The sequence below is a fragment of the Cricetulus griseus genome, chromosome 6 (assembly GCF_003668045.3).
Source record: "Cricetulus griseus strain 17A/GY chromosome 6, alternate assembly CriGri-PICRH-1.0, whole genome shotgun sequence".
NCBI lineage: Eukaryota > Metazoa > Chordata > Mammalia > Rodentia > Cricetidae > Cricetulus > Cricetulus griseus.
Window position 1 is genome coordinate 141,633,626 of NC_048599.1, and position 101,031 is coordinate 141,734,656.

Sequence of the window (101,031 nt, forward strand, 5' to 3'; positions counted from 1 at the left end):
TGACACCAGGACCCATATGGTAGGAGAAGAACCCATTGCAGGTAAGTATCTCTCACCTCATACATTCCTGTGTACACAAGTGAGCACACATAAATAAAGGCGATACATTTTTTAAGTACGTAGCTCAGCTGGTAGAATATGTTCACAGGTGCCTAGTCTGGATTACCAGAACTTTCTCATCCTAGGTGGAAACTGCTCCCACAAACCACTGGTCTTTCCCCCCATTCCTGTCTCCCCACAGTCTCTGATCACCACTACTCTATGTTACCTCTCAACCTGACAGTTGAAGGGTTGTAAGGAAGCAGAATCATATATTATTGGTCCTTCTGTGTCTGGCATATTTCACTTAGCATAATTCCCTCAATTTTCACACAGTCACTATACTTGGAAGAACAGTGTGACTGGCTTGCCAGCTCTACTGTAGAATGTCATCTGGGGAAGGGTATATCCATTTTGTTAGCATGACTCTTCCAAATCAGCTCCTTTACAGGGAGAAAAAAAATAAAGCAAGCACTTGCATTTGAACTTTGCAGAGGGTATAAGAATTGCAGATGAGGGCCGGGTGTTGGTGGCACACGCCTTTAATCCCAGCACTCGGGAGGCAGAGGCAGGCAGATCTCTGTGAGTTCGAGACCAGCCTGGTCTACAAGAGCTAGTTCCAGGACAGCCTCCAAAGCCACAGAGAAACCCTGTCTCGAAAAACCAAAAAAAAAAAAAAAAAAAAAAAAAAAAAAAAAAGCAGTAGAGAAAGTAGACAGATAACTTTCCATTGCTGTGAAGGGTGAAAAACCTATCAATTAGCATATTCTCCAACCAACAACTGACCTTTTGAACAAGGGATCAGGGCTACAGAGTTTAAATCTAGGGGCTGTGGAAACTAGGAGAAACTTAGAATTAATTCATTGCTTGTAAGGAGGCCAGAAGAGGTGTGGCCAAGAGCATGGAGCAGAACCAAGCTGTCATACTGTGCTGTACTTGCTTTATTTCTTCCCTCTGAAGTTCTCTATAAAAGAATATCCTCTCCCTCTCCCCACACCTAACAAAATGTGAGGTGTGTGCTGAAATTGGTGGGAGGGAGAGAAGCAACAATAGAAGCCATGAGGAACAGCTTTTTGACAGCTCATTTCTAGTGCCAGATGAGAACAGGCGAGTGGGCGAGCTATCTTGGCCATTCTTCTGATCAGAGGAAGGATCAACAAACAGGATTTTAGTTTCCAAATCAAAAGAGAGCTCTCTATAGGTTTCCAATTCACTTGGCATTTGGTAGAAGCAGTAGAACCCTTATTTCAATATGGAACCAGGGTGATTAAATACCTACAGCCCTGATCCCATCCTTTGCCACTGAAGGATAAGGTCTTAGAAATTTTGGGGAGTTATACTTGTATTAGCCATTTTGTACCCAAGGCTGGATATCTGATTTTAAAATTTGCTCCTACTGGCTGATGTGGTGGCTACTATGGTCACCATCAGCTGTTTTCAGAAATGCACAATCAAGAGCCTGCTGTGGTGGTGCACACTTTTAATCCCAGCACTCAGGAGAAAGAGGCAGGGGGATCTCTGAGTTTGAGGACAGCCTGGTCTATAGCCAGAGCTACAAAGGGAAACACTGTCTGGAGGGAGGAAAAACAAAAAACAAACAAACAAAAAAAACAGTTCAGGAAGCAGCTCCCCAACCTATTTTCTCTGTAAAGATTGCAGGAAATGCCTCCTTTCCTCAAGATTTGTGAAGCTGCTTCTGGGGTGTGGCCATTCCTTTTGTGTTTCTCCACTCCAAGGAAAAGGACTGGGAATCTTCACTATCATGCCTACAGCCAGAGCAGCTTAAAAGTCACAATGCAGATCCTAGGCTCTGGAGAAGCCAAACTGCAGAGGAACAGAAATATCAGGACAGGGCCTCACCCGAGTTCTGGAGCAAGGCCCAGTGTCTTTGTAATTATTTAACGAGGAGGGCGGTTGGTAACCAGGAGGCTGGTGCCTGGGGGAGCTGCAGAACTCCCAGTCGGCCTGACTACACAGGAATGAGCTGGGTGCTACTCGAATGGTTGCTACACAGCTGTCTTCCAAATGGAGGAAGGGAAAGAGCTTTTGCTGGAGGGGAGCCTGGCTACAGAGTTCAGAGCCAGGCCCTGAAATACAGAAATTGCAGAAATCTTGTTTTTCCTCTTCTAAAAAGTCCAGCACCACCTGCAACTGCTTGTGTTAAAATCTTAGCTTTTCTAATTGCTTCGTACCTGACCCGGGTAGAATGCTAGCCTTTATGGCATCAGGGTGCTCATTTGTAAAACAAGGAAGGCAATATCCACCTTGTAAAATTAGTGCAAAGGTTAAAAGCCTAAAGAGGTAGCACACAGTGTCACCTACACAGCAAAGTTCAATTAATTGTGGGGAAAGAAACACTAATGTCTTTTTTTTTTTATCAACGAGAATGAACGAACCCTGTTCTACTGCAACAGGAAGAAAAAATGCTGAATAATTCTCCAAATCCTGAAATAAAAGCTTAATGCCACAAACCAGTCTTTTTCTTTTTCCTAATCAGGATTTGGTTGCTTTTTTTTTTTTTTTTCCCCTACTATCTCAAACACAGGGCCCCAAAATCATCTGATTTTCTTGGCCCCAGCCCCCAACAGAACAGGAACACTCGGGGCTCCCAGCGCCAAGCCTCCTCCTGAGAAAGTGGAGAGGGAGAGCCAACATTCTGGTGAGATCACCCGAAAAGGACAGCGCGTTTTTCCGGCCAGGGCAGCAACATCCCTAGCTTGACTGCGGCGATGGGTCCCGCCCCGCCCTTCGCCGCAGTTCCGGAAGGGCTCCCAGGGGCGGAGGGGCGCGGCACAGATTCTCTGCAGGACGGACTGGGCGGGGCAGGATTGCAGGACCCACGCCGCGGCGGGCGGAGGCGGTGACTCCTCTGCGCCGCGCCGCGCCGCGCCGCGCCCCGAACCCTTCACGCGCGCCCCCGAGCTCCCCTTGCGCCTCCACCCTCGCGTTGCTTATCCCAACCCCCACTCCCCCCGCACCGCTGCCAAGATCCCTTCCGGACGCGCTCGGCCCTTTCCGTATGGCAATCGAGCGGCGAGTCCCGCCCCTCGCGTCACCAACCCGGGAGCCTTCCTCGAGCGCGCGCTCGGCCGCCGCGGGGGCGCGCGCGGTCGCCTATAAAAGCCCCAGCGCGCGCGCGTCGCCGCCACTAGCCGCTGCGGAGCGAACGGCGTGAGGCAGAGGCCGCGGCGCCGCATCTTTTTCCTCAGCAGCCCTCAGCGCGGCGACCCACGCCCCTCACCCCCGGGAGCCGGTGAGAAAGGGCGGCGGAAGGGGAGGGAAGGGCCGAGGGCTGCGGAGCACCGCAGCGGTGCGGACAGGTGAGCCGTGGGGCCTCACGGGCGGCTCCGTGGGCCGCCGCTGCCGCCGCCTTTGTGGCGCGTGGGTTGCGGGGCCGGGCGGCGACCTGGCCTGTCATGGGTGGGGAAGGCGCGCGAGGGCCCCTCCCTGTGCCCGCGGCCCCACCCATCGCGGCAGGTGGTGGTGGGTGGTCCTCGATGGCACCCACCCGCGAGCGTCCCCCCACCCCCCACTGCACTGCATCCGCACCATCCGTGCCCGCACCTCGTGGAAGAGGACGAGCCTGGCGTCTGCAGTGAAGGGCTCTCTGACCTTAATTTCATCCTGTATGGCGATCCCGGGCCCTCAAGCCGCAGAACGGTCTCCTTTTTCTTTCCTGGTAATAAATGTCTTTTTCTCTCCAGTGCTGACCTGCTCCTGTACAGTAGTTAGATGCGGCGCCACTTGGTAGGAGATACAAATCCAATAAATAACTTAATAGGTTACAGCTCTTCTCTTTCTTTTTATGTGAGACTGGGTTTATTTGTTTGTTTTTAAGTCGAAATTAATATATTTTTTGGCCAAATTTTTGCCACCGTGCCACTGTGGAGTGATAGAGCAATCTTTTGTCTGTGTCTGAAGCTGTCCTTGTAAATTTGATGAAATGCTTCTCAACGAAAAATTTTATTTTAAAAGCCTCTCGGGTACTGGAAGTACATATGTATATAAAACAAGGGGCTTTGGTGTAAGTACGGCTCGATGTATTTTAAATGAATAGCCCAGAAAGCTGGGGTGAGATAATTTTTAGCTGCTACACTTTACAGGGTCCTTTTGACTGCCCCCAACACCCCAATATCTCTTCAAACTCTTATTGTGTAGCCCATGTTGGCATGGAATTTGCTAAATAGCCTAGGCTGGTCTCAAACTCAGGTTTTTCCTGCCTCAGCCTCCCAAATAATCAGATATATACCCCCAAATATTTTAAGTTGTCTGTTCTTACCCTTGGTATTTTCGAAAAGCTAATCATCATGGCTGTCAAGGAATACGAAGTATTTTCATAAAGAAACTGCGTTGTCATAGCAATTGGACTTAAGTAAAGCAGAATGTATCAAAGATGGCAGGGTGGGGGTGTCTTGCAGCCAGGAAACAGGAGTTTAAGAATAGCATCAGCAACAGTGAGTTGCATGAAGCTATCGAGCCAAGGATCCCACTCATACTAAATGTCTTAGATTTTAAAGGTCAAATTGAAGTCAAAGTTGGAAAAAAAAAAAAAGTGCTGCAGTGGGGAAAAAAGAGCTGCAGTAAGATCCCTGCAGGAAATTAACAATAAGCCTTTTTTAGTAACTGGGCCATTAATTCCTCAAAGGGACCCTCAAAGTGTGTTGACTGTTATCCAGGGACCTAGGTAAAAAGAATGGAACACAAGGTTTGCCTTATGCCAGACAAGTGTGAAACACTTCTTAGGGTAAATCCAGGGCCTAAGGGCTTATTTCAAATATGTAGTCCCACTCCTTACTTTTTGAGACAAGGTCTTGATATGTGGTTCTTTCTGGAACTATGTAATTGGTTGTAGCTGGTCTCGAACTCACTATGCTCCTGCCAACAAGCCTAGCTGCCACCAACCTTGGCTTTTATTCTTTTAAAGAGATGAGGCCTTGCTATGTTATCTAAAACTCCTGGGTTCTGGCCTAGTGCTTTATCCTCAGCTTCCTGAGTAGCTGGGTCTGTGGCAGGCAGGAGCTGCTGATAGTGCCAAGTTTGGGCTTGGCTGTATGCTTTGTAATAATCTAATAATTGAAGAAACTGATGTCAAGTAATCTAATGAACAAGTTTAAGTAGGGAGAGTGTATTAAGTATATCTTTAAGTTCCCTGGATTAGAATTTTTCTATTATTTTCCTTCTCTGCTTTCATCTCAAAGGGTGGGGCCTCTGCGGATATTGTGAAATGACTCTTAGGAATAGCTCCCCCCATCCTTTCTCTGGAACATTAAAAGGACAGGAGATCTGAGGGCAGCCTGCTTTTGTAATTAGTCCTCCCTGGCTACTGGATAACTAACTCCTCTCTGCATCTGGGCCTGTCACAGCTCATGAGCTGTGTGGCCTTACAGAGGAATGCAGTGATACGATGGCAAGTGCTGACTCCAGGAATGCAGAGGTCTGCATAGCTGATCACATAGAGCTAGCTGACTGGAACAGCTGTGCAATGGACCAGCGTCTTTCCCATCTCTCTTGCACATACTGCTTATACTTGTTTTGAGTAGGAAATAATAGTATTTTGTAAGGGAACTGCACCAACTAATGACTTAATGCTTTTACTTAATTACTTTTACTATGCAAATTCCTAAAATCTTTGAGATTCCTATTTCATCTGAATGTGGATGAGAAGCGGCCAAATTTATTTTTAAAAGAGGCCATATTTATTTTTAAAAGAACATTCAGTATTCAAAATCAACACTTGAATGCCGGGCAGTAGTGGTACACACCTTTATTTTCAGCACTTGGGAGGCAGAGGCTGGTGATTCTGAGTTCAAAGCCAGCCTGTACTAAATAGTGAGTTCCAGGACAGCCAGAGCTTCACAAAAAATGTTTGTCTTGGGGTGGGGGTGGGGGGGAGACAAAACAATCAAACAAAAAATCAATACTGAGTCCTAAAAGAGTGTTCGATTTGGTCAAGGCAGCCCATTAGGTGATGGTAATTGTTAAGACATAGGAGCCTTGGTTCTCTTAATACATTTCAGATTCCTGGTGGGATTTGGATACTGGGGAAATCTTGGCTATTAAATAAATATTGGTGTTTTCACAGATCTGTTGCCTTCACTTTGAAGTGATTCTATCCCACTTGCCCTTAGAAGTGTGTTATCTTGCTCTTCCCTTCCCTCTTTAGACTCCACATTCCTCCATCATGTTGTCATCGTTTCGTAAACGCAGAGTTCAGGTATTTGACTAGCATGCAGAAAATGTGTTGCCTTTTGGGGTTTTTGCCTGGCTTGAAGTGAAGACACACTGATGTCTAAGAGGTTGAATGATCCAGAGGGAGAAGCCCTGCCCGCATGACCTTTCTGTTAAGTAGAAAGGTTGGTAACAGTCTGGTTGGGATTTCTGGTTTCGTGATTGGAAGTGTCAGTATGTTTACTCTAAAATTTCCAAAGCCTACTGTTCTATACCTTTCTGATTCTCTTTAAGGCATGGATGTATTAATTTCTTACTGCCATCCTTGTGTTTGCATGTAATGTTTGCTGATTTTTAATTGATGGCTGCTTGGTTCCTAAGAACCAAGGGAGTAATTTACTCTAGATATTTAGAAAAATTACCTGAAAACATGTAGTATAAATAGTGTTTTAAGTTTGACAAGTGCTATAACTGAGTTTGTCTCCTTTCCCATTGATTTAGCTCTATCATAATCCTGTGATGAAATGGACCTCACAGTTTCTTTCTTTAAAACCAACACTCTGGCCGGGTGTTGGTGGCCCACGCCTTTAATCCCAGCACTCGGGAGGCAGAGGCAGAGGCAGTGTGATTTCTGTGAGTTCGAGGCCAGCATGGTCTCCAGAGCGAGTGCCAGGATAGGCTCCAAAGCTACACAGAGAAACCCTGTCTCAAAAAACCAAAAAAATCAACGCTCTGGCCAGGTGTGACGGTGCACACCCAGCACTTAGGAGGCAGAGTCAGGCATCTGAGTTAAAGGACAGCCAGGGCTTCAGAAAAACTCTGTCTTGAAAAACCAGAAAACACAAACATCACTCTGTATGTTTTATGTATAGTGTTTCAGTGTTTGGTAAAATTGAGCCTTTTTCAAAAAAGAAAAAAAAAATTGCTTAAAGTGATCTTGACATTCTAAAATGAGAGTTAAAAATTACAGACTTTTCTAGTGACTATAGGGGATAAATCCAAGGCAGGCCCTTTTATAAATGAAATCAGTTAATTATCTAAGGCTTCCAACCTTAATATATTGCACTTAAACCCTTTTCATCTGAATTTTGCAGGTTGAAAGGTAAGTAGCAGCAAGATAGTATGTGGGAACATCAGAAGTAAGTTGTCCAGCATTGCTCTGCATTTCTGGGTTTTGATGCAATGCCGTATGAATCTCTTGCTTACTTGAAGCTAAGTCCTGCTCACCTCTGCAGAATTGTGCTAACAAATGGAACTGAATTAATCAATTTGAAGGCTGACATGCAGAGCCACAGTCTTGACTGGAATGTAGTTGAGGCAAAAGGATTGCTGAAAATCTTATTGATAGACTTTTTATTGCTCTGCTTACCATCCTATCTGCTACTAAAACCTGTAGCTAAGCTGGTTTGTTTGATCTGAGAATCAACTAGTACACAGTTTTGTGGGTGCTAACCAATTCTTTGGTAGTTTGTTCTCAGGCAAGCCATTTCACATCTGTGGTTGTAGTCCTTTTGCTTTGCAAATCTGAGATTCACTATATGCTGGTCTCATAAGCCACCGAGAAAAGGTATTGTCAGTTCTGCACATTTGGGCTCTGACTAAGCAACAAAATCCAAGCTGATGAATGGTTTCTGTGACCTTTGCCTTGGGTGATGTTTACGAATTTTTCCATAGAGCCAACTGATCCGTTTTTTCCTGAGTCTCTAAAATGCCTTTCTTGCAAAACAGAACAGCTGGTCAGGCGGTGGTGGCACACACCTTTGATCCCATCACTCGGCAGGCAGAGGCAGGTGGATCTCTGGGAGTTTAAGGCCAGCCTGGTTTATAGAGCTAGTTCCAGGACATCTAGGGCCACACAGAGAAACCCTGTCTTGGGGAAAAAAACAAAAGAAAAACAAACAAACAAAAAAAACAGAACAGCTGGTGTCCAGCCTGAAATACTCATTTAAAGCATTCCAAGTCCTCTGGCCTTCGGGACAGTCAGAGTACTGTAGTGGCTTTAAAGATAAGCAAAGACTCCTTTCATATTTAATTTTTCTTTTCTTTTGAAGTGCCATAGAAAGACAAATGACTGAATTGTTCTATCCTGTAAAATGTGGGTAAGGCTGTCCTAAACCACTCCACAGGTGCCAGATTTGCGGAGTTTAAAATGTTTGACTTTCATTTGAAAATGTTTTCATCCATAGTCTTGTTACTTAACATAGTTTGATTCTCCGTCTGTCTCTCCTCTGTCTCTCCGTGCTCCTACTGTAGATATATAGTGGCATGTAATTGCTCTTAGACTAAGTGAAAACATTTTAAAATTTAAATTTTAAATTTCTCAAGTACCAAGAAGGGTCTCAAACAGCTGTTTATTGGCATTTGGCTGTCCTGGCAAACAAAGATTCTCATGTAAGTCTGTTTAGGAATCCAGTTCAGTACATAATATGTACAAGTTTGTATTATGCATTCTTTGGCTTGCTGTATCTTTAGAAATGTATTCAGAAAATTCTAGATAGGAATCTCTAGTTGGAGCTGGGCGGTGGTGGTGCTTGCCTTTGTTCCCAGCACTCCGGAGGCAGAGGCAGGTGGATCTCTGTGAGTTGAGGCCTATCTGGTCTACAAAGCGAATTCCAGGACAGACTCCAAAGCTACATGGGGAAACTCTGTCTTGAAAGAAAAAAAAAAGAAAGAAAGAAAAATTCTAGTTAGACTTCATACCTTTAGAATCATCTAGATCTGGGGCTGGAGTTTTGGCTTAGAGCTTAAGAGCATTTACTGTTCCAGGGGACCCAAGTCTGTAACTCCAGTTCCAGGGTTTATGACACCTCATACAAATATACATGGAGGCAAAACACTAATGAAAACAGAATATATAATTTTTAAAAAAGAAAAGAACCAACTAGATCTGGCAGTATTGCAAGAATGCTGACAAGTCCCTTTTGTTTATTACAGTAGAGGGCATAGCTATAATTCTTGTTTGATCCCCTGAGATCAACTCACATATCTTGCTGAAGGACACAGCTATTGTCTTGACTGCTGTCTTGCAGCCTTGCAGTATTTATGAAGGGCATACATCTGCTGTCTTCTGACATCTGTAAAAATAGATACTTTTCTTAAAAGTTACCTTAAATGTAGTAATGTTAGTTGTTTTCAAGAGTTTCCCGGTGTAGCCCTGACTATCCTGGAACTCACTCTGTAGACTAGGCTGGCCTTGAACTCAGAGATCTGCTGTCTTTGCCTCCCAAGTGCTGGGATTAAAGGTGCCATTGTGCCCAGCTAAGTGTAACACTACCTTTAAACACACAGAGAATACATTTAACGATAATTTCCCCCTTGTTTATTCTCTGTGTACATGGACCTGATGGACAGAAATCAGAATTGATTGGCTGCCTGGAGATTAGCTGTCAATTGGTTGACTCTGAGGCAGTCAGTCCCCCTTTGTGGTTTTAGGCAGTTAGTGCTGCAGACAGATAGGCTGGTAAATTTGGAGATTGTTTTTTAATGGCACATTTCCCAGATTCTTCCTTCCCAGTGATTTAAAGGTGTTAATCTCATTAGGCTAAGTACAGCCTGGAACATTCTCTGGAGTATGCCTTATCAGACTGCTGCATATTGCCAGGGCAGGGGTGGGGTTCTTTGAGCGTGCAGCTTCAGTCATGAAAGGAATGTGGTACATACAGGCAGGGTCCCAGAAATTCCAGTAACTTTGACATTAATTTTGGGTGTGAGATTGTACATCTTTGGGTAACAGTTTCTGGTTGTAGTTATGAAAATTTCTTTTTTTCATGTTGTCTGTAAATGTTCATTTTAGGGGTGAAAAGAAAATGGAGTTCTTGCAGCTAAATAACATCTTTCAGGTTAAGCGAATAGTAATCTTCTTTAATTATGCAAATAAAATCTGCAGTGGGAGAGAGGTGATGACTTTCATATGTCCAACTCTTCAGAGAGAGCTGGTTGTGTTTGGCAGAGGTCCCACCTTCTGACATCAGCTGATCTACTTGCAGGAAAGAAAAGTCCATTATTGCCTGACCAAAGTACTTGGTATAGAATTGACTCTTTCTACTTCATTGGGTCCACAAAGAGAGCCTTTTAGGTTTGTTAACTTCAGTGGGTCCTCTCTGGATGGTCTCCCTGCTTTGGTAGGGGCAGTTTGCTAATAGCAGGCTGAGCTCATACGGAGACTCAGGTGGATTCTTCAGTATTATGATGAATTGGATAGTCCACCAAACAGGGTTGCTCCCTGATGTGTTCTCTACTACACCTCCTAGGACCTAGTACCAGGAAATACTCTACCAGTGAGAGCTACCTCTCCCTAGAATCCCCATCCTCATAATTTTTGAGACAGGATCTCAACAAGTTGGGTCAGGCTAGCCTTGAACTCATTTGGAGATCCTTTGGCCTCACCCTCTTGAGTAGCTGGGTTTATAGTTCTGAGCCACAAGGCTTGGATCCTAATATGATTTAGAGATTTCCCTGGCAGCTAAAGGAGTTTTAAAATGTGGTGAATCCTGTAATAGGAGAAAGGACAGGCAGGCACCAGACACTTCAGTTCTAAAGACATAAATATCTTTCAGCAACTATTTGTAGTATGGTCACTGTTCCAGGTTACAGCTCTACCTTCCCTGGGGAAAAATTGTAAGAATTTTGTAAGCAAGCAGATTAAATACATCATTTCTGATGGTTTCCCTTTATTTTATTTATTTATTTATTTATTTATTTTTTTCTTTCCGAGACAGGGTTTCTCTGTGGCTTTGGAGGCTGTACTGGAACTAGCTCTTGGAGACCAGGCTAGTCTCGAACTCACAGAGATCCACCTGCCTCTGCCTCCCGAGTGCTGGGACTAAAGGCATGTACCACCAACGCCTGGGTTTTTTTTTTTTTTTTGATAATGCCTCTCTGTCCTGGAACTCACTCGGTAGAACAGGCAGGCCTTGAACCTCTGCCTCCTGCTGTCTGGGATTAAAGGCATGCACCGCCACTGCCTAACTGCTTTTTTTAGCCTTTACTGTTTCCTGTGGATGAGAACAAGGTCAATGCATAAAAACATCATCCGTTTGTTTTTGTTTGATGGGGGGGGTCCTCACTGGATAACTCCACTTGGCCACCAACTGGAAACATCCTATCTTAATCTATCTTAATCTCCCTAGTGTTGGCATAGGCATATGCCAACAATTTGCTAGCTGTTAATTTTAAGGCCTTTTTTTTTTTTTTTTTTTTTTGGTTTTGGTTTTGGTTTTGCAAAACAGGGTTTCTCTGTGTAGCTTTGGAGCCTTCCTGGCACTCGCTCTGTAGACCAGGCTGGAATTTTTAAGGACTTTTGAAGTCCATTTTAAGAATGGATGATAGCTGTTTTGAGTCCCACCCACCTACCAGAGGTACAGAGCTGTGCCTTGCTGAGTTGTTTGCCGGAAGTCAGCCTATGCTAGTGAAGAGAACAGCTGCTTCCTTAGGGAACATTCTGCAAAGCCCATCTGAGATTGGTAATCTGAATTTATTAGGGTGATAACCTAGTTGTGTATCTTCAGTCATCGTATTATTTGTCATTCTTGTCAAGAATCTAACATTTACTGGAGTAGAATTCCAGTTTTAAAATCCAGAGAAAGAGAGAACCATTATCCAACCCTCCCTACTCCTTGAAAATGAATTTGTGTATTTGCTTGGACATTTAGTCAACAAGCATATTTATTTATATGTATATATTTTAGAGACTGGGTCTCACTATGTAGTCCTGACTAGCCTAGACCTTGCTATATATATAGACCCGTCTGGCCTTAAATTTAGAGATCTTCCTGCCTTTCAACTGTGGGATTAAAGTCGTATTCAACCATACCTGGCTTAAAAGTTTCATTTCTTAAAATTCACTTTTTTGTTTGTTTTTTGAGACAGGGTTTCTCTGTGTAGCTTTGGAGCCTATCCTGGCACTCACTCTGTAGATCAGACTAGCTTCTAACTCAGAGATCCACCTGCCTCAGCCTCCTTAGTGCTGGGATTAAAGGTGTGTTTCACCAACACCAGGTTAAAATTCCCTTTCTTATCATTTTAAAAGTTTGGGAAAGGCCCTTGTTACCATACCAAGAGAGTCACTAAACAAGTACAGCAGAGCAAACTGAAGTTTTTGTTTGTTTTAAATATATGGAGCACTTCACGAATTTGTGTCATCTTCTCTGTATCGTTTCAATTTTAGTATATGTGCTGCTGAAGCAAACACAGCAAACTGATTTTAAGAAGAACATGAAAAGGGGGCTGGAGAGATGGCTCAGTGGTTAAGAGCATTGGCAGCTCTTCCAGAGGACCCAGTTTCAGTTCCCAGCACCCACATGACAGCTTACACCTGTCTGTAACTCCTGTCCAGGGGATCTGATTCCTACATACAGACATACTTGCAGGCAAAACACCAATGTATATAAAATAAAAACAAATTATTAAAGCCAGATACTTAAGGATAATGCGCCCCCCCCCCCCATGAACTGCTATCATTTCTACCCTTCTTTTGTAGAGCAAAGTCTAAATTTTCTTTTAGCAGAGTATGATGTTGGGACACAGCAAGAATGCCCCATGTCCATAAATATTTCTATTGCCACAACCAGTCAGGTAAAGGAAATCAGGTAGGACTCTGCTGACAGAGCAGCTTGTTCTTCAATGCATCTCACAGCTTGGCCTAAGATGCTTTCCTAATGTTGATATGGAACAGTATACAGACAGATTAGCCAGACCCAGACTTCACATACAAAAGCACAAGGAGCTCCCTCAGCATTGACAGTTCTTCACTGCTGCAGTTCACAGACCAGAGGAAAACAGGACATGGGCTGAATAGCCCTTATAACAGAGTAAGGGTTTCAGACCTTAGGTGGCTCTGACTAATCAGGAGGAAGTAGGTAGAAGTGTTTTGCATATCTGCAGGTGTGGCTGCAACAGAGGTCAAGAAGCAGGAGTTTACTCATTTAAGTGTATCTTGAGGTATTTGTAAGACAGTAGGAAAAGAAGAAGGGATGAATATTGTAGGCAAAACAATCCTGTACAGGTCACGCATGTCTAACCCTAGGCAAGAGGGTCAGGTGTTAAACATCATCTTTACCTACATAGAAAGTTCAAAAGAAAAAAGTGCAATGGCTTGTACTTTTATAGAGAATCATGTTTTAGAAAAGGACTTATTTTATGATTGGGGAGGTGGCTCAAAAGTAAAACACTTGATAAGAAATCCAGGCAGAGCGGTGTGCTGCTATGACTCAGGGGGGAAATCTTTGAGCAGCCAAGCCAAATCAGTAAGCTCCAGGTTCAGTGACGAAGACCCTGCTGCAGAAAATAAGGTGGGGGGAGGCAGAAGGGGGAGGGCTGGAGAAATGGTGAGGTATAGCTGGACTGTGGTGGCGCACACTTTTAATCCCAGCACAGAGAAAAAAAAAGTTGTGGTATAGAAAAACCCTGTCTCGAAAGAAAAACAAAATAAAAAGAGCTGTAGTGTAAGAACTAACCTCCCTCCCTTCCTGCCTCTTCTTCCCACCACCATGCCATAATAATAATATATATTTAAAAATTGTTATTACACATATATTGGTGTGTCTGGGTTGATATGTGCCGCCATAAATGTGAAGGTAAACAGACAACTTGTGAGAGTGTGTTTTCTGTTTTCAACATATGAATCCTGAGAATCAAACTCTGATCATCAGGCTTCACAAGTGCCTTTACCAGCTGAGCCATCTCACCTGCTGGATTTCCTAAAAAGATAGAGGAAGGTGTCTGACAAACTCGTGTGCACCGGCAGGCACATATAACACACAGCTAGATGGGGCTTAGTGGTTGGGTGCTTGCTTAGCATTCAAGAAGCCCTGAATTAGAGCCAGGCATTGGTGGTGCACACCTTTGATCCCAGCACTTGGGAGGCAGAAGGCGGGTCTTTGTGAGTTCTAGGCCAGCCTGGTCTACAGAGCGAGTTCCAGGACAGGCTCCAAAACATTACAGAGAAACCTTGTCTCTGAAAAGAGAGGGAGAGAGAGAGAGAGAGAAGCCCTGAATTAGATGCCCAATACCACTGAAAACAAAAAACAAAACCCAAAAAAAAAAAAAAAAAAAAAAGATTGGGAAATCAAACAACCAGAACAACAGCACTCAGGCAAGTAGTTCATAGAGTATAATTTTAAAGACAAATGCAGTTAAAATCAGCACAGGTTTTCCCTGGGAAGATAATGCCTTCATTAGAATATTGTACTCGCTGAATTGTTCTTTTCTGTGGGTTGTGAGCAGCACTCTCACAGGTTTTCATCCCAGTCCTCTGCCTTTGGGACATTCCCTTGTCCATTAGCTGCAGTAGGCAACAGGACAAAGGGGCAAAGCTCCCAGGTATTTCCTGTAACAAGTTTTGGGGGTTTGTTTTGTTTTTTGAGACAGGGTTTCTCTGTGTAGCTTGGGAGCCTATCCTGGCACTCGCTCTGTAGACCAGGCTGACCTCGAACTCCTAGAGATCCCTCCAACCCGTTAACACAGTTTTATACCTTCTGCATGGTTCATGGAACAGTAACTGGAAGGGACCTTAGTGCTCATCTACCCTGCTTACCATACTTAGAATCCCCTCTAGACTGTACTTTGTTTGGTGTTTGTTTTTGAAAGCCTCACTCTACCCTAGGTGTGGGCCTAGTATTTGACATGTAGACCAGACTGGCTTTGAACTTGAAGCAATCCTGCCTCTGCCTCCTAAGTACTTGGATTTTAAACATGAGCCACTATTCCTGTCACAGGTTATGACTTCGTTTTTATTTTGTATATGTGAGTATGTACATCATGGGTTGGGGCATGTGGAGGTCAGAGGACAACTTTGTGGGTTTTTGGGGCTTTTTTTTTTTGTTTTTTTTTTTGTTTGTTTTTTTTTGTTTTTTTTGTTTGTTTGTTTTTGTTTTTTCGAGACAGGGTTTCTCTGTGGCTTTGGAGGCTGTCCTGGAACTAGCTCTTGTAGACCAGGCTGGTCTCGAACTCACAGAGATCTGCCTGCCTCTGCCTCCCGAGTGCTGGGATTAAAGGCGTGCGCCACCAACACCCAGCTGACAACTGTGTGGAGTTGACTCTTCTGTACATGAATTCTAGCCATCACATGAGCCTGTGTGTATGTAAGGTATTATGTCCCCAGGAACTGGAATTACAGGCAGTTGTGAGTTGCCATATGGGTGCTAGGAACTGAGCCTTCATCGCCTGAGAGAACCATCTCTCTCTCCAACTCAAGAATTCTTGTTTGGTTTTTGAAGCATCTTAGTATATAATTTAGGCTGGTCTTGAAGTTTCCACTCTCTTGCCTCGGCCTACTGAGAGAAATTCTATTGGTGATGTTAAAAATCATTTGGTTGAAAGTTGGTGCTAAAAACAGTTTAAAGTAGGAAAGGCTATTTGCCATTCTTAGCTACTCTACGTATAGTAGGAAAGGTAGCTTGTTTTTTGGTTTTTTAAGACAGGGTTTCTCTGGCTTTGGAGGCTGTCCTGGAAGTAGCTATTTTTCTGTGGGTCTTAATTTTTTTCATTTTTTGTCTTTGTTTTGTTTTGGTCCTTAAATTTACTAGAGGATAAAATGGTTTCTTTTTCTCTCTGATGGTGGGGATGGAACTGTGTGTGCTAGGCAGCTGCTGTACTGTTCTATATTTCCACCCTGGCTAGAAAACTACATGTTTAACCTGAGGTACAAGGGAATTCCACTATCGGTTACGCCAGCCTTTCTAGTTTCTGTGAAACTGATGAACCTTCGAAGCCTCTCTGCTTTCTAAAGCCACTGATAGATACAGGAGAGGAGGCTGAATCAATGCCTGATGGCCCAGCTTTGTGATTCCCAGCTATGGACACTAAGGCAGGATTTCAGGTTTAATACCAGTCTGGGAAACCTAAGGAGATGTGGTCCCAGTAAAATGAAAAAGGACTGGAGATGTAGCTATTGGTAAAGTGCTGGCTTCACATGCATGAGGTGCTGAGTGTCTGTCTGTGCCAGCACACACATTCCTGTACCTGCATGAGCAATAGTTCATACATCTCCATCCCCCTGTCACCATGATAAGATTTTCATTCAGATAAAACAAGAGCTGTCACTGTCCCCATCTAGCCTAGTAGCCTGAAGACTTGCACAGCTGACATTTCAGAGTAATTGAGAATTCAGCTCCTTCATCTAGATAAAGTCATCCTTTCATTGACCAGTAATAGAGCTGGGAAGATAAAGAGGAAAGCTGGTCTAAATAAGTAAATTGGGTGTGGGAAATGCATTGACTTGTTAAAGTGCTCGCTTTGCATGCATGAGGCTCCAGTGTGATCTGGCACAGCATAAAACCTGGTATTGGTACAACATGATTGTAATTCTAGTACCTAGGAGGGTCAGAAGTTCAAGGTTATCTGTAGCTACATAACATGTGGCCAGCCTATGATACATGAGAACTTGTCTTTAGGAAAAAACCTCAGCTGGGCCATGGCACACCTTTAATCCCAGCACTCGGGAGTCAGAGGCAGGCGGATCTCAGTGAGTTAGAGGCCAGCCTGTTCTACAAAAGCAAGTTCCAGGACAGCTAGGACTGTTATACAGAGAAGCCCTGCCTCAAAAAACAAAACAAAACAAAACAAAACAAAAGTTACTTGAGCATCTACATGATAATACAAAAGCAAGATGAAAGGATTTTTTGAGTGAATTTATCAATAATCCTTCAAACCAGTGTTTCCTTTGAATCTTGAAGCCCCTATAGCAATAAAGAAATATGATTCTTCCATTTACCTCTTTCACTTTTCATTGCCATCAAGACCACCATCCTTGGGCTGAAGCATTGACTGCTCATCCAGAGGTCCTGAGTTCAGTTCCCAGCAACCACATGGTGGCTCACAATCATCTATAATGTTATCTGATGCCCTCTTCTGGTATTCAAGTGTACATGCAGATAGAATACTCATACCGCCATCCTCTGGGGGGCCAGAGTAGATAGGTACTGTGGAGAGTAAATAGCTATTCTCAACCTGCAGATCACTACCCCTTGGGAAGTTGAATGACCCTTTCAACGGGGATCACCCAAGACCATCAGAAAAATAAGATATTTACATTATGATTCATAACAGTAGTAAAGTTACAGTTAAGAAGTAGCAATGAAATACTTTTATGGTTGGGGTCACTACAACATGAGGAACTATACTAAAGCACTCCAGCATTATGAAGGTTATAAACCACTGAAACAACTATTGTTCATTAAGGTTTTGTCTGTAGAAAAGGCTACTTCATAGTTCATTTGTTTATTGGGCTTTTCTGATTTTTTCCTTCAGAAAGCCTAATTCCATTTTTTATCTTGTCTTGTGGAGCTCATCTCAGGATATTTTGTCTTTTCAGAAAATGGATCCAAGTGGGGTCAAAGTGCTGGAAACAGCAGAGGACATCCAGGAGAGGCGACAACAGGTCCTGGATCGGTACCACCGCTTCAAGGAGCTCTCTACCTTGAGGCGTCAGAAGCTGGAGGATTCCTATCGGTTCCAGTTTTTTCAGAGAGATGCTGAGGAGTTGGAGAAATGGATTCAGGAGAAGCTTCAAGTTGCATCTGATGAGAACTACAAAGACCCAACCAACTTGCAGGTATGTCTGAGCTGCTAGGGATTCTTGTATCTCCGAAGCCAGAGGCCCAAAAAAGATTGAGTACCTAGAAGAATGTAGGTCAGATACAAAGTAAAGACCAACTCTGCTCTGAGAAGACTCCAGCATATGGCGGGTGTGTAGCTTACAGATAGGTTTTCTTTTCTATATACTGCAGAACCAATGAGTCTCAGCCTTCCTAATGCTGTGACCCTTTAATATAGTTCCTCATGTTGTGGAGACCACAACCATGAAATTATTTCATTGCTATTTCATAACTGTAACTTTGCTACTGTTGTGATTTGTAATGTAAATATCTATGTTTTCTGTTGGTCTTGGGTGACCCCGTGAAAGGGTCATTTGACCGCATGTTGAGAGCCACTGCTTTAAACTGACAGCTCTTAAACTACTGTCTCAAAGCCACTGGAATTCTTAACATTTCCAGGAAAGCTCTTGGTGGTTATTTTGGATTGTGTTTTTGTTTTTGAGAAGGGGTTTTACTCTGCATCCCTCAATGACCTGAAACTTGGTATGTAGACCAGGCTAGCCTCAAACTCACAGAGATCTGCCTGCTTGTCCCCTGGGATTAAAGAACGACTATGTCCTGCTGGACTGTTTTGAAAAGACATGCTAACTGTGTTGCTATCAAAAAAATGTAATTATGGGCTGGAGAAATGGCTGTTTAAGAACATGCACTGCTTTTGTGGAGGCCATGGGTGTGGTTCCCAGTACCCATATCAGGTGTCTCACAACCACCTGTAATTCCAGTTTCAGGGGCTCTCATGACCTTTTTGGCCTCTGGGCACCAGCATATACACAGACATTTAAATAAATATTTTTTACAAAGAAAGAAATGGAATGGTTTTAGCAAGATGATTCAGTGGGTAAAGGCACTTACTGTTATGCCTGGTGACTTGAGTTTCATCGTAAGACCACATGGTAGCCAGGTGGTGGTGGCACACACCTTTAATCCCAGTACTGGGGAGGCAGAGGCAGGTGTATCTCTGTGAGTTCAAGACCAGGGTCCAAAGCAACACAGAGAAAGCCTGTCTCAAAAAAAAAAAAAACAAAACACAGAGAGAGACCCACATGGTAAAAGGAGAGAACACATACCATAACATGTGTCTGCTTGCACACAAATACCTACAAAATAAATAAATAATTAAATAGAATGCAGACAAGGTTTGATTGTGGCTTCTAAAGCAGGTGGAATGTGAATGAATGGATTGAACACTGAGCTAGGAAGACTGTTAGTGTGGTCCTGTTTTTCTAGAAGGGATTAGATGCCTGGATAAAAGTTGCTTTCCATAGACACTAACATTTTAAATATTCTAGATTATCTGGAAAGTGCTCTTAGGCCAGGATGGTAGAGATGCTGTCTTTGTATTCAGGTAGTTGCCTTACTCACTCGAGGAAATAGGACTGAGTTCAGGAGATCTTTGGGATGGGAACAAGAGGAGTGTTGTGTGGTAACACTTGTGGCTCACTTGTGTTGTACTACCAGGGAAAGCTCCAGAAGCACCAAGCCTTTGAAGCTGAAGTGCAGGCCAATTCGGGAGCCATTGTCAAGCTGGATGAGACAGGAAACCTGATGATCTCAGAAGGCCACTTTGCATCTGAAACCATCCGGGTGAGTAGGAATGGCTCCTTGGTCAGAAGGCCTCACCTGCCAGAGCAGGGTAGCTTGTCCAGACTTAAGAGAATCTAGATCTTCTAGAGAAGTCTACAAACAGGTATTACTATGATTCAAAGCATGACTGGAAACCAGTGTCTGTGTGTGTAGTAAGGAACAGTATTCTTGGAGTAGAGTGAGTTAGCATATGTTCATATGTAGAGGAAGACTGCTTCTATGTCAGGTAAATATAGTATTTCAGAGGGTAATTGATAACCTTGAGACAGGTGTCTCCAAACTTTGGGCCCACTTGATTTGGAGTTGAGGAGATAGTTTTTTATGCTTTGTTTAACAGTATCATAGTATTAAGGGAAAATACCCTTTTCTCATTGCCATGTTTAGTTCTCATAAAGAGATACTCTTATCTAGTCTATCTTTGATATACTTATTTAAATTTTAATTGTGTGTGTGTGTGTGTGTGTGTGTGTGTGTGTGTGTGTGTGTGTGTGTGTGTGTGTGTATGTGTGATGCTGGCCCTGCTGGTGTGTGTGTGCGTGCGTGCGTGCATGCGTGCGTGCGTGCGTGTGTGTGTGTTGGATACTTTGAAGCAGGAGTTAACGGTGGTTGTGAGCTGCCTTATGTGGGCACTAGGAACTGAACTCAGGTCTCTCTTAACTACTGAGTCAGCTCTTCAGACCTTTAATATATTTCTTGTTTGTTTACATGTTTCGATTGTTTCTTTTTGTTTTCTTTCTTTGTGTCAGGGTCTTGGTATACAGAACAAGCTGAATTGGATCCTATAGTCTCAGCTTCCCAAATGCTGGGATTGTAGTGTGTATTACCTCATCCAACCTATTATTTGGTTGTCTCCAAAGCCACATTGTATTGAGGGCTCAGCCTTTTCTAGGTCCATTCTTGAAGATGTAGACAAAAGCTGTCAGCCTCAGCCAGGGGTAAATCACCCCTTACTCTCTTCAGTAGCTATTTGGAAGAAGGTAGTAGCCAGGCTGGTGATTTTTCAGCATTAGACATTTGTGCCATATTTGCTCTGCTGGTGTCTGTTCTGGGTGTTCTGAAATGAGCCAGCCTATTTGCCCACTTACTGAATCTAGGCTTTTGGTTGGTTGGTTTTGGATTTTGGATTTTGTTTTTTCCCAAGATGGGGTTTCTTTGTATAACCTTGACTATCCTAGAACTCACTTTTATAGACGAGGCTGGCCTAGAATTCACAGAGAGATCTATCTACCTATCTCTACCTGCCTCCTGAGTTCTGAGATTAAAGGCCTGGGCCACCACCACTTGACTGAATCTAGGCTTTTGACTGTTAAAATGTTATTAGTAATGACTGTAAGAAAAGTGAGTACCGGTTGTTCTATAACCAACTGTTTTAAGTATATTGAATTCATTTGACTAATGTAATACATCTCTCCAAGTATTTTAATACAGCCCTATAGTAAATAAAGTCAGTTGGCTTCATACTCCCTAATAGAAGTTTTCCTGGGATATATGGGACTATATAGTATAACCCAGCCACAGATAGACCTGAGAGAAACAGACCAAGTGTTTGACTTTGGGGATTCATCTTGGGAGAGGACCCAAAGCTGAATTCATTTGTGCCCCATTTTGAGAGTTTATCAAAGCAGCTTTATGTATTTACACTATTAACTAGCATTTCTCAAGTTGCTGTTTGTAGCGTTAGGGTACTGCAAGACAGTTGGCTGATGTCTTTAATTTTCATAAGCTTACAAGTTTCCCATTTTCCCATGTCATGGGAAAGTAGACATACTGAGGCTTTAGAGAATTTTGAATAACCCACCCAAAGTCCCACAGCTGAGAAGTAGAATTTCACTGTACTGTTTCTAGCCTGTATTCCAGCTATCTTTTCATAAAGTTTCCTGTATCTGCGTCTCTGAAAGCTCCCACTGCTGGCTCGTGGCCATGTTAAGAAATCACCTGCATCAGAGTCAGACCTTCTTTCCCACCCTGTGTTCTGCAGTTCCTTAAATGCTCTTGCAGTTCCTACCTGCTCTTCTTCCTGGACTGTGGGCAGCCTGCTTGGCTGGGCTCTCTGACTTTCAGGACTGCAAAAATTGTGCCAGTACCTGAGTCATGACTTTACTGTGTGAAATGAAATTTGTGTGGCTGAACAGTGGACTTGAGGGTGAGGTCAGGCCAGTCTCTGTAGCCCTGTTGTTAAGTAAAGAGTTCTGTCATCTTGTATTTGGGTTCACACTTCCTGTAGTGATCCTGACCTGCAATTTATCTGTCCCCAAATTAGCAATTTAGTTTGGCAAGCAGCATTAGCACAAAGGAAAATGGGTGGAGTAGAAGGCTGTGACTGTGTCCTGTGTAACCCGTCTTGTCACTGGTTTAGACATTCACACCATACCGGACGGCTTGGCGCCCCATAGTCACGGCCACACACATTGGGTCTCACATCCGAGTAGGTGGAGTATTGCCTTCCCTTCTAGTCATGGCGCTGTGCCGTGAACTGTGTGAGCTCTCATTTCCTCACAGCTTTCTCTCTGTTGGGGAAACCTTCCTGCTTGCTTGTAAGAGACTCCACCCATGTTGACTGTTCCCTGACTTTCAAATTTTTGTTTTGTTTTTTCTCTTGCTGAGAGTGATACCTCAACATGGGTGGATCCCAGATTCCATTTCTGTTTGTGTTTGAACTTGTGTGGTGTACCTTTGCCTGTCAGTGTCACCCAGAAACTCCCAGTATCTTGGGGTGAGCATAATCAAGACTCCATGGTGGGATCAAGTAGCAGAACACAGCACACGGGCTGAAATGGTTTTTTTAGATTCCCTCAGTTCTCATGTCCTTTGTGGGTCTGTGCTGTGAACACCCAATGATGCTGGGAAGTGAGTATTTTATGTTCTGTGGCTGCTGTGTAGATGAGGTTTGAACTTGAGATGCCATGTTCAACAACTGTCACTTTAAGGCCCTCCAAAGCCTTTTCTCTGAAGAGCTGTTTGAGAGCTGATGGTGTTCTGTTACTGCTATGCAATGATTTTCATGTTGTAATTCCTTTTTTTGTTTTTGTTTTTTTGAAACAGAGTTTCCCTGTAGCTTTAGAGCCTGTCCTGAAACTCACTCTGTAGACCAGGCTGACCCTGAACTCACAGATCTGCCTGCCTTTGCCTTCCAAGTCCTGAGATTAAAGGCATGTGCCATCACTGCCTAGCTTCACATTACAGTTCTTTTTAAATTTAATTATATTGTTATACAAAAGAGTGTGTGCCACAGCACACATTTGGAGGTCATAGGACAATTTTCAGGAATCTATTCTCTCCTTCAGCTGTGGCTTCTGGGAATTAAGTTAGCTCCTCAGACTCAAGTGGTAAGATCCTTTACCTGCTAAGCTACCTTACTGGCTTTTTTTGTTTTGTTTTCAAGACAGGCTTTTCTGTAGCCCTGGCTGTCCTGGAACTCACTATGCAGACCAGGCTAGCCTTGAACTCATCCACCTACTTCTGCCTTCTGAGTGCTGAGCTGAAAGGCGTGTGCCACCATGCCTGGCTTAAAGGTCTGACTTTTAACCTCCAGACTCGTTTGATGGAGCTACACCGCCAGTGGGAGTTGCTTTTGGAGAAGATGCGGGAGAAAGGAATCAAACTGCTGCAGGCACAGAAGTTGGTGCAGTATTTGCGGGAATGTGAGGATGTAATGGACTGGATCAATGACAAGGTATGCTTTGAGGGCAGGTGTGCTAGGCTCCCCCAAGAGGAAGGAGCCTTCCTGTGATCTGCCTTGAGAGGCAGTGTTAATGCAGTTGGCAGCTCTAGTGCAGGAGTGGGAGACTCTGTCTCAGCTGCTCTTTAGGAATTTTGGGGTTTATAACCCTGAAACCTAGGGTCTCTGGGACAGAGCTCTGTTAGAGGACAGAAATAAAAACTGCACAGAGAAGTGTCCATTAAAGTGAATGTGGCTTCATCCTTAATTTATCTTCTTCATGGCAACCTTTATGAATTGACCCAGTGCCTCAAGATGGTTCTCTCTCTGAATAGGAAGCAATTGTGACTTCTGAGGAGCTGGGCCAGGACTTGGAACATGTAGAAGTCCTGCAGAAGAAATTTGAAGAGTTTCAGACTGATCTGGCTGCTCATGAAGAAAGGGTTAATGAAGTAAATCAGTTTGCTGCCAAACTCATCCAGGTGAGATGCAGATCGATGTTTTAGGTGACTTTAGTTTTAGGTGACTTACTTTATATGTAAGTATTTTGCTTGTGTATTTGTATGTGCACTATGTGTGTGCCTTGTGCCTAGAGAGGCTTGAAAGAGGATGTCAGAGCCCATGGAATTGCAGTTATAGATGGTAGTGAGCTGTCATGTGGGTGCTCAGACCTGAACCTGGGTCTTCTGCAACCTCTGCGCCATCTGTCCGACCCAGCCTGATCTCTTAACTCCCCCCGCCCCTTTTATTTTGAGACCGTTCTCCCTATCAGTAGTCTTGGCTGCTCTGGAGCTCTAGATGTAGACCATGCTTGCCTCCAATTCACAGAGCTCTGCCTGTCTCCTTCTGTGTGCCCTGCCACACCCAACTGGGATCCCTAATTTCTAATGAGTAGGTTTTGTAAGTTTCTTAAAAGTTTTGTCTAGATGTACATAAAATCTCATTCTGATTGCTCATAAATGAGAACATGCTTTTACCTTGTGGCCCTGGGCAGGAAGGACAGAGTTCATTTGATTTCCTTCCACTTTGGGGCCAGGTTGGATGAATTCTTACTGGTCTTCTAAAGCTTATTTCTGGGATTTCTCAGACCTTGGACCAGAATGTGGTAGTAAATGCCTACCTAATTCTGGCAGGCATCCACCAGTATTGATGGCTCTTCCTTCCCTTGTCACTCAAGCTTTTCTGTGTTCTGTGGGGCTCCTGAAAGGGCTTTCCCCTCATTGAGAGGGGACAGAGACAGCTAGGTATGATGACCCCTGTTCCCCAGCACTGTGATGCTGAGGCAGGAGGACTACCGGTTCAGGGTTAGCCAGGGCTCCTGGTAGACCCTGTCTCAAAACCCAAAAACGAAGAAAGGGGGTGGAATGGGCAAAGCCACCTTTCCCTATTACCTACATGAGAGCTGTTCTCATACCCTTTCCTTCTACTACGCTAAGAGTTCAGTATGCTCTGAAGATATGAAGCAATAGTAAGCAAAGCTTTTAGCTTTGGGGGGTCGAGAAAGGTGTCTGTTGGAAGGGTTGAGATTTTAAATTTCCAGGTCTTTGAGGCTAAAACATTTTCTCAATTTTTAAAGTCAGTGTTTGAGAACACTCCAGCCAGAACTGCTCAGTAGTACTTGTCCTTCTAGAGATCCACTACCATCTTTAAGTCACAAGCCATTTTAAAGTTATGTTAGGCCAGTGCAATCAAGCCAAGCCCCTTAAATATTCAATATGACCTCTTCATATGTTCTTTTTAGCTAAGAGAAAACAAAGCATTGGAATGTGCTTGGTGGGTAAGAATCATGTTAACAATATGTTTCCTGTCTACTTGGAGAAAAAAAACTTTGGCCACTGAGAACCATGTATCTGGGAAACAGTACTTAACATGTTCACAGACACCAGAAATGCTAGGTTTTTAAGCACTTGAAGTAGATGGGGGTACATTGATGAAGTTACACTAAGTTGGACCCAATGTGTCTGTTTTTGTTAACATTTTTATTTTCTAGATTTACTTTATTTTGTGTATAGGTATTTTGCCTGCAAGTATGTGTGTGTGCCACGTGTGTTTCTAATTCCCACAGAGGTCAAAAGAGGACATTGTAACTGGAGTTAGAGATAGTTATGAGCCACTGTGTTGGTGCTGGGAACTAAACTTTGGCCCTCTGCAAGACCAACAAGGGCTGTTCACCACTCTGCCATCTTCCCTTCATCCACAGTATGTTTATCATCTGGTACTAGACAGGCATCATGGCACACACCTTTAATTGTTGCTCAAGTTTTCTTGTTCCCACCAGGCCCTTCTCAGCCCAAATAAACAAAACACACAGACGCTATATTGATTATAAAACTGTTGACTGGTGACTAGAGCTTCTTATTGGCTAGCTCTGTCCTATTATTAACCCATTTCTATTAATCTAAGTTTTTCCATTTGGTGTCATCTGTACCAGAGAAGGTTTCAGACCTGTTACTCCTTTGTGGTCTACATGGCAACTGTTGTGGCTGGCTCCATCTACCTACCTCTCCCAGAATTCTCCTCGCCTCCTAGTCCTGCCTATCTTCCTACCTTATTGGCCAACAGTATTTTATTTATAAACCAATAAGAGAAACATACATACAGAAGGACCTCTCCCATCATTTAATCCCAATACTTGGGAGGCAGAGGCAGGTGAATGCCTGGTCTACTTAACAGATACAATGATACTTTGTCTCAAAAGGGAAGACAACAATAACAAAAAAACACCTTCCAAGAAATAGAAAACAGTTTATTCAAAGAATTCTCTCTGGCTCTGCAGCTCCCTTCCTTTCCCACAGACCTAGGCTTCTCTACAGTTGTGAGGACTTTCTTGTTCTCTTTGCCAGGTCCAGGATAAATTGCAGGGCCAGAGGTGGCATAGGTACATTGGTCCATTCTCTTCCTTTTTTTTTTTTTTTTTTGAAGGAGCAGCACCCAGAAGAGGAACTGATCAAGACCAAGCAGGATGAGGTGAATGCAGCTTGGCAGCGTCTCAAAGGCCTGGCTCTTCAACGTCAGGGGAAGCTGTTTGGTGCTGCTGAAGTTCAGCGCTTTAACAGGTACTGGGGCTGTGAGAGCTGAGCAGAGCACTGCCTCTGTGGTGTTTCCAGTGCAGCTGGACAGCTGCAAAGCTGGGTTGACTTGTCTCTCTTCTGTAGGGATGTGGATGAGACCATTGGCTGGATTAAGGAGAAGGAGCAGTTAATGGCCTCTGATGACTTTGGCAGAGACCTAGCAAGTGTTCAAGCTCTGCTTCGGAAGCACGAGGGTTTGGAGAGAGATCTTGCTGCTCTAGAGGACAAGGTGGGTTTGTTTGTTTGTTTGTTTGTTTTCCTGGGACAGGGTTTGTTTCTCTTTGAAGCCTTGAGTGTCCTGGAACTCACTTTGTAGACTAGGCTGGCCTTGAACTCACAGAGATCTGCCTGACTCTGCCGCCTAGTGTTGGGATTAAAAGTGTGTACTACCACTACCCAGCCACAAGGTGGGCTGAAAGCCACTGATAATGTAAGCCAGTTAGCAAGGGCAGGAGCTGATAAGAGTCTATTTCTAGGTGAAAGCCCTGTGTGCTGAAGCTGACCGCCTGCAACAGTCACACCCTCTGAGTGCCAACCAGATCCAGGTAAAGCGAGAGGAGCTGATTACCAACTGGGAACAGATCCGCACTCTGGCAGCAGAGAGACATGCACGGCTTGATGACTCATACAGGTAGCAAATGATCCTTTGGTACTTAGCAGTCAGGGTTCTTTGACTCTTCTATGGATGGGAGAGGCAGAGGGTCAGTTGTAGATAGCAAAAATATTTCTGTACCCTGCCAGGAATCACCAATAAGAAAATGCAGGGTACTTTGCCATACCTACATTAAAATTGTTTTGGAGGCTGTCAACTTTGTAGAGTGTTGTCTGTATATAGTATTTATAACTTCATAAATTATTCTCTCCACTATACTTCACTTTGACTGGCAGAATGGAAATACCCCATAGCTATTAGCATCATGTATTAAAACTCAGTAAATGAAGAATTGAAAAGGTAAAGAACACTTCTTTCTCACCTTGAGTTGGCCCTGGGAATAACAGGGAAGTTAAAGATGATGGTGAGTTAGTGGCAGTGACTAGCCAGGACAATATAAGGGGACTCATCTCAAACAGCAAAAAACGTGACACAAGGTGGGAGCCTAAGCATGAACAATATAACCTGTTTTTCTGCCTTTTGCTGTCTTTAAGTTCAGCGAAGTTTTCCTTTCCCGGAACTAGGGTTTGTATGGTTGACATTTGAGAACAGAATTCAGAACTGTAGGAAAGCCATCTTCTGTCCTGGGACCACTACTGAAAGTGACATACTTTTTATTTTTCCCAAGGCTTCAGCGCTTTCTGGCTGACTTTCGTGACCTCACGAGCTGGGTGACTGAAATGAAAGCACTCATCAATGCAGATGAACTGGCGAATGATGTGGCTGGTGCTGAAGCTCTGCTGGATAGGCATCAGGAGCACAAGGTAGTATTTCCATGATCTTGCACAACTCACAGAGAACCTCTTGCCTCTGCGTCCCAAGTGCTGGGATCAAAGGCTTGTACCACTACCACCCTGTTTCAAGAATGTTTTAAAGAACTTGTTAGGTGCGGTGCATAATTTTAATCCCAGCACTGGGGAGACAGAGGCAGATGGACTTTTTAAGTTCCATGCCAGCCTGGTCTGCATAATGAGTTCTATGCCAGTCAGGGCTATCAGTGAGACCCTGCCTCAAGAAAAACAAAAACAAAAACATGTTCATTGAAAGACATTGCAAAAAAGATTGACCACATGAAATGACATCGAATGGATGGTCTTTATGAATGTATACATTCAATTCATTGCCTGTCAAAAGCCCAACAAATCTGTGAGCATTTGCACCGAATAAGCTTAGTCTCAAAAAGCTAAGGCAATTTTGAGGAACATGGTATATGTGGGGGGCCGTGATTCACTTTACCAGGTGCTATAAAATTGTAGTAAACAAGTCCATGTGGCATAAAAAACAATAATGGGCATTGTGAACATGTGGTGGCTTGGTTAATGACATGTGGCCTATAGAGCCGGTGGCAAGCTCTTCTTGGTTGGCTTACACTGACAGCTAGGAAATACTTTGAACCTGCTACTCTGTTTCTTTTCTTTTTCTTTCTTTCTTTCTTTTTTTTTTGTTTTCGTTTTTGTTTTGTTTTGTTTCTTTGAGACAGGGTTTCTCTTTAGCTTTGGAGCCTTTACTGTAGATCAGGCTGGCCTCAAACTCAGAGATCCACCTGCCTCTGTCTCTCAAGTGCTGGAATTAAAGGCATGCTGGAATTAAAGGCATGTGTGCTGCGCGCACACGTGCAGGCCCCCCCCCCTCCCGTTACCATTCAAAAATGCTGAAAATATTCTATCTCTTACTTTACAGGGTGAGATTGATGCTCATGAAGATAGCTTTAAGTCTGCAGATGAGTCTGGGCAGGCTCTGCTCACAGCTGGTCACTATGCCTCAGATGAAGTGAGGGAGAAGGTAAGATAATGAAAAGGGGCTTTTAAAGAGAAAGCCTGGACCATAGAATGCTTCTCTATCCCCGTAGCCAATTAGGGGCCCACCATCAATTTAAAGCACTTATTGGCCCAAGATTTTGCCACAAAGAGGCAACTTTTTCCTATAGAGATTTAATAAAGATGTATGTGACTGGTTGTGGTGGCATATACTTTTAAATTCCAACACTTGGGAGGAAGGGGCAGGCAGGCAGTTCTTTGTCAGTTTGAGGTCAATGTGGTCTATATAGCAAGTTCCAGACCATCTAGAACTTGTTCCCCAAGCTGTATAGAGCCTATCTTGTAGGGAGAAAATATGTATTTGTAATATTTTGTTCCAAGAATTTTTTTTTTCTTTTAAATTTCAAGCATGTGAGAGCCAGTCCTGTTTTAGTAGTTAGAGTGAGTGGGAAACAAATTGTAAAGTGTTTTGGGATGCCCACTCAGTTGACAGCTCTCTATGTCCGTGGTATCACTTTCAGAGTCTTTCATCTACCATCTCCTAGAATGTTTATGATAATATGACAGTAAATTCTAGGTTAGTCAGGATGAGATTCTTGTGGATAGCACACACATGCCAGTTCTGAGGTATTTGTATATTTCTCACAATAAGCTTACATACATTAAGTGCTATTACATGAAGAAATGCCTAAAGCCTAGCATGAGCAACCCCATGTCTCCCAGAAGGTGGAAGGTAATTTTGCTTCCTGTTCCCCAAGCTGAGCATCCTCTCAGAGGAGAGAACCACCCTACTGGAACTGTGGGAGCTTCGGAGGCAGCAGTATGAACAGTGCATGGACTTGCAGCTCTTCTACCGTGATACTGAACAGGTGGACAACTGGATGAGCAAGCAGGAGGTAATGTATCAGGAACCCTACCAGGGAATACAGGGTCATGCCCTACCTCTCCAGTGAGTGCTGGTTTTGTTTCAGGACATCTGAGCCATTGTGATTAGAATGAAGAAGGGAACTAAGCAGGTTTACTTTGGCCCTGTCTGCCTCTGGTATTGCTGAGATAGGAAGGCACTTAAAAGAAAAAATTGTGCAGTACAAAAAAGGTTTCTAAATGTAAAAGAAGCTACGAGAGCTATGTAAGAGCTGGGGTGGTGCCTATTTGCATCATACTCAAAGCTATGGCAGGAGGGTCACAAGTTCAAGGAGCTACCCAGGAAATTAAAGAGCATGTGAACTGCATAGTGAGACCTGTCTCAATATCCTCCCTCCCTTAAAAGAAATAATTAGAAAAGTGGTTGGTAAATATGGCAAGAATCATTTTCCAGTGCTCCTGGTGGATTTTTTGTTTTGTTTTGGCTTTTTCAAGACAGGGTTTTTGTGTAGATTTGGCGCCTATCCTGGCACTGCTGAGGCATCTCTCCATATCTTCACCCCCCCCCCACCCCCGTTGAATTTTTTTATTTTTTATTTTGTTTTATTTATTTATTTATTTATTTATTTTGGCTTTTTCCAGACAGGGTTTCCCTGTGTAGCTTTGGAACCTGTCCCTCTGTAGACCAGGCTGGCCTCGAACTGACAGAGATCCGCCTGCCTCTGCCTTCCGAGTGCTGGGATTAAAGGCGTGTGCCACCAACGTCCAGCCCCTGGTTGATTTTTGAGAGAATATAAAAACTGTAGACTTGGACGGGTGTTGGTGGCGCACGCCTTTAATCCCAACACTTGGGAGGCAGAGGCAAGTAGATCTTTGTGAGTTCGAGACCAGCCTGGTCTACAAGAGCTAGTTCCAGGACAGCCTCCAAAGCCACTGAGAAACTCTGTCTCGAAAAACAAACAAAACAAAACAAAAAAAAAAAAAAAACAATAAAAATAGACTTTGTAGTAGTGATCTGAGAAGTTGGATTTCCATTGAAAATTTCTTGTCTGTGTTTTGTCAAAATCTGCTTTTGCTTGTGGGCTATAGATGAATGAGCATCCCCTGATGCTGCACACACACTTGCTTTCCTTTCTCCAGGCATTCCTGCTAAACGAAGATTTGGGTGACTCCTTAGACAGTGTGGAAGCTCTTCTGAAGAAGCATGAGGACTTTGAGAAATCCCTCAGTGCCCAAGAAGAAAAAATCACAGTAAGACCCTTATTGTCATGTGGTCCACAGAATAAACAATCCCCTTCTGAGAGGTTGGGGAGCTCTCTGCAGAGTACTCCCGGGAACATGTATGACCTCATGATGACATCATTCGATCTTGTACATGTAACACAGCTTTATGGAGCAGAATCACTTGATTGATGGAAACCTCCCAATTAAGATGTAACTTTGACTGACACTAAATCAGAGTAAGGCAGCATGTGTTATTCCCATAAAGAAAACACCTTAATAGAAAGAATACATCTGACATGTGTGAGGTGCTCATGCAGCAGTTGGTGTCTGCACACTTGAGGGGAATGAGCAGTCTTTCATAGTATCAAGCAGAATCCTCCAGGTGTGTCCACTTTGTTTGCAACAGTGATGTCTGTGTCTGTAGAGCTCACTCTTGAGAACCAGATACTTATTTTTTAAATGTACCTCATAACATTTTACGTTTAAGATTTCGCCCGAATTCTTAGCTATCCTAGGGTACAGCAGCTTGTGAGTCACAGGTTGGACATGCCTTCAGGTGAACATGAGCTGCCAGCTGTGCCTAGTGGTGGATGCATGTCTTAGTGCAAACCTTGACTGTTAGGATTAGGATGTCTTCTCTATAGCTTAGGCTAGGGCACAGTGCTCAGTGACAACTCTTGCCTTCCTTTCTAGGCACTGGATGAGTTTGCAACCAAACTAATCCAAAATAACCACTATGCAATGGAAGATGTGGCTACTCGCCGAGATGCCGTAAGTTCTCTGCATTTGTCATGCTCCTTTTTTGTAGTGTGCAGGTTCCCTTTCTGAGATATTTGTTCCAATTCAGTTGAGCTGGCCGCTTTTTGAGTTGTATAAACTGTAAAATCACATGATCCTATCTTTCAGCTCCTTAGCCGCCGAAATGCCCTCCATGAGCGAGCCCTGCATCGCCGGGCCCAGCTGGCTGATTCCTTCCACCTGCAGCAGTTCTTCCGTGATTCTGATGAGCTCAAAAGTTGGGTCAACGAGAAGATGAAAACTGCCACCGATGAAGCTTATAAAGTAATGTTCAGTTAGTTTTGTCATGTGGTACCTGTGTAAGCTAAATAATCTTGTAGCTACAAAAAAAAGGGAGGGAAGGGTCCCCAAACCACACTAGTTAACATATGCTGACAGTTTTATGGGCACGAAGTAACTCTACATACTCCAGTTAAAGGCAGAACCCTCTGTTTTTGATTGGCAGGATCCATCCAACCTGCAAGGCAAAGTCCAGAAGCATCAAGCTTTTGAGGCTGAGCTTTCAGCAAACCAGAGCCGTATTGATGCCCTAGAGAAAGCTGGGCAAAAGCTAATAGATGTCAACCACTATGCCAAGGAAGAAGTAGCAGCTCGTATGAATGAGGTCATCAGTTTGTGGAAGAAACTTCTAGAGGCCACAGAACTGAAAGGTAGGAGAAAATAGATGGAAGTGTTTGATGATAGGAGCATTTGGGAAACTAAACACTTATCTTTGGCTCAGCATTATAGGACTTAACACTACCCAGAATAGGTGATATTTTTATTGTTAAGGATTGTTTGCTATATAGGGATTCCTTGGCTTGGGTTCTCAATACTTTGGTATTGAAAGTGATGATTGGTTGGCGAGACTAAAGGGAACAAATTCAGCATTCTCACTTAAAATCACAGATGAGCTGTGTGTGAGTCAGGAGTAGTATCCCATGGAATTGAAGATGCTTTCCAGAAAGCCTCTAGTTCAGCCTGTAGAATGTAGAGCAGAGGTCATACTCAAGGGTTTCCTTCATCTATGTAGTAAAACTGGATAATGACTAAGATTCTCACCATCATCCTCCATGAGGATACCATGGATCATGACAGTGTTAATGGATCACATTATCTAACAGAAAATTAAACCCAATTCCTTGAACAGGAATAAAGCTCCGTGAAGCCAACCAGCAGCAGCAATTTAATCGTAATGTTGAGGACATTGAATTGTGGCTATATGAAGTTGAAGGTCATTTGGCTTCAGATGATTATGGCAAAGACCTCACCAATGTCCAGAACCTACAGAAGAAGCATGCCCTGTTAGAGGCCGATGTGGCTGCTCACCAGGTAGAATGGGGAATGGGACCTGTGGTGGTGCAAGACAGTGCTAAATGGGAGAGTGATGAACATTGAACATTTCAAGATGAGAAGATTAGGGGGAAAGATGAAGTATAGGGCTGTCTTACAGAACTCTACATGTTTCTACTTTAAATGTTTTCCCTTAGTGCTCTCTGAGAGCCTAAAATGAGGGAAGGCCACGGCAGAACAGATATTCTCAGGGTAGGACAAACACCATGTTAACGTTTCTTGGTGTCTGATGAATCCTTACCCCAAGTAACAGGCTGGAGATAATGCAGCCCGAATCTCTGGTTGTAGTTTTCAAACCTTATCCTCTTGTTCCCAGGATCGAATCGATGGCATCACAATTCAGGCCCGCCAATTCCAAGATGCTGGCCATTTTGATGCTGAAAACATTAAGAAGAAGCAAGAGGCCCTTGTGGCCCGCTATGAGGCTCTCAAAGAACCCATGGTGGCCCGGAAACAGAAGTTGGCAGATTCTCTTCGTCTGCAGCAGCTCTTCCGAGACGTGGAGGATGAGGAAACCTGGATTAGAGAAAAGGAGCCTATTGCTGCATCCACTAACAGAGGTTAGTTTCTCTGCCCCAGGCAGAACCATGCCACTGCAGCATCCTATAGCATAAAGGAGAGGGAGTCAGATGATTAGATGCCTGTATTGCAGCACTGATGGGAGCCTATAGTTGTCAGTTCAGTGCCACTTGATGAGAAAATGGGTTTTGCTTTTAGGCAAAGATCTTATTGGAGTCCAGAATCTGCTAAAGAAACATCAAGCTTTACAAGCAGAAATTGCTGGGCATGAACCCCGAATCAAAGCAGTGACACAGAAGGGAAACGCCATGGTGGAAGAAGGTAAGTGAGTGTGGTCAGTGACTAGACCTGGTTTTGCTCTTTATGTCTTTCCACTATTGGTTCAGAACATGGACCTGTAGCCAATGAGGCCAAGGCTCATTGATGAGTCCCCATCTCATTCTGTCATATATGACTTTGACCAGGCCTCATCTTGTGAACTTTGATGTCATGTCAGTGTATTTCTCACCATCATTTCTACAGGCCATTTTGCTGCAGAGGATGTGAAGGCCAAACTGAGTGAGCTCAACCAGAAATGGGAGGCACTGAAAGCCAAAGCCTCCCAGCGGAGGCAAGATCTAGAGGACTCGCTGCAGGCCCAGCAGTACTTTGCCGATGCCAACGAGGCCGAGTCCTGGATGCGGGAAAAGGAGCCCATTGTGGGCAGTACCGACTATGGAAAGGATGAGGACTCTGCTGAGGTAGCTCAAACCTGAGCATCACATGCACATGGGAAATGGGCCCGGCCTTAGGGTAGAAAGCAAGGTAACAGAAAAGGTGTAATAGAAAAGGCAAAGGAGTCTATGGTACTTTTAGAGGTGTTTAAGAACCATTTTTTGCTTTTTATTTTGCAAGTTCAGAATCAAAGAAAAGACTGCCTGTCACCACCTTCAACTGTTAAGTCTCATTTATTCTCTATCATGTGTATGCAGACGTGTAGTCAGACCAGCATATACAAACATGCCAACACTGACACCTGTGCAAACCTAGCAGTGCATGTACACACAACATTCAGTACATACACCAACACACATTTACCCTTTTTGCTAACCATTTGTAGTTTTACTGTAACTCTTATGTTTGATTCATAAAGATGTGAGACAGTTGTCTCCAGACCTACCTCTTGACAGTGTTGTCAAAACAGAATGAGACAGCTGGGGCCACTGTTCAGTGGTAAAGAACTAGTATAGCATGTACATAGTTCTGGATTCCATTCCCAGTACCAAAAACCTCCCTAGATGAGTGAAGCCTTTACATGAACAGTATTCTCCTCAAGAATAGGAGAACCAAAAATACTGGAAATGGTGTTAGTAAGAAGTGACAGAGTAGCCTTGTAAAAGAAGATTCTCAAGTATATGTGTCTGTATATTTCAGATACTTAGTAAGTAGGTAAAGCATGGGGAAAGAGGAGATTGTAACTCAGCAGTATTTCTTTTCTGAAATTAAGAGGAAAAAGAGATGGGATGGCAAGATGGCTTAGTGGGTAAAGGCACTTGTGCTACGCCTGTTGACCTGAGTTCAATACCCAGGCCCATATGGTGGAATCAGAGAACTGACTTCTGTAAGTTGTCCTCTGACCTCTTTGCATGTGCCACAGTGTATGTACACACAAACAAAGAGTAAGTATAAGCCAACATCAATGGGAAAAATTCCACAAGGTCCTACTACTAGATGAAAAGCTATCAGTGATCAGTGGCTGAGGGAGGGAGAATCAGTTTTCCTCCAGGGACAAGCTTCCATTTAGGTTGTACAGTCACAAGTGCTCAGCCCTGGACATAAGTACATATGTGCAACAATAAATGTATTTAGTACAGTTTGTGTGTATGTGTGTGTATTTCTAATACTGTATTGACTCTGTGTGTGTGTGTGAGAGAGAGACAGAGAGAGAAAACGGGAGAATAGTAATTGTAGAAAAGGAGGTCATGAATTTGGAGGGGAATATGGGAGTAATTGAAGGAGAGAGAGGGAGGAGAGATGTGGATATACTACTTGTATATGATCTCAAAAATACAAAAATTTTAAGCATAAATATACAAAATATAAAAAAATTAGGAATGTGCAGAACAGCTAGCAGTCATATGACAAAGGGCTTCTGAAGAAAGATAAAGTTCCATATGTATGGTTTCAGGCTCTGCTCAAGAAGCATGAAGCTTTGATGTCTGATCTCAGTGCCTATGGCAGCAGCATCCAGGCTTTGCGAGAGCAGGCCCAATCGTGCCGGGTAAGTATTGCTGCTGTTCTAGAGTACTGAGGGCTCAGGATAGGGCAAGGGAAATTGACACACATTTAAAGCTGTGGACAATATTCTTTTGGTTTGGGTTTGGGTTTGTTCATTTACGACAGGGTCTCACTATGTAGACCAGACTGGACCCAAACTTGAGTAATGAACTGCCTCTATTCTACTTGGATTGCTGGAGTGCTGGGATAAAGGCACATGCCACCATACCTGTTATGGGCAACGTTCTCCATAAAGGTCTAAAGTCAGGCACTTTTTGTTTTTTGTTTTTCAAGACAGGGTCTCTCCTCTGTATTACTTTGGAGGCTGTCCTGGAACTCACTCTGTAGAGCAGGCTGGTCTCTAACTCACAGAGATCCACCTGCCTCTGCCTCCCGAGTGCTGGGATTAAAGGTGTGTGCCACCAATGTCTGGCAAATCAGGCACATTTAATTGAGGTGGTTACTCCCCACCCCGCACCGTCTTTTGGTATTTCAATAATAGGGTCTCACTTTGTAGTCCAGGTAGGCCCAAAAACTTCTTGCCTTTTGGCTTCTCAAGTGCTCGGTTTATAGGCATGAGCTACAATACCTGCATTTTTCACTCATACATTTGTTTTAATGCTCAACAGCTTGAACAGATGTTTTTTGGTAGCTTCAGTAACAAACTCTCAAGGAGCTCACGGTAGTGGCACAAACCTTTAATCCCAGCATTTAGGAGGCAGAGACATGGATCTCCAGGATGAGTTCCAAGCCAGCCAGGTCTATATAGATCCAACTACTAAAACAGGGCCACATAGAGAGACCCTGTCTTCTTTTTGGAGCCTGTCCTGGAACTCGCTCCGGAGACCAGGCTGGCCTTGAACTCATAGAGATCTGCCTGCCTCTGCCTCCTGAGTGCTAGGATTAAAGGCATGTGCCACCAATATCCAGCAAAAAGAACTTTTTTTTTTAATTTATTTACTTATTTTTATTACATATACAGTGTTCTGTCTGCATATTTGCCTGCACACCTGAAGAGGGCACCAGATCTCATGATAGATGGTTGTGAGCTACTATGTGGTTTCTGGGAATTGAACTCTGGACCTCTGGAAGAACAGTCCAGTGCTCTTAACCTCTGAGCCATCTCTCCACACCCCTAAAAGAGAACTCTTATAAGTGTGTATTTAATATACCTGTTGAAGTTGAACTGTTGTGTTCTTGGCTGACATGAGGGTCATTTAATAATTTTGCCTTTCCTTTGGATTGTTAGCAACAAGTGGCCCCCATGGATGATGAGACCGGGAAGGAGCTGGTCTTGGCTCTCTATGACTATCAGGAAAAGAGCCCTCGTGAGGTCACCATGAAGAAAGGAGATATCCTCACCTTGCTCAACAGCACCAACAAGGCAAGGCCCAGGACGGCTAGGGTTGGGTACCTCAGCACCAGCACCTTAACTGCTGTCTGCTGGATATCCTTGGGTAGAATGGGAAGAGAGAAGAGGGTTACTTTATCAAACTCCCAGTCACTTCATTTATCCAGAGCCACATATGACTAGGGAAATACTAGATCAGTCTTCTAGAGTCTGATGTGTGCAAGCAGTGCCAAGAGACACCTTCAGGATCCTTACAACTACAGTCAAGTGTCTCTGGGTGAATACTATCCCTTCTGAACCGTGGTTTGTTTGCTCCATAACATACTGTTGGGAGTGGTTGTTTATGGTGCTGGCCATGGAAGACGGGGCCTCATCGAGGCTGGGCAGGCACTGTATACCACTGAGCCTTTGTCTCTTGGTTGCTCATCTGGACTGTACAGTTGTAGCTCAAGATTAACCAATAGTTGGAGGCAGCTGTAATGCATCTTAACACACTTCAAGTTAAATGTTGCCCAGTACATCAGCCCTTCTTAGCACATACTGGTATGACATTGTCCTTGAAGGGAGGGATGTGTTTCTCTATATAATACTTGACTGTTCATGAGGGATCTTGCCGCCCATCTTAGTTAAGGTCAACTAACTGTTCTGCCCATTGCTAGGAAACTCTTATTTGACCCCATCCTGAGGGATTAAGGAAACCTGTGAGTCTTAACTGTTACTATCTTTTTTAACTGAAATCCAACTCTCTGGTCCACGTAGTTTGTACAAGAGCAGTGTTGCCCTGCCACACTTTTGAAAATGTTGTGTTTTCTGTGTCCTTGGTAACTTCTAAGCATATATGGCAGACACTTGAATTAAGTTAGTATAACTGGGGAGCTGGAGAGATGGCTCAAAGGTTAAGAGCACTAGCTGCTCTTCCAGAGGTCCTGAGTTCAATTCCCAGCAACCACATGGTGGCTCACAACCATCTGTAATGTGACCTGGTGCCTTCTTCTGGCCTGGGCAGAACACTGTACACATAATTAATTAATTAATTTTAAAAAAAGTATAACTGAAGTTTTTGATGAGTTTGGCTCCAATGTCCAAAACTAAATAGGTCTATGTTGCTAGTGGCTGCAGTGTTGGACAGCATAGTTTTTTAAACTAACTGCACAAGGGAAGGCTGTTCTCCATGGTTAACTGCATCTCTAACTTGTGACCCTCCATGTATGGTAGTGCAGAATGACTTTAATCTGTCACAGGCCTCTTGAAGTAATAAAGCTTCTTTGTGTGTATCTCCTACACACATATGCAAATACACCAATGTATTACGGGCTTGAGAGGTGGATCAGCAGTTAGGAGTACTTGTTCCTCTTCCAGGGGAGTTCAGTTCCCAGCACTTGTGTCAAAAGCCTTACAACACCTTATAACTCCGGTTCCAAGAAAATCTGACACACTCTTCTGGTCTCCTTGGGCATACATGTGAGCACACACTTGTAACTTACACACAGAAGCACAAAATAAAAAAAAAAAAAAAATTAGCCAGTATGAGCTCTGTCTTTCTTGGGAAAAGAATATCTTTTCAGTCCTCTTTTTCTCTCTCTTAGGATTGGTGGAAAGTGGAAGTGAATGATCGTCAGGGTTTTGTGCCAGCTGCGTATGTGAAGAAGCTGGACCCCGCCCAGTCAGCCTCAAGGGAGAACCTCCTGGAAGAGCAGGGCAGCATTGCACTGCGGCAGGGCCAAATCGACAACCAGTAAGGGCTCGCACATGCATAGCACAGGCTAGACAGCACTCAGGACTTAATCCAACTCTCAAGCCAAATACAGTCTCAGTAGCCATCTACTCTTTCTGTTTCCCTCAAGTCTCCTAACCCACAAACCTCCCTGTTAGAGCCCAAATTCTGACTAATACCTTAATCTCACTTGTTTTTTCCTGTGCTTCTAAACCACATTTTACTACTTGATACAATGTTAGCCTTTGTCTTACAGACAAGATTCTTTTGGGGTTGGATTTTCAGGTATCTTACACCTTGACTCTCCCTCCCTCAGAGAGCTGCCTAGAGAGCTGCTCTCTATTCCATAGCTTTGTGTTCAGAGAATGCAATTTTTTAAAACTGGTTTTCTCATCGTATAGATGGTACCTTAGTGTCTGCTAATGAAATCAACAGCTTTGGGCACCTGGGAAATATCCTAAGCTCAGTAGGACTTTTACAAGAAGACCTTTTCTGACCTTAATGATCTTGAAATGACAGGAACCATTTGTCCATTTACAGATTCTTTCACTGTTACTGCATAGACAAGGAGACACTTGGGTTTGTGTTCTCACAACCCTGGGTCATAAAAGAATACAAATGTTGATGGAGATGGTGTAACTGAACTGACTATTAGAATCAGCACTGTTCTTCAAGTGTGTTTTGTCCCCTGGCCTTGCTCTGTGCAGTTAAGTGTTTGCAGTACAGGGAACACTGCCTTAATTATAGCAGATATGTCAGGAACATGAAGATAAACTAATCCTCTTATTTAATTTTCCTACTGTTTCTCCACTGTGATTTTATTCATGGCCTGGGTTGCTTCTAAGAGTTTTTCCCACTTCAAGCATCCGCCATCATGGCACCAGTCGGAGCTGCTGCTTTTCATTCCCATGGATTAATCCCACTAATGTGTGCATGCTTTTGCTGTACCCCCTCTGTGCAGGACACGCATAACTAAGGAGGCCGGCAGTGTATCTCTGCGTATGAAACAGGTGGAAGAACTGTGAGTAGGCTGAGAGCCTCGCTGAGCTCCCCCATGTCCACCGCTACACCTGTCCATTTTCCCTCTGCCAAAGCCCTGTCCATTCAGAAAAAAGGTGGTGCAGGGGACCTGTCACATCTCTAGCACAGCTTTCCTGGCTATGGGAGAGCTCTCAGTGGAATTGCTCTCCTCGGTTGCTTCTGCCTGCTTGTGTTTGGAATGGTGTTGGTTCACTCTACTTTTGTTGTAAAGCAGTAGCAGTCTTTGTCCTCTATAAACCTGCAGCCAGTTTTGTCATATTCTTCAGGAAGATGGAAATGAAATGCTTGAGGGACTTGGTTTTCTGGTGACTTGGTACTATTTTGGGGAAGCTTAGATTTAGTGGTGATTTTCAGATTTTTCTTTTAACTTTGAAATTCATTTCTTACTCAGATTTGTTTTTTTGTCTCTACAGATAGTGGCAGCTCAGCTTTTTTTGTGTCTTAGTTTTCACTGGTTAGAGAATTCTTTGATTCTTCTTAGTTCTTGCAGATGATGAGCTTGTATACATACTCTACATACTATCTGATGTTCTTTCAGTAACTTGCTCAAAAATACACAAATCACTATGGAAATGTCCTACTGGCCAGAGATGGAACATCCTGTATTGACTGTGTCAAAGTGTGTATCTTACCCCACTTAGGGGCTGCTCAGAAAATTATCAAAACCAAGAAAATCCCTTATATACATTATATAGTTTCATCTTTATGTAGCTTCATCTCATCTCTCCAATGTATTTGCATGAACTTTTTGTTTCTGTGCTAAGTGCTTGGTTTCAGCCTTCTGTGGTCACATAAATTGCAAAATGGACGTGGAGAGAGTGCCCCAGCCAGTTATGACCCATGCTGTGAGCTTACCCTGAAGCTGTAGTTTGGGTGCTTAGTCTTCTCATCTCTGTATGCTCTGATCCTTTGTTAATCCTTTGTTGCTAGGCATCATCATTACAAACTCATGCCTTGGATCACACTCAGGTGCCTAGTGGTTGTCCTGTGTTAGAGTCTTTGAGTTCTTGCCCATTTTGTCACCCTCTTGACTTCTATCAGATATCAGTCTCTGCTGGAACTGGGTGAGAAGCGGAAAGGCATGTTGGAGAAGAGCTGTAAGAAGTTCATGTTGTTCCGGGAAGCAAATGAGCTACAGCAGTGGATCAATGAGAAGGAAGCTGCTCTCACGAGTGAAGAGGTTGGCGCAGACTTGGAGCAGGTTGAGGTGCTGCAGAAAAAGTTTGATGACTTCCAGAAGGTATGAAAAGTTGTGCAGAAGGTATGGCTGCAAAGTTGTGTAAATATCTAATTCTTGGGGCTGGAAGCATGCATGGTTCAGCAGTTAAGGCACCCAGAGGAGCCAGGTTCCACTCCCAGCATCCATATAGTGTCTCACAACCATCTACCTCCAGTTTACTTCCTCCACAGGTACCAGGCCTAAACTTGGTGCATAAACACATGTGAGTGCAAAATACACATAAAATTAATAATTTGAAAAAAAATTAAAGATTTATTTATTACGTAGTGTTCCGCCTGCATGTATGCCAATATATCAATAGAAGGCACCAGATCTCATTGTAGATGGTTGTGAGCCACCATGTGGTTGCTGGGAATTGAACTCAGGACCTTTGGAAGAGCAACCAGTGCTCTTAACCTCTGAGCCATTTCTCCAGCCCCAATTTGAAAAAATTTTAAGGACTTGGAGAAAGGTTTAGAGGTTAAGAGCCTCACCTGCTGTTACAGAGGACCAGGTTTGAGTTCCCTCACCTACATGTTCGCTTAGAACTGTCTATAATTCATGTAGCACACACATAAATAGACAAAAAACCAGGTCACATACAGTGAGTAAAGTTTTTAAAAAAACTTGGTATTTAAATTTTGTTTTGTTTCTTGGTTTTTATTTTTTGTTTTTTATAGACAGGCTTTCTCTGTGTAGCTTTGGAAGCTGTCCTAAAACAACTCACTTAGTAGACCAGGGTGGTCTCGAACTTATATTCACCTGCCTCTGCCTCTACCTCCAGAGTGCTGGGATTAAAGACTTGTGCCACCACTGCCTGGCATGTATGTATGTTTGTATGTATGTATATATGTATATGTATGTATATATGTAGTTTTTATGTATATATAATGTATTTATGTATATAGTGGTTTTCCTGCACACCACAAGAGGGCATCAGATCTCATTCTAGATAGATGTGAACTGCTGAGAATTGAAATCAGAACCTCTGGAAGAGCAGTCGGTTCTCTTAATCTCTGAATCATCTCTCTGGCTGCGTGTGTGTTCTCACTGAGCCATCGTGGTACATGCCTTTTTCCCTGTACTGGGAGGCAGAGGCAGGTGGCTCTCTGTGAGTTTGAGGCCAGCCCAGTCTACAAATCAAGTTCCAGGACAGCTTGGGCTATTACACAGAGAAAACTTGTCTCTAAAAAGGGGGGTGATAGGGTTAGTTCTCAAGACATGAGATGGCTTACTATGTTAAAGCGTTTGCCACCAAGCCTGAGATTATTCTAAGTTCAATTTCCAGGACCCACTTGGTGGCTGGAGAGAACTGAGTTGCGCAAGTTGTCCTCTAACCTCATATATTTTCTATGGCACTCAACCACAAAACAAAACAAAAAAAGTTTTAAATAGTTATGTCTCTTGGGTCTGGCCACAGATTACTGGAGTGAAGGTAACATGAATTGTGCAGTCTGTATGACTTAGAATTTACTCTCCATAGCTTCTGTGTTTGTTCTGTGCTGGGAACTTAAAGTTCCCATCGCCCCTGACTTGCTGTAGTGTATTTAATTATTGTGACCTTAACTTTATAGGATCTGAAAGCCAATGAGTCTCGACTGAAGGACATTAACAAGGTAGCTGAGGACCTGGAATCTGAAGGTCTTATGGCAGAGGAAGTACAGGCTGTGCAGCAGCAGGTGGGTGTATTAACCTTGGATCAGGGTTCTTTTCTTTCTAAGTCCTTCATCACCCCAGAGGCCACATTTTGTAACACAGATTTGAGGCCAGTATAGTTCACACTTCATCCTATGTGCTCTCCTATGTCCATGAAGAGCTGTGGAAGTTAAATGTCTGTGGTGCTATTGGATTCAAATTCTTAAGTTCCTTAAATAGATAAATGTTTAGCATTTGATTTGGAATTGTGCAAGGTGGTAAACTAGATTTCCAGTCTCCATCTATATTTATGGCATTCTGAAGCATGTTTTCTCTGTATTAACCCAGTTTCCTTCTCTCCTCGTAGGAGGTGTATGGCATGATGCCCAGGGTAAGTCACAGGATTCCACAAGAAGTCAAACTTGGCAAGAATTTAGATTGGGAAGAATGTAAAGGCAAGAACAGAGACCTTTTGTTGTGTAAGAATGTGAAAAAGAAATTCTAGGCATCCATGATGCCTGCCATTCTCCAGAACAAAAGTGAAGGGGTTTTGTTATTAGCCCAGGTTGGCATGGAGCACATTATATAGCTTAGACTGGCTACAAATTCACAGGCCTTCTGCCTCAGCCTTCATAATGCTGGGGTTCCAGGAGTTTACCACCTACTTGGCCAAAACATATTCGATCTTTATCATTCTAAAAATTTTTCCCTAATACATCCTTATTGTTTTTGTTTATTTTTTTCTCAAAGAATTCTGTGGCATAAAGGAGAGATGGGCCTTATTGAATTTCTTCATTCTTTCCATCTCTTACTGTATTTGGGGTAGGAAAGAAGGAAAAAAAAAAAAAAACAGTAGGGAGCTATAGAGTTGGCTCAGCAGTTACGCAGTTACAAGCAGCTGTTGCTCTTGCAGAGAATCTGAATTCAGTTCCAGCACCCACGTGATGGGTTGCTCACAACCAACCTTAACTTCAATTGCAAGCAATCTGATGCCCTCTTCTGAACACCTGGGCACCAGTCATGCCAGTGGTGCATGTACATACATGGAACCAAACATTATGCACACAAATTAAATCTTAAAAGGAGGAGGGGAATTATCTTATGTGTTTGGTGATTCCTTTCAGGCAGCCTTAGGTTGGTTGCTCTGCATTCCATAACAGTGAAGATAAACGGTTGGGATTCCTCTGGCATCACAGTTGCTGACTGGAAAGGTTCTGTGCTGCTGACTTGCTGCCTAACTCCTTTTTCTTTGACTAGGATGAAGCAGATTCCAAGACAGCCTCCCCGTGGAAGGTAACTCCTTTGCACATTACTAATTCCAATTATTTTTTTCAGAACTTGCAGCATCTTTTTTTCTTGTGTGCATTTTTCTTGGTGTCCAGCTTGTTGTGAACTATCCCTTGGTTGGTTTGGCCTCCTTCTAACCTAGTGGCTGTATTCTATTGTCTGTGGAACTGGGAAGCCTAATACACAGAAACAGAATGCCCAGTAAGAGTGGGCCATCTTGATCCCAGAGTAAACCTCACATGGGGAAATCATCCATTATCAGGTGTTACCCGACAGGATGATAGGACTGTTACCAGGACTGAGAATGGAAGTGTACCTCCTGTCTGTATCTCAGTGACAAGATCTGTAGTTCAAGGAAGCCAGTATATAGACGGGTCCATCTGCAAAGCAGGAAGGAGAGGAACAAGTTACCTGCATAGCTGACGTCACGCACCCAGTACAAGGTTACCAGTGCAGCAGAACAGCAAAGCTGTGACAGGGAATGTGGAAGAAGGCTTGATATACTGTGCTTCCAGCTAAGATTACACCACCAGCTACACACATTTTAGTTTCATAGGAAGTTCTATTCTGACTCATCTCTTGTAATACATTGCTTACACTATAAACAAATTACCGGTAGACTTTTGTGTTACATAAAAATACATTTTCAGGACATAGACATCTTAGAAATCAAGCAGAAAAGGCCTTCTGTTACCAGCCTTCTATGCTCACCCTTGTGCTGTTCAGTCTTCTTGTGTAACTTGTCTCAGCCTAGGCTGAGTTTCTCTCATACTTCTATTGGGCGCATTTGATGACTTCCCTTCCGTGCATCAGAGCTTAGCCCTGCCTCCTTTTGTCATACTTCAGAGATTTTGAGCCAAGAGGAGTTTTTTGTTTTGTTTATAAGCTGGGTGGATAGGACATTTTGTTTACAAGGAGATGCATTGTAGAGAAGAAAGCTAGCTAATTCATTGGCTTGCTTCTATTTTCCTTCAGCAATGCTGTCCCCTTTTCTTCAGGACACTGTTAGAAACCACTGCCTAGTAAACCACTTTAACCGTGGAATGAGTGATTTTTGCACCTTACTAATAATGAAACAATCACAGTAATCAGTGTATGTAAAACTGTTTTTTGAGCCCGGTGTTGGTGGCGCAAGCCTTTAATCCCAGCACGTGGGAGGCAGAGGCAAGTGGATCTCTGTGAGTTCGAGGCCAGCCTGGTCTATAGAGCAAGTTCCAGGACAGGCTCCAAAGCCATACAGAGAAACCCTGTCTCAAAAAAACAAAACAAAACAAAAAAAGAACTGTTTTCTGGAGGGTTCTTTGGTGTGGACAATAAAGTACACCATTCATGACTCTAAGTTGCCCTTCTTTAGCAGTTGTCCTCAAGATTTCATTCTCTGCTTGGGTATGCCTCACCCTGCAACCAACTCCACTTACATAGTTGGTGTTTTCTCATACCTTTGTAGTAGCTGGAGTTTTTATTAATGCCCCTGCTTCAAATTTTTCCAGTGTCTGTGTAGGGTAATGTTAGTTTGAGTGTTGGGACTTAGTGCAGTAGCAGATCTGTCTCTTAAGTAGAAAGTCTTGACTGGTTTCCCTATGCTCTCCTCTCACAGTCTGCTCGCCTGATGGTCCATACAGTGGCCACCTTCAACTCCATCAAGGTAAGAAGTGGTGACCAGTTAGTTGCCCTGCTTACCCTTGCTTTTCTTCACTGTTGTCCCTCTCTTGACTACAGTAGAGGGCATGCTATGATCCAGCCCACTTCCATAGATCTCAGAACACATCAACCATCCTCATCAAATGCCTAGAGTCATGTAGTAATTGCATCAGGATTGTTGTTGTTGTTTTGGTTTTTTGAGACAGGGTTTCTCTGTGTGTAGCCCTGGCTGTCCTGGAACTCACTCTGTAGACCAGGCTGGCCTTGAACTCACAGATAGGTGCAGATCCACCTGCCTCTGCTTCCTGAATGTTTGGTCAGGTTTCTTGATCCAGACTTCAGTATGAGTGTTACTTTTCTGTTGCTGTGACAAAACATTACGACCAAGGAAAACTCTGAAAGAAAGTGTCTAATTAGGAAAGAGCAGGCAGAGATAATATACTGGGAATGGCTAAAAGTTTGAAACCTCAAAACCTGCCCACACCTCCCCAACAAAGCAAACAGTTCTTTTCCAAACAGTTCAACCAATGGGGACCAAGTATTCAAACATTAGCCCATGAGTACCATTCTTGTCCATACCGCCACAGAGCAGTACTGAAAAGCTTCACTGGCATTTCCAATGAAGCAGGAATCTTAAGGACTCACTTTTCCTGCTACCTGCACTTACCTTTCCCAGTTCTGCTCTGGCCCGAGACTTCTTTGGTTGTAGTACTGAGAGAAGACTCTTAGATGTCTTACTTGTAACTTAGGTATCACATGCAGGTACCAATGTATTGGAAAGAAGCACAAAGTTAGTTTCTCCCAGTGCTGCAAAGAGGGTTCCTAGATCAGGCATTTGAGGGATTTTCAGGCTATTGGATGTGACTAGTTTTGATCACTGCTGTGGTGCACTGTTGTTGTGTTTGCAAGATGGTTGGAAATGGAAAATGACAGGTTCCTATAACTTCCAGTTGAGTCATTTTCCTAAGGCCTGAGTGTGGGTGTGCCAGAACAGGTTAGAAGAGGGCTGATATTACCATTCTCCTGCAGGAGCTGAATGAGCGTTGGCGGTCCTTGCAACAGCTGGCTGAGGAACGAAGCCAGCTCTTGGGCAGTGCACATGAAGTACAGAGGTTCCACAGGTGAGGGCTGGCTGGGTCAGGAAGCAGTGAAGACTTTCCCCCTCAAAGATGGGGCTTGCTAAGGGGAATCTCAGCGTAAGTAGCTATGTCTTGTTGATGTTTGGTTTCTTAACATCAAAGCCATGTAAGGCACAGTGAATTCTCAGTTAATACTACTGAGAGTGAATGTGTGTAACTATAACACACACACAAGTGCCAGCCTAAGAGGTTTTCTCTGATTGCCCTGGAACAAAGGCAGTGGTGCTTGGCACTCACTATGTGTCCTACCTGCAGAGATGCTGATGAAACCAAAGAATGGATTGAAGAGAAGAATCAGGCCCTGAACACAGACAATTATGGCCATGATCTAGCTAGTGTCCAGGCCTTGCAGCGCAAGCATGAGGGCTTCGAGAGGGACCTTGCAGCTCTGGGTGACAAGGTGAGAGAAGCTTGGGGAAACCGAGGCCTAAACTCTGCTGAGCACAGCTGTTTCTCTGGGCATTCTTACCACTCTTTTCCTATAGGTGAATTCCCTTGGGGAGACAGCCCAGCGCCTGATCCAGTCCCACCCTGAATCTGCAGAGGACTTGAAAGAAAAGTGCACAGAGTTAAACCAGGCCTGGACCAGCCTAGGGAAGCGTGCAGACCAGCGCAAGGCTAAATTGGGTGACTCCCATGACCTGCAGCGCTTCCTTAGTGATTTCCGGTAAAAACCAAGTGTCTTAGTTATGTTTCTGTGATGGAACACCATGACCAAGTCAGCTTATATAAATATTTATTTAGTTTCAGAGTTCAAGGCCATCATGGTGGGGGGAACATGGCAGCAGGTATGGCATTGAAGCAGTATTTGAGAGCTCTCATCTTGAGACACAGCTGCAAGGTTGAGAGAACTAACTGGAAATGTGATACAGCTCCAGCAAGCCCCCTGCCTAATCCTTCCCAAACAGTTCACCAACCAGAAAACAAGTATTCTGATATATGAGCCATTCTCATTCAAATAGCATACCTAGTGTCACTCAGAGATTTTTACTGCATAAGACCATCTGTTAATAGTCAATTTTACTTTAAAAATAGCCACTTAATATAAAATATTCAAAGTACCAAAAATCTTTAATCTCTGTACTGTGGGTATATGTATATACATTCGGGTCCATATACTGTCATAGAGAAGTTGAAAGAGTCATATAGAAGCTGGGTGATGGTGGCGCAAGCCTTTAATCCCAGCACTCAGGAAACAGGCAGGCAAATCTTGGTGAGTTCAATGCCAGCATGGTCTACAAAGCGAGTTCCAGGACAGGACTAAAAGCAGAGAAACCATGTCTTGAAAAACCATAAAAAATAAAAAGAAGAGTCATACAGAATAAACTGTGGTATTGTTGCCTGTAGTTACCAGTTAATTTTATGACACTCATTAATTATGGATTCTTTTGTTTTATTGTTATTGCTGTTTTTTGTTGTTGTTTTTCCTTTTTTTTTTTTTTTTTGTTAAGATTTATTTATTGCACATACAGGGTTCTGCATGCAGGTATGCCTGCATGCCAAAAGAGGGCACCAGACCTCATTACAGATGGTTGTGAGCCACCATATGGTTGCCGGGAATTGAACGCAGAACCCCTGGAAGAGCAGGCAATGCTCTTAACCCTCAAGCCATCTCTCCAGCCCTGCTGTTGTTTTTTTCAAGACAAGGTTTCTCTGTATAACAGTTCTGTTTGTCCTGGAACTCACTGTGTAGACCAGACTAGCCTCTAAATCCCAGAGATCTGCCTGCCTCTGCCTCCCAAGTGCCTAGACTATAGGTGTGCACCACCACTGCCTGACGGTTCTTTTGTTTTCTGAGCAACAATAGACTGTAGGTCCCAGCATTATCCTTATCACCTTGCATGAATTCACTAATAGTGTCTAAGCCCACCAGGTGATAGTGGCACATGCTTTTAATCCCAGGAAGGCAGAAGCAGGTGGATCTGAGTTTGAGGCCAGCCTGGTCTACAGATTGAGTTCCAGGATAGCCAAGGCTGTTACACAGTGAAACCCTGTCTTGAAAAAAAAAAAAAATCAGTCATATTCACATTTTCTTGGTTTTCTCCGATACATATTTCATAACTGGGAGTCTAGAGATTCTGTTTGATTCTAGGTCCCTCAACCTGGAGCAGTATTTCTGGACTGCTTTTGGATTTTTTTGTTTGTTTGTTTTGTTTTGTTTTTTTATTTTTGTTTTTGTTTTTTTCGAGACAGGGTTTCTCTGTATTGCTTTGGAGCCTGTCCTGGAACTCGATCTTCTCTTTTATCATTTATGTCTTAAATTGGGAGTGGGGGGCATTTGTTTGTGGCAGGGTTTCTCTTTGTAGTTCTGGTCTTAGAACTTGTTTTGTATACTAGGTGAGCCTAGAACTCAGAGACCACCTGCCTCTGCCTCTCAGTGCTAGGATAAAAGATGTGCACTACCTGTTCAGCTCTCCTCCTTTCATAAAAGAAAAATAATTTTTTTTACATTGTATTACAAGTATATCGTTTCCACCTTACCTGCAAGTCCTCCTGTGGATTCCATTTTACTTTCAAATTCATGGCCTGTTTCTTTTATTCTTGGGGTGTGTGTGTTTGTATGTGTGTATATATATACACATACATAAATATATTCCTAAGTACAACCTGCTCAATCTATACAATGTTGCTTTCTTTGAATATGTTTTTAGGGCCGACCATTTGGTACTGGATAGTATGCTCGTCTCTGGCCCTGGCAACTATGAAATGCTGAGATGGGGTTCAAAAGAAAAAAAATCAGGGTTTCTCTGTATAACAGCCCTGGCTGTCCTAGAACTCACTATGTAGACCAGGCTGGCCTCAAACTCAGAGATCTGTCTGCCTCTGCCTCCTGAGTGCTGAAGGTATACACCACCACTGTCTGGCCTGTGGTTCTTTATTTAGTGTTGAATCCTTGAAAGCTTTTCCCTTTCCACAGTAACATGTCTATTGGCATTGTCTTTGTTTAGAAAGTTTAGGCAGCCACTTTGCTGAGACTTTATTGGTGTAACTTCTAACATTTTTAGGAAACACAATCTCATAGCAAACTCCCTGTTCCTCTGGCTCTTAACAATCTTTCTGACCCCTCTTGTGCAGTGATTCCTGAGCCTTAGGTGAAGGAGTTGATTTGTAGATAGGTCAGTTGGGACTGGACTCCATGACTGCATTTTGACTGGTTGCAGTTTTCTGTAGTGATCTCCATCTATTGCAAAAAGAAGTTTGCTTGATGATGGGTGAGAACTACCCATACCCAGCTAGACCCAGGAGAAGGATCCCCTTCATTTTTTGGTAACACAAACAAGGTTACCAGCCTTCGTTACCAACACAAATAAGATCTAGCCCTGTTCAATATATGACCAGGTTAACCTAAAATAACCTTTTGAAGACTGGAGGATGGCTCATTGGTTAAGAGCACTGACTGCTCCTCCAGAGGACCCAGGTTCAATTCTCAGCACCAATATAGCGGCTCACAACTGTCTGTTAACTACAGTTCCAGGGGACCCAACACCCATGGCAAAATGCCAATGCACATAAAATACAAATAAATTAATTAAAATAGCTTTGACAGTTTAAAAAATAATAATAATAACCTTCTGAGGCAGGAATGATGCAGCCATTTCCTTCGCAGGAGCCCTGTTTGTTGCCATATGTGTAAAGGGTGTTCCTCTGTGAATCTGGTTTCTAGGGACCTCATGTCTTGGATCAATGGAATCCGAGGGTTGGTATCTTCAGATGAGCTAGCCAAGGATGTCACTGGAGCTGAGGCTTTGCTGGAACGACACCAGGTAGGTCCTGCCTGCTTCTTAGTGGCTTTACCCCTCCCCTTCTTGGGATCCAGTGGTTGATACTAGTGTGGGCACCGTCTGCAAGTTACCTAATCACTTCTCTCCTCTTGGCAGGAACACAGGACAGAAATTGATGCCAGAGCTGGCACTTTCCAGGCATTTGAGCAGTTTGGACAGCAGCTGTTGGCTCATGGGCACTATGCCAGCCCAGAGATCAAGGAGAAACTTGATATTCTTGACCAGGAGCGCACAGACCTGGAGAAGGCCTGGGTTCAGCGCAGAATGATGCTGGACCACTGCTTGGAGTTGCAGGTGTGTGCATTTGAGTTCTCATCAGGTATTTCTTGCCAGTGGTCTTATCTTTCTTCACACCTACCTGTCCACTCTCTAGCTGTTCCATCGGGACTGTGAGCAAGCAGAGAACTGGATGGCTGCCCGGGAGGCCTTCCTAAACACAGAAGACAAAGGAGACTCACTGGACAGTGTGGAGGCTCTGATCAAAAAACATGAAGACTTTGACAAAGCTATCAATGTCCAGGTGGGCCCTGGATCATGAGATCCTAGTCACATCTTAATTTGGTGGCAGTTCTATCTTAATGACTAGGTTAAAAAAGAAGTTACTGACTTGGTTGTATTAGTTAGAGGCTATTAATGGCCTTCGTAATATTCTTGTTCAGGAGTCAGATGCAGGTGGACCTCTAAAGTTTAAGGCCAGCCTGGAATACATAGAACATTCCAGGTTAGCCAGGGCTACTTAGTGAGACCCTGTCTCAAAAACAAAACCAAAAAAAGCTATTCAGGTGGCAGGTATGGCTATGTGTTCGAGTACTGCCTAGTATGCTATAGGGTCCTGGAACCCAAAAGCCATGCATGGTGTATGTGCTTATGATCATAGCTCCAGGGCTCTCTGGCCAGGTGGCCAGCCAGCCTACTCAATGAGAGACAGAAGACAAAGTGGAGGCTCCTGAGAAGTGGCATACACACATACACTTACTACATATATGTATACACGTAGAAAAAAACCTCAAAGAAGTTCTGTATTACTGTATGATGACATAGCTATAGCTCCCTAGAAGAATGCTCCCTATCATATATGATATTTGGGTTCAGACCACAGCACTGCAAAAAATGATGGCATAAAAAAAATTTAGTTATCTCTAAATTCATGAGTATTTGTGTGCCTGTCTCTAAGTGTAGCATGTGTGCGCAGTGCCCTTAGAAGCTAGAAGAAGGTGTCAGATCCTCTGGAAGTAGAGTAGCAAAACAGTTGTGAGCAGCCACTTGGTTGTTGGGAACAAAACCCAAGTCCTCTGTAAGAGCAACAAGTGTTCTTAATGGCTAAGCCATCTGTCCACCACCACCACCACCCCCTCCCCACCCCCAATGTTCTATTTTGTGTTTTGAGACAGCGTCTTTCTGTTTAATCCTGACTACCCTGGAAATGGCTAGGTGTGGTGCAGGCCTTGAACTCACAGAGATCAACCTGCCTCTACTAAGATTAAATATGTGTGTCACCATGTCCAGCCCCCCCAATATTAATTTTTTAAGGATGAAAATCTATGTTTTGGTAATAACAAAATTGAAAACTATTTTGTTGGAAACAGAACAGTGTTCTTTTTTTTCCCCTTACCTTCCCACCTTTATTTATTATTAAAAAGTTGAGGAGTTAAGTATGGCAGGTCAGTGAATAAGGGCATCGAGTTCTCAAGACTACTTCCTGCTGACCTGGAGAGCGTCAACCATCTTTGGGGGACCTGAGAAAGCTGAGGGGCTCCTCTGTCCTGGGGAGCTGGTTGTTTCATCGCAGTTCAGGCAGTATGGAACTCTATGGCACCTCTTAGACTGGACATGGCGGTGGTGGATGGAAGAATCCAGAGATCCTTAATTGGAAAAGTGACTGAGTTGAAGGTTACAGGGCCCTAGCATATCTCAGACTGCCAGGGGCAGCAGGAAATGCCAGGAAAACCTGCCAAGTCAGGTTATGATAAAGCTTGAGGGGACCTTGGTGGATTCCATGGCAGGCAAGGATGACCTAGGCAGAGGGACAAACATTCCAGGCAGACAGAGCTTAGTGAGAAGTTTTATTAGAATGGGAAGAGGGGGAGAAGGAAAGAGAAAAGATGTAAAGAGACACAGATGAGAGAGGACAGAAGAGAAGAGGGAGACAGGAAAAGTCCTGTTAGCTGCAGGGGAACAGCAGGAAAGAGCAGAAAAAGAAGAGCTGGAAAGAACAACAGTGGTCATTTTATGAGCCTAATTTGTTGGTGTGGCATCTGCTGGTGTCCCAGCAACTGCACAGCTCAATATGACCTGAAGTCCTCTTGAACTAAACCCTACTCTAGTAATGATGATAATCAAGCTGGCTTCTAAAGTGTCGGTGTGTTCTGATCTTGCCACCAGTTAGTTCCAAAGTGTAACCATCTCCTCTGAAAGCTAGCAGGCCTTGTCCAGCCCACCTTGACCTCCTTGCCTGTTTGTCCTCAGGAGGAAAAGATAGCTGCCCTGCAGGCCTTTGCCGACCAGCTCATTGCTGTTGACCACTATGCCAAGGGAGACATTGCAAACCGACGCAATGAGGTCCTTGACAGGTGCGTGTCCTGTGCTGATGACTTCACCAGTTCCGAGAAGATGAATGCACATATGTGAGAAGCCACACCTACTCCAGCTTCTTCTGTTCACTCACAGGTGGCGCCGCCTAAAAGCCCAGATGATTGAGAAAAGGTCAAAACTTGGAGAATCTCAAACACTTCAACAATTCAGCCGGGATGTAGATGAAATTGAGGCCTGGATCAGTGAGAAGTTACAGACAGCAAGTGATGAGTCATATAAGGACCCCACCAACATCCAGGTGAGTGGGACTCATTGGGGGCCTGTTCTGAAGTGCCCTATGCTATTGAGGTCGAGCTGTTAAATGAGACTCTAAAGTAAATGCCTGCAGAGCCATCTGCACCATGATAAAGCTTAGAAAGAGTTCCTGGGCCTGTGCCAAACATTGCTGAGCTAGTAGAGCCATTTGAAAGCTGTTCCCTTGCTAGTCTCCATAGAAGCTTGTCTGCTATAATGTGTCTTAAGGGTCCTGCTGCTGTGCTATTCCCAAGTGCTGAATTTCCTGGGGAAGTATGATAGGTCTTTAGTAGCTGAGATGTGTTCAAATAAGTGTACTGAACTCTTCTTTCAATCTGTTTTTGTAGCTTTCCAAGCTGCTGGTAAGTTTTTTATCCTTTTAAGAGTTGTAGATTTGTGAGCTCTGAGATTTGTGTTGTACTCTGTAGAGAACTGTTGCTGGCATGGTTCACTGGTGTCTATTCATCCATCATCATTCTAATCCCCAGTCACCCTCCATCCAAGTGTCCCTGTGAGATGTGGCTTTCTCTGTTGTAATTAGCTGTCACTCCCTATCTGTACTTCCCATTTCATCATCCAGGCAAATTCTGTACAGTGTTTGGTTTGGGGGCAGTAGTTGACCACTTTCTTTCAAGGGTTGCTTTTGAAAATGGAATATCAGCTTCTATGTGTAGACTGTGACTTTGTTTTACTGGTCTCAAGAGGTCAAGTGGCCTGGGCATGGTAGGCCAGGCTAGCTTGGGGTGAATCCAATATACAACCAGAGGTGTCCAGAGGTGCTGGCCTAGAGAACTGCAATAGCTAAGTGTGTTTCCAAATCTAAGCAGACGTTTTTCACAAAAAATATCTATCATCATGTGGCTCAAACAGTCCCAGAACTGAGAAGAAGAAATACAGCTGTAGAAGAGAATAAATGGTTTTGAACCAGCGATGACGAGAGCAAAACACAGGGTGACTGCATTGTTGGGATCTGTGGATGAGACCTGTTTGTTGGTCCTGGTGCTGCTTTAGCAGCCACAGTCCCCTCCTTGCGACGATTCCTGCCTCCGAAATGAAACATTGGGTGCAGAATTCTTGGCCAACTAAACCATTTTGTTTGGTTTTGGGGGTTTTTTGTTTGCTATGGTTTTTTCTCTTAATTTCTTTACCAACAACATTTTCCCATGTATTTTCCCCAGAATTGTGTTCCAGCTACTGTACCCTCACAATCATAGTTCTTAAGTGTTTCAGCATCTTTTGTTTCTTAACAAATTCTTAGAAACAATACCAAGCCCCCAGCTCTTTCTTCCTGGCAAAAATAAAATTTAGCCAAAGCCAGATATTCATCAACAGGAACCACTGTACCCATTAGATGTGCTCCTGTTGTAGGTGGTGGGATATCCCATACATGTTAAGACTTCTGTCCAGGAAAGATAAAGGCATAGGTTGACACAGGTTCATAGTTAGATTCAAAACTAAAATTCACCCCAGTCCCCTTCAAAATGGAAAAAAGTACAGATTTTGAGGCTTTGCCCCCAGCCTGCTGATGAGCTGTTTAGAACTGGCTTTTACTTCACTGACCCTGAGCTAGTTATCTCCTTTTCTGGCCTAAACCTACCTCTGCTGGGCTCTCATAGACCCCAAACCATAGCACAGCACAACCTGTGGTGGCTTTCTGTCCACACCAGTGCTTGCCTTGTTCCTTACTTTCGCAGCACTCACTCCCTCCTAAGCATCTCTTTTGCCTTAATGACAAGCCTAGCAAGAACTGCCTCTGAATGGTGATTTGGTATTTTCAGAGCAAGCACCAGAAGCACCAAGCCTTTGAGGCAGAACTGCACGCCAATGCTGACCGAATCCGTGGCGTCATCGACATGGGCAACTCACTCATCGAGCGTGGGGCCTGTGCTGGCAGTGAGGATGCTGTCAAGGTATGGTCCAAGGGCCCATCAAGGTATGGTCCAAGGGCCCATACTATCTCAGAAGAATGGCAGCATGCTACTGTCCACTTCACTACTCCTGTAATACAGCTTAAGACCTACAGTCTGGAATTTGAGAACACAGTTCCTATGATTGTTTTTACTTCCTCTTTGATGGTCTCTGATTTGGGAGACCATCTTGGGAATGGATCCTTCAGAGATTTCCCCATCCCAAGTGACCCACCCCCATTTCTTCCTAAGGCTCGCCTGGCTGCACTTGCAGACCAGTGGCAGTTCCTGGTGCAGAAATCAGCTGAGAAGAGCCAGAAGCTAAAGGAGGCCAATAAGCAACAGAACTTCAACACTGGAATCAAAGACTTTGACTTCTGGCTCTCTGAGGTAATATGAGGTGGTTCTTGTTCCCTACCCTCAGGGACCTTCCAGCATTTGGGTAATGAATGGGTCCATTAGCCAACCCCAGATTGTAAAGGAGAGCCTCTTCAGAGTACCTTGAAAAGAAGTCCTCATTGTAACAGATTGCTGTTACAGAGTGATTAGAAGCTTAGAACAGAAAAATTATTTCAGAAGATCTTGGATAAAGGACTGCTCCCCAAGAGAGTGTATAGAGGAGGATATGAGTGGCTGGCAGGCAGTTCCCACAAGTCTGCACCAAGATATAACTAAAAGTCCCAAGAGAAAGGGAGTCAGAGTCTAGGAAAATGGAGGAAATTGGGACAGCAGAGGCTCTAAGGGTGATTTTAGATACCACCTCGGTGAACATTTCAGAGTCCCTTTGTATTTCCATGAATCATTGTAGAGGTGAGTTCACACTGTCAATTTTCATTAGTATTTATGGTATAGTTTATATAGTTATATAGTTATATGTATAGTTATATAGTTATATGTATAGTTATATAGTTATATGCATGTGTATATATATATATCTTTTTAATCTTTATCTTTAAACTAATGACTATACATGATTTAGGAAGGATGCTGTAACCAAGCAATGATCAAAGAAGAATCATCTGTTCCACGCCTTTTCTTTGGTCACTCAGAAATGTTACCAGCAATGATTGTTGTCACTTGCCACCTCACATTCTTTTTATCCATGTATTCACCATAGTCCACTTTCCCTTCCACAAATGTGCAAGCCCCCCTTTTCACATACTGGTATGCCATGTCTCTGAGGCCTGGTCGAAACACGGATATTCTGTGCCATGTTCTCTTTTGACTGACGTCCCCCATCTGGTATACTTCACTATTTCCTGATCAACACATCTCATTTGTTGCCAGAGAAAATATTGTGACTGGATTTTTTCTTTCCACCTGTCTCATGACAGGGGTCCTGACCTAGTCGCCCAAGTAACTGAACCTGATTCATAGATGTTTCAAGAACCAAACTGCTGGCCACTTCAGACTCATGTCTTACAAACTGATGAAACACCTGTAACACAGGTCTTCGGAACATGACTTCAGTTTTTCTTACAGTCTAATCTTTTTTAGACTTTTCCTGATGTGCAGCACCTGATTGCAACCCCGCTACAGACTTGCTTCCTTATGGCGTAGTTTTATCCCATGTCACTACATTCTCCTTAAATGTTTATGTATGGGAGAGTCCAAATTTAAAATTCCCATCTAGCTGCCATTCAGGGGTCCCTAGAGTGCAGACCACAGTTGGACATCTTAGCACACTGTTCCCACTGTGGTCCTTGTACTAGAGGAGCTTCATTGCTGTTGGTTGTTGTTATCTTTGCCCTTGCATTCCAGAGAAGAATTGGGGCTGTGCCTCTATCTCTACTCTGAACGGGCTCCTTAGTCATATTGGACCCGGCTTAGTAGGCAGAATAGTGAGTGACTCCTTGGTACACACCTTTAATCAAACTACTCAGGAGGCAGAGGTAGAAAGATCTCATAATTAAACAGTAACTCACAATTAAAAAGGACCTAGCGCAGCTCCTGGCCACCCTGGATTTTCCAGAACACTATGCATGCATCCTATAATAACCATTCCCCTTTGTATTGCCAATTGCAGGTGGAAGCTCTCCTGGCATCAGAAGATTATGGCAAAGACCTGGCCTCTGTGAACAATTTGCTAAAAAAGCATCAGCTGCTGGAGGCAGACATATCGGCCCACGAGGTCAGCAGGCTAACAGATAGGAGGGTGGGGTGATTAGAACGAACCTCAAGAGTATCTAGGGTGTTGATGAAAGCTAAAATTATTCAGTGAACACAAGTGATACCTGGCACCCAAAGCAGCCGTTTGTATGTGGACTGGTTTCTTGATTTTTCTCAGCATAGGTTTATACAGATCTGATTTGTGAAAAACCAGGTGTGTTTTTAGCTGGAGATAGATCTTTGTGGTCCAGTAGTTGCCTGTTATGCCCAAGGGTCTGGGTCCCATCAATGCTGCTACAAAATTAAAGGGATTTTTTTTTTTTTTTGCATGTATAATTTTGTTGTTTGCTTTTTTTGGTTGCTTTGTTTTGTTCTGTTAATTTTTCCAAGACAGGGTTTCTCTGTGTAGGCCTGGCTGTCCTGGAACTTAATCTGTAGGCCAGATTGGCTCAAACTCACAAAGATCCACCTGCCTCATTTTTTAAAATTTTTTATTTTTATTTTATGTGCATCGGTATTTTGCTATGAGTGTCAGGTCCCCTGGAAGTGGAATTATAGACAGCTGTGAGCTGCCATGTGGGTGCTGGGAATTGAACCAAGGTCCTTTGGAAGAGCAGTCAATGCTTTTAACCATTGAGCTCTCAACCTCCCCCCCACACACACACACCCTCAACCTCCCCCCCCCCACGCACACACACACACCTGCCTCTTAATGCATGTGCCACCACTGCCCAGCGGTTGATTGCTTTTGCTATGTAGTCTTGGCTGGTCTCAAACAAGATCTACCTACTCTGCTTTGGAGAGCTGGGATTTTTTTTTTTGCGGGGGGGGGGGGGGGAGGGGTGTCTGAGATAGGGTTTCTCTATGGCTTTGGAGGTTGTCAGGCCAGGCTGATCTTGAACTCACAGAGATTGCCTGCCTCTGCCTCCCAAATGTTGCGGTTACAGCATTTACACCACACCTTTGGCTTTAAATAATTCAAGTAGTAGTTCTATAATAGGAGTAGCATTTCTGTGAATGGTGACAGTTTTTATAAAAGGGGATGAGTGAGAAGGACAGCATTGGTTACATTTTTGGAGATTTCTATTAGTCTGTTTTACAGAGGACATGTGGGTTTAAGCTTCTGAGTTAATTGTGTGTGGCTTGTATGTTGGGTATACAGCATATAGGTAGGCTGAAGGAAGAGGAGGAGAAATATGATTCAGATTATGGAGAATAGTTTTTCTACACAAGCAACTGTGATTGGTATCAGTTTTGTAACTGTTCACAATGAACTGTGTCAAAAACTATCCATGTCCTGTCCATCCTGGGCTTGGAATGAATTGTATCTACTTGCGATTCTGTCACATGTCTGGCTCAGTTAAGATATGTTGGTTCTCTGATGACTTACACATTTTAGTTCTAAATGCTTTGACGCACTTCATATTTGATACCAAAACCTCATTCATACCTTGGTGTCTCGATTTGTGGATGGCGTCATTGGGAACCTGAGCAGCCTCGTGAATTTTGCAAAGTTTGACAATGGCCAAGAACAAATTTAAAGGACAGAAGTCCAGTAATGTGTTTCACATAGCCAGCCAAAAAACCTTCAAGGTTAAAAACAAAGCAAAACCAGTTACTACTAATCTTAAGAAGATAAACATTATGAATGATGAAAAAGTCAACAGAATGAACACAGCTTTTATAAATATACAGAAAGAACTTGCAAATTTTTCAAAAAGTCTTTCTATCAAATCTATGCAGAAAGAGCTGCAGCACCACGAAAATGAACCAGCTAATGTTGATGAAGCTACAAGACTAATGGCTCAGTTATAATACAGTGACAGTATATCATACTCCCCCAAAGATCAATAAATTGAATGTTTTATACAACTTTAAAAAACAAGCAAACAAACAAAAAAAAACCCATACCATGTTAGTCTCATCAGAAAAACCCTGGGGTACCAGATAAGAATTTTCCAAAATTCTAATTTTCTTCAAAAAGTTTGAATTATGCCAGGCAGTGGTGGCACACACCTTTAATCACGGTACTCGGGAGACAGAGGCAGGAGGATCTCTGTGAGTTTGAGATCAGTCTAGTCTACAAGAGCTAGTTCCAGGAAAGCCTCCAAAACCACAGAGAAACCCTGTCTTGAAAAACAGAAACAAAAACAAAAAAAGTTTGAATTTTACCATTAACAATTGAATTCGGTTCCTATCAAGTAACAAATTCTCTTCATCTTTTTGAGAGGCAAGGCAGGCAGAGTTGAAACTGGGTCTCACACTGCAGTATAACCTGGCCTGGAACTCATTATGTAGCATAGGCTGGCTTTGCTGCTGTGCCTTTCCTGTCTTGGCCTCCCAGGTGCTGGGGTCACAGGCTGAACCCCACATCTAGCACACTTTACCATTTTTGACAGAATAGTTTCCCTTTGAGTTCTTCTTTAATGTTAAACGTGGTGTTTTTAAAATTATGTTTATTATTTGTTGTGAGGGGTATAGAAAAGGTATGTACAGAGGATAACTTGAGTCAATTCCCTCCTACCATAGATGAACCTAAGTCACCCTCTGAGCTATCATGTAGGCCAGCGATGTCTGATTAAAGTAAATCTGCTGTGGCCCACATATTTAACCCTAGCACTCAGGAGACAGAGGCAGGTGATCTCTGAGATCCAAGCTAGCCAGGCCTACATGATGAGACTCTGTCTCAAACAAAACAGAAATGAACTTTTGCTGCTTTGCAAAGTACACGGTGAGACTGGTGACACAACTTAGCGGAGAAGCGTGCTTACCCCACAGGGAAGGGTGAAGAAATGAAGGCCACGGCTAAGCAAAATAGGTTGCAGAAAAACTTGGGTTTCCACTGCAGCCATGGCACTGCATTATGTATCCCACCATCATCACACATGTCTGTGGTGACAGGGAGCTAAGTCTTAGTGTCAGCATCAAAATAGTTTGATCTTAGGAAGCTGCATGGGTCCCCACAGCACATCCTGACTTGTGAGGCTGCACAGCCCAATAGGGAATTAATGAGTATTATTTTCAGGGAGCTGTCTTTGGGAACCAGGTTTCTCAGGCCTCTCTTGTGTCCCTACTCCAGGATCGTCTGAAGGACCTGAACAGCCAGGCTGACAGTCTGATGACCAGCAGCGCCTTTGACACTTCCCAAGTGAAAGACAAGCGGGATTCCATCAATGGACGCTTCCAAAAGATAAAGAACATGGCAGCCTCCCGAAGAGCAAAACTGAGCGAGTCCCACCGCCTGCATCAGTTCTTCCGCGACATGGATGATGAGGAGTCCTGGATCAAGTAAGTGCCCTTGCAGTTGTGTGTCCAGTGTCTCAGAGGCTATCTAGAAAAACGGGCTTTCTTGGTTTGTTGGGGTGGCAGGGAAGTGTGACGTAAGGGCACAGTTTAGAGATCTTGCCAAACTCCCTACTTCTACTGCACAGTAGTAAGCAGCAGTCATCCTGTAGCGATGATGTCACAGTAGACCCTGCCTTGTGGGTCCCAAGGAAGTTGTTCCGTTTTTGTTTTTTCATGTTTGTTTTTATTGTTTTGGTTTGTTTTTTTGTTTTTGTTTGGTTGGTTTGGCTTTTTTCTTTTGTTTCCCTTGTTTTGTTTTGTGTTTTGTGGAAAGGGTCTCTCTGTGTAGCCCTGGCTGTCCTAGAACTCACTGTGTAGATCAGGCTAGACTTGAACTCTCAGAAATCCACCTGCCTCTGCCTCCCAAATGCTGAGATTAAAGGTGTCCACACACCTTTAAGAAAAAAACTTTCTATGTTTCCCTATATGTGGGGAAACACATATGTGTTTCCCTATATGTGACATGTGAGTAAATGGAGTTAATAGTACAACACACAGCAGGGCCAGTCCTCTGTACTCTCATGACATTTAGATGAGTTATGTTCCTTGACAAATGTGCATCGTCAGAGGCAGTTCTAGATCCATGGTTTTGGGAAAAAGCAGCTTCTATTCCCAGGAAATGGAAAGGGATTTTTATGAAGAAAATGGTAGGGGTTGGAGGATGCCAGAGTGAGTGGCTGAACTAACACACCCCATGGACATGATCAGGTGCAAGCTGACCATACTGCCTCTGCTCTTCAGGGAAAAGAAGTTGCTAGTGAGCTCTGAGGACTATGGCCGAGACCTGACAGGTGTTCAGAACCTGAGGAAGAAACACAAGCGGCTAGAAGCCGAGCTGGCTGCCCATGAACCAGCCATTCAGGTGAGGGGTTACCTTCTGCTGAAACACAGGGCCATGAGGAAGGGGCCAGGTATAGGCAAAGTCCTCTGATCTTAATGGCGTGATCTTGTGATCGTGATGCCTCAGTCCCGGCCTTGAAGAAGCAGAACTGTTTGTTTTTCTGAGTCAGGGTTTCTCTGTGTAATCTTGGCTGGTGGGGAACTCCTTATGTAGACCTGGCTAACTTCAAACTCAGATCACAGGTTTCGGCCTCCCAAGTGCTGGGATTAAAGCTGTGCCCAGCACATGTAGCCTGAAGAGATCATTGTGAATGTGATTTTGAGACTTCTGGCAGCTTGAGCCACAGGTACCTGGAACTAGGCACTTGGCAGCCCTGCTGGTGTTGATTCCTTTTCTCACTTGTCAGGGTGTTCTGGACACTGGAAAGAAGCTGTCTGATGACAACACCATCGGGCAAGAGGAGATCCAGCAGCGTCTTGCACAGTTTGTGGAGCATTGGAAGGAGCTGAAGCAGCAAGCAGCTGCACGGTGAGTACATCAGCAGGCGCTCTTAGACAGATGGAAGGGCTGGCCCTTCCTGCCAGCTCATAGGCCCTTCATTTCCTTGGGGTATCAAGTATTAGCTTGCTCCAGAGCCATTCTGAGCTGTTCCTGTCCTCTGAGTCTGAAGCCAGCAGTTAACTCCAGAGCTTCCTGTCTGAAGAGCCTGTCTGCCTTGTGTCCCTTAGAAGACTAAACCATGTTTACACACAGACACACTCCTTCATGGATATTTTAGAATATTTTATCCAAAGGAAAGAGCTCTTATTTATTTGTCTGTCTATTTTTTTGTTTGTTTATGGTACTGGTGATTGAACCTGAGATCTTAAGACACATTAGTCAAGCGCCAATACCACCAAGCTAAAACTCCACCCCCCCTTCATGGATATCTTAAATACATATTAACGATTTCCCCTCCCCCATTTCCTAATAAGGGGCCAGCGGCTAGAGGAATCCTTGGAGTATCAGCAGTTCGTAGCCAATGTGGAAGAGGAAGAGGCATGGATCAATGAGAAAATGACTCTGGTGGCTAGTGAAGATTACGGAGACACTCTTGCTGCCATCCAGGTCAGGAAAGCTAAGCAAATGTATGAACAGTGAAGGTATACTAACTCACAATCTGAAGGCTAGGAGCCTGAAGTATAGTGTTGACCAACCATGTTCCCATCACACCTCATAGAAGAAAGTCCTTACTGCTTCCAGGACCACACTTTCACTCCAAGCTTTTTTCCACATAGCATCTCTCTCTGTGTCCACTCTTTTCTCTGGCATTCCCTGTCTGTCCAAATTGACTTCTTTTTGGAAGGATACAATCTTACTGGTAAGAGAGACTGAAAAAATCCATTAGCATCCTTTTTTTTTTCTATGTTCATGGCCCCAGAAGTTAAGCTCAACCCATAGCCACTTTGAGTTGGTTACACCATGGTCATACCTTCTTGAGTTCCAGCCAGCCAATGTGGAAGCAGTTTGCATTGCCTTGAGCCACTCTCCTCACAGTTCATGTGTTAGGATATATTCAGTGACCTCCCTCCTCAGGGTGTGGTTGAGGTCCCTAGAAACAGGAAGTTGGTGATATTGTTCTCCATTCATTGGGGAGCTAGACATTAAGACTGGGTCCCTTATGGGATATGCTTAGAAGTGTTGTTGCTTTGTTGGGCGCTTACTTCCAGCTTTCTGAGCATTCTTACCCTAAACTAGATGGTTCTGCAGACCTGCAGCCTATTCTCACTCCTGGCTCCCTGGTACCTGTGTACCATGCTAATGGTACTTCCCCCTAGGGTACAGAGTAGGAGGTCGGGGCTCATAGCTTGTGGCACTCTCTATCCCAAAACCTAGCATATTTACATCCAGGCCCAGTGGCTGACCTCACTACTTTGTCTCTAGGGCTTGCTGAAGAAACACGAAGCTTTTGAGACAGACTTCACTGTTCACAAGGATCGGGTGAATGATGTCTGTACTAATGGACAAGACCTCATTAAGAAGGTGAGCCTGGATCCCAGGAAGATTCTTGTTTTCAGCCCAAAGTACACCAAGCTGAGTTCTTTTTTCGATACAGGGTTTCTCTGTGTAACTTTAGAGCCTATCCTGGCACTCGCTCTGGAAACCAGGCAGGCCTCAAACTCCCAAAGATCTGCCTGCCTCTGCCTCCCCAGTACTGGGATTAAAGGCATGCGCCACCAATGACCCGCCAAGCTGAGTTCTTAGTAGAGCTGTCAGCAGGCCTGTGCCATGTTTCATATAGCCGGAGTTGCTTTTGAATGGAAGGACTCCTCCTTGAGCAACCAGCTTTTGGCCTTAAGTGAGAAGGGCAATCTTGTTGGTTGTTTCTTGACAGTAGGACTTCCAGAATACTATGCTTTTTCATTTTTTTTTTATTGTTTGATGTATATGATTTTCCTTCATGTGTATGTCTGTGCACCACATTTATGCATTGCCCAAGGGTATCAGAAGAGTGTGTTGGATCCCTTATGACTGGAGTTACTGATGATGTGAACACCACGAAAGAGCGGGAAATGGAGCCTTGGGCCTCTGTAACAGTCAATATTTTTAAACTACTACATGTGTGCAGTGCCCAAAGAGGCCACAAGAGGGCATCATAGCCCCTGGAATTGGTATTGCAAGCAATTGTGAGCCACTGTGTGGGTTCTGGGAACATCCAGTCTCCTATTCCTTTATTTCTTGGTGATAAAGGTCTTTATAGAGATAAAAGAAAACATAAGTAAGTAAGTAGAAACCAGATGACACAATGTATTCCTAGTGAGTTTGAGACTGACTTGGGCTATGTAGTAACCCTGTCTCAAAAACATCACTAGGAATCACCCAGAAAGCCACTACTCAGAAATGGCTATTCTAGTTCTTTTTTTGTTTTGTTTGGGGGAGGGTTGTTTGTTTGATTTTCTTTGATTTTTCGAGACAGAATTTCTCTGGGTAGCTTTAGACCAAGTTGGCCTCGAACTCACAGAGATCAGCCTGCCTCTGCCTCCTGAGTGCTGGGACTAAAGGTGTGCACCACCACCTCCAGGCTGTATTCTAGGCCTTATTTTATCTTGAGATAGGGTCTCTTGTAGTCCAGGCTAGCCTCCAGCTTGTTCTGTAGCCAAAGATGACCTTGAACTCCTCATCCTCTTACCTCTACGGCACTGGTGCTAGGATTGCAGCTCCGTATCACCAAGCCTGGCTCATTGAGATTTAATGTTTGGCCTTCCAGACTTTCCATTTGTACTGTGTAGAACTAAGCATGAAATGTCTGTTTAGTGAGATTGTATAACTCTGTGGTTGTGTGACACCTACTCAGTAGGGACAGTTTGTTTATTGGTAACTTTTGTCTCAGTACTTTGAAATCAGTGGAGAGTCCAGGCCTCCCCATGGCAGCTCTAGACCCAGGCTGTGCAGTGTCAGTCCACAGCCGACCATCAGTTCCTGCGGCAAAGCACTGGTGTGAGGAGTGCTGGGCACTCCTGCCACAAAGCTTCTGTGCAGTAGCTGCCATGTATAGAGCTGAGATTTGGGGCTGAGCTGGTGCCCCCATTTGCAGACCATTTGTGTGACAAAATGCCTAGGTGTCCAGGTTTGTTCTCCTGGCTGTGATCAGGAGACAGCATGAACTGGAGTGCAACCAAGACTCATAGCCTAGGAGAGTGAGAAGCTCTACACCTTGTTGCCTCTCAGCTCTTAAGAGCTGAGGTGACTGAGTTGTGAATGTTCTTTAGTGCTCTGTTCTGGGCAAACTTTCCCTTCTTTACCTCATTTCTCTTTTCTCTGCAGTCTTTTTTTTTTTTTGGTTTTTCGAGACAGTGTTTCTCTGTGTAGCTTTGGAGCCTATCCTGGCACTCTCTCTGGAGACCAGACTGGCCTCCAACTCACAGAGATCCGCCTGCCTCTGCCTCCCGAGTGTTGGGATTAAAGGCGTGCGCCACCAACACCCGGCCTTCTCTGCAGTCTTGTATGTATTTCCAAATGCAGTTCTGTCTGGAACTGGTGTTCAGGCTTCACCATCTTTTGTTTCCATGGCAGCCAAACACTTCCCAGAATTACTATCTTTCTTAAATACACAACGGTTGGAGCCGTTCTTTGGCTATATAGAGTTTTAATATTTAAGTGGTGGTTTTTCCCTTTCAGAAACGCTGGTGATACACTTTACTCACGTGATCCACCCTTCTCGTGCCTCCTAATTCCTGGAATTAGATCTCTGGTCCCAGATCTTCACCCTGAGACTTTTACTCAATAGCATCCCCTTAGGAAGCTTCACCTAGCACTGGTCAGGGAGCAGATAACCCATGTGACAGAAATTGAACAATTTGGTGCTAGGAATCTGCCATCGATAGGTGACTGCAGCTGGTGGCAAAACTGATTTGTGCTTCTTTTCCTGTTGTAGAACAATCACCACGAGGAAAACATCTCTTCAAAGATGAAGGGTCTGAACGGGAAAGTGTCTGATCTGGAGAAAGCAGCAGCTCAGAGAAAAGCAAAGCTAGATGAGAACTCAGCCTTCCTGCAATTCAACTGGAAGGCTGATGTGGTAGAGTCCTGGATTGGTGAGTGGCTTCAACAAGACCCAAAGCTTCTAAATCTCATAGGCTAAGAAGAGACATTCCAAAGTCAGAGTTGCCATAGCAGTACCCACACCAGGCTGGCATGAGGGTTCACCAAACCTTGACACAAGCAATACAGAGACCCAAGTACTAATAGGCTCGCCAAAGGGTTAGGCCATTATCAGAACTCCCTACTAGCTGCCTAGCCAAGGTGCCATCTATCTCCTGGTTACACGGAACTAGATTCTGGTGTCAGAGCCCATGTGAACCAAAAGGACTTCCACACTCAGATGAGGCAGGGTAGTAGTTACAGGGAGCAGGCAGCCACAATGAGTTCAGGAAAGCTGCTGCTGATTTTGGAATTGAAATGTGAACATGCCTCCATCCTATGGCTTGCTTTTTTAGTCTGTCTGTGTTCTGTGGGCTGGGACAGTCTCCATGCTTTGTTTCACAGGTGAAAAGGAGAACAGCTTGAAAACAGATGACTATGGTCGAGATCTGTCTTCTGTCCAAACTCTGCTCACCAAGCAGGTCAGTTAGCTACATGAATGGTGGACTGAATTTACTCAAACAGCACTTACAGGAGAAAGCTGGTCAGTGTCCTTCCTTTAGGTCTTTGATGACCTCCTGTATGTATGGCCAATGTCAGCAAACAATAAACACTTCCAAGCTGGGCGGTGGTGGCTCATGCTTTTATCCCAGCACTCAGGCAGCAGAGGTGGGTGGATCTCTGAGTACGAGGCCAGCCTGGTCTCCAGAGCAAGTGCCAGGACAGGCTTCAAAGCTACACAGAAAAACCCTGTCTCGAAAAACTAAAACAACGAAACAAAACTATAAACACTTTCGGTCCTGAGCCTCCGAGCTCCAGAGGGGCAGAATAGATGCAGAGCATATGTGCAGCAGCATGATGGGCTGGCCAGGCTCAGACACAAGGTGCCTGTCAATCTTGAGCAGGCCAGGGTTGTGGGACAGGCCTTCCTGAACTCAGTCACACAGAGTAAACTGAAAGTGGTCACATATGAATGGTCTGCTGTGTCTAAGGAGCCAAGGCCATACATAGCCATGCCCAAAGCTTGAGTGCTGGAATGGTCATTGCCACATTCTGTGGTCTAAGGGGAGTAGGAACATAGGCAGACACGACTGAATGTCAGCAGGAGGTGGAGCTCTAGACCAGCTACCATTTACGCATGTGCTCCTGCCATCTGAGCTGAGGCACATGAGGCTCTCTGCAGTACATACAACTGACTTCTACATACTTATTGCAGGAGACCTTTGATGCTGGCCTGCAGGCCTTCCAGCAGGAGGGCATTGCCAATATCACTGCACTCAAGGATCAGCTGCTAGCTGCCAAGCACATTCAGTCTAAGGCCATCGAGGCTCGACATGCTTCCCTCATGAAGAGATGGACCCAGCTGTTGGCCAACTCAGCTACCAGGAAAAAGAAGTTGCTGGAGGCCCAGGGTCATTTCCGAAAGGTAAGGGTAATTAATATTCAGCTGGAAGGAAAGGTGGCCCCATTTGCCTCCGCCATGCTCTATCCTGTGAGAAAGGAGTGACCTCAGCCCAGAGGAGCTGAACATGAGCCTGGAGTCGGTGGAAACTGAGGCACATAGAGCCCTTGGACTAGTCCTAGGGAATTTATCCTTTGACCCTCCCAGGACAAGCACAGCTTGTACTGAAGGACACCGGGCAGAGGACAAGTGAGGAAATGTTTGAGATGGGGCAGAAAGGCAGATTCCCAGCAGGCCTCACTCTCTGAGTCCCAGGCAGCCCACCCACATACATGCCCACACTGACACTCAGCCCCTCTACTTTTAGGTAGAAGACCTCTTCCTGACCTTTGCCAAAAAGGCATCAGCCTTCAACAGCTGGTTTGAGAATGCAGAAGAGGACCTGACAGACCCAGTGCGCTGCAACTCTCTGGAAGAAATCAAAGCCCTTCGAGAGGCTCATGATGCCTTCCGGTCATCCCTCAGCTCTGCACAGGCAGACTTCAACCAGCTAGCTGAGCTGGACCGCCAGATCAAGAGTTTCCGGGTGGCCTCCAACCCCTACACCTGGTTCACCATGGAGGCCCTGGAGGAGACCTGGAGGAACCTGCAAAAGATCATTAAGGTGCATCTGGCTGGGCAAGCCACTGAACCCATGCTCCCTGTCTCCAGGCTATTCCTTGTTGGGTCAGCTTCAGTAGGACCCCTGCCCCTCTCACTTTTAAGTCCCACTGGCATTTCCCCGTGGTAGAGCCATGTTTATGCTGAGCCCATGTGAGGCCAGATATCAGGAATCAACAGAAGATAGCAGCACCTGCCTTCCTTTTGTCTCAGGAGCGGGAGCTGGAACTGCAGAAGGAGCAGCGGCGGCAGGAGGAGAATGACAAGCTGCGCCAGGAGTTTGCTCAGCATGCCAACGCCTTCCACCAGTGGATCCAGGAGACCAGGTGCCTGCCTTGTGGGGCCAGCCCAGAGAACATGCTGCTCTCTGCAGCGGGATGCCAAGCCTCCAGCTCTGGGACACGGGGAGCTTAAAACCTGGTACCTAAGCCGGGTGGCAGTGGTGCAACAGTACTCAGGAAACATAGGCAATTGAATCTTTGAGTTCAAGGCCAAGCTGGTCTACAGAGTGAGTTCCAGGACAGCTAGGGCCACACAGAAAAACTGTCTCAGAGGGGAAAAAAAAATGGTGCCTAAGCCAGTTGGCATCTGTCATCCGAGTGGACAGGAGGATGGACAAGAGATTGAGTCTAGTATGGTTTCCATATTCTGTGCCATTTGAGGCTATAGCAAGACTTTGTCTCACCCCAAAAGATAGGGTGGTGGGGAAAACTGCTTGGACTAAGAAGGCTGTGGTGATCTAATTGGGTTGCTCTGCATGATTCATTTACACAAAGATGATGTTGGCAGCTGTCCTGAGTGAGGGAGAACTGCTCAGGGCTCAATCAGAATTGGCAGTGACTGAGCTGACACAGGGTAGGTGGCAGAGGGTACTGATGTTCTGTTCGTTTTCTCTCCTCTATCCCATCCTGATTGCTGCTGTATGTGGACACTACCATGGTTCCTGGCTACTTGGATCTCCACAGAACGTATCTCCTCGACGGGTTAATATTGTCTTCTTTCTCCGGGCTCATGGTGTGGTGGCGTCTTGTGTGCTTGTCCCTGTGTCCCTTGTCCCCAGTGGCCTGGCTTGCAACGGATCCAAGGATGGGCCTCCTGCCCACCTTGTCCATCATGCCCTTTGTCCATGCTAGAAGAGCCCATGGTCATTGGGGGGTGGTCACTTTCCCTCTTTCAACGCAGGGAATGTAACTGTGAGAGGAAGCCAGAGTCAGAAGTTTAAGGCTTAGAACCCCTATCCATGCCTGTTCACAAAGATTAGATTAGACTTCCCTTTTGATCTGTTTTCCCGTTGTGGCCAGAAGGATTTGCATTAAGCCCCAGTTGTCAGTGGGCATAGGAAGTTGGATGGCTGTGCTAGGAGCTTGGGCTGAATGAGTACAATGTCCAGTTGAAGGGAAGCTCTGCAGCCCCCTTAGGGCTTAGGTGGCCCTATCTTCCCCCTGGGGAGGGTAACCAGAATTCACCCTAGCAAAAGGCAGAATGTCCAATGTGGTGTGGAGACAGGGCTTGGAGGAGTCCCCGGGAGGAGCAGGGCTATCTCTCCCAGTCCCAGCAAGAGCCTGTATCCAGGCTATCACTGTTTCCATTCTTGCCAGACTAAGGCTTAACTAGAGCTGGTGAGGTTCTGCATAGGGGAAAGTCAGACATGTAAGGGTGGTGACCACAGAACTCTGCCATCCAGTCAGCTTGTAAGAGGCTTAGCAAGGCAGGAAGGGAGGATTGCAGCATCTGGCCTGAGCACCACAGGCTTCCCCACCCTATGCTGTCTGCTGCTCTTGGTCTTGTTTCTGTGCGGTGCCATGCTTCCTCACCTGTGGCTCCTCCCAAGCCTTGTCCCACCTTCCCCAATGCCCCCTGAGCTGCCCATGGTTCCCACCTGATGCCAGGCTGCCAGCTTGTGGCACATGTCTGTCTCGATATGCTCTTGCCTCGCCTTCCTTTGGTATATTCATTTGGTTTCTTTTCTTTGAATAGCATAGCATATCGTCGGGTCATTCGTGTCTATCAGTATGAAGTTGGGGATGATCTGTCTGGAAGGTTCTTCTCCTCTTATTTCTCTTCTTCCCTCACTGTGGTTTTACCAATGCACTCTGGACTCCCAGGCGGCTCTGCTTTCTAACCCACACCCTAGCCACTTGGGAGGAGGGTCTGTGGCACTCCATTGCTCTGGCCCTGCCTCCTGCCCCAGTCCCTGGGGCTCCCTTTTCCTGGGGGATGGGACATGCCTGTGAGTTCTCAACTGCTGGGGTAGGAGGAAGTCTGGTGCCCTGCCTTGCTAAAGCACTTTGAACTTGGGGTGATTTTACAGTACTTCCTGGTTCACTGAAGTCACAAGGGTAGATTGGGGTAGACATGGGTACAGAGGAGACGGGGCTGTGTGCACTGTGTGAACTTGTCCCTGCACGTGACCCTGCTTGTTTGATGTCTTTGTTCACTGGGAACCTTCTTTGTGCTCACACTTAGATCTTGGAGAGAAGCAGGCTCCTCAGGAAATGGCCTTCAAAGGGAGGCCTAGCCTGACTGTGTCTAGATGCTGGAATCCAAATCTAGAGTCCTATCACAGCTGTCCTCAGCTGGAACCAGTTTGCCAACACACCCACTTACTGGCCATGCTATCTCTTAGAATGTGGCTTTTCCCCTCAGAAGCATAAGCAGGTGCTAAAGTAGGGCTAGGGGGACTGCCTGCCTTGTCTCTTGACCATCCTTACAGCCCCAAGGGCTCCAACTGTTGGGTTCTTGGCCTCCTATTGGTGCAGAAAAGAGGCTGTCAGGCCTGAAGCTGCCCTGTTCTTAAGGGGAATAAGTTTAGTTCCTCAGTGACCTTTAAGAGCTGAGAAGCCCCCTGACCCATGTGTTTCTGAAACAGAAATGGGACCTGCTCTCCCAGGTTAGAGGGGGTGGCCAAAACCATATGGGTTGTTGTTTCTTCAGTGAAAAGAATTACAGGCTGTGGGCACTCTGTACCAGGAGGAAGAGTTAAATGTGGGCACTGGTCTGCTGCAATGGAGCCCTGCTCACTGTGCATTTATTTAGGTCCTGCATGGTAGAAGAGTCGGGAACTCTGGAATCTCAGCTGGAAGCTACCAAAGTGAGTGCCTAAAGGGCTTTGGTCAGCCCAGCAGCTGCTCAGCCTGAAGCTGCCAAGGCCATTTTTCCCTTGACTTAAACAGCCTGGGGCTTCTTTTAGAGAAAGTCTCTGCTGTCTGCTGTAACTGGAGGCCCTTGGGTACACACTGCATCCTTCCTGGCATCTCTGCCAGTTGCTTTATATCCCTACCCCTCCCACTCTTCCTTTCCTTGGCTCTTCGGCCCTGGGATCTCAACTGGATTCTGGGGCCTGAGGTGTCCCTGTCTCACACTGTTTGTCCTACTCGGCAGCGCAAGCACCAGGAGATTCGAGCCATGAGAAGTCAGCTGAAGAAAATTGAGGACCTGGGTGCTGCCATGGAGGAAGCCCTCATCCTGGACAACAAATACACTGAGCACAGCACTGTGGGCCTGGCCCAGCAGTGGGACCAGCTAGACCAGCTGGGCATGCGCATGCAGCACAACCTGGAACAGCAGATCCAGGCCAGGTACTAGCCCCAAGTACAGCTGTCAACAAGGACCTGGCATGGGAGGGAAGAGCATGCCACTTGTGTACAGAAGGCCTTGTTCCCTATTTCTGTTCTTCTTCTAGGAACACAACAGGAGTGACCGAGGAGGCCCTCAAGGAATTCAGCATGATGTTCAAGTGAGTATGGCCCGGAGTGCCTTGGCTGAGAGGATGGGAGGCAGAGACCATGTGCTGAGTCCTGGGCTCTGTGCTATAGGCACTTTGACAAGGACAAGTCTGGCCGGCTGAACCATCAGGAATTCAAATCCTGTCTTCGTTCCCTGGGCTACGACCTGCCAATGGTAGAGGAAGGAGAGCCTGATCCTGAGTTTGAGGCAATCCTGGATACTGTTGATCCCAACAGGTAAGCTGAAGGAATAGTGGACAGAGTTTTCGTCTCCCTCTGCCCTCCTTGCTTATTGTACCTGCCTCCCATAGGGATGGCCATGTCTCTTTGCAAGAATACATGGCTTTCATGATCAGCCGTGAAACAGAGAATGTCAAGTCCAGTGAGGAGATTGAGAGTGCTTTCCGGGCCCTCAGCTCAGAGGGCAAGCCTTATGTGACCAAGGAGGAGCTCTACCAGGTAGGACTTTGGGAAGGGCCAAAGTTCCTGGGCACAACTGAAGCCAAAGGGTGCAACAACACACTCACGCACGCCCACACACGCGCATGCATGCACACACACAGAAGCCTGTGTCTGCTGGCAGACAGTCCTAGCCCAACACCTCCTTACCTACGGGCGCTTGTCATGGTTGAACTGACCATACCACCTCTCCTCCAGAACCTGACCCGGGAACAAGCTGACTATTGTGTCTCCCACATGAAGCCCTATGTGGATGGCAAGGGCCGAGAACTGCCCACTGCCTTCGACTACATCGAGTTCACCCGCTCGCTCTTTGTGAATTGATCCTTGGCTCGTAGGTGAGCCTGACCCATACTGCTTGCCCTGCTGTCACCTTGCTGCATGTCACTTCCTCTGTGCTTTCAAGGAAAATATTCCAGACAGTGTTACTTTCCAGTGTAACCATAGGCCTGCTTAGCTTGGGGTAAGACTTCGTAGAAAATGGTGCTTCAGTAAACTGCTTACATTCTAGTTCACAATCATTATGTTGCTGTGGGACCCAAACCCGTTTGAACCAGTTGCCCTCATTCCCACTTCAAATCAAAGCAGCTGGTTCATCTTCCTTGTTCTCTCTTCCCCCTCCCCGGATTGTTTTCATGTAACAGACAAATAAAGGACTCAATTCTCCCCCTAAAAGCTTTTGTTCCTCTTTATCCAGCTTAGCACACAGCCTTCCTGGAGAGACACCCCACCCCTGCTGCTCCTTGTGGCCCTCAGGTAGCTACTTCCGCTTCTAGTTGGTCCAAGTCCTCTGTCTCCCTGGGCCCTTGTTCTGTGAAAGCTGTACTCAGTTGCCACACCTTCACCATGCCCTTGGCATCACCAGCAGCTAAGAGCTGAGTCTGCTGGCTGTTAAACTCCAGGCAGTAGACAGGACTTCCATCTTGGGTTTGTGTTATGGAAACTGTGGGTTTCTGTGAGCTTTTCTGGAGGTCAAACAGTTGCACGTCACCTGCAGGGAGAAAGGTTCAGAAAATAGAAACCACAACTGGGAGAGGCTGTGGCATGCACTTTTCCCATGTGCCTTGTGGTGGGCGCCAGCGGCCTGAATAAAAGCCATCCTCACCACATGCCTCCTACACTTATAAAAAGGCAGTGTGGCTCTTTTGCCTACCTTCCCCAGAAGCAGCAGCAAAAACCAAGGGGCGCACAGGGGACCAGCGCACAGCAAACAGGTACTTGTGAGACAGCTGCAGTGAGGTCAGAGGCTGGGCCTGCAGCATGGAGTACAGGTGGACATGGCCATCGGTCCCAGCACTCAGGAAGAGATTCCTAGACAATGCAGAAAGGGAAGCCTGCATGGCACTGCCACCAGCACCTCCTGGGCTGTCTGCCTGTGGAAAATTCCCTTGGCCTCTATATCTGAGATGAACCCTTAAAGGGCACAGGCCCCAGGACCAACCACCATATCAGAATGCTGGTATTGAAAAGCTGGGGCAGGCCTGTGCCTGAGCAGCAAGCCCAGGCTGATGCCCCTACCTGTGGAAGGGGGAACAGCTCACAGAGTACACAGGGCCACCATGGGGAGAGAAGGTGAACTGCACTGGAGCCCTAAGGGGCACAGAGCTGGGCATCCGAGTGAGAGCAGCTGCCTCTGCTGCCAGGGAACACTTGAGGGGAAAGCCACCTTCTGTGCCCAGAACAAAAAGGCTGGAGTCAAAGCTGGAGAAGGCCACGGATGTCACCCCCACCTCAGTCTCTCCACGGGGTGGCTGTGGAAAAGTGACAGAGATTATACATCCTGACAGCACAGATGGGTTCCCACAGCCCAGCTTCCTTGGGCCCTTACCTTCTTCAGTTTGGTGCTCCGAGGCAGCTGCTGCACAGCCAGAGCAAAACCCTTGGAGAGTCGCAGCTGCCCAGCGCCACTGCCCCTCCAGAGAAGCACCCTTCCATCGGTGGACGCACTCAGCACCTGGAAGCGGTGGCTGTGCCGGGGTTCAGGCAACCACAGCACCTGAGATGACAAAGCACGAGGCAGGATAGAGGGGAGCATCCTGTGTCAGCCTCACCCCCAGCTGTCCCTTATAGGGGTAAAGAATTCTGGGGAAACCGCAGAGACAGGCTTCTGAAGTCCTGCCTCCAGTCCACAATGCCAGCACCCAGGAAAGCTGGCTCAGGCCACCTGTGTAGGAGGCTGGGGGAAAGCCCTGTGCCCTAGAGGACAACAAATGGGAGAGAGATTCAGGACGGCACACAGCCCAAGCAGCTGTCCAACCACCAACTACTGAAGCAGCTGATGCCATCACGCCCCCTTCAAGGGTGGAGGAGTGACTTCCTGCTCCCCCCATCAGTCTCCTGACCTGATACACAGGGTCTGTGTGGGTGTCATCAGTCAGACCTGTGCGCCAAAGCAGTGGGTCCTCGGGCCGGCTCATGTCCCACACCAGCACCTCACCGCTATACAGTCCCCCTATGAGGACAAACCGGACACGGGCATCAGTTCAGTTACACCTAGTGACCCCTCCATGTCATGTAGCCAGAGCAAAGGCCTCTTCTGAGGATTCCCTAAGGGGGAAATCCTAGTTCCCAGGACTCAAACTCAGTCCTTCCTTGCTACACCTCAGTGATTGATCGTTGCCCACAGAAAGCTGAGGCCCAGGCGCAGCAACCTGCCCCTCCCGCCAGCTTTTCACAGCTACACTCAGCCCCTTCTAAATGACTCCTTCCTCCAAGCTCCTACCCCCTCCCTCACAGGTCCACACAGGCAGATGATCCCAAGCTACAGACAAGCCAGAGGGCCATGCAACCTCACTGACTCCCAAGTGGCCTGCCCTAGCCAGAAGCTGACAGGCTAGCCAAAAGCTTCCTGGCTGCCTGTAGCTGGATGAGAAGCAGAAGTTTGGGGAAAGAGGCTGGGGAGGGCTAGGCATTCACCTGCAATGTGCGAGGGCTGTGTGGGATGAAAGGCCAGACACATGACAGCACTGGGCACCTCCACTACTGCTGATGGCTGCTGGGGGTTCAGGCCTTGGCGGTCCAGGTTCCAAGTACACACATAGGACTTAAGTGTGCTCCAGTCCCCGTCGTCGAGCCTACATGAGGTCATGCATGAGTGACCCCCAGGGCTCCCATCACATCCTCCATCTCTGCCTAGCTAACCCCCACAAAAATTAGCCTGTGTTTGCTTCACACCCAGACTGTGTACTATAGGTGTATGCACGGGTTCCTCTGTGGCACTCAAAAGGAACAATGTTCTCTAGAGTTCCCAAGCCAGGTATGATGTCACTGCAGGTACCCTGTCTGTACACCCTGTATTACAGAAAATACTAGTCACATGCAGACTCTGCCCTTGAGCTGGGCAATAGCCCACTGAGAGTAGAGGACATTTGTAATTCCAGCAGTTGGGAGGCTAAGAGAAGATAAAGAGACGAATGCCATCCTGAGCTACATAGTGAGGCCCTATGGTAGAGAAAAGGGTCCTCAGACCCCAAGTGTGTATATATGCATTGGTGGATGGGGACCACAGAGCATCTAGCAACAGACACTAGGGTAATGGCCAGTGGCCAACTTGAGCCCAGGGCTTGCTCTCTGCCAGGTAAGGAGCTGGGCCTTGAGGCATGGGTTCTCAGCCCGCCCTCTGCTCTTTACCTAACCCTTTACCCTGAAGCTAATGAAACAGAGGCCCAAACAAGTCTTGGGATCTCCATTATTTCCCACCCACCCCAGCTGCCACTCACCGACCATAGGCACAGGCCAGCACAGAGCCGGTGGCGTTCCAGGAAATGCCGGTCACATGCAGACCCTGCCCTTGGGCTGGGGGGTAGACCAGGGTGTGAAGACAGGACACCTGCAGAAATAGGCCATTCCTAGCCCTAAGCACTAAATCCATGTAGTAAGTGGTTCTCAACCTGTGGGTCACAACCCCTTTGGGGGTTGAATGACCCATTCAGGGGGGTTGCCTAAGACCACTCGGAGGCACACACAGATACATTACAATTCATATCTAGAAAAATTACAGTTATGAAGTAGCAATGGAACTAATTTTATGGATGGGATCACCACAACACGAGGAACTGTGTTAAAGGGCACAGTATTAGGAAAGTTGAGAACCACTGCTCTAGTAGGTAGCATTGTCTCCTGGGCACTTTCAGTATAAAGTTTACACTAAGAAGCAAACTGATTGGTTGTGGTGATGCCTATCTTCAGGGGTAGAGGCAGGGGAATCGCTCCAAGTTCAAGACTAGCAGGGTCCACACTATGGCTAGAGGTTAAGCACATGTACTGCTCTTCCAGAGGACCTGAGTTCAATCCCTAGCACCTACATCAGGCAGCCAATAACAGCCTGTAACTCTGATTCCAAGAGAGGACATCCTTTCTGTCCTCCATGGCACCACACTCACTGATACACACCCACAGGCAGGTAGGCAGACAGACACACGCACGCACGCACGCACGCACGCACACATGCACATAAACACACAAAAGAAATCTTATTAAAAAGTTTACAAAGTATACCCTATAGCCAAGTGGTGCCCTTGGGTGACTCTGTAGGAAGAAACAAAACAAGGCTGTGTGTGTGGTGGTGGCGCATGCCTTTAATGGCAGCAGAGGCAGGTGGATCTCTCTAAGTTCAAGGCCAGCCTGGTCTACAGAGTGAGTTCCAGGACAACCAGGGCTACACAGAGAAATCCTGTCTCAAAAAACAAAAACAAGGACCTCTTCCAGAGGTCCTGAGTTCAATTCCCAGCAACCACATGGTGGCTCACAACCATCTATAATGAGATCTGGTGCCCTCTTCTGACCTGCCGGGATATATGTAGACAGAACACTGTATACATAATAAAAAATAAATCTTTAAAAATCAAACAAACAAGGAGAGCAACCCCCATCATTCAGTCACAGCTGACACTTCAGCTGCACACCCAGGTCCACAGAGGACAGTCTGGAACTGTGCCTAGAAAGCAGAAATGCCAAGACATGCTGTGTCTTTAGAACACAGCCCAGGGTTCAGGTTCCAGGTCAGATAACTCAGAGCTGTGCAGCCATAGGCAAGGCACTCAACCTCTCCAAGCCAATCTATGAAGAGAAGATAACAGTAATACAGCTGACACAAGGAAAGAGACCATGGCATCCCTTAGGGTGGTACCAGCCTAGTGGCAGGCTGCCCTGGGGCAAAACCTACACCTCTTCAGCCACTCGTTTTCATTATGGTCACTCCCCTGAAGGGTCACCTCCTCCCAGGATGAGTCAGTGCCACACCCCTTGTATCTGGTATACTGGCTGCTGCTGGCACTATTGTCACTGGGGTGGAACAAAGTAAATAAAGCTCTAAAGAGGCCTTGGAGCCTCATGGAGGGAGCACCACCCCAGGCTAGCAGACAAGGCCTCACCGTCTGCTGTGGCTCCGTCCAGTTCACCTCATAGCCATCGAAGGCATGGCTCTGCCAGTTGTTGTTCAGCTCCCGGATGACCGTGGCCTCCACCCTCCGGAGAAAGGCTGCCAGCCTGAGAGTGTCAGGCTGGGAAACAGGTACTGGGGCCACTGGCTCAGGAGCCTCTGTCTGTACCTGGGCATCCACCTGTGTCCGAGCCTGGACAGATGCCTCTGCTGTGGCAATGCTGGCTGTCTGGCAACTTTTCTGAAAGGAGATTAAAACCAGGGTCATGGGTCAGTGAAATGGCTCAATGGGTAAAGGTGCTTGCTGCCAAGTCTAATGACCTGGGTTCAGTTCCCAGAACCCACATGGTGGAAAGAAAGTAGACTCCTCAAAGTTGTCCTCCAACTTGCACAAATATCTGCATAACACACACAAAATTGTTTTTAAAAAACAGTTGGGGGGGGGGCTGGAGAGATGGCTCAGAGGTTAAGAGCACTGACTGCTCTTCCAGAGGTCCGGAGTTCAATTCCCAGTAACCACATGGTGGCTCACAGCCATCTATTATGAGCTCTGGCGCCCTCTTATGGTGTGCAGATATACATGGAAGCAGAATGTGTCAAGTTGACAAAACAAAAACAAACCAAAGAAAACAAAAACATCCTAACTAGAATAGGTCCCTCTCTTTCAGACCGGTCCCCATGACAAGTCAGCAGTGAGAAAAGCAGCCACTGCTGTCTCTAATGGACTCCCTGCCACCTATGCATAGGCCCATCCCTACATCAATGGACACGGGAACAGGCATCATAGCAGAGGTGCAGCCAAGTTTATCATCTTGTCTTTACCAAAAGAGGCTCTTGGGAGTGAGGCCAGATCACTGCCATGCCACCAAGCTCTGCACACGAAGCCCCTCCAGGACAAGGTCCTGAAACCTGGGTGTAATGTCTTTCCCAGTCACAAGGAACAAGGACAGGCAGCCAGCTGTCTGTATTATCAAATTCATACTTGCCCAATACTCCTAGCTAGCAAACAGGTGTCCCTCCAGCACAAGGTCCCATCTTTACCATTCCACATGCCCAGCACTTCAGTGTTTGGGAAGTAGATGTAAACACATACCTATGAAGCCCTGACCTTCTACTATCTGCCAGATAACAGGAAACACTTGGTCCCAGATACATGAAGGAGGATACAAATAAAAATGGAAGACTCCAATGCAAAGGTGTTTGGCTCTGACAGACGTAGGGAAGACCTTGCCAGCTCCTTCAGAATGAAATATGAGGGAAAAATCAGGAGCCCATGTGGAGGCTGCTTTGAACCAGTCCAAGGGCCTAAGTCTCAGATAGTGTTTGGAGCCAAGGAACCCTGGTAACTCCTACCCGTGGTCTCTAGCTTGGAGAGTTCCTCTGGCCTCCACATATGTGCACACAGCATGTACATACACATACAACCATGCACACACATGGCCACAAAATAATAACGATGGTGGCTTCCAACCTCTGCCTCTTGAAGAACAAGTGCATGAGCCACGTGGAGGTCTTGGGACACACTACATAAGATGCTTTGGGTGGGTATCTGCTACTTACTGTCAAGATTGAGCCAACACATGTGAAAATGGTGGTGGCGCACACCTTTAATCCCAGCACTCGGGAGGCAGAGGCAGGCGGATCTCTTTAGTTCGAGACCAGCCTGGTCTACAAGAGCCAGTTCCAGGAAAGCATTCAAAGCCACAGGGAAACCCTGTCTCAAAAAAACAAAAAACAAAACAAGATTGAGCCAACACAGGGGCTGGGGACAGATGATTGACTGGGCAGTCATCTCATTGTAAAGCAGGATTTAAACATGTGGGTCATGACCCCTTTGAGGATGAATGCCAGATATTTACATTATGATTCATAACAGCAGCAAAATTACAGTTATGGAGTAGCAACAAAATAATTTATGGGTGGGGTCACCACATGAGGAACTAGTACAGGGTCACAGCGTTAGGAAAGTTGAGAACACCTACTCTAAAGGAGTTCTGGACTGGCTCAACCATCACTAGTTGATCAGTCCTGGTACTTGGTTGGACAGAGTAAATGCCCTGGTGGTTCAGGGAAGCAGCCCAGGACAGGCAGGCTGTGAGGGCCCCAGCTCCTCCAAAGCCTCCCACAGCCCGACTGTGGGCAAGCCAAGCAATGCTAGCCCTAGAGCAAGGCGAGGAAGTCAGTGATATCAATACAAGTGGACAAAGCCAAAGCCTCTAGTTGAAAATGTGTAAGTCAGGCTGCTGTGATGGTGCAAATCATTAGTTCCAGGACTTGGGAGACAAACGCTGAGGCAGAAGGAGCTCTATGAGTCCCAGGCCAACCTGATCTGCATAGCAAGTTCCAGGACAGCCAGGATCACCTGTCTAAGAAAGAAAAAAAAAAAAAAAGACACCAAAAGATGCAATCTAAACTGGAAACAATGCCTGTGACTGTGGTGGTTTGAAAGGCTGGAGAGATGGCTCAGAAGCTAAGAGCACTGGCTGCTCTTCCAGAGGTCCTGAGTTCAATTCCCAGCAACCACATGGTGACTCTTCCGGGCTGCAGTGCAGGCGTACATGCAGACAAAGCATTCATACACCTAAAATAAATAAATCTTTCAAAAAAAAAAAAAAAATGGGCCGGGCGTCGATGGCACACGCCTTTAATCCCAGCACTCGGGAGGCAGAGGCAGGCGGATCTCTGTGAGTTCGAGGCCAGCCTGGTCTCCAGAGAGAGTGCCAGGATAGGCTCCAAAGCTACACAGAAAAACCATGTCTCGAAAAACCAAAAAAAAATAAAAAAAAAAAGAAAAAAAGAAAATGGCCTTCAAAGGGAGTGGAACTATTAGGAGGTGTGGCCTTGTTGGAGGAAGTAGGTCACTGTGGAGGAGGGCTCTGAGGGCTCACCTATGCTCAGGCCACACCCTGTGAGGCAGTTCACATCCTATTGCCTTTGTAGCAGAGGCAGCATTCTGCAGTACCACGCCTGCCTGGACACCGTGATACTCCCAGCCTCCATGCTATGGTGATAATGGACTAAATCTCTGAAACTGCAAGTCATCACCTCAATTAAATGATTTCATAAGAGTTACAGTAGAAGCCGGGCATTGGTGGCTCACGCCTTTAGTCCCAGCACTCGGGAGGCAGAGGCAGGTGGATCTCTTTGAGTTCAAAACCAGCCTGGTCTACAAGAGCCAGTTCCAGGACAGCCTCCAAAGTCACAGAAAGAAACCCTGTCTCGAAAAACCAAAACCAAACAAAGAAACCCTGTTTGGAAAAAAAAAAAAGTTACAGTGGTTATGGTGTCTCTTCACAGCAATAGAAACCCTAAGACAATTACTCACATCTACAATCCTACAACATGGAATGTGGAGGCAGGGGGATCACAGCCTTGGCTACATGGCAAGTATAAAACCAGCCTAGGAAGCACGAGACTTTCTTAAAAAATTTTGTGTTTGTGCCAGGCAGTGGTGGCACATACCTTTATTCCTAGGAGGCAGAGGCAGGTGGATCTCTTTGAGTTCAAGCCCAGCCTGGTCTACAGAGCGCATTCTAGGACAGCCAGGACTATACAGAGAAACCTTGCCTCAAACAAACAAACAAAAAAAGACAAAAAGAAAGAGTATGGATTTGTATGGGTGGATATCTAAGAGGAGAAACCATGATCAGAATGTATTATATGGAAAAGACTATCTTAAATTTAAAAAAATACGTGTGTGTACGTGTGTGTGTCTCTGTGTGTGTGTGTGTGTGTGTGTGTGTGTGTGTGTGTGTGTGTGTGTGTGTATGTATATATACGTGTGTGAATTTACTTATTTCTATGGCCTGGGATGGAGCCCAGACCACACACCCAGCCCTGTCACCCTCTTTTCTGATCACATCTACTCACCTGGTCTGGACAATGTGTGAGAAGAGCCCAGCAAAGAGCCCCTTGGCTTCTCCACAGTCCCCACACACCACAGTCCATGACTGTCCCCTCCAGGGCCTGTGTTAACACTTGTAGACACTCTGTGACAGCAGTGGAACAGGCCCCACCTGTCTTTGCCAGGGTTTAGGACACACAAGACCTCTAAGGCACTGAGCAGCTGAGCCAGCAGACAGGTCAGATCCAGCTCCCCCTGAGCATGAACTTGGTGTGTCTACCAAATGTGCACCAGCAGCCTCCCCACTTCTGGGGTCCCAGCACCCCAGGATGACTTCAAACTCACCCTGTTACTGAAGATGACCTTGAACTTCTGGGTGGGTTTCTGTTTTGTTTTGTTTCTAGACAGGGTTTCTCTATGAAACAGTCCTGTCTGTCCTAGAACTCACTCTATAGACCAGGCTGGCCTCTGCCTCCCAAGTGCTGGGATTAAAGGCATATGCCACCACTGCCCAGCCTGACCTTGAACTTGTTAGCACCCTGTTTTTAACCCAAGGTTACACGTATGGATGTGCCCACACCCAGCTCGCTCAGTGCGAGAGTTCAATGCCCAGCTTCCTGCGTACTAGACAAGCACTCCAACAGGTGATCCAAACCACAGGCCAAACTCCGCCGAGTGCTTCTGTAGCAAATGGCTACTAGAAAGACTCCCCACGGAAGCGCTCTTCCTTAGCCAGCCTGGGAGCAGATCTGTGGTCACTGCTACTGCTTCTGGTTAGTCTGTGTCTCTTCACACTGCCTTAAAGAGGGTCTACAAACAAGTGTCACACACCTGTCTCCCAGCACTCAGGAGATGGAGGCAGCAGGACTGTCATAAGTTCAAGACCAGCTTGAGTAACAATGTGTCACAGTGGGGAGGAGGGCTCCAGGCATGGGAGCATGCCTGTCATCCAGGTGCTAAGACAATGATAGCAAAAGGATGGGCCATGGATTTACTTAAGGGCCCAGGCTCCAGCAGGGGGCGCCATGTGCCATGAAACACAAACAAAGCCCCAGCCTTTCAGGTGAAGACACCCCACAAGCTCACTTCGGTGGGCAGGAGAAGTCCACCCTACTACAAAGAGAGTTCCAGGACAGACAGCCAGGACTACACCGAGAAACCCTGTGCAGATAAAGGTGCTCACCACTGTGCCTGACCACCAAGACCAGTTCTCCTCAGGAAGAGAACTGACTCCCACACAGTCCTCTGACCTCCACATGAGCTCTGTGGCATGTACACCAGTGCCATTCCCCCACAAACAAACAATGTAACAATCTTAAAAATAAAAACACAGATAAAAATAAAAGATCATGATGGAGTAGCCAGCTGACCCAGGAGTTTGGGACAGCCTGGGAAAAATACCAAGATCCAGCTAAGACTGTTACACAAAGAAACCCTGTCTCAAATTTTATGTGTATATGTGTTTTCCCTGCATGTATGCGAAAATGCCTAGGAGCCAGAAGGCAACAGTTGCCTTGGAACTAGAGTCAAGGTCTGCTGTGAGCTGCTACACAGGCAGAGTCCTATTCACTTATTACATGGAAGATTTTATTGTTTTTTGGGGATTGGTTTGGTTTGATTTTGTTTTTTGAGACAAGGTCTCTCTGTGCAGTCCTGGCTGTCCTGAAATTCTGTAGAACAGGCTGGTCTAAACTCATAAAGATCTGAGTGCTGGGATTAAAGGCGTGTGCCACCAACGCCCGGCTCACCTGTATATTTCATCACTATTCTTTTTTCACAATTTTTTGAGACAAGGCTCATGTAGTCCAGGCTAACCTAAAACTCACTAGGTAGCCAAGGCTATCCCTGAATACGTGACCCCACCCCCCATGGAATCACAGACAGCAGCCACCACATCATCTGGCTACCGCCCACATTCTGATAAGAATGTGGTGCTTTGACAGCAGGCAGAGCTGAGTTGTTCTGAACTATCAATGGCTCAGCATTTTAGTCCATAAACACAGACTCCCAGGTCACACCACATAACCTGCTGTCCAGGATCACAGCAGGCTGCAGGCAGTGTGTACATATTAAACTCTCTGGGCAGCCCAGTGTCTCCTACTGCATTGGGACCTGCACTCTGAAGACCCCGAGGGGAGTAGCATTGTACTTTCACATTAGGGATGGCACCTTCCACAGGACTCTAACACACCCCACTAGGGAACAATCAGAGTCTGCACTGCCAAACCCAACCCCAAACCCTTGTCCAGAACCCTTCCTGCTGTGAACAGATCAGACTATGTTGAGAAAAAAAGCCTGTCCTGGTGGCACACACCTTTAGTACCAGCAGGTGGATCTCTGTAATGGCAAAGCCAGCCAGGGCTAAAAAGTGAGTTCCAGGCCAGCCAGGGTAATATGGAAGACCCTGTCTCAAAAAAATAAATAGTGGGGCGATGGTGGCACTTGGGAGGCAGAAGCAGACAGATCTCTGTGAGTTCGAGATGAGCCTGGTCTACAGAGAAAGTTCCAGGACAGCCTCAAGCCACAGAGAAACCCTGTCTCGAAAAGCCAAAAAATAAAAAAATAAGGGGGAGCAGGAACAATAGTTCACAATTCAGAACACTGATTGCTCTTCCAGAGGACCCAGGTTCAATTCTCAGAACTGACATGAAGGCTCACACTCCTCTGCAACTCCAGGCCTATAGGTACCCTGAAGCCCTCTTCTAGCCTCTAAGGGTACTACAGTTTCATGTGGTATACAGAAACACTCATAGTCATGAAATAATGTCAAATTAAATTTAGACTGAACTAGAAAAAAACATCCTGAGTGAGGTAACCCAGACCCAGAAAGACAAATATAGTATGTACTTACTCATAAGTGGATACCAGACATAAAGCAAAAGATACCCAGCCTACAATCCACAACCCCAGAGAAGCTTGAACCCTCTTCCAGAAACAGATGGAAGCAGATGCAGAAATACACAACTACCAATGGACCAAGCTCCTGGAGTACAATCTAAGTGAGGGAGGAGTGATAATCTGAACAAAGGAGTCAAGACCATGATGGGGAAACCCACAAAATTAGCTGACCCAAGCTAGTGAGAGATCACTGATTCAGGTCTGACAAATGGGGAACCTGCATAAGACTGAACTAGACTCCTCAACATAGGTGACAATGGTGGACTGGGACAATATATGAGGCCACGGCAGTGGGTCCAAGATCTAACACTAACGCACAAACTGACTTAGTGGAGCCCATTCTATATGGAGAGATACCTTGCTCAGCCTAGACACAGGGATGGGGGGTGGAAAGGTGCCTTGGTCCTGCCTGAATGAGAGGATGGACCAGACTTAGTAGACTTTCTAGAGGAGGCCTCACCCTCTCCATGGAGCAGATGGGAGGGAGAAGGGAGAAGTTGGTGGAGCAGGAGGAGAGGAGAGAGGGGGAACTGGGGATGGAATATAAAAAATAATTTTAACAAATTAAATTTAAGGCTGGAGAGATGGCTCAGAGGTTAAGAGCACTGGCTGCTCTTCCAGAGGTCCTGAGTTCAGTTCCCAGAAACCACATGGTGGCTCACAACCATCCATAATAAGATCATAAGATCTGGTGCCCTCTTCAGGCCTGCAGACATACATGGAGGCAGAATGTTTGTTTTGTTTTGTTTTCCATCAGTGTAGAGCTTTCCTGCTTTATTCTTTTTTTTTTTTTTTAATTTATTAGTTCTAGTTAGGGAACAAGCTTGTTTCACATGTAAGTTCCTTCTCCCTCTCCCTCCCCTCAGAGGCAGAACGTTGTCTACATCAATAAATAAATAAATAAATCTTTTAAAAAATTAAATAAAAAAAATAGAGAAGAGACATTAATCTTTTCTTTTTTTGTTCCCTGCTAAATACATGCACATATTACCATAGGCCCATGTTCAACTTCTCCAGAGGAATTTGTCAGAGAATTAAAAGATACAGCAGTGACATAGGAGGGAAAGAAACATCTTAGTGTGTGTGTGTGTGTGTGTGTGTGTGTGTGTGTGTGTGTGTGTGTGTGTGTGTTTTCCTTTCTTCTGTGACAGGGTTTCCCTGTGGCTTTTGGAGGCTGTCCAGGAACTTGCTCTTGTAGACCAGGCTGATCTCCAACTCAGAGATCCGCTGACCTCTGCCTCCTGAGTGCTGGGATTAAAGGCGTGCACCACCAGTGCCCGGCTGTGTTTGTTTTATTTTGAGACAGGGTTTCTCCGTGTTGCCCTGGCTGTCCTAGAACTCGCTCTGTAGAACAGGGTGGCTTGAACTCAGAGATCTGCCTGCTAAAGGCTTATACTCCACCACCTGGCTGACTGGAAACATCTTAACAGGTGATTTACAGGCAAGGCTGAAATAATTTTTAAAAGTTCCTTAATCCTAGCACTCCAGGAAAGAGCACTGAGTCCCCTGAAGCTGGAGTTACAGATGGTTGTAAGCAGCAATGTGGGTGCTGGGAACTGAACCTGGGTTCTCTGGTCGAGCATCCAGTGCTCTTGACTGCTGAGTCATGTCCTCGGGCCCCAAAAGTTAAGTTTCTAAATTATGTGCACACACACACACTCACACACACACACACACACACACACACACACACACACACACAGAGAGAGAGAGAGAGAGAGAGAGAGAGACAGACAGACAGACAGACAGACAGACAGACAGAGAGACAGAGACAGAGACAGAGAAGGATAGAGAAAGCACAGTGTGTCAATAGGCACATGTGTCTTACAGGTCCCCACAGAGTTCAGAAAAGGGTGATGGATCCCCTGGAGCTGGAGTTACAGATGGCTGTGAACCAGCTGATGTGGGTGCTGGGAATCAACCTGGGTCTTCTTGAAGAGCAGCAGATGCTCTTAAGCATGGATCCATCTCCAACTCCAAGTTAGTTTGTCTAGGCTGAGGACAGAGCTAGTGATGGAGTGCTTGCCCAACCTGAGACACACTGGGTTTGAGCCCCAGAACCTCCTAACATTTTTGTTTACTTTTGCTCCTTATTATTATGCTTCGGTGCTTCACTGAGCCAGGGCCTCTGCATGCGAGGCAAACACTGTACCAGGGACCAAGGAGCAACACCCCTCCAATTATTGTTAGCAACACCTCTCCAGCCCTCTAATTATTGTTTCTCTTGTGTATGTGCAACTGCTTTTAAAAGATTTTATTTAGCCAGGCGTTGGTGGTGCACGCCTTTAATCCCAACACTCAGGAGGCAGAGGCAGGTGGATCTCTGTGAGTTCGAGACCAGCCTGGTGTACAAGAGCTAGTTCCAGGACAGCCTCCAAAGCCACAGAGAAGCCCTGTCTGGAAAAAAAAAATTATTTAGCCGGGTGTTGGTGGTGAATGCCTTTGATCCCAGCCCTCTGGAGGCAGAGGCAGGCGGATCTCTGTGAGTTTGACACCTACCTGATCTACAAGAGCAAGTTCCTGGACAGGCTCTAAAACTACAGAGAAACCATGTCTCAAAAAATGTGTGTATGTACATAACTGGGTGTCTCCCAGGTGTGTGCTGGTGTCTTCAGAAGAGGGTATTGGATCCCCTGGTGTTACGGAATATTACTTTAACTATGTAAAGAAAGATGTGTTGCTCTGCCTGCCTAAGGTACCTGATTGGTCTAATAAAAAGCCGAATGACCAATAGTTAGGCAGTAGAGGGATAGATGGGACTAGTGGGCAGAGAGAATAAGTAGGAGGAGAGAAGAGAGAATGTAAGAGAGAGAGAACAAGGGAGAAGAGTGGGAGACACCCAGGGTCAGCCAGGCAGCCACCAGCCAGCCAGCCATGGAGTACGACATACAGAATGAAAGAAAGGTAAAAAGTCCCAAGGCAAAAACAGATGAAGAGAAACAGGTTAATTTACGTTATAAGAGCTAGTGGGAAGCCAGGTGTTGGTGGCGCACACCTTTAATCCCACCACTCAGGAGGCAGAGGCAGGCAGATCTCTGTGAGTTCGAGGCCAGCCTGGTTTCCAGAGCAAGTGCCAGAATAGGATACAAAGCTGCACAGAGAAACCCTGTCTCAAAAAACCAAAAAAAAAAAAAAAGAAAGAAAGAAAAGAAAAAAAGAGCTAGTGGGGCCAGGCTGTGGTGGTGCACACCTTTGATCCCAATGCTCAGGGAGGCAGAGGCCGTGGATCTCTGTGAGTTCTAGGACAGCCAGAGCTGTTACATAGAGAAACCCTGTCTCAAAAAAAAAAAAAAAAATCAAACAAACAAACCAAAAAAGAGCTAGTGGGACAAGCATAAGTCGAGCATTCACAACCAATATTAAGTCTCCGTTTACTTTTAGCCTGGTAAGCCCTGAGGCTGCATTACAGGCAGTTAAGAGTGGCTCAACCTCGGTGCTGGAAACCAAAGTGGGGTCTTCTGCAAGAGCAGAAAGCATTTCCTTTTGTTGTTGTTACTTATTTCTATGTATATGAATGTTGCCTGACTTGTATTTTTGTGAACCACATGTGTGCCTGGTGCCTGAAGACCCCAGAAGAGGGTATCAGATCAACTGGAGATAGAGGACTGTGAGTCACCATGTGGGTTCTGGGAAGCAAACCCAGATTCTCTGGAAAAACAGTTTAACTACTGAGCCATCTTCCCAGACTGTTGGTCGTTTTTTGAGGAGACAAGGTCTCATATAGCCCAGGTTGGCCTTAAACTTCTGATTCTCCTGCTTCCACTTTCCAAATGCCAGAATCCATGTGTAGCTTTCCACTTTTCTTTTCTTTTCTTTTTTCTTTTTTTCGAGACAGGGTTTCTCTGTGTAGCTTTGGAGCCTATCCTGGCACTCGCTCTGGATACCAGGCTGGCCTTGAACTCACAGAGATCTGCCTGCCTCTACCTCCCAAATGCTGGGATTAATGGCGTAGGCCACCAACGCCCGGCGCTTTCCACTTTTCTGCCAATACAATTTTTTCTAAATTTTGGACATAAACCACAGATACCTAGAGAAAAAGTTGCCACTTTCTTCAGTCACCTGCAACATTCTCACAGCTAATAGTGCAGGTAGGGGTGCTTGCAGCCAAGCCTAGACACCCGAGTCTCATCCACAGGACCCACATGGCAGACAGAAACAAGCGACTCCCACTAACTGTCCTCTGACTTTGCACAAGCACACGCGGCACGTTCATGCCACGCAAACTCTCCCAGTCAATGATTCAGGAAATCTCCTTCAGCAGTCAGGAGACACACCCTCCAGGGTGCAGGCCTTTACACTCTTATTATCTATCAGCTGGCTCTTAAGGTGCAATCTGACCTTTCAAAAAAAACAATGTCAGTTTGAAATGCCTAAAACATCCTTCAAGACGTGGTGCTAGGCTGAAGAAACGGCTCGGCTGGTCAAGGCAGTTTGCCAAACCTGACAACATGAATTGGATCCCCAGGACGCACGCGGTGAAGGGAAGAACTAACTTGTGTCAAGTTATCCTCTGACCTCCACTGGCGCCCGTGGAACATTCATGCCCCCACACACTCACACGAAGTCCATACATGTCAATTAACATCAACAACATGGGATCTTAAGAGTTTGAGTATCCTTGTTTTTGTTTTGCTGCTTTTTTTCTCCTCAGAGACTGGGGCGAGTCTAACGTGAAAGCATCCTCGAGTTAGGTTTTGCATGACCCTCCCGCCCGTGCCGCCCAGCGCCGCGCCCTCACCGTCTCCCCGCGAATGCCCTGGACGCCCCTCCACTGCGAGGGCACGGACGCCACGCCCAGGGTCTCATCCTGCAGAGGCGCAGACCTCCCCGGCCTCTCGGCGCCGCCAGCCCCGCCAGCAGCCAGCGTAGCAGCTCGGGCGCTTCCAGCCCGCCGAAAAGGCCCGGGCGACGCGCGCATTGCCATGGCGACGGCCCCGCCTTCTCGCGCCTGCGCCTTAAGACCTGACCTCCGCGGGTTCGCCTCCATTAGCGGAAGTTCGGAAAGAGGAAGTGAGGCTGGAGGCGCCATTTTTTGAACTGGTTATAGCATCGTCCTTAAGGCCCCGAAGAAAAATACGAAGATCCTTATCAGCCAGTACAACAAAAAGGCAGTGGTGTGGGATTGTCCTAGTCCAAGAGGCTATGTTTGGGACTGGAACAGCTCTTTGAAGTAGAAAGGGAAGTGAGGAAGTGAGGCATGGGCTCCAGGTTCAAAGATGGCGCTGAGCGGCCCGGTGCGGAGGTGAGAGCACCTCCTGCGAGGCCGAACTGGAGTGGACAGCAGGCTGGGTTGGCAGCAACTGAGTCCTCCAGAACCACACATTGCACCGCTTGAGTTGGCAGCGTTTTTTAGTTTCTCCCTTAATGGGAAATATTCATACACAGATCAAAAGCGGTGTTGAATCGGTGGAAGGCCCAAATGATAAAGTTTACATTAAAGAAGTAATAAATAAAATCCTTGTTAAATTGAAATTAGAGATGCAACTACTGAGGCTGAAGTTGAGCTTAATGACAGATTGCCCCAGACTCAGTCCTCAACACACACACAAAAGGGCACAACTACCAGTGATTGCCTACAATGTATCAAGCAAAGCGCCCAAAGTCATATGGATGTTTATCTTATTAAATCCTCAACCACGCAGAAACAACTGCTTGCTTGTTAGTTGGTTGGTCCCTTTTCTGATGTGCTGGGGATTGAGCCCAGGGCTTCCTGAAAGGTTCAGGCATTATGCTGGCATGCCCCCGTTACCTGGTGGAACAGGCAGTACCTTGGTCAGCCCAAGGTTTCATGGGAACTAAGTCTGCACGCAGATACAGAGGACCCCTTTAAAAGAGGCCCCTGCCCATTTACGCTCTCTGTTCCCTCTCAGCTTCCTTTCTACTCTCTCTCTCACCTATGTGCTCTCTGGGAGACTATGGCGACCGGCCATGGCGGTCAGCCATTTACCCCTGTTCCTCTTCTTAGTCTCCCCATTCTGCCGGGCCTTATAATGAACTTATAGTCTTACGTCTCATATCTCAGCATTTCTCTTTTCTTCTTTTTAAACAAAACAATAACACTTCCTTCACAGCAACACCTGTGTTCTAGCAATGAACTACATCTATATCTCAATTGTGCCTCTTGATTTCGATGACGGAGATGTTCCAAATCACCCAGTAAGAGTCTACAGGTGATCTGCCTGATCCCCAAAACTAATCCCTGGACATCTAAACCAAAATCTGCTAGTTTAATCCTCTGGGCCTATTTCTTCTTTCCTCAGACTGGGAAGCCTGCCCCGGTATAGTTCTCAGTGCACCACCCAGGGACAGGATCCTCCTAGGCAGCCAAGGCCAGAAGGGCCGATTAGATAAGCAGCACTGGGAGCTGGAGTAAATGAAGCAGAGAAGTCTTCCTAAAATGTCTCGTCCTATGAAGGGCCTCTTTGTGAGCCCCATTTAACCCTAGAAAAATTTGCAAACATCACCAAGGATTCCAAAAATTATGCTCAGAGCTTGTACTGGCTGCTTGCTCCTACAGGGGACTCAGGTTCAATTTCTAGCACCCACATGACAGCTAACTACTGTCTGTAATTTCAGTCCTGGGAAGATCTGACACTCTCTTCTGTCCTCTGTAGGCACTAGGCATGCACCTGGTACATAGACATGCATGCAGGCAAAGCATCCATACATATAAAGTAAAAATACTAAAATTTAAATTAAAACAAAATCAGACCAAGTGGCACACACCTTTGATCCAAGCACTTGGGAAGCAGAGGCAGGAAAAGCTCTGAGTTTGAGGCCAGACTGGTCTACAAAGTAAGTTCCAGGACTGCCAGGACTACACAGAGAAACCCTGGGGGTGGGGTATTTATTTATTTATGTTTGTTTTTTTTTTTAAACACCTGGCTCTGCTACAAAGTCCCGGGATTCAAGGTGTGCACCACCATATTAGGCTGTTAACAAATTCTTAAAAGGGTGATGGAGTGGGATTGGAAAGATGGCTCAGTGGTTATGAGCACCTGTTGCTCTTGCAGAGGATCCAGATTTGATTTCCAAGTTTTAGTTACTCACATGGTAGTTCACAACTACCATCTCTAATTCCAGTTCCAGGAGATCCAATGCACTCTTCTGACCTCCTTGGACACCGAGCTGTATGGGGTCACAAACACACATACATTCAGGTATAACATTCACATATAAAAATGAATAAATCTAATTTTAAAATATAAAAGTTTTTTTAATTAAAAAAAAGTAAAGTTGGCAAGATGGCTCAGTACCTTGAGTTGGATCCCTGGGACCTACATGGAAGAAGGAGAGAGCCAATTCCCCTAAATTTACACACACACACACACACACACACACACACACACACACACACACACTTTTGCTTTGTTTTGTTTTTTAAGGTGCTACTGAGGGAAGCAAAGCCAAATGATGCTGCCACAGTTCACAAGTTCTACAAGACCTGAGTGTCTGAGCTCTTTTCTCATCAACACCTCTGCAAACCCCTGATCCCCTGTCATTTTCTGGGACCTGTTCTTGGTTCCCCTGACTAGTCACAATGCCTCCTATCTCCTTCCTTGAGGTCTCTGCCCAAATGCCAGGAAGATTCTGTTTTGTGTATTTTGTTCCCAGCATTGACCATGGTGCCTATAGCCTGCCTTGAATACACTTGGTACATATTGATTGTTAGTGAGCATGCCTTGTGTGGGAAAATCTTCTAGAAATTCATCATTTTCTGGTATTTCATTTGCCATCACTACAGTTCCCACTCTGTTGAAAATGTGCTGCATAAACAGTTGTGTAGATAAAATTAAGCCTTCTGAGCCGGGCGTTGGTGGCGCATGCCTTTAATCCCAGCACTCAGGAGGCAGAGGCAGGCGGCTCTCTGTGAGTTCAAGGCCAGCCTGGTCTACAAGAGCTAGTTCCAGGACAGCCTCCAAAAGCCACAAAGAAACAGTCTTGAAAAAAAAAAAAATAAGCCTTCTGAACTATGTCCCCTCCCTGAGAAACCTGAGAACCTGCCTATAAATAAAAAAAAAACAACAATAACAAAAAGTAAGCAGCATAAGAAAGAAAGCTAGCTGAATTTTTCTAGGATGTCACTCTTAGAAGAGGAAAAGCAAAAATCATTTGAGAAAAATATCCACTGGGCGTGGTAGCACAGGAATGTAATACCAGCAAATAATATGGAAGTTTCATCCATACCTCAATAATATGGCTGCTGCTGGGTGGTGGTGGCACATGCCTTTAATCCCACCAGGCAGAAGGCAGAGGCAGGCAGATCTCTGTGAGTTGGAGACCAGCCTGGTCTACAAGAGCTAGTTCCAGGACAGCCTCTAAAACCACAGAAAAACAAAATTTGTCTAAAAAAACAAAAAAACAACAACAAAAAAGTAGTTCCAGGAGAGGCTCCAAGGCTACAGAAAAACCCTGGGTCAGAAAAAAAAACAAAGCAACAACAAAGTAGCAAATGACAACCTAAGTAAAATATTTTTACAATACATGAGAAAATGTTTATTGGTTTAGTATGTAAAATGTACTTATAAATTTTGTTTTGTTTGTTTTGTTTTGGGGGTTGTTTTTGTTTTTGGCTTTCTGAGACAGGGTTTTTCTCTATGTAACAGTCCTGGCTGTGCTGTAACTTGCTTTGTATACCAGGCTGTCCTCAAACTCACAGAGATTCATCTGCCTCTGCCTCTTGAGTTCTAGGTTTAAAAGCATGTGCCACCATTTTCCAGCTCTGTTCTTTGACACAAGGTCCCATTGGGTAGCTCTGGCTGGGCTGGAACATGCTTTATAGACCATGCTAGCTTAGAACTCAGAGACCCACTTGTCTCTGAGATTAAAGGCATGTTCCAACATGCCCAGGCTATTTGGCTTTTAAAGATTTTTGAGGCTGGGCAGTGCATCTGTGTGAGTTTGAGGTCAGCCTGGTCTATGTAGTGAATTCAGTTCTGAACCAGCAAAGGTCTCCCTTTTGCGGGGGGCAGGGTTTGAGATAGGGTTTCCCTGTTTAGTTTTGGAGCCTGTCCTGGGACTCACTTTGTAGACCAGACTAGCCTCAAACTCACAGAGATCCTCCTGCCTCTGCCTCCGGAGTACTGGGATTAAAAGCACATGCCACCACTGCTGGGGTGTATTTTTATTTTGGGGACAGGTTTTTCTGTGTCCCAGGCTGGCCTTGTATTCTCTATGGAGATCTTGGAATTCTGATCATTTTGACTCTATCTCCCTAGTGCTAGGATTATTGAGCATACTTGATTTGTCAAAATTGTGCGGTGCTGGGAATGGAACCCTGGGCTTTGTGCATGATTGCCCTAATATCCTACCATCTGAGCCACACCCTCAGTCTAAAGGATGCTATGTGTTTCACTTAACTGAAACAAATTTAATTATGTGTCTGGAAAGAAGGCTCAGTATTTTAAAGCACTTATTGCTCTTGAAGAGGGTGGAGTTCAGTTTCCAGCACCCACATGGCAGTTCACAAACATCCATAATCACACTTGCAGGAGAACCAGTGCCTCTTCTGGCCTCTGAGGGCTTCAGCATGTATTTGGTACACATACACACAGTTAGATACACACATACACATAAACGTTAAAAAATATTTTCAGCTTGGTGGTGGCAGCATAGGCCTTTAATCCCAGCACTCTGGAGACACAGGCAGGCAGGCCAGCCTGGTCTCCAAAGCCAGTTCCAGGACAGGCTCCTGAGCTACACAAGAGAAACCTTGTTTTGAAAAACCAAAAGAAGCCAGGCAGTGGTAGTACACGCCTTTGATCCCAGCACTGGAGAGGCAGAGGCAGGTGGATCTCTGTGAGTTTGAGGCCAGTCTGGTCTACAAAGTGAGTTCCAGGACAGGCTCCAAAACTAAACAGGGAAACCCTGTCTCCCCACAAAGCCCCACCCCACAAGCCCCCCCCCCCAAAAAAAAGAAAAACCAAAAGAGAAAAATTTTCAATTATTTTTATGTTATGTGTGTATGAGTGCTTTGAATACATGTGTGCCAACCATGTGCCTGTTGTCCTGGAGGCCAGAATCAGATCCTGGGCCTGGAGTGTCAGATGCTTGTGAATAGACATGTAGGTCTAGAAATGGAACCTGGCTACCCTAGAAGAGCAGCCAGTGCTCTTAACCACGGGGCCATCTCTCCAGCCCTAAAATTTTTAAATTACATTTACTTTGTTTTATATTATTTGTCACGTGTGTGTGAATGTGCACATGAGAGACATCTTTGGTGTGATCTCCTCCACCATGTAGGTCCTGGGGAACAAACCCATGCAGTCAGCCTTTATCTGCTGAGTCATCCTGTCATTCCCCACCCCCCTTTTTGAGACTGTGCAAGCCAGGATGGCCTCCATGCTGCTTCAATCCTGTTTCAGCCTCCTGGGCCAGAGGATTACAAATGTGATCCACCAAGCTTGACCTGATTTTATAATTTATGCCATTGAGACCACACCGTTTACTATATGTGTCTCTTGCCTTTCTTCAACATTGTTTCTAAACTTCATTCCTATCATTTTACAAAAGTTTTAGTTCCATACAGATTGGGTGTGCAATTATGAATCCTTGTGCTCTAAGCATTCTCAAGCACATAGGGCTACAGAGGCACTTCTGTTGGAGATACAGTACAGCGGGAGTGGTTGCTAGGATTGTGCTCATCTCTAGCCTCTGTGGCCCAGCACAGTTTTCCAGAGTGGCTGTTACCAATCTCCCACAGGCTAAGAATTCCTTGCCTGCCCTTCAGTTGAAAAACCTTTAGGATTGCTATTGATTTTTTTTTTTTTTTTTGTTTAGGTGTGTGTGTGTGTGTGTAAGAAATCTTTCTATAGCCCAGACTGCTGGTCTTAAATTTGTGATATATGTCCTCAAGGATGACCTTGAACTCCAGTTCTTCCTGTCTCATTCCCAAGTGCTGAGATTACTGGCCTTGGCTACAACAATTGCTTTTTGTAAGTATTTATTTCTATTTTACATGTATGGGTATTCTATGAATGTGTATCACTTGTGTGTCTGTTGTCCTGGAAGGCCAGAAAAGGCTATCCGATCCCCTGGATGTGGAGTTAAAGGCAGCTGTAATCAGCCATGTGAGTGCTGGGGATGGAACCTATCTCTGCAAAAGCAAGGAGTGTTTTTAATCTCTGAGTCATCCATCTCCTGCCCTTGCTCCTCTTCTTTTGAGACTGATCTCACCATGCTTCCTTGGTTAGCCTGGAACTTAAGATTCACCTGTTGCTGCCTTTGAGGGCTTGGGTTAAAGGCCCATGACATCATGCCTGGCTTAAAGTACACTTATAAATTGTATTTTGTGCTGGGGATTAGTGGCACAGGATTTTAATCTCAGTATTCCAGAGGCAGGCAGATATCTTGAGTTGGAGGCCAGCCTGGTCTACATAGTAAGCTCCAGCTTAGCCAAAGCTATATCGTGAAACTGTGTCTCAAAAAAATTAAAAATAAAATCGTGTGATTTTGGGGCTGGAGAGATGGCTCAGAGGTTAAGAGCACTGACTGCTCTTCCAGAGGTCCTGAGATCAATTCCCAGCAACCACATGGTGACTCATGACTGTCTGTAATGAGATCTGATGCATAATAAATAAATCTCAAAAAAAAAAAAAGAGCCAGGTATTGGTGGCACATGCCTTAATCCCAGCACTCAGGAGGCAGAGGCAGGAGGATCTCTGTGAGTTCGAGGGCAGCCTGGTCTCCAGAGCGAGTGCCAGGATAGGCTCCAAAGCTACACAGAGAAACCCTGTCTCGGAAAACCAAAAAAGAAAAAAAGAAAAGAAGACTATAAAACAAAATTGTGATTGTGCCGTGTGCCACACGGTGTGTGATGGAAGAGTGATGCGACAACTTGTAGAAGTGGGAATAGAACTGAGGTCCTCAGGGTTGACAGCAAGCTGAGCCATCTCAATCTGCCCAGCTTCTTCCTTTTTTTTTTTTGGTATGTTTTTTAGTTGGTTGGCATTGGTAGACACTTGCTCTACACTCTCTACATTTGTTCCTTTTTCTTTTCTTTCTTTTTTCTTTTTTTATTTTTCGAGACAGGGTTTCTCTGTGGCTTTGGAGGCTGTCCTGGCACTCGCTCTTGTAGATTCTTTTCTTTTGTGTGGACCAGGCTGGACTTGCAATCAGAAATCTGCCTGCTTCTGCCTCCCAAGTGCTGGGATTAAAGGCATGTGCCACTCATGCCGGGCCACGACCCGGGTATGTGACACCCAAGCCAGGTGCTCTGGAATCTTCCCCACAGGAGCAAGGTAGCTTCTTGGCAGTGTGTTAGCCACGGAAGTTCCATCACCAGCACCACACGTGAGGGCTCACAGCAATGTTGGGGTGGGGGCAGGGCTTTGCACTGTAGTCTAGGATTGACTGAAACCTGCAACCCTCCAGCCTCAATTTCTGAGCGCTAAAATTACAGCTTAAAAGGCGGACATGGTAGTTCAGGGCCTTTAACCCCAGAACTCCCGAGGCAAAGGCGGGGGTCTCCTGAGTTACAGGCCAGCCTGGTCTTGAAAAATCAAAAATCAAAAAGGCGCGGTGGTGGCCTGCGCCTTTAATCCCAGAAATCTGAGGCAGGCGGATCTCTGGGAGTTCGAGGCCAGCCCGGTCTACAGAGCGAGTTCTAGGACTTCCTTAGCTGTTACACTGAGAAGCCCTGTCTCAAAAAAAAAAAAAAAAAAAAACCAACCAAATCAAACAACAACAAAAAAGACTACAGGCTGAGTCAGCGCATTTTACTTCTCTGACTCAAGCCCTTTTGGGTAAATGGAATGGACGCGCCAAGTCTTTTTTTTTTTTTTTTTCCCTTTCCCCCGCCGCGATTTTTGTAATTCTCGCCCGAGAATCCCTTTTCTTCCAACACTCAAATCTGTCCTTGCAAGCGGCGATCCGCAGGCCGGGAAAGAGTCTAGCCAGACCCGCGAGCAGGGGGGTTGGGGAGAGTGAAGAATGTTCCAGGCTGAGGTGAGGCGTCTGCCGGGGTGGAGGGAAAGAGGAAGAGTTCGCCCGCCCGGAGGCCGGGCAGCGCGGCGCAGGGGCTCTGGGGGGCAGGGCGGCCGGCGGCCGGCGGGGCGCGGGCTCCCAGGGCAGTCGGGGTGCAGAGGCAGCCCCCGCGCCGCCCCAGCCCGAGCCGCCCCCTCCCCCGTGCCGGGAAGCCCCCGCCGCGAGCAACTCAAAGAAGTTTCTGCTGATTGGAGGGAGGGCGGGGAGGCTGGGAGAAGGGGCGTGGGGGTGTGTGTCCCACTGTCATGTAAATATCCCCCGCGGGCAGGGCGGCTGCGAGGCCGACTTAAGTCTCCCGCACCTGAGCTCCCTGCAGTTCCTTCCACTTTCTTCCTGCCCTGAGCACCGAGGCTCCGGCCGCTGGCCTCTCGCCACTTCCCTCGTGCCATGGCCCCGAAACGGCAGTCCGCGCTCCTGCCCCAGTCCAAGAAACCCAAGTCGGTCCCCGCAGCGAAGCTGGACGACAAGCCGGCCTCGCTCGGCCTGCCGAAGGGAGGTGAGTTCCTCCATCGCGTCTCCCTGGCGGTCGGTTCTGATTGGCTTCTCTCCGCCCCATCCTTGTGGAGACGGGACCCCCACAAACTCTCCCGGAAGGCTCTCGCCTCCGGGCGGCGGGGAGTGAGGCGGATGTAAGGGAAGCAGCGGAAAGCGCGGGACTGGGACGCCCGTGCACAGGGGACTTCCTCTGGCCCGCGGCACCACGTGGGAGCCAGCTTGCTCTTCCCAGCCCCCAAACTCTCTCATGCGGAGCTTCTGCACGAGCGAACGAACCACCGACCATTCCGAGGCCTCCCCACCCTTCCAGCACCGAGTCCTGGAGGTTCAAGCCCTCTCAGGTCGGCCTCCCCGTTGGTGCAGCCTCCAGCCCACAACTCTGGCCTGAATTACTGCCACCTCGTGTGGCTCCCAGCTTCCTTCTCCCATCCTGCCCGAGCACAGCTAGTCACGTGACTGCCCTCCCAGACTCGTAAGACAGCCTCTCGCCCGGCTGCCCTCCAGGTGCAAACTAAGACTTCCGGTACCAGGGACCCTGTCCACCTGGTCCCCACCCACTTCTGGTTCTCTCTGTGGTGGTCTCCCTCTGGCACCTATAATGTCGCCTAAACAACTCGAGCTGCATTCTCACCTCCGGCCCTGGACACCTACTTGTCCTCTCAGGAAACCCCTGCTGCCCCTCTCCCCCGAGGCGGAATGAGGGGAGTTGGGTCTCTAGCTTCTCCCTCTGAGCCTAAGACCCTATCAGAAGCTACTGTGGACCGCACCCAGTGTCGATCCATGCTAGCTCTTTCCCCATTTTACATTTAGATCGTGGTTTTCGTGCCTGCACGTTTTTGCCTTCCTAAGTTGACCACGAGGGCTGCGTTTCTTAGACACAACTCCAAATCGTGGTGCGGTGGAGTTTTCCCGAGTGGCTTGGGGCCGCTACAGGGCAGGGAAGCAGAGGGAAAGTGTCGGTTGGGGTGAACTTTAGTGCCACGGGTGGAAGGAACACTAGGCACTTGAGTGGAGTGGACACCTCAGCACTTCCGTGGTTCTGTTAACCTTTGCTGTGTTTTAGTCGTTCGCCTTTCAAATGACAGGCAGAGTGATAAAGACAGGGTCTCCTTATGCAGCCCTGGTTGACCCAGTACTCAGGCTGCCTTTGCCATCCTGGGATTTAAAGGCACGACCTGGCATTTTTCCTATTTTGGTTTTTCCGAGACAGGGTTCTCTTTAGCTTTGGAGCCTGTCCTGTAACTTGCTCTGTAGACCAGGCTGGCCTGATACAGAGATCCGCCTGTCTGCCTGGGGAGTGCTTTGATTAAAGGCGTGCGCCACCACTGCCTGGTCCTTCTGCATTGTTTCCCATTTCCTAGTGTACTTGCATTCATCTTGAAGGCCAGTGTCTAATCAGAAGGTGGCCCCTCAAGCCTCTTGGGTCTTGTGTAGATCAGGTACTTCCTTGATACATGCTGTATGGGTAATGGTACCAATCTGTGGTTAAAAACATCAGTTTTTCAGACCAGGAAAGTGCCCCTAGGAGTGGACCATGAAGTCTGTATGGCTTGTAGCTAGAAAAGGAAAGATTGGAGAGATGGCTCGGTGCTTAAGAGCACTTTGGCCTTGTTGAGGACTTGGATTTAGTTTCCCAGCACCCACATGGTGGCTCACAACCACCTGTAACTCCAGCTCCAGGAAGAGGCAGCATCCTCTTGTGGCCTCCCTTGCACCTGCAGCAGCATGGTACACATATTTATAGACACAGAGACAAAACACTATTACACGTGAAATAAAAATGATTTTTAATGTTTTGTGGTAATACAAAGGGAAAGAAACATAGATGTGTCACTCTTTTTGGTTTTTCCAGATAGGGTTTCTCTGTGTAGCTTTGGACCCTGTCCTGGAACTTGCTCTGTAGACCAGGCTGACCTCAAACTCACAGAGATCCGCCTGCCTCTGCCTCCCGAGTGCTGGGATTAAAGGCGTATACCACCAACCGCAGGGCAGATCTCTCGTTCTTAGTAGCCTGTGTATTGTTTTTGTGTGTATGCCCAGTATTGATGTCAGTTGTGTCTCTTAGGCCACATTTAAAATGTTGAGGGGTTTTGGGAAAAAGTGTTAAGTCATCTTTGTCTACATAGCCAGTTTCAGGCCCCCCACAAAGAAAAGTAGTAATTTATCTTGATTTTGGCTCTTGTAATGTTCAGTTAGGTGTGGGCCTTTGTGAATGGACAGTGATGACAGCTTAGCAAGCACTGGGCTCAGGTTTCCAGTCTCATTACCTCAGGGTTAATTTTATCTGTAAAATGTACTTTGTATGGAAGGAGGGTTACATGAAAATATTGCTATCCCCGATGTGGCCCATAGGAATGAATGCTGTTTTGTGTCTGCCTTGCTGGAGCTGACATCCAACTTTTTTATTTTCCCTTTGAGTCACTGTTGCACACTGTAGCCCAGGCTGGCCTCAGCTCTAGGCCCTTCTTTGTGCCTCAGTCTCCCAAGTCTCCTTACTTCTGTGTGTGTGTGTGTGTGTTTTGACAGGGTTTCTCTGTGGCTTTGGAGGCTGTCCTGGAACTAGCTCTTGTAGACCAGTCTGGCCTGGAACTCACAGAGATCCGCCTGCCTCTGTCTGCCTCCCGAGTGCTGGGATTAAAGGCGCACACCACCAACGCACCCGGCCTTCTCCTTACTTCTTGCCTGATTTTGTTTGTGGAATTTCTTTGCAACTGTGCCAGGACCTCACAGGACTATCTTGAAATTATCCATGGTGAAAGTTTTACCAGACATTTAACAAATGTTATTTCTCTTTTTACTTCTTTGTCAGAGGCTTCCTTCTTTAAGAAACCTGTTCACAGTTGTATGTGCCTGTGAGCTGTTGGAGTCCTTAGTGGGATTCTTTAGTGACTGTTGACAGGTTTAAGTTTACCAATTGCAATAGATGAATGGGATTCACTGATTTGAGCATCAGGTGCCCCAGAAGGCTTAAGGTGAATTTCCTGAAGTTGATGGTGTATTGGTCACCAACCATGAATGACTTGACTATTAAAGCCACACGGCTATATCTTTAAGAGTTGATAATAAAAAGGGAATGCTGGGAGGTGGGTGACTAACCCAAGCTCAAGTTGCAGAGCACACAGGTAGAGAGATTTCTGTCTTTTCCAGGACCACGTGTTGGGGGGTACAGAGGAGAGCTATCTTTTCAAACCATGGGAAACTAATCAGAAAA

At 45.8% G+C, this 101,031-nt stretch overlaps 4 protein-coding genes and 1 pseudogene across 10 annotated transcripts in view; 3 read left to right on the forward strand and 2 right to left on the reverse strand.

The window, feature by feature from the left end:
* The first annotated feature begins 3,152 nt into the window (after positions 1–3,152).
* Sptan1 (spectrin alpha, non-erythrocytic 1) lies at positions 3,153–72,894 on the forward strand. 7 transcript variants are annotated; one of them, XM_035446300.1, is made up of 57 exons: positions 3,153–3,292; positions 17,519–17,758; positions 19,260–19,385; positions 22,918–23,058; positions 23,379–23,525; positions 25,972–26,099; positions 26,199–26,343; positions 26,591–26,745; positions 27,395–27,530; positions 28,447–28,548; positions 29,282–29,419; positions 30,528–30,638; positions 31,305–31,382; positions 31,518–31,673; positions 31,855–32,059; positions 32,539–32,720; positions 33,058–33,301; positions 33,459–33,581; positions 33,783–34,000; positions 35,428–35,520; positions 36,766–36,900; positions 38,454–38,602; positions 39,543–39,602; positions 40,664–40,862; positions 42,416–42,520; positions 42,844–42,867; positions 43,734–43,769; positions 45,361–45,408; positions 46,434–46,525; positions 46,799–46,943; positions 47,029–47,210; positions 50,208–50,307; positions 50,422–50,619; positions 50,699–50,845; positions 52,792–52,895; positions 52,993–53,155; positions 53,499–53,513; positions 54,930–55,061; positions 55,311–55,448; positions 57,085–57,189; positions 60,247–60,455; positions 61,254–61,374; positions 61,760–61,881; positions 62,328–62,460; positions 63,277–63,375; positions 65,768–65,927; positions 66,379–66,455; positions 67,190–67,399; positions 67,743–68,039; positions 68,249–68,361; positions 69,001–69,018; positions 71,072–71,126; positions 71,417–71,613; positions 71,718–71,771; positions 71,851–71,997; positions 72,072–72,219; positions 72,418–72,894. In XM_035446300.1, the coding sequence occupies exons 2-57, from the start codon at positions 17,522–17,524 to the stop codon at positions 72,541–72,543; spliced, it is 7,428 nt and encodes a 2,475-aa protein (XP_035302191.1). In that variant the 5' UTR covers positions 3,153–3,292; positions 17,519–17,521; the 3' UTR covers positions 72,544–72,894. The 7 variants fall into 7 exon arrangements, with proteins under 7 accessions (XP_035302191.1, XP_027278932.1, XP_027278933.1 ...); XM_027423131.2 differs by having other exon boundaries at positions 3,154–3,292; positions 25,966–26,099; XM_035446299.1 differs by having other exon boundaries at positions 3,215–3,359; positions 25,966–26,099.
* Positions 56,100–56,520, reverse strand: LOC103161254 (annotated as a pseudogene).
* LOC100764299 (ribosomal biogenesis factor-like) lies at positions 58,028–59,039 on the forward strand. Its single transcript, XM_035446302.1, has one exon. It carries the CDS (start codon positions 58,689–58,691, stop codon positions 58,980–58,982), a length of 294 nt encoding a protein of 97 aa, XP_035302193.1. The 5' UTR covers positions 58,028–58,688; the 3' UTR covers positions 58,983–59,039.
* Dync2i2 (dynein 2 intermediate chain 2) lies at positions 72,890–89,266 on the reverse strand. The gene is made up of 9 exons (XM_027423135.2): positions 89,080–89,266; positions 77,592–77,840; positions 75,939–76,048; positions 75,136–75,293; positions 74,562–74,671; positions 74,048–74,215; positions 73,738–73,970; positions 73,373–73,530; positions 72,890–73,210 (listed from the first exon to the last, which is right to left on the reverse strand). Exons 1-9 carry the CDS (start codon positions 89,263–89,265, stop codon positions 72,972–72,974), a joined length of 1,611 nt encoding a protein of 536 aa, XP_027278936.1. The 5' UTR covers position 89,266; the 3' UTR covers positions 72,890–72,971.
* Positions 89,267–97,157: 7,891 nt separating this feature from the next.
* The window catches only part of Set (SET nuclear proto-oncogene), a 10,806-nt gene continuing 6,932 nt past the window's right edge, over positions 97,158–101,031 (forward strand). Inside the window, exons 1-2 of the mRNA XM_027423137.2 lie at positions 97,158–97,286; positions 97,594–97,821. Coding sequence (XP_027278938.1) covers positions 97,713–97,821 — 109 coding nt within the window. The 5' untranslated portion in view covers positions 97,158–97,286; positions 97,594–97,712. The remainder of the gene's footprint in view (positions 97,287–97,593; positions 97,822–101,031) is intronic.

Excerpts from the sequence above, each read along its gene's own strand:
- Sptan1 (XM_027423131.2), top strand. The coding sequence starts at position 17,522 with ATGGATCCAAGTGGGGTCAAAGTGCTGGAAACAGCAGAGGACATCCAG. Across the intron at positions 27,531-28,446 it reads ATAGGCATCAGGAGCACAAG|GGTGAGATTGATGCTCATGA; the intron begins GTAGTATTTCCA and ends CTTACTTTACAG. Across the intron at positions 50,308-50,421 it reads CTTTGCTGGAACGACACCAG|GAACACAGGACAGAAATTGA; the intron begins GTAGGTCCTGCC and ends TCCTCTTGGCAG.
- LOC100764299 (XM_035446302.1), top strand. The coding sequence starts at position 58,689 with ATGGCCAAGAACAAATTTAAAGGACAGAAGTCCAGTAATGTGTTTCAC.
- Dync2i2 (XM_027423135.2), bottom strand. The coding sequence starts at position 89,265 with ATGGCAATGCGCGCGTCGCCCGGGCCTTTTCGGCGGGCTGGAAGCGCC. Across the intron at positions 73,971-74,047 it reads GGAGCACCAAACTGAAGAAG|CCACCCCGTGGAGAGACTGA; the intron begins GTAAGGGCCCAA and ends ACTTTTCCACAG. Across the intron at positions 73,531-73,737 it reads AGCTGTTCCCCCTTCCACAG|GAATCTCTTCCTGAGTGCTG; the intron begins GTAGGGGCATCA and ends TGCATTGTCTAG.